Source organism: Podarcis erhardii (genome assembly GCF_964252035.2).
Source record: "Podarcis erhardii genome assembly, chromosome: 9".
In the NCBI taxonomy this organism is placed as follows: domain Eukaryota; kingdom Metazoa; phylum Chordata; class Lepidosauria; order Squamata; family Lacertidae; genus Podarcis; species Podarcis erhardii.
The window spans coordinates 59,689,568-59,831,782 of record NC_138512.1 but is presented as its reverse complement, the minus strand read 5'-3'; the positions used below and the strand labels follow the sequence as shown (position 1 = coordinate 59,831,782).

The 142,215-nt window shown below is 44.7% G+C and overlaps 5 protein-coding genes across 12 annotated transcripts; 2 read left to right on the top strand and 3 right to left on the bottom strand.

The window, feature by feature from the left end:
- The first annotated feature begins 34,354 nt into the window (after positions 1-34,354).
- DAPP1 (dual adaptor of phosphotyrosine and 3-phosphoinositides 1) lies at positions 34,355-69,882 on the top strand. 2 transcript variants are annotated; one of them, XM_081877283.1, is made up of 9 exons: positions 34,355-34,659; positions 51,887-52,009; positions 52,687-52,820; positions 57,775-57,905; positions 64,844-64,891; positions 65,297-65,359; positions 65,765-65,841; positions 67,226-67,313; positions 68,451-69,882. In XM_081877283.1, exons 1-9 carry the CDS (start codon positions 34,559-34,561, stop codon positions 68,502-68,504), a joined length of 819 nt encoding a protein of 272 aa, XP_081733409.1. In that variant the 5' UTR covers positions 34,355-34,558; the 3' UTR covers positions 68,505-69,882. The 2 variants fall into 2 exon arrangements, with proteins under 2 accessions (XP_081733409.1, XP_081733408.1); XM_081877282.1 differs by having other exon boundaries at positions 34,356-34,659; positions 65,756-65,841.
- A 606-nt stretch (positions 69,883-70,488) lies between these two features.
- Positions 70,489-82,882, bottom strand: LAMTOR3 (late endosomal/lysosomal adaptor, MAPK and MTOR activator 3). Of its 2 annotated transcripts, none has more exons than XM_081877434.1 (7): positions 82,743-82,882; positions 80,383-80,425; positions 80,094-80,128; positions 73,851-73,909; positions 72,590-72,723; positions 72,064-72,127; positions 70,489-71,313 (listed from the first exon to the last, which is right to left on the bottom strand). In XM_081877434.1, exons 2-7 carry the CDS (start codon positions 80,389-80,391, stop codon positions 71,240-71,242), a joined length of 375 nt encoding a protein of 124 aa, XP_081733560.1. In that variant the 5' UTR covers positions 80,392-80,425; positions 82,743-82,882; the 3' UTR covers positions 70,489-71,239. The 2 variants fall into 2 exon arrangements, with proteins under 2 accessions (XP_081733560.1, XP_081733561.1); XM_081877435.1 differs by lacking the exon at positions 82,743-82,882 and adding an exon at positions 82,618-82,708.
- Positions 82,883-92,005: 9,123 nt separating this feature from the next.
- On the bottom strand, positions 92,006-115,584 carry DNAJB14 (DnaJ heat shock protein family (Hsp40) member B14). Its single transcript, XM_081877509.1, has 8 exons — positions 115,356-115,584; positions 105,153-105,327; positions 101,465-101,610; positions 99,980-100,162; positions 99,239-99,333; positions 98,367-98,476; positions 95,087-95,259; positions 92,006-93,775 (listed from the first exon to the last, which is right to left on the bottom strand). Exons 1-8 carry the CDS (start codon positions 115,486-115,488, stop codon positions 93,651-93,653), a joined length of 1,140 nt encoding a protein of 379 aa, XP_081733635.1. The 5' UTR covers positions 115,489-115,584; the 3' UTR covers positions 92,006-93,650.
- Positions 115,585-117,226: 1,642 nt separating this feature from the next.
- H2AZ1 (H2A.Z variant histone 1) lies at positions 117,227-120,528 on the bottom strand. The gene is made up of 5 exons (XM_081877431.1): positions 120,363-120,528; positions 119,731-119,808; positions 119,105-119,218; positions 117,901-118,030; positions 117,227-117,772 (listed from the first exon to the last, which is right to left on the bottom strand). The coding sequence occupies exons 1-5, from the start codon at positions 120,363-120,365 to the stop codon at positions 117,711-117,713; spliced, it is 387 nt and encodes a 128-aa protein (XP_081733557.1). The 5' UTR covers positions 120,366-120,528; the 3' UTR covers positions 117,227-117,710.
- Positions 120,529-120,654: 126 nt separating this feature from the next.
- On the top strand, positions 120,655-137,776 carry LOC309350362 (uncharacterized protein). 6 transcript variants are annotated; one of them, XM_081877405.1, is made up of 6 exons: positions 120,655-120,815; positions 126,326-126,605; positions 130,178-130,319; positions 130,924-130,969; positions 132,925-133,011; positions 136,835-137,771. In XM_081877405.1, exons 2-6 carry the CDS (start codon positions 126,411-126,413, stop codon positions 136,926-136,928), a joined length of 564 nt encoding a protein of 187 aa, XP_081733531.1. In that variant the 5' UTR covers positions 120,655-120,815; positions 126,326-126,410; the 3' UTR covers positions 136,929-137,771. The 6 variants fall into 6 exon arrangements, with proteins under 6 accessions (XP_081733531.1, XP_081733530.1, XP_081733529.1 ...); XM_081877404.1 differs by having other exon boundaries at positions 120,655-120,903; XM_081877403.1 differs by having other exon boundaries at positions 126,119-126,605; positions 136,835-137,770.
- Positions 137,777-142,215: the final 4,439 nt, after the last annotated feature.

Here is a 142,215-nt window from a genome sequence, read left to right as displayed (position 1 = left end):
TAGCTGTCAACACTGAGTCCACCACCTTTTGAGACAATCTGTTCCACAGTTGAATAGCTTGTACTATCAGGATGTTATTCCTAAAGTTTTCTCTACATCCTTTTTCTTGTAATTTGGGTGCTGCAGTGGGGTTTCGTTGTTTATGATGATGGTGGCGCTCTGGCTTCCATCATGGTGTCCAGAAGTGGTTTAGTCATGTTGACCACATGACCCGGAAATCTGTCAGCAGACAAACACCGGCTCCCTCGGCCTGAAGGGAGATGAGCATTGTACCCCATAGTTGCCTTTGACTGGACTTAACCATCCAGGGGTCATTTATCTTTACCTTACCTATTGGTACAATAATGATGGATTAGTAGTGGGTTAGGACTGGACTGTCCACACATCATTATACTTTATTGGCTCTGTGATGCTTCCCCAATGCCACTACATTCCTGCAATCTGGAGGGGCACTCTTGCATTTCAAAATGAACCAGAGCATTTGTTGTATAAAAAGTTACAGGAGCATAGCAGCAGGATACAAGGCATCCACTGATTGGAAACAAGGCATTCTCAGGTCCAAAACATTTGCAGGTGCAAACAGTATTGAAAGCATATAACCATTCTGATGCCATCATGAGTACAAATGATCACGAATGACATTCCCATTCAACCTGGGGGAACTTGCTTCAGAATAAATATATTTTAGTTATTCTAGGTTTTCCCTCATATTTTTCTACTAAAAATATTTGGTACTTTAAAATGTTTGGGATTGGCTGTACATCTGATTCTTTGCCCTATCACAACCCTTTATGGATTAAGGAGGATTGAAATGTACATGCATTTTAGTAGTAGTAGTAGTAGCGGCAGCAGCAGTATCAGTATTAGTAATAGCAGCAACAATAGCAATAACACAGTGCCAAATATAACTGAGGACTTTAATAAAATGACAAAGCCATCAAGGTAAGTGTCCCAATCAATTTTCAAATATAATGTAACCAGCAGTTTCGGCTCAAGACTTCTGGGACCTCAGTAATGGAAGGAGAGTTCTGGTGCATGAGCTTCGGGTCAAGATGGCGGCAGGCCAGGCAGTCAGCTCCAGAGCTCCACAATTTTTAACTGAGTTTTACTTGATTTTATCTCGTTTTAACTCATTTTGGACCAAGTATTTTATTTTTCTTAATCACCAACCGTTTTCTTTTTAACCTGGAGCTCGAGAGCAGAAGAATGTTGAGCTGTGAGGTAAGCAGTAATTAACAAACCTGGAGCTGGAGCTTATCTGCACTGTCAGCACCCCACTTATTAAGTGAAAAGTGTGGAAGTCAGCTGAATTTGATACTCTTAACGACTGAGATTTTAACTCAGCCTGAATCTAAAATGCCACCCAGAGGCAAGAAAAGAATCTGGACCAGCCCCAGGAATGATACCAGGGCTCATAAATCCAGTAAAGCGGGGAAACAGATGAGGATGGACTCTCTGGTGCATGAATTCTCTTCGTTAACTTAGAAAAATAGTCATCCAAGGTTACAGTGAAGGGGGTAACTGAAGAAGAAGCAGACAAAAACTCATATGGAAGCTGCTTTTGTCTATTTGCCAGGTCTAAAATCCAGACCAGAGCAATTAGTCTGACATAAAAAAAAAAAAACAAGACAACCAGAAAAGGCATCCATTTATGGACAACTGTTCAGAGGCTGTTGCACTCAGGCCCTACCATGAGTATCTGGATGAATACTGAGAAAGGAAGCTGCAGTGCTAGATGGGCCTTTGGCCTGATCCTGCATTGTTATTCTTCTTTTCTGAAATGTTCTGTGCATTTTTAACACCAGAAACCATTAAAAAAAAAAAAAAGCTTGATCTATTCAGTGCATGAAGTGCAGCAGCGTTTGCTAAAAGCTGCCTCCACGTCTGTCACTATCCCTGTGAAAAGTGCTGATCTTTCAGATGAATCTTAAAAAGCAATTGATGTGTTATGCAGAGCCATTTCCTGGCTGGCTATGCTGACGCATCAGAACATGAGTTATAGAGACATTCTGTTAAGGAAGGAAGAATGTGATGGTTGTCCAGTTAATTTGTTAAATGACTGTAAGGACTGGAAAACAAAAATAATTGTCCTGGGTAATGGCAGATCTGTTGTAATTGTTGCAAGCGTTTGTAAAATGAAGAGTGGAGAGAGGAGCTGGAGTAGCCTGCTGGAATTGTGCAGCCCTGTGCATTTGCATCTGTGTACCTTGAGTTACGGGACGCGAGTGGCGCTGTGGGTTAAACCACATAGCCTAGGATCAGAAGGTCGATCAGAAGGTCGGTGGTTCGAATCCCCACGACGGGGTGAGCTCCCGTTGCTCAGTCCCTGCTCCTGCCAACCTAGCAGGGGAGTGGGCCCCAGCCCACAAAATGGCTGGGGCATGTTCCACAGGGGGGAATGCACTGGGACAACAGATCTCAGTGATCACGGGTAGGAGGAGGAGTTACGCTAAGACCAGACCATGTCATTACAGAGGAGGCAGGTTTAGTCGTTGTCTGAGGACTATTCCTGCCTCCGGGTCTGGTCCTGACCGGATGGATACTAGAATCAGCAAGGGATACCCACATGACCTGAAAGTGTTGCTGTGCAATGCCAGGTCAATGATTCATAAGACCACTGCCATCCATGACTTGATCATGGATGGAGGATTTGATCTGGCATGTGTAACAGAGACTTGGTTGGATGAAGCAGATGGGCCTGTCCTTGCCGCTGCTTGCCCACCAGGTTTCTCTTACACACAGCAACCCAGGTCATGTGGGCGGGGAGGGGGGGTTGCAGTGATTTTTAGGAAGTCATTAGTCTGCACCAGGCGTCCTATTGGGAAGACCCAGTTTTCTGAGTGCATGTTCTGGAAGTTGGGCAATAGGGGCAGTACAGGATTCCTATTGGTGTACCGACCTCCCCGCTGCACCAAGGATTCCCTGCCCGAGCTGCTTCAGGTCGTGGCGGATATGCTCCTGGAGACACCTAGCTTGGTTGTCCTGGGGGATTTTAACATCCATGCCGACACGACCTTACAAGGGGCCGCTCGGGACTTCGTGGAAAGCATGGCCTCCATGGGGCTGTCCCTGAATAAGTCTGGCCCAACTCATAGCCACGGACATGCCTTAGACTTGGTGTTTACCTCTACGGATGCTGGTGATCTGACATTAACTAAAAGCGAAACAAAAGAAGTGCCATGGTCAGATCACTTCCTGGTGCAACTGGACTTCTCCGCAACCCTTCCCCTCCGCAGGGAGGTGGGACCGATTCGGATGGTCCGCCCCCGCCACTTAATGGATCCAATTGGTTTCCAGAGAGTGGTAGGGGATGCTTTATCCCAAGTTGATGGCCTTTCAGCTGATTCCCTGGTGGCCCGCTGGAATGCGGAGTTAACCAGGGCTATTGACTGTCTGGCTCCGAAGCGCCCTCTCCGATTGCATGGAGCCCGGACAGCCCCGTGGTTTTCCCCGGAGCTGAGGGTGATGAAACAAACGTTGAGACGGCTAGAGCGCTGGTGGCGGAAAACTCATTCTGAATCAGACCGGACACGGGTTAGAGCTCAACGTCGAGCCTACCAAGTGGCAATGGCGACGGCGAAGAGGGCCTTCTTCACCGCCTCCATTGCATCTGCAGAAAACAGCAGCAGGAGACTTTTTCAGGTGGTTCGCAATCTATCAGAACCACCTGTACCACCGGGGCCTGGTAGGGACCCCAAGATCTCCTGCAATGCTTTTGCAAAGTTTTTTGCAGATAAAATCGCTCAGATTCAGAAGGAGGTAGACTCCACCGTGGGAGCAGGGCCAGGGCGGGAGAGTGCTAGAGTTCTGTCTGGTCCTGTTACATGGGATCAATTCCAATCTGTTACCTCCGAGGATGTGGACAGGCTGCTTGGACGAGTGAAACCGACCACCTGTCTCTTTGATCCTTGCCCATCCTGGCTGATAAAAGCGAGCCGGGAAGGGCTGGGCGATGGGATCTGCGGGGTGGTGAATGCTTCCCTCTGTGAGGGAGCCTTCCCAGACCCGCTGAAAGAGGCGGTCATTAAACCGCTTCTTAAAAAAACATCTTTAGACCCGGCCAATTTGGCCAACTATCGCCCAGTCTCAAATCTGCCATTCTTGGGCAAGGTGATTGAGCGGGTGGTTGCTGAACAACTCCAAGCACGCCTGGAGGAAACGGACCATTTGGATCCCTTCCAATCGGGATTCAGGCCTCACCATGGGACTGAAACTGCCTTGGTCGCGCTGGTTGATGATCTCCGGCGGGCTAGGGACAAAGGTGAGAGCTGTTTCCTAGTTCTGCTGGATCTCTCAGCGGCCTTTGACACCATCGACCATAACATCCTTCTGGACCGTCTAGAGGGGCTGGGAGCTGGGGGCACTGTTATACAGTGGTTCCGCTCCTTCCTCCTGGGCCGTGTCCAGAAGGTGGTGGTGGGGGGTGAGTGTTCAGACCCCTGGGCTCTCACTTGTGGGGTGCCTCAGGGTTCTGTCCTCTCCCCCATGCTTTTTAATATCTATATGAAGCCGCTGGGAGAGATCATCAGGGGGTTTGGACTGGGTGTTCATCAGTATGCAGATGACACCCAGCTCTACCTCTCCTTTAAATCAGAACCAGTGAAGGCGGTGAAGGTCCTGTGTGAGTGCCTGGAGGCGGTTGGAGGTTGGATGGCGGCTAACAGATTGAGGTTGAATCCTGACAAGACAGAAGTACTGTTTTGGGGGGACAGGAGGCGGGCAGGTGTGGAGGATTCCCTGGTCCTGAATGGGGTAACTGTGCCCCTGAAGGACCAGGTGCGCAGCCTGGGAGTCATTTTGGACTCACAGCTGTCCATGGAGGCGCAGATTAACTCTGTGTCCAGGGCAGCTGTCTACCAGCTCCACCTGGTACGCAGGCTAAGACCCTACCTCCCCGCGGACTGTCTCGCCAGAGTGGTGCATGCTCTAGTTATCTCACGCTTGGACTACTGCAATGCGCTCTACGTGGGGCTACTTTTGAAGGTGACCCGGAAACTGCAATTAATCCAGAATGCGGCAGCTAGACTGGTGACTGGGAGTGGCCGCCGGGACCACATAACACCGGTTCTGAGAGATCTGCATTGGCTCCCAGTACGTTTCCGAGCACGATTCAAAGTGTTGGTGCTGACCTTTAAAGCCCTAAACGGCCTCGGTCCTGTATACCTGAAGGAGCGTCTCCACCCCCATCGTTCAGCCCGGACACTGAGATCCAGCGCCGAGGGCCTTCTGGCGGTTCCCTCATTGCGAGAAGTGAGGCTACAGGGAACCAGACAGAGGGCCTTCTCGGTAGTGGCGCCCTCCCTGTGGAACGCCCTCCCATCAGATGTCAAAGAGATAAAGAATTACCTGACGTTCAGAAGACATCTTAAGGCAGCCCTGTTCAGGGATGTTTTTAATATGTAATGCTGTATTGTTTTTAATACTGATTGGGAGCCGCCCAGAGTGGCTGGGGAAACTCAGCCAGATGGGCGGGGTATAAATAATAAATTATTATTATTATTATTATTATAGCAGTTTGAAAGCACGTCAAAGTGCGGGTAGATAAATAGGTACCACTCCAGCGGGAAGGTAAACGGCATTTCCGGTTCGCCAGAAGCGGCTTAGTCATGCTGGCCACATGACCCGGAAGCTGTACGCCAGCTCCCTCGGCCAATAAAGTGAGATGAGCGTCCCAACCCCAGAGTTGGTCACGACTGGACCTAATGGTCAGGGGTCCCTTTACCTTTACCTTTTTTACCTTGAGCTACCAAGTGAAGGATGAACTTCCATTCTGGAGCAGGAGGTGCTTAGATGTCCAGGACTGGGAATCCCTGCTCTAGAATCTATTTATTTATTGCTCTGGAAAAACACTCATGATAGTTAGACAAATTCACGAAGGATGACCATGGTTATTAGCCTGTGTTCTGCCTCCACTGTTGGAATATATCACAAGCTTGGTTGCATTCAAGTCACAGGAAGAAAAGAGCCTGCTGGATTATGCCAGTGGTCCATTTGAGTCCAGCATCCTTTCTCACAGTGACCAATCAGATGCCTGGGGCAAACCTGTAAGCAGGACCGGGGCACAAGAGTCCTCTCACCTCCTGCATTTTCCAGCCACTGGTTTTCAGAAGCATGCTCCCTCCAACAGCAGAGGTGGAGGTTAGTAGTCATTTGCATCCATATCCTCCATGAATTTGCCTAGTCTTCTAAGGCCATGGCTACCACTGCCTCTCAGGGGAAAAATTCCATAGTTTAACTGTGTGAAATAGTACTTCCTTTCATCCTCCAACATTTAGATTCATTGGATGTTCCCAAGTTCTTGTGTAATGCAAGGGGGACAAAAACTTTTCTCTATCCACTCTAGCCATGTATAATTTTGCACACTTCTGTCACGTTGCCTCTTACTCACCTTTTCCTCTAAACTCAAAAGCCCCAAATGCTGTAACATTTCCTCATAGGGGAGTTTCTCAAGAATTCTGCTTGCTCTTTTCTTTTCAGGTTCGTAGCCACATGTTTCTGGTTGTGCACTGTGAGAGCAGACTGCTGGACTAGATGGTCCTTTGGTCTGATCCAGCAGGGCTCCTATGTTCTTATTTAGAGATTTGTGCCATCAGTGTAAAACTGGTCAGGGCTGAAGAACTGATGCTGAACCCTCTGAAGTGCCCCTTGGCTTTTCGCTGACGCTTCACGATAGATGTTGACTGAATTTCATGGGCTGTTGCAAATTCTCCACTTCTCATTAGCTTTATCTGAGATCCGGTTCACATAACCCTTTGCACTTCTTGGCATGGGAGCTGATCCGTGCTACTGCTGCATTGCAGTGGACACTCGTTGAAGCGGTTGACTAATTGCTTCACCACATGGCCAGGTGGCCCATCAGCTTCTGATGAGCTGAGGGTAAAAATACATACCTCATCACAAGCTGTCCACCCGCACCTTAGAACTAAGGGGGAGGGGATCATGGCCTTGGGTTACTTTGAAATGTTAAAGGGGAAGGGGGAGAACAAGGTAGAAAATGTCTGCTTTTAAAAGACCTGTTCACACATATACCCAAGCACACCCACACCAGCAAGTCCAGATCAACTGTATTAAGTGGGGGGGGGGAGCTTCATTCTAGTATAAAAAGGTAAAGGAACCCCTGACCATTAGGTCCAGTTGTGTCCGACTCTGGGGCTGCAGTGCTCATCTCGTTTTATTGGCCGAGGGAGCTGGCATACAGCTTCCAGATCATGTGGCCAGCATGACTAAGCCGCTTCTGGCAAACCAGAGCAGCGCACAGAAACGCCGTTTACCTTCCCACCAGAGCGATACCTATTTATCTACTTGCACTTTGACATGCTTTCGAACTGCTAGGTTGGCAGGAGCAGGGACTGAGCAACAGAAGCTCACCCCGTCGTGGGGATTCAAACTGCCGACCTTCTGATCAGCAAGTCCTAGGCTCTGTGGTTTAACCCACAGCACCACCCGCATCCCTTCATTCCAGCATACCATGATCCTAATGATAAATCCATTTGCCAGGTTTACGTTGAAATGTGTGTGCACACCCCATGCATTAAAATCACATTTAAAGCACCCCTCACGGAGCTAAGGTTCCCAGCAGCTTTAACTAACTGCAGTTCCCATGACACTTTAGGGGCTACTTTCAGTGTATGGTGTGTATGCAAGAAGCAGAAATCAGTAAGCAGAAATCAGAATTTTCTGTAAGAGAAACACTTATGAGTGTGAAATACCCGAAAGCCACAAAAGGGCTTAGAAAAGTCACAAGGCAGAGTTCTCTGGCACGGTGACTGAATCATATTGTACAACTCTCTGGGAGCACAGCGCCAGATGTTTAAGGTTCCACACGTACCCGCAGGTATTTCAAGTTTCTGTTTCAGGGATACCTACTTTTTGGAGGTATCACTCATCACACAGGTTACGTCTTTTTCGCAAACCAGCACACAGGATTGGCCACTAGCCATCACATCTTCAGAAGCCTCCGAGTGACAGTAGCAGCAGCAGCAGTAGCAGTCAGAACTGAAAGCTACTACAGGACCCATAGCTAAACGTGTTCCAGCCCTCCCAGTGCTGTAGCTTGCACTTGCTTACTGAATCATTTACTCTCTCTCACAGAAAGGAATAGTGCACTAGGCCTGCATTTCCTTGGCAGGAACTGTACCATTAATGCACTATTACTCTCGTATCTGTGCTAGAGAAAGGGATGGTTTAAAGCATTCGTTTCCAGTCTGCCCTGCATTCACCCCACACATCACTGCTTCCGTTATGCTGCAGTTTGTCTTCTGCCAAAAACTATGTTATTTGTCTCTCTGTCTGTTGTGGTGAAATTACGTAAGTTACCTAATTATCTACGTAAATTACATTGCCGTTAAGTTATTCCATCCTATGCATTTCTGTGCAAAAGAAACAATGCAAGGGGAAAGCGGAAACATAATCAGTTACATTATCATTTGTGAACTGAAAGCAACAACAGCCAATACCAATGTCAGGCATTAGTTGAACTGGTTTCTGTTTTGCACCTTAGATGAATTAGTGAACAATTTCCACTGCTTCTTTCTGTTTTCATCTGAATTCTCTAACTTCTCTAGCTAGAGAACAGTAAGGTGCCTTCTCTAGCTAACAGTGAAAGCATATTTACCTATGTGCTTGGCCTGCTCAGACAAAACAAGTGGGATTGCAGCACCAGCAAACAAATACTAAAGCTTTCTTTCCTCAGAGGGCTCTTGTGAGCCTCAGTTCAAGCTCCAGGCATGGGTCCGACAGATCTTTCACATGTAGTTTGTACCTGTCTGCCCTGATCATTCATGAGGTTGAAACTGGCTGCATGAATGGGTGATTCAGCTCTATGAACAACAACTGCTTGTGTACTAGGGAGCAGGGGACTGAGAAGCAGGTCTGAGATACAGAATTCACCATATTGGCCATGTTTTCATTCCTGGATTTGTACAGGATGCAGGTCCTTTACTGTCCAGCCTTGAGTGGCTGGCAGCTCTATCTTCTTCTAGTCTAGAAGATTCTTACTTTAATTCAGGGATGGGGAATCCCCTCCCCAATGTTGGACTCATCACTCACAGTCAGAGATGGTGGGAATTACATCTGGAGGCCCAAAGACTCCTTACACCTATTTTAATTATTTCTGTAGAAAGGAGGTGGGATAATAGAATAATGAAACCACAGCACCAAGGCTTCAGCTACTAATTATGAAAAGGGAATCCTTGGTTTTTCTTTGTTTTATTATTCTTTATAACTTGGACAATTTATATACCACTTTTATTTAAACCAATCTCTAAGTGGTTTATAGCACAGGTTAAGACATAGTAAATAAAATAAACAGATGCAAAAAAGCCCAGAAAACCTCCATATTCTGTATAGCACAATTAACCACTAAATAACTTATCTTCTTTAGCATCAAAATAAAAATGCACATAATGCTACAAAAATACATAGAAAACTTCACATTGAAAAATACAATAAGCAACTAGACATAATATTATCTAAACATTATTACAAGTGAAAATCTACAAATTCCACATTTTTAAATAACTGGATAAAATGAAATCCAAGCATCATATGCCCAATCATTCATAACAATTAGACAAGTGAATCCAATTAAATTCTCAATCCCCTTTACAGCAATAAAAGCAATTTGATCTAATTATGGTTAAAAATGCATTTCATACAGTTCTGCTCAAGTACACACTCACATCATGTAAACATGTAAACTCTCTAAACCATTATACTCAAACTTACTATTCTAACACACCATCAAACCACTCCCATACTTTAATCTTACATTCTCAATCAACAGCCCACTCACATAGCTACACCGTGAAACCTGGATAAATCTGGACAAATACTGACTCACATGCCAGCAGGGGTTTCTATCCCCAGTAGCCTGTTGGATTAAAAAACAAAAACCACTTTCTCCAACCTTCTAGATAGGCCAGGCAATAACACTTCACCTATCCTCACCTAAAAAAAAGCTACTATAAAAAAATAGTTCCTTGTACAAATGCCACTAATTTTGCCTCTCTCTTGCCCGAGGGGCCCAAACCTTTCCTGTGGGCATGTGTGCTTAGGACTGCTGAGAGTTGATGGGGCGGTGGGGGGGGGGGGGGTTGAGAGAGAAATATGCCAGCAATTCCAGGAGGTCTCAAGTGAAAGTTCAGTGACCTTAATTGGCTTGCTAATGGACTTTTGCTCTGCTGCTTCTAAATCAGTCTCCTGCATTCGGTTGCTTTCAAATTTTCTTCACAGTGTAAGAGATGAGCTGTTCTTTCGTGGAAGATTAATTCCCAAGGAAACAGGAGGCACAGTTACCTAACCAAAGACCAAACAGGGCTCTTGCAAAAAGAAAAGAAAAGAAAAAACAACTGGATAATTTAACAACACATTTAAAAAACAAAAAATGATACTGATGGATGGTGACCCAAACCATACCATAACTGCATCTTGTAATTTGTAATTAACCAAATGTGATCTGGCGGTTCATGGGGCTTGTAGTTCATGCAATAGATCTTGATCCTAGCCAGCATCTTGGGCTCGTCCACATGATGCTATATACTAGCTGGGCTGGCAGAACACTGCATGGAAGAACTAGGGAGTGTTTTGCTATGTTTGAATAGGTGACTCCTGAGAAGGTAAATGCAACCTGGTTTTTATAAGCCGCAAGAGACTAAGTTCTAAGACTTCCATGGCCTCAGGACAAAACAAGAATTTTCTGCTATGTATGGAGAAAGGGCTGTAGCTCAGTGGCAGAGCATTCGCCTTGCATGCCATCCCTGGGACCTCCAAGTAGCACTGGGAATGTCCCCTGCTTTAAAAGCCACGGAGAACTACTGCTGGCCAGTGTAGACAATACAGTGGTACCTCAGGTTACAGACGCTTCAGGTTACAGACTCTGCTAATACAGAAATAGTACCTTGGGTTAAGAACTTTGCTTCAGGATGAGAACAGAAATTGCGCGGCGGCAGCAGTGGGAGGCACCATTAGCTAAAGTGGTACCTCAGGTTAAGAACAGTTTCAGGTTAAGAACGGATCTCCAGAACGAATTAAGATCTTAACCCGAGGTACCACTGTACTGGGCTAGATGACCCATCTTATATTCTTATGCTCTTATCCTTCCTTTTGTGAGCTTATACTCAGTATAAGGCAGCTTCCTGTATTTTTATGTTCCTGTGAAAAGACCCAATTTCTTATACTCACCACTCTAACTGACCTTTGTGGTGTGCATGCAAACTGGGCCCAGCAGGTTCATACAAGAGCAAATGGTTATACAGATATCCTCATCCCAAACTATTTAGGGCAAAAGTGATTAAACACCCTGCCTGGGAGGCTAATCTGCCCCCCAGTCTTTTTAACCCCACCAATTTTGGCAATGGCTTTTCTGTATAATGTGCTCCACCCCCGTCATTTACGTCTTGTTTGGGGGGTTGCCTGCATGGGAGACAAGATTCACAACAATTTTCTAGAGAAAAACCACATGAAAGGCCCATGATTTGCATTTACTATAAATACAAACGTTTTGGGTAGGGGGGATCTCAACTGCTATACTGAAACTCCTGCTGCTGCTGTTCTCAGTGAAGGTGAGAACAGATGTGCCTCACACCAGAGATGGTGTTATCCTCTCCCTGGCATCGAGATGCAGACTTCCCCGTTCAAGAAATGCATGCGCAGAGTTGCGCACTCCCTCCACTAAAGCAAGTGATAGTAAAGATGGAAACAACAGCCAAGTGGGTGGTTAATTTTATTTACTCACTTATCTGAGTATTTACATATGGGTAACTCATTTTTAAAATGTCACGGTGGTGAACAAAAAATAATAATAATGAAAAAATCACAGCATCATACAGTTCAGAACAAATGGCCAATATGATGAACATATTCTATAGCAGGTCATAAACCTCAGCATATGAATCTGTGCTGTGTTTTAGGCTTAAAGCCACATTGGAAAGTCAATTGGCTATTAAGAATCCTCCCTTCTAAAAAGTCACATCTTTCAGAATATAGTCGTGGGATCACTACCATTCAGCTGAGTGATGTAATGGTGCCCTCACTTATTGATAGTGGCTAGTGCTGGGAAATGGGGACGCGGGTGGTGTTGTGGGTAAAAGCCTCAGCGCCTAGGACTTGCCGATCAAAAGGTCGGTGGTTGGAATCCCCGCGGCGGGGTGTGCTCCCGTCACTCGGTCCCAGCGCCTGCCAACCTAGCAGTTCGAAAGCACCCCCGGGTGCAAGTAGATAAATAGGAACCGCTTACCAGCGGGAGGGTAAACGGCGTTCCGTGTGCTGCGCTGGCTCGCCAGATGCAGTTTGTCACGCTGGCCACGTGACCCGGAAGTGTCTGAGGACAGCGCTGGCCTCTAGAGTGAGATGAGCGCACAACCCTAGAGCCTGGCAAGACTGGCCCGTACGGGCAGGGGTACCTTTACCTTTTAGTGCTGGGAATGGGTTACACTTTTCAAATGGTATGCATAACACTTTGATCCCATTCTTTCTCCCAAGGAGCTAAAGGTGCCTGTATTCCTCACTCACCTCCTCATTTATCCTCTGAAAGAACCTTAAGAGGTAGATTAGGCTGGGAGAAGATAGGTGGTACAAGTTCACCCAAGAAACTTTGTGGCTCAGCAGTGATTTGAAACTAGGCCTCATCATACAATACTCTGATCTAGCTGCACTGGCTCTCAACAGCCCTTGCATGCCTTTGAGCTCTTTCATAGTAATGTGGGATACCTTAACTACACCTTGAATAAAGGACTAAAGGTTAGCGTGGAGTTGTGTATCTGGTTTTAATCTGTTATCCTTGTCTTGGAAGTGTAGATTAGATTGGTCTGTGCAGGTGTCACTAAACAAGATTTTCAACAGCCCTTGTCAGTCATGGAAGGACCGGTCATACCATCAGGAAAAATGAGGCAACTGACCCAAGTAGCAGATATGGGGCAGGGAGTCGCAGCTCCCTCCTGAGCCCCTGACCATACCCCATCATTGGCTATCTGAGCTGTATGTGCCACACTGCCTGTCATATACCCCCTAAACCATGGGTAGGCAAACTAAGGCCCAGGGGCAAGATCTGGCCCAATCGCCATCTAAATCTGGCCCGTGGACGGTCCGGGAATCAGCACGTGTTTACATGAGTAGAATGTGTCCTTTTATTTAAAATGCATCTCTGGGTTATTTGTGGGGCCTGCCTGGTATTTTTACATGAGTAGAATGTGTGCTTTTATTTAAAATGCATCTCTGGGTTATTTGTGGGGCATAGGAATTTGTTCTTTTTTTCTCCCCCAAAATATAGTCCGGCCCCCCACAAGGCCTGAGGGACAGTGGACCGGCCCCCTGCTGAAAAAGTTTGCTGACCCCTGCCCCAAACTACTGGGCTGCTTCAGGTGCAGTGGAAGATGCTATCCCGTTGCCAGTGCTGTAATAAGATTCAACTGCCAATCCAGTCAATTCCCGGCAAGGAATTGAGTGGAGAGGAAACACTGCCATGTCCTTTGCTTCAGGCAGCAAAAATGTCTCATGCCAACCCTGGCCTAATCCAGCAGGCTCTTCTTATGTTATTATGTTCTCTCTTCTCTTGATTCGTATCCAAACCATTCCTGGGATTGCGTGGGGGAAAGGATGCTACATCAGCTTGCCCTCCACACAAAGTATGGCCATTCAGCAAGCAACACTTTTTCTACCTCTTTGGGGGAGTGTTTTTGTCTTAATTGATGAGGAATGCCAGGTTCAGATCTTCCTTCCTGCCCCTCTCACAAATAAGCTAAGTTTAGGCTGTTGTTTGGAACCATACACTTGTCTGCTAGACACGTACAAGTATAAAGAGATCTGTAACCTTTCCTTAGCATGGAGGACCCTGAAGTCTAAAGAGGGTTGTGTTTAATTTAGCATGGCACTGCGTCCTGTTCATATATATTGCTTAGTGACATTTGGAAAGATTTGGCAAGTCGTGATTTGGAACCACTTCTTGCTCATTCAGAATCAGTCTTGTGGTTTGTGAATGATCTGTGCAGAAGGGAAGACATTTGGGTGCCTTGAGTTTCATGAGAAGGAATCATGGGGTATTGAAACTTGGAGCTTGTTCATATTTGTTTTTGAGGGATCAGAGCCAAATTAAAGTTGATTTGATGTTTTATAAGACTAGCAACATCTGCACGGAAGCCATCTGGGAAACAGTTTAGGCAGAGAGATAACCTATATTGGTATGTTCTGAACTACACTGAGAGCCAGGGTAGGGTGGTCTTTTGAGTCTATTCCACAAAAAACTGGGTTAAAACCCGCACTTAACTTTGGAGATCACTGAGTTGCCATGGACCAATCCCATCTCTCAGCCTAAGCTGCCTCACAGGGTTGTTATGAGGGTAAAAATGAGTAGGTGAGAGAACTAACTGAAGGGAAGGTGGGATAAAGTTATTGTACAGTGGATGGGATCAACTTGCTCATTATTGTCAGTATTTTGAGAGAGATTCAAGCACGTACTGGAAATTTAGGTTTGTACAATTAAAGTGGATTAAAGTTCTCTGTCACACACACACACACACACACACACACACACACACACATCACTTTTTAAAATGACTTTTTGCAGGGAAATACATTAGAAAGTGTGGTATGATTAGCAGGAAGACATTTGAACACCCCACAAACCAATCAGGGAGAATTCTGGTTTCAGTACTCTTTGTACCTGCAGAAGTTTTGGGGCGAACATACTGTATTCTCCTGTAACTTCCTACTAAAATCATGTAACTTTTCATACCACAAATGTTCCATGTCGGGGTTGTTGTTTTTACTTGCTTTGGTTGCAGTATAGTGCAATAGCGTCCCCCCAGATACCAGCAATGCGGTAACACTGAGGATGCACTGCAGTACAACTAATAAAGCAGAATGATATTGTGGAGACCCAAGTCACAAATGCACTATTACTGTCTCACTGACATAACCATAAGTCTGGAGGCGCCCATAAGTTTAGTGCAAACAAATCAAGATAAATGCTCAATAAACAAGTTGTCTGGAGACGCTCCACAAGGAAGCCATTGCTTAGGTGAATGCAGGATTTATGAGTTGAATGATGAACTTAATAAACTTCCAAGAGAAAAGAAGCACTGGAAAGTCCAGATAAAGGAGTTGGGATGCCCTTTCCAACAACACGCAAGGAAATAATTGCAACAGTTGATCTATCAGTAATAATAATAATAATAATAATAATATTAATAATAATAATATTTTTTTATTTATACCCCGCCCTCTCTAGCCAAGACCGGGCTCAGGGCAGCTAACACCCGATACAAAAACAAATTTATTGAAATGCAACTTAAAAACAAGATTAAAATACAACATTTAAACATTAAAATACAGCCTCATTTCAATGGAAACTCCAATCAAAACTTTTTTGGGAATGAAAGCGTCAAGTCTTCACCAAAGCTAACTTTCCAGACTGGTCCTACATGGGCCAGAAAAAAGCCAGGGAAGTCCCCAAATGGGGTAAACACCTTCAAGAAGCTTAAATCAAAATACCAGATATCAAAATACCAGGTTCTCCAATATCCCCCTTTTAACCCCTGGAATCCTATAGATTTCAGCAACTGAAATTAAATTTGTTGACTTCAATACCAAGATCTGACGCTGGATCTCTTTTCCAGGAAGCTGAGCCAGTGCAACATTTTCATTCTTGACACCAAATAAAACCTGCATCCAAATTCACCCGCTAGGTTTTCTTCACACATTTGCTGTTGACTGCTATCTTTATTTTTGCACTTCTGAGCCATCATCTCCAGACTATTTTGGATTTGTAAGTTGCTCTGGACCAATGTGATGGGGTGGGGTGGGGAATATATTGACTAATAAAAACAAATTTTATCACCTGCAAAATATGAGATAGATTAAATGCTCACATGAAATCTTCTGAGGAGATCGTCCTCTCTCATACATCCAGATAGAGTTACTGTAAAGTCTTTAGGTGTAGGCTTGCCAGAAACTCTGCTACACCATTTGCAGTCGGTTCACAAAGTATCCTGTGCTTTCATCTCTGACCAAGAAAAGAAGCATTTCTTTTTTAACTCTTCTAATGGAGTGGGAACCATCCATATTTGGGATTGTGTCTGGAAATGTGAACCCTAAAGTTGCACCATTTTATTGTGTGAACCTCCGACTGTCACTATTTTGGACTACTGGTATATTGGTTGCCTCTTTGTTACTGGGCTCAACTGAAAGACCTGAATGCTCTGAGATGAGTGTTCCTTGAGGAATATCTCCTCCTGCCTGCACCTGCCCGACTCAATTAGATCTGCTTCAGAGCTCCTGCTTCATGTTTTCCTACAGCCTGAAGTTCAGCAGGTGGATATAAGAGGCAAGAGCCTTTTCCTTCAGCTATGGCAATGTGAGACATCGAATGCCATCCTTAGCGAGGCCTATCTGGCTTCTTCATTCTTCTGCTTTTGCCATATAGAGAACAGCTGGAATTTGGGGATCTGGCATATGGACTTGTGATCATGGTGGCCACTTACACATCTCCCCACCCCCAAAAAGGAAATGGATCATGCAGGGGAAAGGATTTTTCATCACCAAACATCTGTCCATGCTAAATTTATATCTATAGATACTTGCTACACTTTAAATGGAAATACAATACACCTCACCAGAGTGGGGAAGGCTGTGACCAGGTGACCTGGGAAGCAAGATTCTTGTATCTCTTGGTGTTCACTCTTGATGGGCAGCTTCAAGGCTTTTCCTGCTCTCCATTTTTATGATTCTTCATCTTTCAACTGGACTTGACAGCTATTCAAATAGAGGACCACTCTTTGTAAAGTAGGACACATGGCTGCCCTTATTGTCAGCCTTGTTGCCATTCTGTTCTTCTGGGTGCTCTTTTGTTTAATTGTTGGGTGATTAATTCATCTATTAAGCTATCATCCCTAACTGATCAATTAACACATTGGAGCAAATAAAAACCTAACTGACTGATTGTTCCTGACCCCATGTTTTAAAGCCTGCCTTTTGAAACTCTGGGCTGTCAGTTTGTTTTTGTACTTCCAAATAATTTCACTGTTCTTTGGGTTTTGTGAATTGCTGTGTGTGTGTGTGTGCTGCCTTCATTTTCTTTTGAAAGAAAGATGAGCTCTTCTCCCATCTTACTTAGGAGTATTTTATTTGTTTGTTACATTTATGCACCACCTTTTCCTCCATGCTCCACCTCTCCCCAATTTTATCTTCACAACAAACCTGTGAGGTAGGCTAGGCTGAGAGGTAGTCACTGACCCAGCATCACCCACTGAGACTCATGGCTTGGTGGGGATTAGTCCTATTCCAACACATTACCCGGGGGCGTCTTACCCATAGAGGCTAGTGGCACAAGGTGCCAGGGCGCCAAGTTCTGGAGGGTGCCAGGGAAGAGGCAGAGGCTGGACATGGCGCCTCCCGGCATCAGCTCGCCGCCCGGCATCAGCTCGCCGCCATGCTGCGCCGAAGCAGCGCCACACCCGGAGCCTCCACCTGCCGTGGCCACCACTGCACGAAGCAGCCAGCTGAGCTGGGAGCCACTGCATCCAGCCTCCACCTCTTCCCCACCGGAGGAGCTGCCCTCCAGCTGCTGTCCACCTCCTCCAGCCCCACAAAGCTGGGCATGTTGCTGGCAGTGCTGTCCTCCCTAAAAAAGTTTGGCAACTCTGGGAAACGGGGGGGGGGGGGGCGCTGTTAGAGGGATCTTTGCACCATGGCACCAGATATGCTTAAGACGGCCCTGACATTACCCCATACTAGTACCACCTAACCAAAGTTCTCGAGGTGCCTTACAATATGTTTAAACACAATAAACCACACAACGATACAAAAGTCATGGAAGCAGAGTAGAGGTGTATGTAAGGTCCCGTATGCCCACCCCAACCATTCTCTGATGTTTTGACAAGTGTTATTCTGCAGCTGAGTCTCCTGGCCTTTGGAAGACGCTAGAATGCTAGATGGTTTACCCACACAGGCCAGGAGAACTTCCTTGCTGGGTGGCTGCTGCCGCCGCCTCCACCTCTCTAAGCCCTTGTCATGGAGGCAGATGCAGGAGGTGCTGGGGGAACGAAGATGTTATTCACCTCCCAGTTCATCAGCAGCATCATTTCCTGCATTTCTTTTTAAAGAGCACCAAGGCAGGTAACAACAACAACAGCAATAATATTGTTATTAGCTCTCTGAGCCCTTAGGCGTGCACATGAATGACTGAGCAGCAGTGACCTGAACAAAAGACCCTACAGCAGTGACCACGAAGGGGCCAGGCAGGCTTTAAATAGTCCCTCCGACAAGGAACTGAAACCTGATCTGTTTAATGTTGCCATAGCCACTTGCCTCGCTGCAAATATAATGAAAACAAACACTTCCCTTCGATGAACAGACCAAATTGGGCTAAGCTGTACCTGGGAGGAGGAGGAGGAGGGTAGAGGTTTCAGTTTCCCTATATCAAACCAGGCAAGCTGGGCTTTGGACAGGAGCCTCTGCAGCCAAGCCACCCTGCCTTATTTGCCCATAAGAATGAGTCTCTGTGGCTCCCTTGCTTGTGTGCCATCTGTGTTTTGTTTATCTGAATGGGGTTTAATGCAGTCTAATTATAACTCTTCTGAAGTGGGTCGAGAGATCTGCTATGAATAGATGCCGTAAAAATAAAAAAAAGGAGGGTTGATGGACTGGCTGACCTGTTGGCAGAAAGCGAGCATGTCGGCCACGTGGGGCCCTTGAGCAGCTGTTATCACCTATGTGATAATAAATAACCAAAGGAAGAGGACTGGATCACACTGGATTGGGTGGGGGGGCAAGGACAAGGGCGAGAAAGTAAAGCATCACTTCATGCTCAGCTCACCTACACCAGTGATTAAACTAACAAAGCCCTTCATTCAGCAAGATGGTATTTCAATTACATTTTTACTGCAACTCTTCTTCCAAAGAGCTCAGGATGGCACCCATGGCTTAACCCCCATTTTATCCTCCCAGCCAGGCTATATCTACTTAGAAGTAAGTCCTATTGAATTTAGTGGGGCTTACTCCCAGGTACGACGCGGGTGGCGCTGTGGGTTAAACCACAGAGCCTAGGACTTGCCGATCAGAAGGTCAGCGGTTTGAATCCCTGCGACGGGGTGAGCTCCTGTTGATCGGTCCCTGCTCCTGCCAACCTAGCAGTTTGAAAGCATGTCAAAGTGCAAGTAGATAAATAGGTACCGCTCCAGTGGGAAGGTAAACGGTGTTTCCGTGCATTGCTCTGGTTCACCAGAAGCGGCTTAGTCATGCTTGCCACATGACCCGGAAGCTGTATGCCGGCTCCCTTGGCCAGTAAAGCGAGATGAGCGTCGCAACCCCAGAGTCGGTCACGACTGGACCTAATGATCAGGGGTCCCTTTACCTTTACCTTTTTACTCCCAGGTAAGTGGGGTTAGGATTGCAGCCTAACTCATTGGCCTGGTTTGCACATAATGCCAAACCGTGTTTTATTAAGTAGTTGTTTATTAAACTGTGGTTTAGCATAATGTGTAAGCCCTGCCCGGCAGCTTAACTACGGTTTGTTTATGGCCATCGAGGCGTAAAATAAAACCATGGTTGATTTATGAACCTTGGTTTGTTTTATGTGTTACGTGTGAACCTAGCACTCTTCCTTGACCATGGCTTCTTTGACCAGCCCACCCCAGACGTGTGAGGCAAGAGCAGCTGGAAATCAAGCCAAGTATTGGAGCAACAAGCCATGGTTGGTTTGTTCATCTGTGGGACAACCCACACTTGCTTTAGCATTGTGTGCAAACCAGGACAGTATCAAACCAATAAGCTGCAGGGTCCATTGGGAATTTTAAGCTTGGTTTCCCAGTTCCTTCCTCAGCAGTCTAGAGAAGGGATAGCCATTTAGTCCTTGCTGGACTACAATTTCCATCACCCCTGAACATTAAGAACATAAGAGCCTGCTGGATTAGACCAATGGCTTGCCTAGTCCAGCATTCTCTTCCCACTGTGTCCAACCAAATGCCCATGGTAAACCTGTAAGTGGGACCTGAGCACAATTGCACTCCTCTCTCCTGCGGTGACTGCCTCTGAACATGGAGGAAGAGCACAACCATTGTGGCTGTAGCCATTGATGGACTTATCTTTCATGAATTTGTCTAAGCCATGCTGGCTGGAGCTGATGGGAGTTGCTGGACGACATCATCCTGTACTTGGGAATACCTCTGGGATAGGACCTAAATCTTCTATTCATCACTGACAATTCAAGCCATCAAATTGCAGAGAGTGGGAATGGGCTTTTGACTGACATAAAGAATGTGACTGCTAGATTTGGCTCCAAAATGGGTGATCCAGTAACAAGTCACCATCTCCCGAGGGGGGGGGAGCATTAAAACACCTTTGTCAAGGACAGAGGTGGAGAACTTCAGTTCTGTGGGGTCTGGATGCATCCCTCCAAACATGATCTAGCCCTTGGGACCCTCTATAGACCACATTCCCTTTCCAACCACACCCCATACTGGCCTTCTTTACAGCTCATTGGGTGGTTTTTGTCTGGCTGCAGTGCATCCTTGAACTCTGACAATGTCTCCTGCTTGCCTAGATAGAGAAGGGTGCATGAATGTGAGTAGAAACTATCCTACTGTAAAAAAAATGTAACATTAACACTCATTGCTCCACTCACTTTGTCTCTATCCCCACCTACCACTGGCATATGGTCCTTCTAAGCTTGTTCAGAAGGTGATGTGGCTCTTGGGCTGGAAAAAGCTCTCCACTGCTGCTCAAGGACAAAGAGTAATTACAAGCAGGAGTGGGCTGGCAGTGGCAGTTTTAGGGTAGCACAACCCTGGGTGCCCTCTGCAGGGTGGTACAAAAACAATGTAGAACCAAGGGTGGGAGGCAGATTTTAGCATTGCATGGGGTGCTACTGAGATTTGAGCGCCCAAAGGGGCACTCAAATGGCCTTTTACATTAAATGGCCTTTTGTCCCTACTTTTGTCCTAAAGTAATTTTACTTCTAGACTATGTGGTCACAGACGATCATTTTAAAATAATGCCAAAGGAATACAGTGAGTGCTCACTGGAAGGATAGATCCTGAAACTGAGGCTCCAATATTTTGGCCACCTCATGAGAAGAGAAGACTCCCTGGAAAAGACCCTGATGTTGGGAAAGATTGAGGGCACAAGGAGAAGGGGACGACAGAGGACGAGATGGCTGGACAGTGTTCTTGAAGCTATGAACGTGAAGCTATGAATGTGAGTTTGACCAAACTGCGGGAGGCAGTGGAGGACAGGAGTGCCTGTTGTGCTCTGGTCTATGGGGTCATGAAGAGTTGGACACGACTAAACGACTAAACCAAAAAAAAAAAAAAACCAAAAGGAATCCAAACAATGAGAGAAGTAAATTTTCTGTGAACAAGAGATACTATGAGCACTGGTAAGGTGTGTCTATTGTTAGTAGTGGAACAGTTTTAATTGAAGAAATATATTTGCAGCCCAAATATGGTAATAATGCATGAATAACTTTCTAGATCAGAGTGATTTATTTTGAATGTATCAAGATTTTTCAGTCTCTGGGTGAAGACTTTTGATATTCCTTCAAGATTTTAAGGAATGTAGTAGTGATCATCAAGAGTGCCCCAGTTTTTTTTGAATCTAGGACATAACATTCATATATTAGCATATGAGAAGTGGGGTGTCCTAGTCCGATGCAAATTTTAGTGATCACAAGAAGAGCACCAGAAGATCATGTTTGTACTGAACAGATTCACCTGGATCCAAAGAGTGCATTATCTTATTAACGCTCCCTTAAACTTGCCTACAAAGCACATTATACAGTACTGAAAGAAATACTTCCTGCCTCCTTCTCCTCCTCCAGAGGGGAAAAGAAAATGGATAAGAAGTGCCAAGTAATAGACAAGCACGAATCATGGCTTTTAATACTCCCAAATGGCCGTTCCAGGTAAGACTATGCCTCTCGAGAGGATCTCTATTTATAACCGGCATGCTGATAGGCTGTTGGCACCAGGTGTTAATGTGACAAAGTATTGGTTTTTACCATGGCTCAGATGCCTCAACCCAAAATGGAAGACAGCAGAGCTGAGATTCGTCATTCATATCAAGCACTGGTGAGGGGGAGAACGGAGAAAGACGAGTGAGTCAGAATATACAGCATGCAGTGCACTGGACACAGCTCAACAGGACTTAAAAGCCTCTTAACTCTTTTGAATGCCTTTCTGGAATGAGAGCCCTTTTCTTCTTAGAAGTCTTTTGTGTAAGTGAGCAGTGGTGGCATTTGACGACTTTAAATAATCAGCCAAGCTGTCAATGGCTTGGAAATGCCACCGGCGTCTCAAATTCCCACTTGTTATCTTTGTGGTTTCTGGTTACACACATATTAATGGTGGCTAAGCCATGCCCATACAGAACTGAAGAGTAAGCTGGGCTGGTGAACCAACATCTATGTCACCAGAAAGCAAGCATGTGTAGCACGGAGATACCACTAGCATCTGGAAATATACACATCATACATTTAATGCACATTTAATGCTGTTGCTTACTGGGAAGTTTGTGTGTTGTGGGGACGTTGGCATGGTGCAAACACATTGGATTGGCTCCATAAGTGCACTCGCACCATGTCAACCTCCCCACTGCTTCACCCCTCTCCCTCCTAGTAAGCACAGCGATGCCGCTGAAAGGAGGCCAGGGGCATAGTGGTGCCCCTTCCTCCATGACAGCTGCCTCTGATTTTTCCCTTCTAGGGAGGTCTGGGGGGAGTAGTCAAAGAAGTTCTAAAGTAGTATGGTCTACGCTACCATCTCGTGATTGCACCATCTTATCCTGCTGCAGGTAAAGGATAGGTCACAGACATCTTCTGTCAGGAGTTGGAGTCAGGCAATAAAGCAATAAATCACCTGATGTCAGTGAAGTTAACTTTTTGTTGAAGGAAGCTAAAACAGCTCATGCCTAGTGGTCACAGCAACACTTCCTCACAGTTGCAAGGACTGAAGATCCCTGCCTTCCCACCGCTCACCAGTTCCTTCCCCAGCAGCCTAAGACTTTGTTGTCTTGCCTCTTGTTGCTCTGCTGTCTTCATTTCTCTGTATGTTCTGGGAGACCAGGAGGAAGGGGAGCTGGAGGGGGAAACTCCCTGGCTTATTCAGCCCCATGGCTCCCACTTCTCTCCAGCTTCCGCTTCTGTCTCTGATTCTGCACTGCTCTCTGGCCCAGCCTCTTCCTGCTCACTAAACCCTGTTGCCTCTTCAGCTTCCAACACTTCCTCCTCCCAGTTCCCAGATCCCTCTTCTCCCTCTGACCACTCATTATCATCCCACCACCAATCCCCTGGCACTGAGCCTTCTTCTGCTGGAGTTCCCCTGGGGGTTCCCCAGCTGATGCCTCCCACCACTCCTCGGCATCCAGCCAGTCCAGTACATCTTCTCTAAACTCTGAATGGTTGGTCCCTTGTGTCCTGGTATTTAAAAGGGACTATTGGGAGGGTTGCCTGGACTTTGCACTGGTGTGTAAGTGCCTAGGACAGGCAGTAGCAGCAACAACAGCAGCTACCCATGCAGCATACCATAAAGGTATTGCAGCAAGCAACACGTTATGTGTTATTATGCCACATGCCTTTAATGGCCCCTGATGTGTGCCAGCAGGGCTCTTCTTACACCCTTATGACTTGCCAGCCAGTGGGCCTGCTGACTGTGTGGCAGAAGCTACTATTTAAACAACCTGAGACAGAGATGGCCTGTTTCTCAACTCCTTCCCTCTTGACTCTGATCAGATGGAATCAACACACTATGTCCTCTTTACTCAACTACTCATGCAACTTCCATTTCCCCATTAGGGTGGAGCCATAACCACAGCCCTATGCAAGGGAGTTGATTTCTCTGCAGGCTGCCTCTGCTAGTCTGACAAGGTAGAACAGGAGAGCAGCAGACAAAAGAGGGATGTCAAAGGCTGGGCGGGAATTCCACTCTGCTAGGAATTCCACGAGTTGGTTCTCTAGCATTGCTTTAAGGGCCTGTACTTCACTGCTTTGTAAAAGATATATTCTACAACCTTCCTGTTCATTCATAACGACGACCTCAACTAAGTTTGAATTTTAGGAAAAATTTACTTATGCAGATACTAGACTAGGGAGCATTGGGTATGCAGAGTTCCTGCCATTATTCCATATCAGGCTGCTGGTGGGGTAATGCATACTTCAATTTTTGTCCTATGCAAAATTGCAACTGTGATGCTGGCCGCTGTGTAGCTTCTAAGGGCCAAACAGTGCTTTCCTAAATGCATCTTGAACCATTGGGTCAGTTTAAATTCCTTTTTTCTTTCTTTTTTTAAAAAAATTAATAGTAAGTGTGTGGTGCTTTTCATGGGGACTGTAGCAGGTGCAGAGGAACCATGCTTTCCTCTCTTGCTGTGGTTCTAATGAAAATCTCCCTTCCCACAGCTGCAATTAGCCCTGACTGCTGCTAGACATCCAAGGCTTTAATAAGAGCTTTCCTGTTCAAGGCTAACTGTGGCTGTGCTGGGGTGTGTGTGTTGGATTTTCATCAGGACCATGGCAGGGGAAGGGTGGGGGAAGGACCTACCCACCCACACTCTATGGTCTTCATAAAAAGACACACACACCCAGCCCCACACCTGTTTCTGTTATTTTTAAAAACCCAACTTGATTGCTAAAGATGTGTTTACTGCCACACCTTATTCGGCCTTAAGGGAGTTAGTGAGGGGGAGAATCAGGAATCAGGAGCCGCAAGTTCGCACTGGCAGGAGGCAGGCCTCTGTGAGAGCTAGGTCTGGCCAGCAATAACACCCAGTACCAAGGCTGACTGTTCCTCACTGGAAGCCTGCCCAGTTTATGCCCACTGTTGAAGATGGCATACATTTGAATGCCACTTGCTGAGAATCACAAGTGTGGAGGTCTGTGTTGTACTTACATCCTGCTTGTGGGCTTCCCATAGGCATCTGGTTGGCCGGACTGCATGGGCCTTTGGCCTTATAGGGCAGGGTTCTTCTCATGTTCCTAATGTTTAAACCCCAGAAACAATAATAACAGAACAAGTAGAGTCAATAGACCTTTGGGCTTGTCCAGCAGGGTTGTCCTTATATTCTCATAACTCTCCCAGAACAATGGGATACCTGGTTGTGAGGAGTCACTCTAGAGAACAGCTGGAAAAACTGTGGCCTTTCTGTTGTTGCTGGACTACAGTTCCCGCCATCATATTCTGCCTTGCTCAGACCACACCTGGAATACTGTGTCCAGGTCTGGGCACTACAATTTAAAAAGGATACCAACAGTGCTATTTTTCTAGAAAAAGGTGCCAGAACTCACCATGAATGCCTCCCTTTTTCTCTTACAATGGCAATGGTGCCCACATAAGAGGTACCAGAACTGATTTCCTGCGAGTTCCGGATGAAAAAATAGCCCTGGGTAATGACAACTGGAAAAGGGACGTGGGTGGCACTGTGATCTAAACCACAGAGCCTAGGACTTGCCGATCAGAAGGTCAGCGGTTCCAATCCCCGTGACGGGGTGAGCTCCCATTGCTCGGTCCCTGCTCCTGCCAACCTAGCAGTTTGAAAGCACGTCAAAGTGGAAGTAGATAAATAGGTACCACTCTGGCGGGAAGGTAAACGGTGTTTCCGTGCGCTGCTCTGGTTTGCCAGAAGCGGCTTAGTCATGCTGGCCACATGACCCGGAAGCTAAACGCCGGCTCCCTTGGCCAATAAAGCGAGAAGAGCGCTGCAACCCCAGAGTCGGTCACGACTGGACCTAATGGTCAGGGGTCCCTTTACCTTTACCTTTAATGACAACTGGAATGTGTGCAGAGGAGGTTTGAAAACCAAGCCTAATGAGGAATGGTTAAGGGATTTGGGGTATGTTTAGCTTCGAAGAGAGGAGGCTGAAAGAGATATGATAGCCATCTTTAAATATCTAAAGGGCTGCCACATGGAAGATGGAGCAAGCTTGTTTTCTCCTGCTCCAGAGCGTAGAAATCCAGTATCAGTGGATACAAGTTACCAGATATGAGATTCTGACTAAACACCAGGAAGAACTTTCTGACAGTAAGAGCTGTTAAACAGTGGAATGGACTTCCACAAAAGGTGGTGAACTCTCCTTCATTGGATGTTTTAAGCAGAGGTTGGATGGCCATCTGTAATGGATGCTTTAGTTGGATTCTTGCATTGCAGGTGGTTGGACTAGATGACCCTGAAGGTTCCTTCCATCTCTGGAATTCTATGATTTTATGGTTCCTGGCTGGGGCTGATGGGAATTGGAATCCAACAACATCTGGAGGGCTATGGGTTACCCATCCCTGTTCTAGACTCTGAGAGGATATCATGGACCAAGCAACTTTCTGAGGTAAGCCTGTTTCCTCACTCCACTGAACCTAAAGGTGGAGGTTTGGAGGAGCATCTCCTCCCCCATTGATCAGCCCGGACACTGAGGCCCACCTCCGAGGGCCTTCTGAGAGAATCCTGGGAGTTGTAGTTTACTTTCCATAGAACTCTTAGTTAGCATCCTTAGCAAACTACAGTGCTTGGGATTCTTTGGGAGAAAGCCATGTGCCTTAAATGTATGGTGTGATCTGGATGTGACCCAAGTCTCTTTACTGATCAACCTCTGCCAGTCATTATGGAGGGTCATCAATAGGAGATGCTTTAGTTGCACCCTCCATTGGTGAGCCTGCATTGAGCAGGAGGTTGGGCTAGGTAGAGACCTTCTAACTCCATGCTTGTGCCCTGTAAATATGTTTTGTTGCTTTCTAGTGGCACTGGTTGTTATGATGGATGCACCTGGCACCCTCACTTTTCTCTTTCCAAGGAATAACCTCTCAGATAAACTGTGCCTTTGGGATGGAGGCCAACAAATCTCCTGCTGCTAGAAAGCCGTGTGTCAGTACAGATTGAATTTTGGTTGGTATTTGAAGCACGATGTACTTAAATGATCAGGCCTCAAGCTAGCCCTGTGAAATTTCACCCTCGATCGGAAGTACTTAGCAAATGTACAGACGGGTACCTGTATTAGTCTGCTCCAGCAAAAAGAGTTTTCCAGGGCATTAACAACTAGCAAATTTGTTGTGGCATGAACTTTTTGTGGCTTATCAGAATGCTGTCAGTTCTGATTTCTCTGTCCATTTCAAATATTTCACCTCTGTAGTGGGAAATGCCTCCTAAACTGAGTTACTTCATATTATTACTTCATATTATTTGTTGCCATTTCTCTTAGAAATGAAAATTAAAAACTCACAAATTATATAGTTACAGAACTGGGAGAGGGTTAGTCTGGGTGTTGTTTTTGGGATACCCTCCAAGCCTGTAGTTTTATATATGCAAGGTGGGATTCTGTAGCGGAAAAAAGACTGCTGGAATGGTCAAATCAGTCTTTTTGTTAAGTAGGTCAAAGTCTGTTAAGTTTCTCTTTGTATGACTAAAGAGGACAGATGACTGGTTGCCACAGAAACTATGAGATGAAGAAGCCTCCAGAAGGTCGGCTAAGGGGCAAGGCAGGTTTCCCCCTTCTCTTCCAGCTGGGGATGATGTCAGGAGAACAATAGACCTGGGGCTGGCCTAGTCTTGGATTAGGCTGGGACAATGGCATAGGAAGGGGGGTGCGGTGGGTGCGGGCCGCCAGGGTGTGTGTGACAAACATGGCCATAGCTAGGGGGTGGTGAGGAAGGTCCCTGTCAGGGGCGCCCTCATGAGCGGCCCAAGTTTGCTCTCCTCTTTGTGGAGCGCTCTCGCTTCTTGCAGCGGTGGCAGGCTCCTCTATTTCCATCTCCCTCCATCTTTCTCTCCAACGGCGTCTGGATGCCTTGAGCTGATAAGGAAGCCAAGAAGCTGAGGCAGAAGCAGGAGCAGCGTGGCAACAGGAGAGCATGTGCCTGTACAACAGCCAGACACTAGTACGAAAAGAGTTTTAGAATTAATTCAAGCTTTTGGTCAGGTAACAGGATTTAAGTTGAATAAGCAAAAAACCAAAGTCTTGGAGAAAAACCTAACGAATGTTGAAAGAGAGAGGTTTCAAAGTGAAACTGGACTAATGGTGGCAAAGAAAGTAAAATATTTGGGGATTAATATGACATCTAAAAATGTGAACTTATTTAAAGATAACTATGACAAATGTTGGGCAGAGGTAAAGAAAGGTTTAGAAATATGGTCAAATTTGAGGCTCTCCTTGTTAGGCCGAATTGCTGTAATTAAGATGAATGTATTGCCTAGAATGTTATTCTTGTTTCAGACATTACAGATTGTGGACAGATTGGACTGTTTCAAGAAGTGGCAGAAAGATATATCTAAATTTGTCTGGCAGGGCAAAAAGCCCAGAATAAAATTTAAGATATTAACTGATGCAAAAGACAGAGGGGGGTTTGCCCTGCCGGACCTAAGGCTGTACTATGAATCGGCAGCTTTCTGCTGGTTGAAAGATTGGCTACTTCTTGAGAATACAGATATTTTGGATTTAGAAGGGTTTGATAATACATTTGGTTGGCATGCATATATATGGTATGACAAGGTAAAAGTTCATAAAGGATTCAAAAACCATATTGTTAGGAAAGCATTATATAATGTTTGGATTCGATATAAGGATTTGTTGGAAAATAAAACTCCTAGGTGGTTATCACCAATGGAGGCTAAGGAGGTGAAAAAGCTCAATATGGAATCTAAATGGCCAAAATATTGTGAAATTTTAGAGCAAGAGAGTGGAAAAATTAAATTACAGAGTTTTGAGAAAATAAAGACTAAGGTACGGGACTGGCTTCATTACTACCAAATAATGGAGGTGTTTAAACAAGACAGGAAAATTGGCTTCCAGGTGGAGAGATCAAAATTAGAAACAGAACTGTTAGAACCCAATACTAAGAATTTATCAAGAATGTATAACCTGCTGTTGAAGTGGAATACACTAGATGAGACAGTTAAACCAGCTATGATTAAGTGGGCACAAGACATTGGTCATGACATCATGTTTGCTGACTGGGAACAGTTATGGACCACCGGTATAAAATTTACGGCATGTAATGCCTTAAGAGAGAATATTATGAAAATGATTTATAGGTGGTACATGACCCCAGTCAAGCTTGCAAAAATCTATCACTTGCCTAATAATAAATGTTGGAAATGTAACGCGACTGAAGGTACCTTCTTTCACCTTTGGTGGACTTGCCCAAGGATTAAGGCCTTTTGGGAAATGATTTATAATGAAATTAAGAAGGTACTTAAATGTACTTTTCATAAGAAACCAGAGGCATTTCTCCTGGGCATGGTCGGCCAATTGGTGTCAAGGAAGGATAGGACATTCTTTATGTATGCCACTACAACAGCAAAGATTCTTTTAGCAAAGTATTGGAAGACACAAGAACTACCCACACTGGAAGAATGGCAGACGAAGGTGATCGACTTTATGGGATTGGCGGAGATGACTGGCAGAATCCGGGACCAAGAGAAAGAGACGGTGGAAGAAGACTGGAAGAAATTTAAAGTATATCTTAAGAACTGTTGCAAAATAGATGAGTGCTAAAATGGCAAGGGAAAGGAAAATCTAGAATTACAGCTGTACCTGATTGATTAATTATGAGAAGAAATTTAAAAGGAAAATAAGTAATTATCTAACTGGTGCGGAGGGTTGTTGAAAAAATTTAAAAATAGGGATGCAGAGACGGGGAGGTAAGGGGAAGTCCGAGAAATAATGTTCATGAAAAAAAGGATTTGAAACTATACATGTTTATATGTTTTTGTTTGTTTATGTGTGTATGTTGCTTTGTTTGTTTTTATTTTGTATTGGAAAATTAATAATTTTTTTTTTTTTTTTAAAGGAGAGCATGTGCCTGTGCCATTCGCCAGGTGCGCCGGCGCTGCTTCACTCTCCTAAGAATAAAAGTTTGCCTGGTCTCGCTTTGGGCATTGTTGGGTCTCCTGGCTTTGCCCAAGGAAAGGGGGGGGGGAGAAAAGTGTCCCGTTTCCTCTCCCCACCACCTCTCTGCCTTCCCCAGGACCAATAACAAGCTGCTCTGAGTCAAAACAAAACAAATTCCTTCCAGTAGCACCTTAAAGACCAACTAAGTCAGTTCTTGGTATGAGCTTTCGTGTGCATGCACACTTCTTCAGATACAGTATCTGAAGTATCTGAAGAAGTGTGCATGCACACGAAAGCTCATACCAAGAACTGACTTAGTTGGTCTTTAAGGTGCTACTGGAAGGAATTTGTTTTGTTTTGACTATGGCAGACCAACACGGCTACCTATCTGTAACTGGAACTATGGAAGGCACCACATTGAGCCGCATGAAATGGAAGTCCATCTGTATCTGAAGAAGTGTGCATGCACACGAAAGCTCATACCAAGAACTGACTTAGTTGGTCTTTAAGGTGCTACTGGAAGGAATTTGTTTTGTTTTGACTATGGCAGACCAACACGGCTACCTATCTGTAACTGGAACTATGGAAGGCACCACATTGAGCCGCATGAAATGGAAGTCCATCTGTATCTGAAGAAGTGTGCATGCACACGAAAGCTCATACCAAGAACTGACTTAGTTGGTCTTTAAGGTGCTACTAAGCTGCTCTGAGGTACAGTAGCGGCAGGAGGGGACAGCAAAGGAGGAGGAGGGAAGAGCCATTGTGTTCTCAGATGGGAGACAGCCTCCCCCATCCTTCTCCCCAACCAGTGGAAGAACCAGACTCAAATTCCTCACCTCTTGACCCGTCAGCAAACCTTTATTTCCCCCCTTTCTGTCTTCCCCCTCCCCCCTCCCCCTCCCCCTCCCCTCCCCTCCCCCTCCCCCTGACAAAGTTTTTTTGGGGTGAGAGACTTTTTCTCACACGCATATTTTTGTGTTGGTGTTGCTGAGAGAGGAAAGGGGGGTAGTTCTGTGAGGAAGGTGAGTGGGCGGGGAGAGAAGGAAGGAAGGAAGGAAGGAAGGAAGGAAGGAAGGAAGGAAGGAAGGAAGGAAGGAAGGAAGGAAGGGCCGGTGCCACCAGGAGGACATCCAGAGCAGGGGGTGGTGGCCTTGACTAGGGGGCGCAATCTGGACAGTTCTGCTAGGGACGCAAGATCACCTAGCTACGGCTCTGGTGACAAAATGGCAAAAACATGTGTTTTTACAACAATTTTTTTGGGGGGGAGGGGTTCACGACACTTTTTTTGGAAAAAAATAATATTATTTAAAACAAGTTTAATAACTTCATCAACAATTAATTAACCTCAACAAGTCAACGTAATACGTATTGAAACTTTTTAGTTCAGTCAACAAACGCAACAAAATGCGGCTGAACTCGACGCTGTGTAGTGGAGAGCGTATGGATAAGAAAAGGGAGGGGGTGTTTCTGTCCGCCAATTCGCTGAAGTCTGTCTCTGCAATTTATACTCGAGCCAGACGTAAACAACCAGTGATTCATCATCACTCAACCGGCAACCAATCCTATCCGCTGCCGTGCCTGTCAGTCACCCCATGTCATTCTGTTGAGTTAGTTGTGCATTATTACTGAAGCTTATAAGTGCCGTGTTGAGTTTATTTTTGTTACATTTTTTAGTTCGTTGATTCAATGTGATCATCCTCTTCTGTATGATATTGAGCTTGGTAAGTAATGTAAATGTTATAATATATGCTATTTGTTAAGCCAAAGCTGCAAAATAGCAAAATGAAGTAAAAAAATTCATTGATAAGGAATTCCCATCATGAAAAAAAGTGTTTAAGTGCTTATGCTCACAATGTTAAGTAAATAAACCAGAAAATAACACTTGCAACTGTATCTTATGTTCTCTTCTTTTAATAATTTCAATGTGGAGGGGGGTGACAAGAAATTTTCTGCACTGGGTACCACCTTACCTTGCTACACCACTGGGCTGGGAAAAGCTACTAATTTGGACTTGCTCTCTGTACTGAATCCAAAACTATGGCTTTGGAGATCCCCCTGGAAACCTAATGGGAGGCAAGCTCTGTCTGAATCAGACCTGCTTTACCATGCTGCCTAAAAGAGGATAAAGCTGGCAGACTTCAAAATACATCATCTTTTATGAGTTCACTTTGGTGCCCTCTGTTTGTTTGTCTATCACAGGACATTTGCAGACAGCAATCTGACATCACAAGCAGAATTAAATCACATAATATAAACAGAAACAAACAAACAAAACCTGTACAAACACCCCGAAAACTCTAGAAATGTGAGATGGAATTGGGTTGTTTTAAACTGCAGACTGCTTGTGACTTGGTGGTGGGTTATGTTTGACTCTGTTTAAGACAGGTGTTTGTGTGTGTCCACTCCAGACCATCAGTATTTTGCAGGTGAGATCCAAGCACATATTGGAAATTTTTATTCTGAAAGTGTGGCCCAGTTTGAGAACCTCTGCTGTAAGGAAATCAGGTCCAATGCCTAATTAGCAGCTCACCTGAGGGAGCACACTGTGTGTGTTGACTGTAACAAGAGTGGTGCCCACCAGAGCTACAGGTCACAAGGGGATAAAAACTGAGCTCAAAAGCAGAAGAGAAAGCCAAGATGAAGTGTGGGCAGCAGTCTAAGAGACTGTGCGTGCTTACCTAACATTGTGGCATCAACTGGTTTAAACAGCGCCAATCTAGGCCAGCCTCTTTAATAGGAGACTGTAAGCTAATGAGGCCTCATCTTGGCAGACAGAAACTTTATGGCTTGTTCCTCGTTCCTTTTAAGAAAGTTAAAGTGCTAAACTAGAAGTGAAAGATGAAGCTACCTCAGGGAACACAAATTCCAAGTTGGCAGGGAGGAATGTGCCACTTTCATTTACTAGAGTCATTCTTTCCTGCTGCGCCACTTTAGTTTGCTGTTTAAGCTGTTTGATCCTCATGTGGTGTGCCTGGTTGCTGAATCAGCATGCCTGGCACACCTCAAAATTTCTCAGTCTGGAAGCATCCATACTGGCTATTTTGGTCTTACACAAAAAAGTCCATTTCCTTGAATTAATGCATTTGCACCCCATTGTTCTTCCATGGTTTCATGCTGGCACTCTTAAGCTCGTCTCTTTTTATCCTCAAAACAACCCTGCAAGGTAGACTAGGTGGGAAGATTATGGCTTGTTTGGGGCTATCCACATGGTATTTAAGGCTGGGCATAGATTTAAATCTTGGTTTTCCCTGATCCAAGCCTAGTGCTCTAGGCCAGAGATAGCCAAAGTTGTGTCCTCCAGATGTTATTGGACTATAATTTCCATCAGCCCCAATGATCAGGGATGATGGAAGCTGGAGCTCAACATCCAGATGTCATGAATTGGCAGGGTGATGTGAAGGATGAAGAGAGATGACCCAGCAAGAGATGTCACCAAAATTAGGACACACTGGGACAAGCAGGGAATGGAGAAGGAAATACATGGTGACAGAGGATGGTGAGGGGATGGGGGTCAATGCACAGGAACCAGAGCAGCAGAAGAGCCCATCATTGGAGGGGCCCCTGTCTCCATGAACATGGTGGGCACTGAGGTGTAGGGAGCAGTAGGAGGGGCACTCTAGGAGGCTGAAGCAGGCAAGGACCCACAGCTCAGCTCCTTAGTTGGCCAGGTGGGACTCGCTAGCTCTGGGAGGAGGGGTTTGATACCTCAACTGGAGTGGGCTTGGAGCAGGTGAGGGCCACATGCCTCATCAAGCCCAGATGCTGCAATCAACATGCAAAGTTCAAAAGGGAAGCAGAGCTCAGGTGCTGGGTCTGCTCAACTGCTGATGTTGATGAACTTTGGCTTGGGTGCTCCTGGACCTCTATGGAACTGTGCTTTGGGTTTGACTCTGGACTGTATCCTGACTGCTAGACTTCAGATTTGGCTATTTGGACTACATTTCCTGACCTTTGGACCTGTGTGGATTGGCCCTCGGACTTTAAACTTTGGCATGGTGACTTGCTGCCAGGTAGGTCAGGGGTTCAGGGCACGGGAGGGCATCTCACTGGCCAACCTGGCTCCAGACAGTTCTCCACAATAGAGCAAAAGAAACCCTTAAGAAAGTTTCAAGCTGCTTTGCTCCCAGGGTGACATTCAAGTTGCAGAACCCTGGGAACATCAGAATATGGCCTGAGTAGAGCGCTGAGTAAGACAGGGTGTATGTTGACACCATCAGGCAATTGCTTCACTGTGTGCACATATTATGATGTCAAACAAACAAACAAAATCCAGGCTGACATTTTACCTTCCAGGACTCTTCAATAGCAAAATCATACATGCAGGGAGGCACATATGGTTATGCGAAGCGGCAAATGTTCTCTTTCACACATGCATGTGCACATGCACAGTCTTGGAGACAAATACTTGCTCAGGCAATGCTAGTTCCGTATATACACATTCCCAGCATTGTAGTGAGTGATGACAGCAGGAGAGGCGGAACAGCCCGGGCGGCATTCTCTGCCTGAACTGGAGAGGCAAGGGAGGGCACTTTGGTGTAAGCAGGGAGGGACTCATTTTTCACTTCCTCATTCACTCCAAGCAGCAGCAGAAGCAGCAGCAGAAACAGCTTGCTTGCATGCTTGCTTGCATTGTAGAGATTTCCTGTTGTCCACAGAAGGGAGGCAGAAGCCGAAGCAAAAGGATGCCCATTTGTTCCCTGCCTCCCACCTCTTTCTTCCTCTGGCCAGTGGTACCCTGAAGAGGAGCCGCAACAGGTGCTACGGATGGGCATAGCCGAGATGGAAGAGAGGAGGATGAGCTACCAGCAGGATCAGCGCCGTCACTTGGGGCACAGTGATGTAGAAGAGGAGCTTCAGAATCTAGGGTGAGAACAAGTAGCTGTGCGTAATTCCAGCAGACAGAGGAACCCTCCATTCCCAGGGAAGCTCTGAGAAGGCTGAGAAAGCCTGCTGACATTATCAAGCTGATGTTATGACACCAGAGGTACCTTTTCTGCTGACCCTTGTCTGTTTTATTTCTTTAGTGCTAGCTCACATGATATCGTCGTGCAATAGGCTAGGCAGACAGGAACAGTTGTATTGCAAGCTGACACTCCTGTTTGCTCCCTTCCCCGCTTTTGGAAGTAAACAGGGCAGGTGTGTTTCTGTGCTGGAAGTTGAAGCTCTGAGCCTTAAATTTTAAAATGCCTGAGTCTCTCGGCCTCACTCCCCTCACAGAGTGTTTGTTGTGGGGGAGGAAGGGAAAGGAGATTGTTAGCCACTTTGAGACTCCTTAAGGGGAGTGATAAAGCGGGATATCAAGTCCAAACTCCTCCTCCTCTTCCTCCTCCTCCTTAATTGCGGGGCGATGGGTTCAAGCCCCATGTTGGGCAAAAGATTCCTGCATTGCCAGGGGTTGGACTAGATGACCCCGAGGTCCCTTCCAACTCTACAGTTCTATGAAAGGGCAAGGGATGAGAGAAAGTGTTCAGTTAGGGATACTTATTTACTTGAAACTCCTTCAAGAACCATCTTTTGCAGTGCAGGTTACTGTGCATTCAGCCTCAACAGAAGTCTTTCAATTGTTCTTTAAATGAAATAATGCTGTGTCACTGGTTATCGGCAATATTGCAGCATTATCCAACAGGATAACACTCCTAGAATCCCATACTGCTTTCCCTCAGTGACAAAATATTCAGTCAGCTGGTTTAATTGTGTATTCAGCCTACAGACCAATTATTTAAAGTATTCAGAGCTAAGCACACATGCTTCAGATAACGTGACGAAACATTCTTGTTTGATGCTGCGAGAATGCAGTTTCTCTGCAAGAGATGTGCTACTTTGAGAAAACTTTTGGATCCCCTTCAACAGCTGAGTAACAACCACTGTTCCTATCTCCAGTCCATAGTTTGGGTTTCTGCTTTCAAGTCTCCCATGTGAATACTTATCTCCCATGAACAGAGAGAGCAACTTTGTGCCATTTCCGGCTATTGGTCCATTTTGAGAAATATTGTGTACTCTGTCAACAGGTCTCCAGGGTTTTTCATATTGCTGACTACCTGATTTATTTTAACGAGAAATGTTAAGGTCGAATCTAGAACCTTTTGTATACAAAGCATGTAGTCTACCATCAAGCTATAGTCTATCCTCATGGTTGGCCATAACTACTGTTAATGTTACATTTGCATCTAGGATAACTATAGTTTGAGCTAACCAGGACTGCCTACAGCAATAGTTATAGGTATAGTTAGGAGGCTATTGGTTTTAACCATGGTTTGCCTGATAGAGACAGAACACTAAACTATCGTTCTCGATAACTATGGAAGAGAAAGGGAAATTAGCACAAGAGCAGGGTAGGATGTGGTGTGAAGGTATGGGAGTTTGTGGCACACTCCTGATCTCCAAACCATGGTGGGGAGATGTGGGCTGTCATTTTGAATTAAGTCATTCCTGTGTGACTGTAAATCACTCCCCCCCCCAAAGTTCTGCAGCCTCTAAATGCCCTTAATACCAATTGCTGAGGGGCAACAGTGAGGGATAATAATTGTCCTGATTGTGGTCTTGTCATAGGACTAGCTCAGGGGTCGGCAAGGTTTCTCTTGCCTGGGCTGGATCGGTCCCACGGAGATACCTCCGTGCGCCGGACTGCGCGCCCGCGTTAGCATGCCCACCCATGATTTTGGGCATCAGTGCATGCACAGATGCGATTTCCAGCGCCGTGGAAGCGAGTCTCTGTGCCGCACCAGTTTAGCGCAGCACGCGAGCGGGTGGCTCAGTTTGGGGGTGGCTCATTGGCCAGTCAAACGACCTCCGCAGGCTGCTTCTGGCCCATGGGTCTTAGGTTGCTGACCCCTGGACTAGCTAGACCTTTGTTCCGATTTAGCAGCTGGGCTCTTCTTATGTTTGCCTGGATTAATAAACCCCTAATTAAGTGTAGCACTAACAGCTAAAGCCACACAAACAGTATCCCTAAAGGTGCAGTGTGTATGTGTGTTCTTCACCATCAGATCTACTTCCCTTGTGCTGATGTCCCAAGTCTTAAGTAAGTTACTTTGCCATGTAGCCAGCTGGAAAAATGTACAGGAGACACATTGTGCCTTGTAAAACTAAAATATAGTTCTCACTGAGATGCTGAACTGTCTCAGACATTAAGGTCTCTCTCTCTCTCTCTCTCTCTCTCTCTCTCTCTCTCTCTCTCTCTCTCTCTCTCTCTGCCATAAATGAGCATGTGATTATGTGATTTCTTGTGAAAAGAGAAAGGGAATAAAAGTCGGTGGGTCAGAAGTTCCTAAGATTCAGCAGTTATTCACGACACTTTTGGTTTTCTTTGAGCAACTGTGTGGGGGCAGGGGGCAGAGTCTGACGTTGGTTTTCCATGTTGAAAAACGCAAGGTGGTTTCTCACTGTACTGTATTTTCAGTTGTATACATAAAAGGACACAGAGGGAGCTTCCAGGAGACCTCATTCATCCTGATTTGTTTGCAAGGAGATTAGGCGACTTAATGAGATTAGGCTATTTAATAAGCATTCACCCTGATTTATTTGTGAGGTTTGATGTTGTGTCAAAACAAGTGTTATCTCCCACTTTCTAGTGCATTTCCCCATTCCTTCTTGCAAAAGGTCTGAGCTTTCGGGGAAGCAGATTTGTTGCACAAGATCTCTAGATCGTCTAAAACTGTGCAACCTGAACTAGTTGGTTTGTGATTGAATCCCACCTGTTAATACCAACAGCCCAGAATTTAGAAGCGACAGATTATGTTTTATCTGAATAGCTCAGCGTGGTGCTGATAATGCCAAGGTTGCAGGTTTATTCCCCATATGGGACAGCTGCATCTTCCTGCATTGTAGAGGGTTGGACTAGATGATCCTCAGGGTCCCTTCCAACTCTACAATTCTATGATCTCACTGCAACCCTGCTTCAACTAATGGCAGACTGGCTTTGTTACACAGGGGGCAGAAATTGCTCTCTATTTTTCTGGAGGAACAAAGCTAACCAGGAGATACTATGGGAATGTGGAGTTGTAAAAGCCAGAGCGAAATAAAGGCTGTATTTAAGTGATCTTAGGAATGAAGAGGGAGTTACTATATAATTAGGCATTTATGAGTCTGGGCACTTGTGTCTTCTGTATGAGTTGAGAGAGCATTTTATTAATGCTTTTATTTCTCATATATTTATTCCAGCCTTCAAAGAAGGATTGAACATGTTTGTGTGGGGAAAGCTTTTAAGGAGATGTCATGTACACAAGCAAATAATGGTAATGTAATTAAACATCACAGGTATTTGCTTGTGTAAAGCCACCGGTCATAGTTGTCTTGGTGCACTTGTAAGTAATTTGGAAAACAGAAATTTCCAACACCTTCTCATAAAAGGCAATAGAAACAGAAGTCTTAGGACACCTTAATGACTAAAAAGACTTGGGCTCTAATCCACAGACATTTACACAACAATAAATCCATAAGTCTTGAAGGTGTCAAACAGAATTCTTTGTGAGAGTGTTCACCTCCTGTGGTGTGCGTACCATCTTCAGAGGGTCAACTTAAATGGTTCATAGAAACAAATATCTTTAAACAGCTCACAAGCTGTTAAGAGGATTTCATGCATTCAATGTAAGGAATCTCAGGATAAAGATTAGGGCTCAATCAAGACCAGGGTTTTTTCCTAGGTGGATTACGTTATCATCAATTATTGCTGCTGTAAGCAGTTACTGTGCTTAGCTTTGCATAGAAATGTCCCAGGTTGTATTTTTTTGGACTTCTGGCCTCACTGTTTAGACTTCTTTTATATCCATGGGTGCATGGCACAATTGCTTTTGGACACAAATGTTCATTAGTTTGCTAAGCTGAATTGAAAGTGGCTATTCTGTTGTTTCTAAAATGAGGAAATCTTTAAAATCTTCTTAGAAACTGCAGTGACATCATATTGGCCTCAGTGACTTTTCTGTAGAATAGCAAATATCTCTTGATAATGCTTTAACTGAGGGTTGATCTCTACAGCTGCTTTTGGACTGAACTTCCCATCTATGCTGACTTCTGTTTCTTTTTGGTCAGTGGGTAGAAATGGCAGAACTGACCAAATGAGGAAACACTAAACATATTGAGCTCCAAGTTGGGTACAAGATTCCTGCATTGCAGGAGATTGAAGTAGATGGCCCTCGTGGTCCCTTCCAACTCTACAATTCTATGAAACCTTGCTGACAATCATCTTCCTGGCCTCAGCAATTTTCCTGTGAAGTAGCAGATAGCCATTTGGAGCTTAATTTTCCATCTATGGTTATATTTTGTTAATTTTGTCTGTTGAATTGACCATCCACCACAGATTAAGATTCTGGCTTTAAAAAATATTGTCCACTAAATCAACAACTAGAATCATACCAGACAAGCGCTCACATGCTAGCCTTGCCACCCCATCATTCAGTAACTGATGTATGTATAGAACACTTTTGACTGCAATTTACATCATAAAATATACAGTGGTACCTCGGGTTACATACGCTTCAGGTTATATACGCTTCAGGTTACAGACTCCGCTAACCCAGAAATAGTGCTTCAGGTTAAGAACTTTGGTTCAGGATGAGAACAGAAATCATGCTCCGGTGACGCGACAGCAGTGGGAGGCCCCATTAGCTAAAGTGGTGTTTCAGGTTAAGTACGGACTTCCGGAACGAATTAAGTACTTAACCTGAGGTACCACTGTACTTCAAGACCCCTGCTGCCGTTTCTTCTTAGGGTCTTATATCTTTAAACCACACGTTGATTAGGCAGCCCTTCAAAGAGAGGACACCTTCAAATGAGGGATTTTCCTCTGTAAAGTAGAATACATGGTTACCTTAACAGTCATGCACAATTACAGATAGGTAGCCGTGTTGGTCTGCCATAGTCAAAACAAAACAAATTCCTTCCAGTAGCACCTTAAAGACCAACTAAGTCAGTTCTTGGTATGAGCTTTCGTGTGCATGCACACTTCTTCAGATACACATGCACAATGTGAGAGTAGCATGCAGGGGTGAAAACAAGCACATTTTGACTGCTAATTTTGTGTGTGTGTGTGTGTGTGTGTGTGTGTGTGTGTGTGTGTGTGTTTATATACACATGCATACATTGCCAGGAAAGGTCATGAGTAAAATATATCTAAAAATACTCTGATTTTATGGTTATCAGAGTGGGATTTCTGAACCAGAAGAGGTACATAGCATTGCTAGAAAAGGAGATGAAACTGAATTGGCTTAAGGCACCGTCCTGTTTGATGAGACCTGAGAGGTATGTGTGAAGAGACGTTGGCCAGTATTCAGAGGCAGCTCATGCAACCCAGAGAAGTTCTAGGGAACAACCACAAACACGTTATTTCACAAGTCAGTTTCAACAGCACATGTAAACACTGAGAATGAGTCATAGATGGTCTTAGCAATATGTTCAGAGACGAGCAATAATTTTAAAAGTGTGCCATGTTACTTCCATGTAATTAGTGGCACTGCTGCTTTCTCTTTCCATTGTATCGTCTATAGTTATATGCCAAGTCTTGAACATGAGGCTTTGCTCTCTGACTGACTCTCAGATACTGTCAATGTGGAGGGTTCTCTAAGATCAGCATTCGTCTCTGGTATCATATGTAATGAAGATACTTTATCAGTATCAGTCTGGTGATATGCCTACCCTCAGTCAATTACTTCTCTTGTCATTGCAGCATCCAACTAGATCAGGGATCCCCAAACTGTGCTCCAAGGACCATCAGTGAACTTAATTCAGGTAGTCCGTGGCATGTCTGTGGATTTATGGTTGAAGATGGGAGATAGCACATCAATTGCATTGAATAGTCATGTTGATTTTTTAATTGCATTTTAATTGCTTCTCATTTTTATGTTGTATTGTGTTGCATTGCAATCTGAATCTCATGAAACTGCAATTGCTGCAACAAGCAGGGAAAAAGCACCAAGTTGTCCACCATTATTTTCCATTAGCCCATGGCAGGGGGAAGTTTGGGAACCACTGAACTGAACCATAAGAAATGGTTCAACTCAACACCATATATTTATCACCTAGGTAAAGGTAAAGGACCCGTGGACGATTGTTGTTGTTGTTGTTTAGTCGTTTAGTTGTGTCCGACTCTTCGTGACCCCATGGACCAGAGCACGCCAGGCACTTCTGTCTTCCACTGCCTCTCGCAGTTTGGTCAAACTCATGCTGGTAGCTTCGAGAACACTATCCAACCATCTCGTCCTCTGTCGTCCCCTTCTCCTTGTGCCCTCCATCTTTCCCAACATCAGGGTCTTTTCCAGGGAGTCTTCTCTTCTCATGAGGTGGCCAAAGTATTGGAGCCTCAGCTTCACGATCTGTCCTTCCAGTGAGCATTCAGGGCTGATTTCCTTAAGAATGGATAGGTTTGATCTTCTTGCAGTCCACGGGACTCTCAAGAGTCTCCTCCAGCACGATTAAGTCCAGTCAAAGGCGACTATAGGGTTGTGGGGCTCATCTCGCTTTCAGGCCGAGGGAGCTGGTGTTTATCCATAGACAGCTTTCTGGGTCATGTGGCCAGCATGATCAAACTGCTTCTGGCACAACGGAACACTGTGACTGAAACCAGAGCGCACAGAAACACTGTTTACCTTCCCGCCACAGCAGTACCTATTTCTCTGCTTATACTGGTATGCTTTCAAACTGCTAGGTTGGCAGGAGTTGGGACAGAGCAACAGGAGCTCACTCTGTTGTGGGGATTTGAACTGCCTACCTTCCAATCAGTAAGCCCAAGAGGCTCAGTGGTTTAGACCACAGCGCCACCTAAGCTAACTTTTTTTGAATGAACCACAGAAATCTGACTGCTCAAACTATGAAGGTTGCAAAATCTAACATGCACATGTCTCCTCTAAATACAATTAAATTCCACAGAATATCAGGGCTAGGCTATATCCAAATCTAGATCTGGAAGTGTGTTTTCCAGCTCAGGGTCCCTGATTTTGGGGGCTAAACTCTGGTATGCAGAAAGTACTCTTTGGTGAGGCCTTCTCCTCTTGCCTAGTCAACAATCTAGAAGCTTCACAATACCTGCCATTTGCAGGGAAGATGTTGAGTTGAGTGTCTTATTTCTGTCTACACTTCAGAAGGGATCTAAGGCTTGAACCCACACACCGTCAACTTAAAGCAATGACTCCCCCAAAGAATTCTAAGAACTGTAGTTCACCCCTTACACAGTTCCAGTTCCTAGCAACCTTAACAAACACTTCTCAATATTCTTTGGGAGAAGTCATGCGCTTTAAATTGATGCGACCACAGCCTCTGGTAGCTTATTAGGACCAGCCTCAAACTACAGATTTTCTGATTTAAGCCCTGGAGTCCCTGCCACAAGGTCCCCAATATTCTGCAGGATTGCCCCATCTATCCTGGTCAAAAATGATCACGCAATTTCAGTGATGTGGGTTTAGCCACTTCCTCCCCACAGAGGAGGTGGGTTGCAGGAGTCACGGCCCCAACACGCGCAATTGGGGGAATCCCTGGCCACTTCATCCCCTGGCCGGCCAATCGGCCGGCTCTGGAGGCGTGGTCTGCCTTATTTAATGCAGGCGCGGCTGGGGATCTCCCTCTTTTGCCACCTCCGCCTGTTCCTGTTTCCACCCTCCCACCCTTTAAGGTTTTTCGTTCCTTGACCTTGCTATGGACCTTGGTTGGTCACCGTTGAGGGGCCTGGTAGGAATTTTTCCACTTGGCAAATTGGCACCGGCCACATGGTTTTCGCCTACCTCGTAGCAAATGTCACAACTTTCTTGGTATTGGCGGTTAGGCATTGGTATTGGTATTGTTATGTAGATTGAAGAAGTGAGGAAGCACCATCACCTGCCCCACATATTGAAGGGTAGCCCGATAAAGGATTCCAGGGGGCGTGGCCCTGTCCAAAGCCTATGGAGGTGAGGGCCTAAGGCACGCCCCCGAGTGGTGACCCCGGGGAGTTCCTAGTTGATGTGCATCAGCAGGACTCCCCCTACTGGTGGTTAACCCTTCCTGGACTTCTAGCGGATGGGCTGAAGCCGGATATAGTCGGTTAGGACCATTGCCTAAGCCAATACTGCTCATGGCCTGTAACCAATAAAGTTGTGGCCTTATTTAGCCCATTAACCTTAATAATTGTGTCATGAGTCTTTATTTCCACTGGGGGGGGGGGAACTCACCACGCGACCTGGGAAACAGGCTAATTTGCATCAGAAAATGTTCTGTTTGCACTGGGAAAATTTTCTAATGCCTTAAAGGGTGACCTAGCTTGGCGTGCTTTTACTTGTATTCAGCAAACAAAGCAAAAACCTGGAAGCTGCCAAGCTTGCCTAATAGCGTATCTGCAGTTGGCATGGAAAATTTTCCATGGGGAACATAGAATGCTTGGGGGAGGGGGAATCCTTTAAGTTTTCCCCACACAGCATCACAACTTGTGCAGAGGGGTAGGGTACAAGCTTTACTTCCAGAATGTCCCTGGCATCTCCAGTTTAAAAGATCGGGTTTAGGAAATACCTGCCCAAAGATCTGGAGTCATCACTGACAGGCAATACTTGGCTAGGTGGAGTATAATTCTGACCTGGTATATATAGGCCTTGTCCATGACAGAATGGCCATAGAACACATGTGTTGCATGCAGAAGTTCTGTTTCAGTCTACAGTAGCTGATTGTGGATGTCCCCGGTTGGAAACTCGAGCTACTGCCACTCCGTATAGACCGTGCAGAGCTGCATGGACCAATGATCTGACTCTGTATGAGGCAGCTTTCTATGTTCCCATCTTCCATGTTCTATGCTGGTATTTTAGTACAGCTCTGTTGACACACAATTTCTATTTTGAACCTCTTCTTCCAGGCGTTTTCCTTCTAAAGGGGCAAAGTGGCTCACTTTCCTAGCAACCTCAATGCCACACTCACACTTACTGCATTCTCCAGTCAGATGCCTGATGTAACTTACTGGGATCAGTGTAAGTTGATGTGACCTCATCCCAATAAGTTGCATCAGACCCCTCATTGATCTTCCTTTTTAAGCTGCAAATAAGGCTTAGCGAAGTTGCCAAGTGCAATTAAACACTGTATTGTTGAACGCATTTTGTGGCTGATTTGTACTGGGAAGAAGGATTACCTTTGTTTTATCAGAATAGCTGTCCAGAGAGAACTGGCCAATTCTGCTCCTGTTTTCCCTTTGTTGAATTTTATTTTGAGTTATGTATACCTGTTTGTCTAATTTGTACATAGTTACTGTGTGAAAGCAGTTGATAATTTTGGCCTCGGCAGATCCCCAGTTGCTTGCCCTCTCCAAAGGAGCTGGATAGATTTAAATGCATGTGCCAAATTGTATAAGGTTGTGATCCAATGCACATACTCGGGTGTATGTCCCACATGTATAGCCTCAGGTGTTCACTGCCACCACTCTGCTGGCAATGTTCCTGACAATGCACGTTTATTCAGTGCAAAGCTCCACTGTGTTCACTGATGCTTAAAGGTAAAGGGACCCCTGAGCATTAGGTCCAATCGTGGCCGATTCTGGGGTTGCAGCACTCATCTCGCTTTATTGGCCAAGGGAGCCGGCGTACAGCTTCTGGGTCATGTGGCCAGCATGACTAAGCCCCTTCTGGCGAGCCAGAGCAGTGCACGGAAACGCCGTTTACCTTCCCGCCGGAGCGGTACCTATTTATTTTCTTGCACTTTGACATGCTTTCGAACTGCTAGGTTGGCAGGAGCAGGGACCAAGCAACGGGAGCTCACTCCGTCGCGGGGATTCAAACCACCGACCTTCTGATCGGCAAGTCCTAGGCTCTGCGGTTTAACCCACAGCACCACCCACGTCCCTCTCACTGATGCTTACTCCCACATAAATATGCTTATGACTGCAACATTATATGTTTTGGGCACTTGTTTTTGCCAGAATGTGTTGTCCCTTTGCATTTGCTACAGGGTGGATTTTGATTTGATTTCTCACTAGTCAGTAAGACTTGATTTTTTATTTTTTTTTTACAGACTGACTCATTCTTGCTGGTAAAATCTTAATATTTACAACCAGAGGAAGGTTTCATTTTTGGAATAAATATTCAGAGTAGTTTTTACAGTTATATCAAAAATTACTGATTTGGTTATACTATTAGAAATACATAGACAGATAATTATGAAATTACTGTGAGGTTTAATAAGTTAACTGTTTATATTTGGACAACTTTTCTGCTGTACTTTATTGGAAGGAGAAAACAATCATTTCCTTAGTAACAATTTAAGCAATTAATTTAACTAATGCAATAACATTATAGCATATGTTTCCATGTTTGTCAACTGATATGGTTAAACATTGTTGCTGTTGTTTTAAAAAACTTAGACTGAGTTTTAGCACACATGAAAAACTTAAAACAAATCCTTAGTTCCTGATGGATAGCCTTTGGACTATAATGTAACTTAAATAGAAAACTATCTTTAGAAATATTTTTCCTCTCAAAGCATTTTATTTTAAAAATCTGATTTAAATAAAAAAAATAGATTTAAATTTAAAAAACCCATTTTTTATTATTTTTTCTTACCCAAAAAAATCATTTATTTTTATCCACCTTGATTACCTACCTATATCTAATCTTCCTAATCCTGTTATCATATCATCTCAGAACTGCCCTTTGACTGCTTCTCATTCTGGAAATTCTGGAAATTTATTAACTAGCTCACAACATGTGTTAAGGATGGCCCTGTGATCTCCAAACCAAGGAGATAAGTAACTATAAGTAACTACACAACCTTTAGAATACATCTGAAGGCAGTCCTGTATCGGGAAGTTTTTTATGTTTAATGTTTCATTATGTTTTTGTATATGCTGGAAGCTGCCCAGAGTGGCTGGGGCAACCCAGTCAGATGGGCAGGGTACAAATAAAACAATTATTATTATTACAGTGGAACCTCGGTTTTCGAACGTCTCTGCAGTGGCGGAGAAACCCTCTCCAGCACTGGGGGCGGGGCGAACCGCCCGGTGGCACACGTGCGACGTCTGTACTGACTGCACACACGCAACATCCCGTATGGAGTGCGCATGCGCTGCAGCCGGCACACTCCGTATGGGATGCCACTCGTGCACTTTGTCCATACGAGCATCAGTACAGGCTACCGCTTGCATGGCAACTGTAAGGGATGCCGTATGGGCTTGTACATGTATGGCATCCTGTACGGAGTGCACATGTATGGCAGCCTGTATGAACAACGCACGAGCGGCACCCATACTGACTGCGCGCGCCCTTGGCCGCTCTACAGCTGGGGGGAGAGGCAGGGGCCATCTTGTCACCCCCTGAGTGGCACCTGGGGCAGCACACCCCCTCCGCCCCCCACTTTGTATGCCCCTGCACCTCCGTAGTCTAACATTTTGGCTTTTGAACACCGAAAACCTGGAAGTAACTGTTTCGGTTTTCGAACGATTTTCGGAAGCGAAATGTGCCACATGGCTTCCATTTTGTTTTCCTATTGTACTGAGGCTTCCGCTTTCAATTTTCGGTTTTCAAATGTTTCGGAAGTAGAATGGTCTTCAGGAACTGATTACGTTCGAAAACCGAGGTTCCACTGTATTTTCTTTCCAAGGGGTCTGTGTAGGTGATTGTCGGAGTAGCTTCTAATCTTAGCATTTGTTGCATGCCAAGATTTCATTTATTAGATTTATTAGTCACCCAAAGGTCTCCAGTTGACATAGAGAAAAAAATATATATACAGTACATATTACCATAGTGGGAAAAGTGTGGGTGGATGGGGCAGAATCATATAATACATTAAGATTTCATATAACATCCATTAAATAAAGCATACAGTGATACCTTGGTTTACAACCATAATCTGTTCCGAAGATCCATTTGTAAACCAAAACAGGTTATAACCCAAGGCATGCTTTTGCCAAAGGGGCTTCCAAAAATTTTTGGTTCGTAATAATAAAAAAAAGGTAGTAATCCAAAAAAAGGTTGAAAACCGGGACATGCACTTCTGGGTTTGCCGTGTTTGTAATCCAAAACGTATGCAAAACCAAGACGTATGCAAACCAAGGTACCACTGTACTCTAATAATAAACAAAGCAATACTCAGGCCCACTAATGAACAAATAAAAATAAACAAAACCTCCCCCTCCCGCTAATCCAACAATTGTTCACATCAAACCAATAACCACCATTCAGTTTCGTTCACATGTCTTATTTAGGTTTCTGTGTGTTGAGCTTAACCCAGTAGCCCAAATTCCAATTAAGATAGGGCAAATCTATATGCCTTTGCTTCTTTTACTTCCACAATCCACGATCCAGGAACCTGGAATCCTTTTTCTTTGGCAAGGCCAGCGGCTGCCACTATATGTTTTGGACAACTTCCATCAGCCCCAGTCTCCAACAACATCTGTGCTGGCTAGAACTGAATGGACTTGTAGTCCAAAACATCTGTTTGGTGAAGGCTGGTGTAGACTGACAGGCAGCGACTCCTCTGGGTTTCAGACATGCCTTCCCAGTCTTAGCTGAAGAGTCAGCCTAGACCCTTCCACATGCAGATTATGTCTCCTTACCATGACACCACAACCCTTGATGAGCACATTTCTTCAGACAACACAACATTAAATTGTGTTACCTTATTGATAACACAATAGCTTGGGATTTAATTTTTTTTAAAATGTTGTGAGCTGCCTCAGTCTTTGTGTTTATTACAGTGGTACCTCGGGTTACATACGCTTCAGGTTACATACTCTTCAGGTTACAGACTCCACTAACCCAGAAATATTACCTTGGGTTAAGAACTTTGCTTCAGGATGAGAACAGAAATCGTGCTCTGGCGGCGCAGCGGCAGCAGGAGGCCCCATTAGCTAAAGTGGTGCTTCAGGTTAAGAACAGTTTCAGGTTAAGAACAGACCTCCGGAACAAATTAAATACTTAACCCGAGGTACCACTGTATTACCTTTATATTCCAGCTTTCCTCCAAGGAGCTCAGGTTGGCATATATGGTTCCCCTGCCCCCCAGCCCACTCCATTTCATCCTCACAACAACCCTGTGAGGTCGTTTGAGCTGAGTGACTGGCCCAAGTCCACCCAGCAAGCTTCATGGCTGATTGGAAGACGAGGATTCAAATCCCAAGAGTCTTGAAGAAGCAGAGTACAAAAGTGACTAATAAAAATAACAGCATATTTTGCAAATGCATGTAGCCTCGTTTTGGCTTTTTTTTTAATGGCCAGGATTAATAGTTTGGAGGATTTTGCTCCCTAGTTCGTTACGTTAAGGGATATTGAAATGGGTTAATGAAGCAAAAATGGGAGCTGGGTGGGGCTGGTTTCAGGGGCACCAGGTTGAAAAAGCCCCCTATGGTGTGAATTGAAATAAAGTCATGGGCATTACCATATATAATGGTAAGGAACTCTGCTTGGCCCTCTTCGACTTCTGAGATTTCACAGGACAATGGCCACATATTATGTATCTATATAAAATACCAATATTTGTAAAGCTCTTCCTGCAATAACAACAATAATAGTAATAATAGAAGTGGTAATAACAACAATTAATAATAATATGTGACCCTCATATTGCTAATGCCCTCTGCAAAAGATTGATATTTATGAACACTACTGCATCTTTGGTTCTTCCTTCTGTTTCTACAGCTCAATTACAGTGGTTTTATATCTAAAACATCTTGCATTTAACTGCCTAGCTTTTGGTCACTAGATGTCTACTACATGTAATCTGTAGTAGATGATTGAGGTTGGCTGCATGCAGAGGGGTGTGTGAAGTATATATGTAGCTCAGCACAGCAGCATTTCTGGCATGCTTCATCTGTCCAAAAGGGGAAGTGTAACAATAAGATGGCTTCCTGGAAAAAAAGACTTCAGGAAATGCAGATTTAGAAACTCGCCAAGACGGTTCGAGAATGTCTTGTGCAGTCAAAACCACTGGTTTACACATGGATGCACAGAAGGCACTTTAACCTGACCTTCAACAGGTAAAGCATTTTTGTTTCATTCATCCCACCTCTTTTGCCAAGTGTATACTAGAGTGGTACCTCAGGTTAAGTACTTAATTCGTTCTGGAGGTCCGTTCTTAACCTGAAACGGTTCTTAACTTGAAGCACCACTTTAGCTAATGGGGCCTCCTGCCGCCGCCGCACAGTCAGAGCATGATTTCTGTTCTCATCTTGAAGCAAAGTTCTTAACACGAGGTACTATTTCTGGGTTAGTGGAGTCTGTAACCTGAAGCGTATGTAACCTGAAGCATATGTAACCTGAGGTTTGGAACAAATTTACTTATTACTAGTGCTATTTTTCTAGAAAAAGAGGTGCTGCAACTCACTATGAACGCCTCCCTTTTTCTCTTATAATGACAATGGCGCCCACCTGAGAGAGAGGTGCCAGAACTCACCTGAAGTCCAGTGAGTTCTGGCTGGAAAAAAGCCCTGCTATCTATCTCTATCTATCTATCTATTTATTATTGTAGTTGTATCCTACCATTCCTTCAAGGAGCTCAAGGTTGCATACGTGGTTCTGCTCCTCTCCATTTTATCTTCACAACAACTCTGGGAGGGAGGGTGGGAGGATGGGCTGAATGGCTGTCACTGACCCAAGGTGACCCAGCAAGCTTCATAGCCGAATGGGGAATTGGACTCTGACCTCCCCGGCCTTAGGCCAACACTCTAATCACCACACAATACTGGTTTTATCATTATAACAGTTTTATCTCTTTTTATAACTGTATCTTCCATTGCTGTAACCTGCCTTGGAGTTACTGGGTAGATAAGAAAACATATGAATAAGTAAAATCAGGAGCGGCCCAAATGTTGCAGAGAGAAAGGTGGCTGCACCAGGCAGCTGATTTACGGTGTTTTGAAAAGGTAGCAGGTTGTTAGGTATTTGTTGTCATTTTACAGCCAGGAAGAGATGTGGGGTGGAGAGTTGCTTGTAGGGTTTTCTGTCTCGGGTGCCAAAATTACTTGGCCAGTCTTGGGTATCACACAGCTTGCCTTGGGGTGGGGGTGGGGAGGTGAGTAGCAGGATGTGCTTCAGGCAGCAAAATGCCTTAAACAAATTCTTAACACTATCCTTGGCAGATTCCTTTCTTTCAGCCTAACTCGCCTGTTAAAATAAACGACATAAGAATGACAGTGAATTTTGCACATGGAAAAGCATACCGATGGGGTGGTGGTGGGGCGAACAGAACAATATTGGATAGGGATATCATAAAGTCTCTGTGTGTATCTATATATTGAATTGCTTACTCCTCCACTGCCTGCAAAAAAGGGGATTCAGACATTCAAAATTCTGTGTCAGGAAAAGCATATTATTTTGTATAAATTTTCTTGGGGCTCATGGGGAGGATGAATAATGAATACAAAAATAAAATTATTAGTATCAGTATTCCTGGGTACCAGTCTGGGTTTGTTGATCCAGTGGCGTAGCGTGGGGGGTGCAGGGGGGGCCGGCCGCACCGGGCGCAACATCTGGGGGTTAGGGTTAGGGGGCGCAAATCCACGGGTTAGGGGGCGCAAATTACTTGCCTTGCCCCGGGTGCTGACAACCCACACTACGCCACTGTGTTGATCAGCTTCTCCACTTCACTGGGGCAGGTTTTGTAGTTTAAGAAATCCCTGGTATAAGTCATGAAGTTGGAAGTCTCTGTTGGATGGGTCAGGCACACAGATAATAATAATAATAATAATAATAATAATAATAATAATAATAATAATAATAAATTTTATTTATATCCTGCCCTCCCCAGCCGAAACCGGGCTCAGGGCGGCTAACAACACTAAAGTAGTACAACATTATAAAAACATTATAAAAATTAATTAAAATCAAAATTGATGGCAACCATAAACTAAAGTTTTGTAAAGATTGCCAAAGGAGGGAGTCAGGCTGTGCCCTGACCAAAGGCCTGGCAGAACAGCTCTGTCTTGCAGGCCCTGCGGAAAGATGTCAAGTCCTGCAGGGCCCTTGTCTCTTGTGACAGAGCGTTCCACCAGGTTGGAGCCGCAGTCGAAAAAGCCCTGGCTCTAGTTGAGGCCAGCCTAACCTCTCTGTGGCCTGGGACCTTCAAGATGTTTTTATTTGAAGACCATAAGTTCCTTTGTGGGGCATACCAGGAGAGGCGGTCCCGTAGGTACGAGGGTCCTAGGCCGTATAGGGCTTTGAAGGTTAAAACCAGCACCTTAAACCTGATCCTGTACTCCACCAGGAGCCAGTGCAGCTGGTTTAGCACTGGATGAATGTGATCTCGCAGCGAAGACCCCGTAAGGAGTCTCGTCGTAAGATGTCGTCGTACTGTAGGGCTTGTTGGCTGTAGATGATAGATTTTATGGTGAGTGGGTGGAAGATGCACCCAGGTAGATATGTGGAGTGGTTGGCAGGTTTCTCTTTTAAAGTGATCCTTAGATGTCCTTTGTGTAGTTGCTCAGTAGAGTCTATATGGTAGACGTATCTACACAACAGCCCACTATCCAAGCGGAGAGAGATTCCAAGTGTTCCAATGCTTGCCTATAATTTTTTTTTTTGGAGGGGGGAGGGTTGGAATGAAGGGCAGCAGAGACCACAAAGGGGGCTGAATCTTTCACTGCAGACACAGCTCACAAGCTGTCCATACAAAGGAAAGGAAAGAGCAATTAGGAGTGCTCTTTGAATGTGCTCCCAATGCTTTCTTTTTAAGTTCTTTGATGTTATGGTGCTGCCAAGTCACCATGGTGTGTGTGTGTGTGTGTGTGTGTGTGTGTGTGTTGGTGAAGTTCAGGATTCAGCCCAGTCAGATCCTGTTCTCCTCCCCTTATCTATCTATCTATCTATCTATCTATCTATCTATCTATCTATCTATCTATCATCTATCTATCTACAGTATCTATCTATCTATCTATCTATCTATCTATCTATCTATCTATCTATCTATCATCTATCTATTTATCTGTCTATTTCAGATCACATTCCATGCCTGATGATGTGGGCACTGGCTCATGAAAACCTATGGCATAATAAATAATAATAATCTTCCTCAAGTCTCTGTTGCTTTTGCTGTAACAGAGTAACACAGCTACCCCCCTGAAAATATGATCTTATGAGATTTTCATAACAGAAAAGTCTCTCCCGCCACCACCACTATAGCTAACAATACAGTAGCTAATGGATGCTGAACTTTGATTTTTGTTAGGTGGTACCATGACAGTCTTACTCGTCATGCAGCAGAGGCACTTCTTCTTTCCAATGGCAGTGATGGAAGCTACCTCCTAAGGAAGAGTGATGGCAAGGCTAATCTTTACTCTCTCTCAGTAAGGTACAGTATGTTCACTATCCCTTACGTCATCCCATACTGTTGAGATCAACAGTTGTGACCTTCCTTTCCACCACCACACCACCTCCTCCTGTTTTTCCTGTATTTTTGTTGGAAGCTGCCAAGAGTGGCTGGGGCAACCCAGTCAGATGGGAAGGGTATAAGAAATTTATTTGTTGTTGTTGTTGTTGTTAATATGATGATGATGTCCCATCTCTATCGTATATTTGGTGTCTGGGTTACGACAGACAGGGCCTTTACTGTAATGGCATGTGACTATTCAATATACTCCCAAATGAGATCTGCCTGACACCATCATTGAATGCTCACTGTTGAGTTGCCTAGCTTTAAGAGCCTGGTGTGATATTGATACCATCCATCTACCTACCTACCTACCTGCCAGCCCACATACCTATCACTTCTATCTACCCCCATCTATCCCCCATCTACTTTTCACTGTGGTTGCTCTGTATGCCATGGGAACAACAATAATGGGACAACAGAAAATGAAACTGGAGGGAGGCTGTAAAGGCAGACTAGGAACAAGCCACTCATGCATACAAAGGGTTGTCTTCTCTGATGGCTCACCTAGTGTCTTGATATCTCCATAAAATTTACTATCCTTCCTGAGCTAAGAAGAATGCATATTTCATGTTTCAACAGCCTTATTTTTGTTTCAGAGCAAGGGATTCTGTGAAACATTTTCACGTGGAGTACACTGGGTCTTCATACAAGTTTGGTTTTAACGAGTTTCTAAGCTTGAGAGACCTGATCATGCACTTTGCAAATCAGCCTTTAATTGGCAGCGAGACAGGTAACTTACATTTGCTTATCTATCCATCCAGCTGTTTAAAATATTTTAGATTATATTTGTTAACCTGGGTTGTGTGTGACCTAAGTTAAGAGTAGATCTATGGAAATGAATGGACTTCTGTTAGTCATGTCCATTAATTTCAAGAGTTCAATTCTGAGTAGGAGCTGAGTATCTCTTTATACACTTGGATAGTCCTTTGTTTTAATAGTTCTGTTCTTCTTCCCTCTTTTAGGATATGACAGAATCCACCTATTGTGCGGAAGCACAATATGTTGTATATCAGGGTATAGCCAACAGGTATTTTGGACTGCAATGCCCACCATCCCTTTCCATCTCTGCTCTAGCTGAGGCTGATGGGAATTGCAGTCCAAGCAAGTCAAGCATTCATTTTTTTCTGGCACCCCCAAGATCCTACTGATTCGGTGGTGGCATCAAAAATGAAATGAAATGAGATGAAAAAATAAAATAGACACAGCACTGAAGTGGGTGGGGAAGTTAAACCCTCTCAGCCTAGTCCACAAGAGGGACTTTAAAATTGCTGGCTGTGGAAAAATACATGCCCTATAGGGCATTCAGCAGATGAAGACACTCCCTCATGGCAGCATGCATGTGCTTTGTTAAGGCCGCCCCCCAGGCCCTGGCACCTCTTGGCTTCTATGGGTTGGACCCAAAGGTTCCTCTGAGGGAAGGACTCCTTCAGCCAGAGGGCAGCTCTTCCCATTGAACCCAGCTCTGTGTTATCCGAAAACTTCTGTTTTCTGAAGGCTGTAACCCTATGCACATTTGCCTGGGAACAAATCTCATTGACATCAATAGGGTTTATTTCCCTTCCTATCAATGGGGTTTTCTTATGGGGTTCACTTCACAATGTATAGGATTGTGCTGCCAGTAGATTCCCGATGCAACAGTTAGTCTGATATTATATATATATATATATTTTTACAAGCATTGTTGTATGTATTGCATTTTGGACCAAGAATTTATCCTCCTTACTTAATATTTACATTTCAATAGATCTTATCAGATTAGTGATGAAAGGGGTAATAGAGAACCAAGAGTAGCCCCTGGGTCTGGTGTTGGTGCAATTTTAAAGAGCCACTGCTTTCTGAGCCAGAAAGGGTTTAATCTCTTTGAAGTGTCATATCTATTTCCTGACATGAGTGTTAAACCCCCATTGACTTGGCCCCGACTGACTCAGTGCCCTGAAACTTGAGCTCTGTTGTTAAACAGCTCCTAAATAGGTTTGTTATTTAACACAAGAGGTGACCGAGGTCCTCTCCCCCCTGCAATGCTTGGTATTGGTCCAGATGGAAAATAACGGCTCCAATTATCAACTGATTAGCTGGAAAATAAGATTTATGGGGACTGAAATTCAAGAGCACTAAAATACCTGGCTAACCTGAAAGAAGCAGAGCTGGTCAAGGACTATGAGCACTCCTGGGCTCTAATTCATACTTTGACAGAATCCTGCCCCTGTGGCCTTTGTGAAGGGGGATATCCTTTTCTGAATCAGCTCCCTACATTCCCACATTAGTTTTGTTCAGATTTGGGGGTTTAAAGAAAGATCCACCTGAGGATTCCTTTGCTTGGTGAGAGGTTGGTGGATGTGGGACATATACAAACCAATGGCCTGATTTAGCATGCCCTAACTCTACTCCAGGGACATGGGTGGCGCTGTGGGTTAAACCACAGAGCCTAGGACTTGCTGATCAGAAGGTCGGCGGTTCGAATCCCCGTGACGGGGTGAGCTCCCGTTGCTCAGTCCCTGCTCCTGCCAACCTAGCAGTTCGAAAGCACGTCAAAGTGCAAGTAGATAAATAGGTACCGCTCTGGCGGGAAGGTAAACGATGTTCCGTGCACTGCTCTGGTTCTCCGGAAGCGGCTTAGTCATGCTGGCCACATGACCCGGAAGCTTTACGCCGGCTCCCTTGGCCAATAAAGTGAGATGAGCGCCGCAACCCCAGAGTCAGCCACAATTGGACCTAATGGTCAGGGGTCCCTTTACCTTCAACTCTACTCCAGTCCTCTACTCAGCCCTGTCTCTTCCTGTTTTTGCATGGTCTGGACCACCATAAGTCCTATGTGTCAGGAGTGATTTCACCTTCCTGTCATTTATCCTTTTCTTCACTGGAGAGGAAGAACAATCAACAGTACAAATACAAGTCCCTTTCTCAAAGCTTCCCAAGTTTATTGCTTCCAGAAATAAAATCAGGACATGGCCAGAAGTTGGTGCAGAAATTATCTTTGCTGTTTGTAGGTGTGTGTCTGGGCTGTATCTGGGTGAGATACCAGCTGGGAATCTTGTAGATACTGCCTTGAGCTCCATGGATGGGATATCAGTGGTCAAATAAAAGACTTGCATAGTATCCATCAAAGTCATTCTATTGACAGAAGGAGTTCTGCTTGCCCCACCCAACCCCAAATCTGTTCTGAGATTTTCCCCAAATCTCAAGCAGATTTGGGGGTTATGCAGGGAAAGGAGAAGGAGGGTAAATTCAATTGCACAAGTGGAAGTCTTTGTGCAGTTGGGACTATTTCGGATACAATCCGTTGTGGGTGGGTGAGAGATCACCAGCCCCTATTATACTTGCCTGGACATTTAAGTTCTTCCTAGAAGGCCCTTCTCCAGTTTTCCCTACCTAAAGGGGTGAAGTGGATGACAATTAAGCAGAGGGCCTTTTTGCTGATTGTGCCCAGATTATAGAATGCCCTCCCCAATGAAACTTGTCTTGTGCTTGCATTAAGATGCTTTTAGCATCAGGTGAAAATGCATTTAATCTCCCAGACCTTTTGGAACTATGTTATTTTATCTTGGAGCCGTTTATTTCAGCTTGATTTTAAAAGCTAGATTATAAAGTAATTGGTTTATTTTTGAATGACTGAATAAAGCTTTATTGCTGAAAGCCATGTTGTTGTTGTTGTTGTTTAGTCGTTTAGTCGTGTCCGACTCTTTGTGACCCCATGGACCAGAGCACGCCAGGCACTTCTGTCCTCCACTGCCTCCCGCAGTTTGGTCAAACTCATGCTGGTAGCTTCGAGAACACCATCCAACCATCTTGTCCTCTGTCGTCCCCTTCTCCTTGTGCCCTCCATCTTTCCCAACATCAGGGTCTTTTCCAGGGAGCCTTCTCTTCTCATGAGGTGGCCAAAGTACTGGATCCTCAGCTTCACGAACTGTCTTTCCAGTGAGCACTCAGGGCTGATTTCCTTAAGAATGGATACATTTGATCTTCTTGCAGCTGAAAGCCATAGGTCACCACAATATAAATAGAACGAACAATCATTTCAGTATATTCAGCAAACAAATATATATAGAAAAAGAAACAGAAAAATGATACTTCCCTGCCGAATGTAAATCCTTCATCCCTCCCCTCCATTGTAAGCTGTTAAAAATACAACAGAATAAATGCCTATCCCACTTATACACCCTAATTCTTTTTTGATTAACCTTGCACACAATTGTTTCATCCTTGCCCCACCACCAACTCCCCGGCCATCTGCTAGATCCATTAACAGTTAAGGAGTTAATGCCACCTGAGATCAGTGAATCTGATCTCCAGTGTTGAATGATAGACTTGCCCAGTGGCTTACCAGCTCCCTAATCAGACTCTGCGAGCTCTGTGAAGCTCCTTTCATGTGCCTAAAATGGACAGTGCCACCAGCTGGAAAACAGGCGCTGAACTTCACAGTACCACTTCCACTTTGCTTGCCTCTGTGAAACAATACTCAGGAACAGAAGGTTGACACTTGAGCTAAATAATTCCCAAGATCATAACACAAGCGATCCAAATTCCACGAAGCCTGGGAGATTTAAAAAACGGCTCAATAGATTAAAAATCTCAAACCTTCCTTTGCCCAATTAAAATTCTGCGAAGCTCTTGTGTTGCCTCAGGGAAGGTGAAGCAGGTCACACTCAGGGTAATGTGGCTGCTGCCTATCATTATAACAGCGACTAAGAGGAGAAACTGCCTCAGGGGCGTAGGAAGGCGGGGTGTGGTCTGTTTCGGGTGTCACCCTGAGGGGGTGTGTGACAAAATGGCAGGCGGCACTCACTGTGAGGCCTGCAGTGCACCCGAGCCATGTGTCTCGGGTGCCTGCAGGCTCCGCACTTTCCGCCCGCTTCCATTCCCCCAGCTGTAGGGTGGCTGAGGCCTGGCGGCACTGTCTGTGCGTCCATATTGTGCGCCATGCGTGCCGTCTGTGCATCCATTTTGGGTGTTGCGCGCACTGCCGGGCAGTTCGCCCTGCCCCTCAGCACGCCGCACCAGGTGCCTGAGAGACTTCCTCCACCACTGAACTGCCTGACAGAAGATTGCACCACATTGGCAGGTCAGTGGCTGGTCCAGCCGAAGGTCTGCTTGAGGGGGACAATGTTTTAAGAGGTACCAAAGAAGTGACACGTAATCTCAGGGTGTGGCACTCCAAGATGTGCTGGGACACATAGACCTCACCTGCCCATGAACTAAGGTCTTTGGTTGTGCCACAGCTTGCTGAGGCCCATCTTGCGACAACCTGGAGGCAGTCCTTTTCCATTGTGATACCCAGCTTATGAAACCACCTCTTTCTGAGGTTCACATCAAGGTTTCTGGAAGGCTTTGCAGAGGCCTCGCACTCCCTTCCCAGAGCCCAATGAGGTAGGGTTAGTCACACAGGGCTGGTTCTGTGGGTCTTCCTGACTTTGCTCAATTTTGCCTTTGCACACAAACCCCCTGATCCCCATGTAAGTTGTGTGCCTACTGTACTCTAATAAATATCCTGTGTCAAGGGTAAGGCACTAAACTATATGATTCATTTAGGTCTTGATTCTCAATTGGCTTGATCATGTGGCTTTTTTGAACTATTGCTTGATCTGCTGCCAGCTCATCTGCCATTTTGTTTTTTTGAGTGCTTCCTGCAGGGTAGTGGCTGCATTTTCCTTTTCTGTACAGGTCACTTAGCTTTCACTTTCTTTTAGGTACCCTGATTATATTGAAGAACCCGTATCCGAAGATGGTGGAAGAGCCCTCCATTTACGAATCTGTGCGGGTTCACACGGCAATGCAGACCGGAAAGACGGAAACTGACCTTGTCCCCAATGCGCCGTCAGTGAGTCACTGCTTTTAAGTGTTACTCACTGTTCAGCAGCAGCTTGGGGGAGATTTATAGTTTTCCTCCAGGTCTGCAATCTGGGTCCTGATTGTATCTAGTCACCTCTCCTGCCTTTCCTCTGACAGCAATTTGCAAAAGCCTCTTTGTCATTGCATTTAGATTGGCCCTTAGGGTGTGTGAACTGAGTCAGGGGTTCCTGGTTTGAATCTTATCTCAGTCATTCGTGCAATAAGTGATCCCAGTCTCAGGCTGCTGATAATTTCATTCTAGGATCCTTGAGGTATTATAAATAATGCATAGTAGGGTTGCCATATGACCTCTTTTTCCAGGACACATCCTCCTTTTCATGGGTAGAGTTGTCAAAGTGATCCAAAGTTAAAAGTAGAAGTTGGCAAATGTGTCCTCTTTTTTTGCTCTTCAAAATATAGCAACCCTACTAAAAGCACAGTATTCTTTATTTATTTGAGCTTGGCTATGTGTGGTGTAGTTGTTAGAGTGTCAGACTAGGACTCGTGGGACCAGTGTTCACATTCCCACTTAGCCATGAAGCTCATGGGGTGACCTTGGTTCAGTCAGAGTCTATCATTGTAACCTACCTCACAGGGTTGTTGTGAGGAAAAAAATGGAGAAGGACTATGTATGCTGCCTTAAGCTTCATAGAGGAAACAATTGAAAGTGAAATAATAATAATAATAATAATAATAATAATAATAATAATAATGATGATGTCAGGGGTTCAGAAGGAGAGACACAGGAGGGGGAGCAAATGGAGAGTGAGGAGGAGGAGTCCGAGGGGGGCGTAGGCAGTGACAGTGGAAAGAGTTATTCCACAAGCCTCTCCAGCGAATCGGAGGACTCACAGAAGGGAGCGCCGATGGCCAGAGCGAGGGGGGTTCCAGGGGGGAAGCCCCAGGAGGAAGGGGCCAGCGGGGAGTCCCTGAGCAGCAGTTGGAAATCAGGACCAGCTTCCCCACCAGAGCGCAGTGGGAGGGGGAGTCCCAGGAATCGGGACCAGTGCTCTCACCACCAGCGGGAGGAGAGGAGTCAGGTTTGGTCATGCCCACATCAGGAAGCGGGGAAACGGTCAGGAGGAAGGTTACCGGCTGGGCGCGCGCGCCAAGTTCAAATGTACAGGCGAGCGGCACAGTAGGGAGCCCGGGTAGGGAGCCAGGTCCTAAAGCCCGCCGGAAGGAAGGGGAAGACCAAGGGGGGTCAGCGTCAGAGGAGTCCAGGAAGGAGGAAACCCCAGAGGGCAGAAGGACCCAGCGAAGGAAAGAACAGCGTAGGAGGTGGAGCCGGGCTAGGATCTTAAACTGGTGTGGGAGGAGCAGTGAGTCAGAGGGGACTTAGCCGGTCTAGCGTCGAGACGTGGGTCTGCGCGCCCAGAGCTTTGAAATGGAAACTAAACTTCAATAAAGACTTTTGTATATTATATCCACCGGGCGTTGGTCCTCTGTGAGCTGGGATCTAGAGGCAGACCTGACAGTAAGTCCCCTCTCCCCTTTCACCAAGAACCTCGCAACGTGAGTAGACGCAGCGAGGGGCGAAGATTGGTGCTTAACGAGCTCACAAAAGCAAGGCAAGATGACTACTGAACAGCAAATGGTAGCCCTGCAAAATGCAGTGACGCGACTCAACGAGGAGATACTCGCATCTAGGAGGAGGGAAGACGAAGCAGCTGCTGCCTGCAAGGATCTACAAGCCAGGTTGGAAGCGCTTACAAAGCAGGGGCACCCCCCCCAAAGCCAGAGGGGATTGGGCTGGGGAAGAGAGGGGGCAGCCTTGTGTCTCATTTCGATGGGAATTTGCAGCAGTATCCTAACTTCCGAGCAGACGTGCTGTTTGCGCTGCAATTGCTGGATAAAGACTTTAGAGATGAGCAGGAGAGGGTGGGATTTATATTATCTCATTTGCATGGAGAAGCTAAAGCGTGGCTGCGCAATCTGTGGAGAGATAAGGATCCGGCGCTCCGAAGTGCGGATGCCTTCATTAAAGCGATGGATTCGTGTTTTTTATCAACAATAGACATTGATATCGCCAGAAAAGAGATACATGGGCTGAAACAAGGGAGAGCTACTGTGAGGCAGTATCATTCCCGCTTTTTTGCATTGGTGAATGCGCTGGGATGGGAAAAAGATTCAGCTGCAGTCAGAGACCTTTTCTGGGAAGGGCTGAATGGAGCTGTAAAAGACGAAATTGCAAGGGGAGAGAGACCCCATACCACCAAAGACGTTGTGGAGAGGGCACTCACGATTGGGGTTAGGCTAGAAGGACGCCCTTGGGACAAGGAGGAAGGGCATTGGGGACGCACGCCAGCGAGAGGACCGCACCCCTTTCCCAAGGAAGCGGCGCGCGCTCGATCCATGCCTCCGCTGGGAGAGGGAGAGGAGCTGATGGAGATAGGTGGTGCTAAGGCTCAGTCCGCAGCCGGAGCCCTAACGCCGGGAGCAGTCAAAATGAAGCCTCCTAGAGGGACCAGGAAGTGCTACATCTGCGGCAGTGCTCATCACATGGCGAAAGAGTGTCCCCAGCGGTTTCACAAGCACACTGCAGCCGCAGCGACAGTAACAGAAGCAGTTCAGCAGAGTGAATCACAGCAGGAAAACTCCACTGTCTGGCTGGAAATGGAGTCACTGGGGGCCAGCCAGACAAGTCAGTGAAGCAATCCCCAGTAATGTTACAGCCCACAGACCCCCTCCCACCCAAACCAGTGGTGCAACTCACCGCATCCCTCCAGCTTCCCAATGGGCTCACTGTGGAAATTCCCATTACCATTGACTCTGGGAGCAATGCAGATTTTATAGGCATGGAGTTCATCCAGCAACATGGCATAGCCCTTCTGCCAGCGACGGTACCTCTGAACGTCGTCACGGTGGACGGCAGGGAGCTACTGGGAGGGCAAGTGCTACAGCAGACGCCGCCAATGGTGATGCGCATTGGTAATCACCGCGAAGTCATCAGCTTCAACGTCACCCGCCTGTCAGACACGCCCATAGTGTTGGGCATGAGTTGGCTGGATAGGCACAGCCCGGCATTAGCTTGGTACCAGCGTCAACTAACCTTCGGCTCCTCCTACTGCGCAGAACACTGCATCCTGGCTGACTTGGAAGATGAGGGGCATGAGGACGGACCACAGCTGAACTTGGGCATCCTGCAAGCAGTACCTAACAAGTACAAAGAGTTTTTGGAGGTCTTCTGCGAGAAAGAAGCGGACAAGCTGCCTCCCCACAGACCCTACGACTGCAAGATTGACCTCCTGCCGGGGGCGACGCTCCCGACGGGGAAACTGTATTCCATGTCGGAGGATGAATTGCAGGAGCTCAGGGAGTTCATAGATCACAACTTGAAGCGGGGATTCATCCGAGAGTCCAAGGCGGTGGGGGGCAGTCCTGTATTTTTTGTAAAGAAACGGGACACGCCCCAGAAGAGGCTGGTCGTCGACTTTCACGTCTTAAACTCGAAGACCAAGCCCTCAGCCTTCCCTATGCCCAAGATCGATGACCTGCTGGCGACGGTGAGGAAGGGTCGCATCTTTACCAAGTTGGATCTGCGGGGAGCGTACAATCTCATTCGCGTGCGCGAAGGTGACGAGTGGAAAACGGCCATGTTTACGCCGCTGGGCACCTATGAGTATAGAGTTATGCCTTTTGGATTACAAAATGGCTGCCACTGTTTTCAAGCATTCATGCATCATGTCTTGGCGGGTCTTCTCTACAAGAAGTGCGTCTGCTTCCTGGACAACATCCTCATCTTCTCGGAGTCGCCGGAGGCTCACGAGAGAGATGTCAGGGAGGTCCTGCAACGGCTGCGGGAGCACAGGCTTTACGCCAAGCTGGAGAAGTGCCAGTTCGACAAGACGGAGGTGGACTTCCTGGGCTACAAACTGTCCGACAAGGGACTCGCCATGGACAGTACCAAGGTACGTGCAGTGCTGGACTGGAAGAGCCCACGCAATCGGAAGGAAGTCCAGAGGTTTGTCGGCTTTGCCAACTTTTATCGCAAGTTCATCAAAGGTTTCGCCATGCAGACAGCGGCCATCACTGACACCCTCAGTTCCAAGAAGAAGAAATTCATCTGGACGGAGCAGGCAGAGCAGTCCTTTCAAAAGCTCAAGAATCTCTTCGCGTCCGAGGAACACCTGCTACACGTGAACCCCAGCAGGCCCATGAGAGTGGAGACGGACGCCTCAGACAGGGCCGTGGGGGCCGTCCTGTTGCAGCAAGACCACCAGGGGGACTGGAGGCCGTGCGCTTTCTACTCCAGAAAACTCAGCAAGTCGGAGCAGAACTACACCATCTGGGACAGGGAGTTACTGGCCATACATGCAGCCTTCAAGGCGTGGCGGCACTTCCTCGTCGGAGCCAAACACACGGTGCAGGTCCGTACAGACCATAAAAACTTGGAGTACTGGCGCACGGCGAGGTTCCTGAACCAGAGACACATCCGCTGGGCGGAGTTCTTTGCAGATTTCGACTTCAGAATAGAATACATCCCTGGAAACAACAACATCATGGCGGACGCGCTGTCCAGGAAACCGCAGTATCTCGAGGAAGAGGCACCGGCGGCGGCCAAGCACATTTTTGCACCGAAGGCGTGGGCATGCGCGTCAGCCACGGTGGACCTGGACGCAGTGCGGCGCGCGCTGCAGACGGACTCCTTCGCGCGAGCCAAGATGGAGGAGGTCCATAGCGGCACGGCGAGGGACAACGACTTCCAAATACGTGACGGCCTGCTCATCCGCAAAGGAGCCCTCTACGTACCGGGAGACAACCTCCGAGCGAAAGTCCTACAACAGATGCACGACGCGCCCAGCGCGGGACACTTCGGCAAGGAGAAGACGGTGGACTTAGTAGCCAGAGACTTTTGGTGGCCCAAGATGAGAGGGGATGTCGCGGAATACGTCAATAGGTGCGACACCTGCCAAAGCCAGTACGCCAGCCGCCGGCAGGCCTGTTGGAACCGCTACAGACACCGTTCGAACCGTGGGAGAGGGTGGCCCTGGACTTTGTCACAGATCTGCCCAGCTCGAGGGGCAAGACGGCAGTACTCGTGGTAGTAGACTTGTTCACCAAGATGGCCCACTTCATTCCTTGCGCGAAGGTGGCTACAGCTGAGCAGACCGCCAAGCTGTTTATAGACCACGTGTTCAAGGTGCACGGCCTGCCACGGTCCATCCTGTCCGACAGGGGGTGCCAGTTCATATCCAACTTCTGGCAAAAGCTGATGGGTTTCCTGAACGTCAAGGTCAGCCTGGCGTCGGCGCGACACCCGCAGACCAACGGGCAGGCGGAGAGAGTCAACGCCATTATGCAGCAGTACCTGAGATGCTACGCGAACCAGCAGCCCTCGACCTGGGTGGACTATCTACCGTTGGCCGAGTTTGCCTACAACAACACGAAGCACGCGTCCACGGGGGTGACGCCGTTTTTCGCCAACAATGGGCGGCATCCCAGAACCTTCCCGGGTTTGGAGAAAGTGAAGGCAGGGGAGCCGCAGGGAGCAGAGGCCGTGGCAGCGGAGTTGCAGGAGATCCACGAGCAGCTCAGGAGGCAGTTAGAGGTGGCGAAACAGGCTTACAAAGTGCAGGCAGACCGACACAGGAGAGTGGGGGAAGACATCCGGGTAGGCAACTGGGTGTGGTTAGCAGCCCAGGCAGTTCCAGCCAGATCGCTGGCCAAGAAGAAGCTAGGGCACAAGCAGCTAGGGCCGTACCAAGTAGAGGCGCAGATCAACCCAGTGGCCTTCCGGTTGACACTCCCGGAGGGGTCCAGAATGCACCCGGTCTTTCATAGATCAGTGCTCACACCCTACAGAGAGCCCCACAGGTTTCAGGCACCAGGGACGGCGCCAGACCCGCTCAGGGAAGCGCCCAAAAAGGGGGGGTCGCCGAGAGGGGAGCCACTCAATGAAGCCACAGAGATTTTAGACTCAAGGTGGGGGGAGGACGGGATCGAATATCTTCTCGCCACAGAGGACACCCCGGCCAGCGCCAACAGGTGGGTGCAGGATTACGCATTGGAGGAGCAGTGGCTCAAGGAAGAATTCCATACACTTTTCCCGCACAAGCCCATGCCGGCGGGCTTTTTTGACGACTGGGTGTGAACAGACCCCAGAGGGCAGAAGGACCCAGCGAAGGAAAGAACAGCGTAGGAGGTGGAGCCGGGCTAGGATCTTAAACTGGTGTGGGAGGAGCAGTGAGTCAGAGGGGACTTAGCCGGTCTAGCGTCGAGACGTGGGTCTGCGCGCCCAGAGCTTTGAAATGGAAACTAAACTTCAATAAAGACTTTTGTATATTATATCCACCGGGCGTTGGTCCTCTGTGAGCTGGGATCTAGAGGCAGACCTGACAAATAATAATAATAATAAACAATAATAGTCTTTGTAGAGAACAAGGGCTGTCATTGCCTGGAAGGGTTTTTTGGGGTTTTTTTTTAACCACTTCTGCTTTCTTGCCTGTGTCATTAATGGTCTTTGACCATCTGAGACACATCATGCTGTTAGCCATCGAGGCCTAGTTCAGCATTTAGTGCCACGTTACTGCACATATACAATGAACACATTGTTGGAAGTCAAACAATGCTGAATTGCCCTAGGATTTATTTAAAATTTGACCCTCTGTGCCCTTTGACAGCATATACCTCAGAGAATATGACAAGTGCCTGGTTTAATCTGTGATACAAGAAGGTGTCATTTCATCAGAACCAATATGATTATTTTGTGTTTTTACCTCAGGTGTAGACAGGGGCCCATACTTTTGGCAGAGAACACAGTGACCCAGTATTAAGGATAAAATGAACAGACAGTTATGAGGTCATAAAAGCTACTGCTGTGTTTTGCTTCGCCAGCTTGTGTAATGACCATGCTCAAGGCTAATGTGTACTTGTTCCTGCCTTCACCCCCATCCTTTTGGTTAACCTTTACCTCTTTCCTTGCAGTTAGGCACAAAAGAAGGATATTTGACGAAACAAGGCAGAATAGTTAAGGTAAGAAATGTCAGTGACTTGTGTGCCTCTCCTTTCCTTCTGTGTAGAAAGCCAATGCAAAGTTAATAATAGTTTATTAATTAAAAAATAGTTATTTTCTAGAAAAAGAGGTGCTGGAATTCACTAGGAACATCTCTTGTTCTCTTAAAATGGCAATGGAGCCTACCTCGGAGGTGCCGGAACTGAGTTCCAGTGAGTTCTGGCTGGAAAGAAGCCCTGGTAATAATCATAAAATAATACATATGATCTGCACAGCAAGAAGTATATGGTTGTTAGTACTATATACGTGTTCTGAAGCAGAAGAGAAGAAAGGGAGCTCATTTTCAATGCCTGTGTTGCCATTTTCATTCTTGTATTTTTTCAAATGTCTAAGTTCCTCTAATATCACCCTCTTTATTCTTTCAGAATTGGAAAACCAGGTGGTTTACATTGCACAGGAATGAGCTGAAATATTACAAAGACCAGACGGTGAGTTGGCAAGTTGCACTTGGGCACCCATGTTTTGATCCCTTGAGTTTGTTGCATATGGACATGAGTGTTGAGATCCTTCCAAATCATGTGGGCCAAAGGAAATTTTGCCAAGCAAACGCCCTCCCACTAATGGTTCCCAGTGGTCCCCACGCGCTTCACATTACTTCGTGGAAGTCTTAGTCATTTCTGGCTTGTCAGTTCAGTCAAAATGGGGAGTGGGTGGATGACGCAAGCATTGCTTCTTTATTATATAGGTGGGTGCCAGTACATATGTGGGTAACAGTGCTTGTGCAGACAGGGCCTCACTTATTCCTCGGCATCTTTATTTGGGGGTTCTGCTCATTACAGGGGGAGGGGGAAGAATGATTGTTTCAAAGATAACTTACTTTTAAGTCCACAGAGCCAATCAGAGCGCTCGACCTAACAGAATGCTCAGCTGTGCAGTTCGACTATTCCCAGGACAAAGTCAATTGTTTTTGGTAAGTTGAGACCTAGATGAAAATTACTGTGTTTGTAAAATTACTTCAATACTCGTGAACTATCACAAATGAAGACAAAAAATTTATTAGTCTGTCTTCTCAGTGAATGCCCACTCTTCCAATTTACCAGCCCCATCAACAAGCCCTTTCTCTGAACTCCACAGAGTGATTTTCCTGCTTTCCTTGGTGTCTCAACAGCTTTACACGACAGCTGCCCCTTCCTTGACTTTATTCTTTCCTTCTTGCTTTCTGTCTTACTATGGCTTAGCATGGGGGAATGGGCATCCCTCAATGGCAGAATATCTGTTTTGCTAGCAGAGGGCATCTCCAGGTAGGGATGGAAAAGACTCTTGCTTGAAGCCCTGGAGAGCTGCCACTGTCAGTCAGTGCAGATAATGCTGAGCAAGATGGACCAGTGATCTGGTCAACTTCCTTTGTGTCTATGAATGAGCTTATTCTTAACCAAGGCAGCCTTTGAGTTCCACATTTGTTGTGTTTTCTGCATGCAAAACCTTGGCTATTCAATAATGCCCTGAAGCACGTACCCTTACAAAATTCTGTTGATAAATATGCTAATAATATATATGCTTTAAAATGTTCTATTTTTTAAAAAAAACCAATCATACCCTCCTCCAGCATTAACACATGAGAAAGGGACATATTTCTAAATCTCCAGTTCTCCCTCAAGTCTGTGTGTACACCAGGCATGGCCAGACTTGGCCCTCCAGCTGTTTGGGGATTACAACTCCCATCATCCCTAGCTAACAGGACCAGTGGTCAGGGATGATGGGAACTGTAGTCCCAAAACAGCTTGAAGGCCAAGTTTGGCCATGCCTGGTGTACACCCTCTGTTTACTCTGCATCCAGTGTGTTCCCGTTGTGGGTCTGGGAAGCAGTATACTGAATCTACATTATCCAGAATCTGTATCTATCCTGTAGTTTCTTAGGAATTATACTGCATATTTACATGTTTTCCCGCAATCCCACTTTGATCCAAATTGAGAAGAGAAACATTTTAAGCTGATTGTGTCTATGTAGCCAAAGCCAGCAGTGCTGCTGAAGACCCTAAGTTAATTCTGTATGCTGATGAAGTGACAGAGGGAAAATGTCTTTTTCAGCTGGTTTTATTTATTTTGCCATTGGCTCTGTGTTTTACTTTGGTGGTTTGACCCTTCTGTTCAGTTTTTTAATGTTCACTGCTTTGAATTCTTACTTGGAATAAAAATGGGATCATTTTTGGTTTTTTAAAAAATAAAACAAACCAAAACTAAAACCAAACTTTAGCTTCAGTTCTTCTTTGGTAAAATGGAGTATGGGTGTTGGCTGCAGCTAGTATTGCTTATGCGTGTGATACCAAGTCTTTTTACAATTTTTCTTTTTACAGTTTAGTATTCCCACTGAGAACCTATTACCTGTACGCAAAGACTGGAGTAGAAGCAGACGAATGGATTAAAATACTGCAATGGAAACTGGTAAGGAAGTGCCTATCCCTCAAGATCAGATGAGCTTTTGGTTGGTGCATTTAAGATAAAAGGAAGCATTTCATGTTCTAAATGTGTAACGCCGAACCCTTTATTTCCTCACTGGCCTTACTATGCATGTAAAAAGAGAAAGCAATATCCCTAGCCTTTAAACAAGTATATAAACTAAGGAAGTCAGAGATATAGAGCACATGCTTTTACCTAAACAGTATCATTTAATACCTAGCCTCTCCACACAGAGGAGTGAGTCTGTGACCCTGGAGAGATACTGTCAGGAGTATAAAGTTTAGACAATGCTGAGTTAGCTAGATGGGCCAACGTTCTGATTCAGGGTAAGGCAACTTCCTATTTTCCTATCCAAAAGCCCGTGCAGCAGTCATGGTGCTTCTGTGCAGCACAGACCCAGTTTTCCATTCCATTTGCTGTTCTTTTGCACTGCATCTGAGACGACTTTGCTAGCCTCCACCCTCGAGCTTCATTGGTGGAGGGGGACAAAACCCTAAGGGAGGAAATAGCTCTGAATCCCTGCTCCACAGGCTGAATTGTAGCCACGGTTTGTTTATAAGTGTGCACTAGGGTGTGGGCATCTAGCCCCGCTCACTGAGGTGACCGGGCATAACTATATTGAGGAAGGAGGGCAACAGAAGTGAGGGGGCTACCTTGGACATGGAGGGCATAGCTGTTCAGCCCTGGAGGCGATGGGTGACGGCAGCAGAGGACTCAGGAGGAAAGGACTACAAGCCTAGCAGTTGCACATGTTTAGGCTCAGTTATTACTTGTGCAGCACATAGCGGAAACAGTAGCCTGGTTTGCATGTCACTCTAAGCCAAAACTTGACAGCTCAGCCCAGAAGCAGAATGTCCAGAGAGGCCATGGACCTTCCTTCCACGAACCCACATGCTTGCACTAAGCTATGGTTTGGTTTAGCGTGATAAACAAACCAGGCCAACTGTCTGCACCGCTGCCACCAGTTAACTTCTGCCAGTGCAGGCTTACCAAGTTGGATGATTAGGGAACAATCAAAAAGAGCAGCATCTTAATGAAGATTATAAAGAAAAGAAAAAATCCTGCTTGATAAACTCATGTCTCTGTTATATTAATACCAGGTTTTTCTTTTTCTTTTTGTAGTCACAGATAAGGAGACAAGCACGCCAGCGTGACTCAGGCACATTTAGGCCATAGCTATTTCTTCAGCAAGATTTGCCACAAAGGCCCAGGTTGGTTCAAATTAATGCTCCATCAAACCTGTCATTGTGACAGCAAGAACTTCTGTACTGGTTAAAAGCAAAAACCCATCAAGTCCATCCAGATGCCCCAAGAAAACCTACAAAGGTGGCATGTTGGAGATGCCAGTCTTTGTTCCCAGCATCTGATAACTAGAAGAATGCGACCTTTAAAGATGGATATCCTGCTTTTAGCTATTGTGGCTAATGGCTACTGAAGGCCTATGCTTCATGAATTTGTCTAACCCTCTTTAAAAGCCATCATACATATTCACGAACAGCTGATCCTCATACGCTGATGTCTAAGGTTCCACTTCCATGGTGTGATTTCCACACACACCTGCTGCACCAAATGAATGAACTTTCAGCTTAAATGTCTTGGATCTTCTCATAGCATGGGTCATTGTGTTACCTCTGAAGATGTTCATCCTTACACATCTGGCATGGACTGTTTTCTCAGCCATTTACACCATGTACTCTAGCATAAGTGGACTTCTGGTCCCACACGGACTTCTGTGATTTGTTAGTGACCCATGACCGTGTTTGAGAATGTTTGTTCCCATGTGCACTACAGCACAGATGGAAAGATTCATCTCCATCGACATTGGCTAATTCAAAGGGAACTTGTGTGTCGGAATGTGCACCCAGCAATGAAATCTGCATGCATTCAACATGTATGCAGTCTTTGGTCTAGCAGGGAAAACCACATTAGCAAGTTATTTCTCTCACTTGCTGGATCATGAAAAATGCATCAGACAAAACTGCCATCTAGTCCAGCTTTTTGTCTTCCATGGTGACCAGCCAAATCTTATGGAAGCACACCAGCAGCAGCACATGGGAGGGCATGTGTTTAGTATACAGTGCCAATAATTCCAAGCCTGTCCCACATGCTCTTTAGAAACCAAGCTCAAGACATGAAGTCACAGCACTTGGAGAAAATTACCATGGAGGCATGCAAAAGCAGATGCAACTGCCAATATATTTTAGTGAAATGTCCTTTTTATATGTGCGTGTTAATGAGCATAAGTGCCAACAGCATTCAAAGTGCTCTTCTGATTACTGTAAGGTAAGATAACTGGGGACCAGCCTATTGTACTAGTTTGTTTTTTTTAACCCTGTAAAGCAACCATTTTTATTCTCTCTCTGTGTGTTCTATTATTTAATATTCTTCTGTGTTAGCAGCAGGAACATTTCAAAATATACTGTGAGTGTTGGGAATCAGGGTAGGTGTAGAGAACAGGGCAATACGAAGGAAGGCTTTTCAAAGCTGTATCTGGAACAATTTAATGCATTTTGTATCTCTTGTAAAATTTCTAATAAACAGAAAAGAGAACATCCTGTCTGTATGCTAGAGTAACAGGGTCCAGCTTCGCAAGTAAGGACCTGTTGTTGTTTTTCTAAGCATCTTTTAGCGAGAAATGTCAGATGTCTCAAATGTTTGTGCAATGCTCAGATACTTGCAGCATTTCCTTCCTTTTCTGGAATTTGACACATGCTTCTCTCCCTGGGACATAGGTAGTACAGTGCAAAGAGATAATAGCAGTGCAGTCCTACCCTTGCCTACTCAGAAGCCCGATTGAATTCAACAGGACTTACTCACAGCTAAGTGGGGTTACAACTGCATACTTGGGCTAAGAATAAGCACCACTGAATTAAACAGGGATTGTGCTGTTCTTCTCTCTGCACAGTGTTCAACTAAGTTCACCCTTGCCTGGGTTTTCATTTTACCTCATCAAAGCAGGAGTAGGTTCTCCAGATGCTGTTGAACAATAAGTCCCATCAGCCGCAGCAAGCATGGACAGTGGCGAGTTGTAATTCTACATCATATAGAGGGCCAAAGTTCTCTCCACATCTGCACCACAGAAACACTATCCAAATCTAAGCAAGTTAGTCAGAATGCTGTTTTGCAAGATTCTTCTCTCTGGTAATAATCAGGCTACACATCTTATTCACACTTTTATTTCAATCTGTTTAGGGACATGCAAAAAGGTAAGATGAAGCAGCAAAGCAACATAATTACATGAACTTAAATAGAAATGGGATAAAACAAGAAATTTCATCCTTCTGTTTTACATATACGTATGCAAAAAGAACACTGATTGATGCGATCTCTGTAAGAGCTCAGCTGTAGCAGTATTGAAGAGAACTAGCATGTACCTGTTTTTTTAAAAAAAGCTTCCAGGCTATTAGTATTTCTCTATCCAAACAAACCATGAGTCACTGATTGTGAGGGGAAGCTTTTCTTGCATTGATGCACAATGTGAGCAAATATTAGGAAGTTCTTCATTGCAAGAATGGGAAAGGAAAACGTATTTTTGCACTGTTCATATAGTGGTAGTTCAAAGACAGGCACACCCGTTACTCGTACAGCAAGTGAGCTGGGGGTAGCCAATTCTGAACAGTATTTTTTTCCTATGAAATATATTATGCATGCCTGAAGTTAACTCCATGGGAGTCATCAGCTGGTCTCCACAATGCCCTGTGGTTTTAACAAATGCACCTGCAGCCCGAACCCCCTTCTCCCCATTGTATTCTACATTTTGCTCTATATGCAACTTGTTTAAATTATTTAAAACAAGACAAAGTAGCATTTGCTCCAAGACATTTGTTACACGGCAGTGAGTTGGAAAAAAGAAATCAATCTTTCCTGTCCAGCATTCAAGAGATGCTTCACTCTGGAGATAAAGTGCCAGGTTAAGAGACTTCCACTACTTGCCATAGCTCTTCAAATAAGGGAGCAAGCTCTTTTTCCAAGCTCACGATCAGCCCTACACAAACATATATATAAAGTAGGAAGGGAAGAGAGAGAAAAACAAAGTTTATATATCATACTAGAGGGATCCATTTGTAAACGTGAACTGATAACCTGTCTATACATTATTTGGGGAAACTGAACTTCATGCCAGCATTTTGGCACAGGAGCAAGACATTCTCACTGCCACTGACTATAAACTAGATACTTGCAGAGGCAACACAGGATCTGGCCCATAAGAGCTTTCATTCCCTTTGCTCATGTGCTGAAACCACACTCTGCTCCTTGCGCCAAAGCAGCAGTATACACAATCACCTCTGCTGAGCCATCCCTTAACAGGAGTGGAGAACCTGTGTTCCTGCATAATTTTATGCAGGTGGGGGAAACCTAGACCTCTGGCATGGGCAAACAGTCCCTCCCCACTCCCACACAGTCCACAGGGCAAGGAGGAAGAGAGAAAGAGGGATGCCTTGCTCCCAGTTGGCCCATCCCCTGCCCTAGGAAAATCTCACGTGGCTTTTTCAAGGTGAGGGGACTAGTGGAGCTGAGCTGTCCTGTCACTGTGACTTTTGTTGTACGGCTCTGCTTCTATCATATTATCCACAACTTGGGAGTTGGAGAGGAACTGCCTGCCAATTTCATGCAACTGGCCTTTTTCTTTTAAGTACTTAGCATTTTGAAAAACCACGTGTACCCACATATTACAACTTAAATCTAGCAGTATGGTTGCTGAAGGCAGCAAAGCCTCTCAGTCCTGAAGACGTACCTGTGTTGGCATTGCTGCTAGCGATGAAACTCACAACCAAAGGCAACCTGTTGAACTGAACCACCTACAAGAAGAAGGACATTTCATTTCAAAATCCAGCACACAGTAAATGTTTTCTGGCAGGCAGTTCACTAGCCTCTTATGGTTCTAACCAGGTTCCATTTGTTGCTGAACTCCTATCAGCACTGACCATTGGCCATGTTGCCTGGGGCTGATGGCAGTTGGAGCCCAACTTTACACAACATTACTGGCACCCATTGGTAGGGTAAGGATGAGAATAGATTTTTACAAGACACTGGCACACAATGCATCAGCAATGTAGTGCTGTTAACAATAATTTTCTAGACTAATTAAAAAGGTGAAGGAAACATCCTGCCAGATTATGATATTGGCCAAAACAGCTAGGCACAAGCAGATTGCTTGCTGACACAGAACACCACTCCTCCCATTCCAATACAATGCTTCATTACATTACTTGCAAAATCCATTCATCCGCCAATTCTGGAAGGAAGACAATACATCTTACCTGATATGTGTTGTAGTAACAAATGATGCTTTTGTTTTTTGAAAGCCCAAGCTTGCTGCCCTGGTCTGTTGCGAGTGCAAAAGTTGACAAGAAACCCGGTCGAAGAGCATGCTCTGGAGCATTATCGTTGGCAACTAGAACAAGAGGACACTCTATAGCCAGTCTCCAAATATTGTAACAGACACATTTTGCACAGATAACAGGCATTTTGTTAGTTGAACCAGAAGCACAAACTCAAGGGACTAATCCTCGCAAGTGTAGTGAGATTGAAGCACAGTGCAATTCCAAAAGATCTTGCAATACTATGGCACAGTTAACATTTTTTAAAGAAAAATAGTCAATAGTCATGACTGTGAAAGAACTTGTTGACAAAGCCAAGGTGTGTTCAAGTGGGTTCCTAATGCTCAGCAAGTGGAGTTAAAGTGCCCTCCAAGGTCAACTATCCATCATCTGCTTCAGGCAGAATTTCCTGAACTCCATCTCTTCTAACTACCCAAGAACAAATCCGATATCCATCCTTTCCTTGCCTAAACCGTACCTCCCCTACTCCCTACCCCATAATGGAATTGAAGGCAGTATACAAATTAAATCATCAAGCAATATACCAGCCTTTTTGAAGCTTGGGGCCCAATAAGATGTTGGACTACAACTCCCATTATCCCACACCACTGGCTAATGGTCAGGGATGATGGAAGTTATAGTCCAACTATATTTGTAAAGGCACAAATATACAAAGCATGTAAACATCAAGCAACTATTTGCCATTTTACACTGTTTAATGCAGTACAGTATAGCAATGAAGACTGCAGTTTTGAGGACTGAGTGCACACAGCCCTGAATGCAGCTTTTTCTTCTAATGTAACTCGGAAGGAAACCAGCTCACACCGTTACCAAAGCACCAAGAAAGTGGTTTACACATACAGCTTCCTCAAACAGTATTCTTTTCTTCCACTTATTCTATCCAGGAAAGTGCATCACAGCTGACGAATAGGCACTGCGATCTCTGCTGACTCATGTCTACACTGGAAGCCAACAGAAGACTAGGTGACAGGGAGTGGATATGTGTGCCTAGTTATATTTAAAATTTCTCCTTACGAATCAGGATGCACAAGGGAAAAGTTTAAAAGGTGAAAATGATTTCATGTTTTTGTCTATTTCAAAGTAGGAGGAAACGTCTTGCTTTTGAGCAAACAAGGATTTTATATTTCCATTAAATTGATGCAAATATCCTATCCAGATAAATACACAGGTTATCTCTTACCTTTGATAACAGGTACACCATCTCTGTCTGACACTACAATAGCATGGAGTCCCTCAACACTGGAAAAGTAAAAGAGGTAGAATTTTTAGCAACCTAACCAGAAATACTGTCAACTATTTCACATTGATGGTGCCACCTGCATCTTTTTTTAGCCTTACTCAGCTAATCAATTAATCATTTTAACAATTACAACCTGCAATTTAACAATTACAGCACTGTATTAATGCCTCAATCAAAACCCACAACATTCTCAAACCCCTTTGAAGAATTTAAAGGTTCAGAAAATTATTCCCATTCTTGGTCCAAAAAAAAATTTGATGGGAAATACAGACCAAACTTTGAAGCTAAGCAGATGCATATATTCTACTTGGAGAAAGGATGATAAAAGTCTAATGAAGTATTATGTCTCGGCTTGTAGTGTCAAAACTTTGGAACCATTTAATATTAATATTAGGTTACCTAATTATTAGGTTACTAAATCAAGGCTGGGAGCCACAGACACGTGTGTGTGAGAGAGTCGGGGCGGGGGAGAGAACAGAAGTCTCTTGCTAACATAGTTGGTATGTGTCAGGGGTTCAGGGAGAGAGGCGCAGAGGAGGGAGGAGACCGAGAGTGAGGGAGAAGGATTCCAGGCTGACGAGGAAGAGGACGACAATGACCCGAGATGGTCCATGAGTCCGTCCAGTGAATCGGAGGATTCCCAAAAGGGAGCCCCCCTGGTCAAGCCAAGTTGGTACAGAAGCCCGACGGAGCCAGAAACTTCCAGCTGTGAGGGATTTGTTCTGGGAGGGGCTCAGCGGTCCCATTAAGGATGAACTTGCCAGGGGAGACAGACCCCAGACCCTGGAGGAGCTTGTGCAGAGGGCTTTGGCGATTGGGATACGGCACGAGGGACGTCCTTGGCACACTGAGGAAGAACGTCAGGTGCGTCCACCAGCGAGGACGTCTTCTTTCATCCCCAGGGAGTTCAGTCAGTCACATCCTTCGCCACTGGGAAGGCAGGGGGAGGAGCCCATGGAACTTGGTGGTGCTAAGGCTCAAGCAACAGCCAGAGCCCCAGCTTCCGGTGCAGTAAAGGCAAAGCCTCCTAGAGGGACCAGGAAGTGTTACATTTGCGACAGTGCACAGCACATGGCGAAAGAGTGTCCCCAGAGGCTGCAGAAACACACTGCAGCTTTAGCAACTGTTGCAGCAGAAATGATGCAAGCAGAGCAACCTCAGGGAAACGACAGTGCCTGGCTGGAAGCAGAGCTGCTGGGGCTCAGCCAGGCGAATCTGTAGAGCAGTCCCCAGCGCTTTTGCAACGCACAGACCCTTTACCACCCAAGCCAGCGGTGCAGCTCACTGCAACACTTCAGTTGCCGAATGGAACCACCCTGGAAGTCCCCATCACGATTGATTCTGGGAGCAACGCAGATTTTGTGGGGACGCACTTTGTCAAGCAGCATCGCATAGCGCTTCTGCCAGCGACAACACCTCTGAACGTAGTCACGGTGGATGGCAGGAAATTGCTAGGAGGACAAGTTGTGCAACAGACGCCTCCCATGGTGATGAGGATTGGAAATCATCGAGAAGTCATCAGCTTCAATGTCACCCGCCTTTCAGACACGCCTATAGTATTAGGCATGAGTTGGCTGGAGAGACACAGTCCTGCTGTAGCGTGGTACCAACGGCAGATCACCTTTTGCTCATCGTACTGTGCTCAACATTGCATCCAGTCCAGCCAGGAGGAGGGAGCTGAGCAGCAGTTGCAACTTGGCATGGTGCAGGCAGTACCCCGCAAGTACGAGGGGTTCCTGGAGGTTTTCTGCGAGAAGGAAGCTGACCAGTTGCCGCCCCACAGGCCTTATGATTGTGCCATCGACCTGGTGCCAGGGGCGCAGTTGCCGACTGCAAAGCTGTATTCCATGTCTGAGGACGAGATGCAAGAACTCAGGGAGTTCATAGAGCACAATTTGAAGCGCGGATTCATCCGAGAATCGAAAGCGGTGGGGGGCAGTCCTGTTTTCTTTGTAAAGAAAAAGGACACGCCCCAAAAAAGACTCATTGTGGACTATCGATTCATAAACAGTAAGACCAAACCCAAGGCCTTCCCCATGCCCAAGATAGATGATCTCCTGGCAACCGTAAGGAAGGGGAAGATCTTCACCAAATTGGATCTGCGTGGAGCGTATAACCTCATACGCATCCGGGAGGGCGATGAGTGGAAGACGGCCATGTTCACGCCTCTGGGCACGTACGAATACAGAGTTATGCCATTTGGTCTCCAAAATGGATCTCACGTCTTCCAAGCATTTATGCATCACGTGCTAGCGGGACTTCTCTACAAGAAATGCGTGTGTTTCCTCGACGACATCCTGATCTTTTCGGAAACGGAGGAGGCCCATGAGAAGGACGTAAAGGAAGTCCTGCAGAGACTACGGGAGAACAAGCTCTACGCCAAGTTAGAGAAGTGCCAGTTTGATGTGACGGACGTGGATTTCCTAGGCTACAAGCTGTCCGACAAGGGGCTGGCCATGGACAGCGCCAAGGTCCGCGCGGTGTTGGACTGGAAGAGCCCTCGCAATCGGAAGGAAGTCCAAAGATTCATCGGCTTCGCCAACTTCTACCGCAAATTCATCAGAGGTTTTGCAAAGGAGACGGCAGCGATCACGGACACTCTCAGTTCCAAGAAAAAGAGGTTCGTGTGGACGGAACAGGCGGAGCGCTCTTTTCAGAAGCTTAAAAGCCTTTTCGCCTCCGAGGAGCAGCTGCTGCACGTGAATCCAGGCAAGCCCATACGACTAGAGACCGACGCGTCAGACAGAGCGGTTGGAGCCGTACTCCTGCAAGAAGATCCACATGGAAACTGGAGACCCGGTGCCTTTTACTCCAGAAAGCTCAGCAAAGCGGAGCAAAACTACACCATATGGGACAGGGAGCTGTTAGCCATTCACGCAGCGTTCAAAGCGTGGCGACATTTCCTCATTGGAGCCAAGCACACAGTGCAGGTCCGCACGGATCACAAGAACTTAGAGTATTGGCGCACGGCGAAACTCCAGAGCCAAAGACACATGCGCTGGGCAGAGTTCTTCGCGGATTTCGACTTCAGGATAGAGTACGTCCCAGGGGACTCCAACGTTATAGCCGATGCGCTCTCCAGGAAACCGCAATATCTTGAGGAAGCGGCGCCAATAGCAGCCAGGCACATTTTTGCACCGCAGGCGTGGGCGTGCGCTGCCATCGCTGTCGACCTGGACGCGGTACGACGCGCGTTGCAGGTAGATCAGTTTGCACAATCCAAAATAGAGGAGCTGCGTAGGGGTTCGCTGAGAGACGATGAGTTCCAGTTATGCGACGGACTGTTAACTCACAAGGGTGCCCTCTACGTGCCGAGCGACGAGCTCCGAGCAAAGGTTCTGCAGCAGTTGCACGACGCTCCCAGTGCGGGCCATTTCGGCAGGGAGAAGACAATGGAGCTGGTGGCCAGGGACTTTTGGTGGCCCCAGATGCGAGGAGAAGTAGCGGAGTACGTCGCCAGATGTGACACTTGTCAGAGGTCCAAGCCAGTACACCAGAAGCCGGCGGGCTTACTGGAACCACTGGAAACACCACAGCAACCGTGGGAGAGGGTGGCGCTGGACTTCGTCACTGACCTGCCCAGTTCCAGAGGCAAGACGGCGGTACTGGTGGTGGTGGACTTGTTCACCAAGATGGCGCACTTCATTCCCTGCGCGAAGGTGGCGACGGCGGAACAGACCGCCAAGCTCTTCATCGACCACGTGTTCCGGGCGCATGGGCTGCCGCGGGCCATCCTGTCCGACAGGGGGCGCCAGTTTATTTCCAATTTTTGGCAGAAGCTCCTAGGTATCCTGCACGTCAAGATCAACCTAGCGTCGGCAAGACATCCACAAACCAACGGCCAAGCCGAGAGGGTCAACGCGATCATGCAGCAGTACCTGAGATGTTACGCAAATCAGCGACCCGCAGCTTGGGTGGACTACCTACCGATGGCGGAGTTTGCCTACAACAACACGAAGCATGCGTCGACGGGGGTGACGCCGTTCTTCGCGAACAATGGACGTCATCCCAGGACCTTCCCGGGGTTCGTAGCACCAAGAGAGGGGGAGCCGCAAGAGGCCGACCAGTTCGCTGCAGAACTACAAGAGGTGCACGAGGAGCTGCGGAGACATTTGGAGCTAGCCAAACAAGCATATAAGGTGCAGGCAGACAAAGGCAGAAGAGTGGGAGAGGACATCCAGGTGGGGGACTGGGTGTGGTTAGCGGCCCAGGCGATGCCAGCCAAGTCGTTGGCCAAGAAGAAGCTAGGGCACAGGCAGCTAGGACCATACCAGGTGGAGGCTAAGATCAACCCCGTGGCTTTTCGACTGGCCCTCCCCGAAGGTTCCAGAGTCCACCCGGTTTTTCATAGGTCGGTGCTCACTCCCTACAAGGCCCCGCACAGGTTTCAGGAGTCTGAAACAGTACCGCAGCCACGCACAGAGTCACCTAGGAGGGAGGGATCGCCTAGGGTCGAACCACTCAACGAGGTCACAGAGATCCTGGACTCGAGATGGGGGGAAGAGGGAATAGAATACTTTCTAGTCAGAGAGGGTGCACCAGTCAGTGCCAGTGGGTGGGTGCCGGACTACGCTTTAGACGAACCTCTTTTAAAGGACGAGTTCCATGCCCTTTTCCCACATAGACCCATGCCAGCCGAGTACTTCGATGACTGGCTCTTTACCCCCACATGTTCAGGCAGCACTTTCCACGGCTTTTCTTCAGCCGAGGAAAGAACGCCGGACTCAAACTCGCCCAGGGGATCGTGTTCGGGGGTGGACACAGAGCCCTCTTATTGGTGGGATGAGCAACCAGAGGAAGCCTGGCGCAAGAAATGGCTGAAGGGGCCTTGGCCGGCAGCACCAGACGAAGTAGCAATGGAAGAGGGAACTGCGAACATTTTGGGTGAAGAACCCGAATTCGAACACACGTACACCGAGCTGCCAGCAGAGGACATGGACGTAGCCGAACTGTATCCTGCATCTACCTCCGAGGAGCTGCAGTTCCCACAACCCGCACCCGATGGGGGGGAGGGGGGAAGGGGGGGCTTCGAGGGGGGGATGGATGTCAGGGGTTCAGGGAGAGAGGCGCAGAGGAGGGAGGAGACCGAGAGTGAGGGAGAAGGATTCCAGGCTGACGAGGAAGAGGACGACAATGACCCGAGATGGTCCATGAGTCCGTCCAGTGAATCGGAGGATTCCCAAAAGGGAGCCCCCCTGGTCAAGCCAAGGGGAGCCCAAGGGGGAAACAGTCAGGAGCAGGGGAACGTAGGGGGAACCGCCAGTGGGAGTTGGAGATCGGGACCGGCTTCTCCACCGGAACGGAGTGAAGAGGGTGGAGTTACCAGTGTGTCGGGAGGAACAGAACAAGGAGCAGAGGGGGGAAGGAGATCGGGGCAAGACGTCCTGCCGGAAGGGGCGGAAAGCAGTACCGGGAGCAGTGTGGCTGTTGAAAGGAAGGTCAGGAGCAACGTACGCGCGCCAAGTTCAAATGTGGAGGCGCGCGGAAATGGGGAGAGCTCTGGGGAGGAGCCTGGTGCCAAAGCACGAAGGAGGGGGGAGCAGGCAGGAGAAGACTCAGCCTCTGGGGAGTCCCGGAAGGAGGGAACACAGGGGGGCAGGAAGACCCTGCGGAAAAGGAAAGAGAGGAAAAGGTGGAGCAGCACAAGCCTCTTAAATTGGTGCAGGGGAGGGACGGACTCAGAGGGGACTTCTATCATCTAAGGGTAACAGATGCGGAGCCACGGAGTTTGGATGTAATGACGACAATGATCTTCAATAAAACCTTTTGTATATAGCTTGGACTGGACTTTGGTCTCTTGTGAGCTGGGACCCAGGGTGGCTCTGACAGTATGTGTTGCAAGTTTCCCTGACTTAAGCTGTGTACCTCCATGGAATATCCTACAGCCCCCAGTATGAAGTTCCTCAATAAGTGGAGGGACACAGCTCCCACCCCCCAACACTTTCCAATTAGGTACCTGAAAGCAACAATTTTTCAAGGTACAGTATTCATAGAACACATTAAATCCTACTAAGGCTGACTCCATAAGCATTACTGACTCAGGACATTGCTCTGAGATAAATGAGAATTATTCCCAACTCCCACTTAGAGAACAGGTTTAGCACTGGGTTTGAAATTTCAACACAGGTTTCCTGATATGTGAAATTCAAAAGTTCAGAATGTAAATATACATAGGTACCTTACCTTGGGAGCTTTTTGTACAGGAACCTTTTCAATTCCTAGAAGAGGAAAGAAAAGGAAACTGTTTACCTTAGTCACTTACAGCACACGTTAAGAGGTCATGTACTGGAGAATTAACTACGTCTTCCATTCACACTCATAATCACTCACTGGAAACCTCCATTACACCATAAGCTGTCCCTGAAAGCAGGGGAAATGGCCACTCTTTTAAGCATAATACTTTGGTACACAGCTCTCTGTCATATTCAACAAGCCACTTCAAAATGTGCATTATAGTGCTAATTATACTTACATCTGCCATGTTGTCAGAAGTGTTCAAATGAACAGTCCAAACCCTGTGGGGGAAAAAAGTTGCATGTTTTGTGACAAAACAATTTGCCCTTCTATGTGAATATAGCAGAGAACAAGTTTCTACTACACCACCCCTGCTACACTTAGCACTCACAGCTTGTTCTCAAAGTCACTCAATGCAGAGTTGCTATTGGGAAATGTCAACCCATAGCAATTCCAACCCGTGACAAGCCAAATCGGTGAAGCCCGACACCCAGGCATGGGACCATGGTTTTTTAGACAACAGAACAACTCTCCCAAAAAGAGTAACGAGGTATACCCACTTATTTGTCTGGAGTGCAAATGTACTATACCACAGGGATCCTATAGACACAGGAGGAGGAAAAATCTATATTGTAATTGGAACCCCTTCTGAATGATAAACAAAAGCCAGACAAGAATACAAAACGTACAGAGTTACAGGACTGCAATGGCCCCCTCCCACACAAAAAGAAAAACCCAGGCTTACCTCCCACACAAAAAGAAAAGAAAAACCCAGGCTTTCCACTAGGGGAACCAATTCAAATACCAAGAGTATGTGTGGCACAAAGTTTTACTCAGACCCACTGCAAGTAATTTACATTATTAAGTCCACTGATTTCAATGGGCCTATTCTAAGTAAAACTTAGTTGACTATTACCCAAAGCCTTTATTTGGAACAACTTAAAAGTGAATAACTAAAAAATGAACCCTTCTTCAGGCAAATGCTAAACCCCACCCCAAAGGGGTTGGTGGGAGATAATGTTGGGCTGGATGAAAAGTCCAGTGGTGTGGAAGAGTTTATATATGGGCTTAACTGGATTGACACCATCTGGTGGTGGTGGTGGGGGGGGGGGAAGGCTATCAGGTTGCAGCAATATCTGGGCTAAAGGAGCAATAGCTACTCTTCCTTTGAAACGACTCAGTGCTTTACATTACATTGCAGAATACATATACTATATTTCCTAATTTTTCAACCTTAAGATAGATCCGCCCTTCAGTTGCTGGAGATAAGCTCAGTCATTTCCTTTAGACCTCCTCTGCTTCGCCACGTACCCTTTGACCTACCCCATTCTTGTGATTGTAATCTGCTTTAGCTGTTTTTAATTCTAAATTGTCATAACCTGCCCTGGAACCTGCAGGTGAAAGGATAATAATCATAATCATGAATGTGTGCTCCTGTGGCTTATGTGGGAGTCATGTGCACCACCAGCAATAAGAAAGCTCTCTATCTCTCTTTCAAGTGTAAATGGTGATACAGTGGTACCTCGGGTTACATACGCTTCAGGTTACATACGCCGCTAACCTAGAAATAGTGCTTCAGGTTAAGAACTTTGCTTCAGGATAAGAACAGAAATCGTGCTTCGTCGGCGCAGCGGCAGCAGGAGGCCCCATTAGCTAAAGTGTTGCTTCAGGTTAAGAACAGTTTCAGGTTAAGAACGGACCTCCGGAACGAATTAAGTACTTAAACCGAGGTACCACTGTACAACACCAGCAGTATCTTATCGCGGTCTATCTACCAAGGTAGGGCTGTGACTCTCCATCTTTCCTGGACGCCCACATGAAGAGATAAAGGCGAAAGCAAAAATGTACCAAATACATACCATTTGGCACTTATATACTTTGGGGGGGGGGGGGGAGAGAGAGAGAGAGAGAGAGAGAGAAGCAGAGGATGTCATCAGCAGCTCTAACGATGACCAAATCACCGCGCCATCATTACCTCCCTGCACAGGAGCCGACTCTTCTAGGGCAGAGGTCCCTTCAGCCCCCTTAGTCAATACTGTATGTGAAGGGGTCGGCCCCCCTCGACAGGCATTGCCATTCAAATGGTGTGATCGATAACGCGGGGGGCGGGGGCTTACCTGCCCAGCCCCCTCCCAGTATTGTATTCAAGTTGGTACAGAAGCCCGACGGAGCCAGAAACTTCCAGCCGTCGCCGCCCAAACCCAGTTGAGGAAACAAGGGCCGATGGCTTTCGGCTTCAGCTCCGAAATTATCAGGAAAGGGAGAGGACAGGGAAGTTTTTAATGTGTGACATTTTAATGTATTTTTAATCTTTGTTGGAAGCCGCCCAGAGTGGCTGGGGTACAAATAAATTATTATTATTATTATTATTATTATTATTATTATTATTAATCGCCACTCCTTCTTTTGCGTACGGAATGAACTAAGCGTGTCCTAATAACTAATAATAATAACAACAACAACAGTAACCCACTTGTTGGTCCCGCAGCGACAAGCGAGGGTCAACACCCGGCGCCTTCCTGCCTTCCCTCCCTCCCTCCCCCTTGCCGGTCTCCTGAAGGCCTCTTAACTGTCGGGTCCCCCTTTCCCCATACGCACCTCCGCTTTCTTCCGGGTTCAACGCCTTTAACAGCCGCCCTCCCTTTAAGCGAGCTCCTTCCCCCTCCCGTCTACCAGGTCGCGTGACTGCTAAGCGTGAGGCAGAGCAACTTCTCCGGGTCGCTTCCGCTTCCGCTCCGGGAAGGCAGACGCACGCGCTACTTCCGGTCTGGAGAGGGGACGGGGGTTGAGCGGGAGAGTGTCTGATTCCAAGCCGGAGAGGCGTCCGCCCCTGCGCACGCGTGGTTGCTGCTGCGACAGGGGCGTGGGTGCGCGCGCAAAGCGTCAAAGGCTCCAGCTGCGTGTGGTCTAGGCTCACACTCTGAAGTGCATTTCAATCAGGCTGCTGAGGAGTGTCTCCGGCATTTGCCTTTTTTTTTTTTTTGCTGCTGCTGCTGCTGCCAGCCTCCTCTAGAGTAAGAAGATGGGAGCCAGCGATATGTCGCCCTGAACTGTGTTTTATTCCAGGCTCCTTAGGGTGCAGGAAGACTGGTACCAGACAACTGCAATGTCGGCTAACAATGTCGTTTTTGCTTTGGTCTTTATGTACTTAAACCTAGATTACTATTATTTTGGTAATAATTGAATTTATTGTTAAATTGCTTGAGTTTTGTCATTTTTGAATTTACTTTTTTTAACTTTTTATTTTTTTATTTTCAATTTTATATATTTCAATAATGTTACAATCATTTTGACATTAAACTCGATTTCCTTCCAACTCTTTCTGAGGTTCCTTAAATTTATTTATTGTTTTTTCTGCATATTCAAAATTAATTAATTTATTCATCTACTTTAATAATAATAATATTTTTTTATTTATACCCCGCAAGTGTATACTCTTAAAAAACTGCAGTTATTATAATAATCCTGCCAGTGTTCTTATCTGTTTAGAGTTTATTTGTAAATATTCAATAAACTATTTCCATTCTTTTCTAAAAAGTTTATATTGATTTGTTATTTTTTTGGTAAGTTTCGCCATTTCTGCTTAAGTTTTAGTATCCATTCTTCTTTCGTCGTGACTTATTAACATTTTTGGGCGTCATTTTTTAATTTATTGGCATATTTTGTATATTTGTATTTTGATGTTTTGAACATTCCCTGTAAGCCATTTTGGGCACAGCTATTTGTGGGAAAGTGGCATATAAATCAACTCAAATCATTCAGAAGATGCACTGACACAAAGTGACCAGCTCTAGAAATAACTTCCACTGCAGTGCTTTAAGGAGCTGCTTAGGTTGCAGTCCTGCAAACACTTACCTGGAAGTCAGTCCCATTGAACTCAAGGGAGATTACGCACTTCCTAATAGATACAAATTAACTTACTTTGATTCTTGTGCAAAAAGATGGTGCCTAAGGTGCACTTGATTTTCATTATGTGGGAAGCTGAACCTTGATCCTTCAACATGCACAGACTTCACCACTATGCCTTTTATGAAGCAAAAAGTATTTCATGAAAAAACAAAACAAATTCCTTCCAGTAGCACCTTAAAGACCAACTAAGTCAGTTCTTGGTATGAGCTTTCGTGTGCATGCACACTTCTTCAGATACCTGAAAAAGTGTGCATGCACACGAAAGCTCATACCAAGAACTGACTTAGTTGGTCTTTAAGGTGCTACTGGAAGGAATTTGTTTTGTTTTGACTATGGCAGACCAACACGGCTACCTATCTGTAACTGGAACTATTTCATGAAAGTGCAGGAAATCATACTTCAAGTACTTGGACAGAAGTGCTCAAGTGCATTCAACTAATTTGTTGGCCATCGGAAGCAAACCTGAATAACCATGTGTGTCAAACTGACAAGTGCTGTGAAGCATGTAGTAGAGGAAAATGAACACTAAAGGATTATGTTCTACTGAATTTCTTCTGCATATTTGTAATTGTTGCCTGGTGTCTGTTGATGCAGCTGGTACCGAAAATATCATGTGGGAAGAATTCATTAGCTTTGGAATACTAAATGAGTTTGATGCTATACAATTATCGGTGGGTATACTATTATTGGCTTAAGAATAGGAAAACCACATGGCCAAGGATACGATGGCTGCTGTTACAATGGCAGGAAGGTAAGATGGCGTGAAAGTTAAAATAAAGATTAGATATTGCAAAGCTGACTTTGTCTCTTGTGCGGTACTCAATCTGTTTGTGAAGAACTTGAATGTACCCAAATATATTACATTGGTACTGTCAAACCTGTAAGCTTTTTCCTATGAGAGAGGAATGAAAATATGTCTTATTCCAACTGTGACATTTGGAAGGTTGCCGGGATAACTGGGTATGAGATGATAGGAAGAGAGTCCTGAGCAAGGGTTGCTGGGATCTGTTTGATCCTTGAAACTCTCCCCTGTCGTACTCTGCACCCTTTGAGTGTCTTTGGGGTCCCTTTACCTTTATCTAATGTGTCCTAAAACTCTTGCTTGCCTGGATGGAGAATAGAGAGGGATGTATGTAGAAACTAATCTGTAGTACAATGGGAAAAGCTATGTTTGTTCTGCTCACTTTTGCCTCTAGGCCTGCCCACTGCTCGTATGTGGCCCCCAGAAGTTTGCTTGGACAGGAATGTGGCCCTCTGGTTAAAAAAGATTTCCCATGCCTGCTGTAGATGCTTTCTTTTAACATGCCAGTTCCTGAATGCAATAGGGCTATATAATCAGGTAAAAAGTCTTTTATTCACATTGAAAATATTTTTATTTTGATATAAGTTTGATATTACATTAGGTACATTACAAATCCGATCTTTTTTAAAACCTAACCATTAAATCTACAGTTAAATAAAATAGGATCTTCTTTAAGATGCCACCGTAAATTTAGTTGAATTTTCTTTGCATTCATTTTTTTAAAAAGCATGATTCACAAACATCAAAGCTCTCATCTTAGCCCTTCAAGAGCCAACACTGAAGTTCCTTCAGATTTTTAAAGCTAGCAAAATACATGTCTGGCAGTTCTGCCCTAAGCACATTTATTTAAAAATAACTTATTGATGCCAATAGAGCTTACTTCCAAGTTAAGCTTGTAGGCTTTTGACATCAACTTATGAAACGTCAGGGGGGGAAAAGAGTGGTTACTATCAGAAGAACATCCAAGGTCAGAAACTGGTTTGGAAACATTGTTTGGTCCTTAGGACATTTCCAATGTTATTTCACAGTTTAGTGGAGGAATGCTTCTGTTTATCTTCGCACTCCAGGGAAAAACAATACATGAGATTTCCCTTGAAATGTTGACCCTGTGAAAACTTGATTGTCCTCTCACACAGGCCCCGTGCAGACATAGTATTTAAACAAAGTTGCATCTGGAATACCTAAACCATTATTTGAAAATCCCTGGTGTTAATCTCTATACATGATTAAGGCTGTTTCTCCCTTCTCCAAGCTCTTATCAGGCGGCTTGCTTGTCTTTTCTTGTATACATTCTTTAGTAGCAGAGCTTACTTTGGCAAGCTGAAACCAGGGTTTCACTTTATGTGGGATTGTAACTAAAGTTCAGGCAACAAACAAAGGCTGCTGCTAATCACAATTAATTGTTATGACTGCACTGGGCCGTAATGGGAGGTGGGGGGGGGGATGGAAGGGAAAGAGAGAAATGCAGGCAAAAATGCTTTTTGTCATTATGACACCAAAATCCCAACTGCCTGTGGTACTCTGTGCAAACATACAATGGTAAAATATTACACCCAAGTTTGAGTTATGAAGCTAGACAATACACACATCTACGCACACAAATGGTCCCACACAGTAATTTGCAAACACAGTAATCGCCAAACCAATAGACTTTAGTGCAGAGTGAAAATAAAGTGAGGGACAAAATACACATTCCAAGATGCTTTCCCAAATTATTTTTCAAGACCACCTGAAACTTTGAAATAATCCTTAACATAAGGTATACATTTTTCCTAGATTTTTTTAAATAAAAAACCTAAACTGGCAATTGACAGTTGAACATACTGCTGCCTTTCATTTTTTAAAAAAGTTTGTTTTTATTTATTAAATTTGTAGTTGCAATATAACTAGATGATTCATATACTCTTTAAATCTATGGGGCCCAATATGCTAGGCACTTCAATAGGACAACTTTCATTTGTTCAATAGTGCTTGCTTAAAAACCCTCACAAGCCTTACTGAGGTGAATGAGGTTGACCTGTCAATGGATTGCATCAGCGCTAACTGAACTTGCACAAAAGATTGCTGTTAATGAAACACTATTGCCCCACCTCACATATGCCACCTCTGCAAAACCTCCCTCAAATATGGTTGAGACATAGTTTTGTATGAATAATCAGCTGCACCTCAACTACATTGTTCCCCCCAGTCTCTTTCCAAATTAGAAGAAATATTCTAATCTGCTCTAAATGAATCTTATTCCAAGAAGAGGCAGCTTGCTTTTGCTTATGAACTCAACCTGTGGATTGTGGCTCAGTCAGTCTTAACTACCTGTTAAAACCATGCAACATTTGCTGCTGTTGCCATCCCATAATTTTTTGCAGCAGAGAAGCGGGAAAGGCAGCATTTTTTTTGAAGTAGAGGAAGAAGCATCAAGGGCACAGAAAGCTTAGGAGAGATCCTCAAGGTCCGTCTTATAATGTCTGCTTTATAAAGTGGGTTGTCTTTGCAAAACTGACATAGATTGGGATCTACAGTGCTAGCATTATAAAAGTTAGAAAGACAACAACTGTTTCACCTATGTTAAGATGGCTGTGATTGAACAGAGTGCAAACATGCATTCCTGACTTGCTTGTTTTGTCCCGCTCTGCCTGGAGGTAGCAGCAACAAAACATGAGCCTTGGCTTAGTGGCATGCAAACCAGCAATCAAGGCTTCTTTTTCCCCAAGAACAAGCAGTGGTTCACACATTGTTAAGCCAAGGCTACTGGTTTATTACTGAGAGCAGGGCAGAATGAAATAGGAGCAAGCACTAGCCTGCTTCTCTTTCACAATTACCTTGATATGCCAGCCAGTCCACTGACTCAATAAGAGGAGTGTACTTTTTCTTTCCCTCTAGCCATGTCATAATAGCTGCCTCCAAGTCCCTCAAAATAACTTGCTTTAAATAATAGGGGAGCTAAAGGACAGGCAGGTACAAAGCTGTACAGAGAAATGCAGTGGTGCCCCGCAAGACGAATGCCTCGCAATACGAAAAACCCGCTAGACGAAAGGGTTTTCCGTTTTGGAGGCGCTTCGCAAAACGAATTTCCCTATGAGCTTGCTTCGCAAGACGAAATGTCTTGCGAGTTTTTCCGACTTTTTTCCCTTTCCCCCCCTTTTTCTAAGCCGCTTATCTGCTTATCCACTAAGATGATAAGCCGCTAAAAGCCGCTAATAGCGCTAATCCGCTAAGCCGTCAATGGGCTTGCTTCGCAAGACGAAAAAAACACTAGACGAAGAGAATCGCGGAACAGAATCTTTTCGTCTTGCGAGGCACCACTGTGGTCTGAATCGGAGTTCTGCTGTATCTTGTAAATGCGTTCACTGGCCAACTACACAGTTTAAAAAATGAAATGTCTATGCAGAGCACAAAAAGGATTTTTGAACAGAGCAGAAGCAAAGCACCCATGTTAGGCTTCCAGCTCAGGGACAAGATTTATTCTTTACAGCTACAGTACTGACATTTAGTCTCCTGCTCAAAACTCAGCTGCTCACTCAGGCTTTGAGGAGGGTTTCAGATATGTTGGTGTATGAGCCTGATCTACTGATTTTTGATATATTTTTTATTTGTTTTATGGACGCAATTTTATTGTCGATTTTATGCTGTTCACTGCCATGTTTTTATTTAATGTTGGTGGTATAGAAACTTTTGCAAATAATAAATAAATATATACCTGGTTTACTTACAGAAAAAACACAGAACCTACAATGTATATAATATGAAGGAGCTGTACACCATTCATAAAAATGAAACATCTTGCATGGGAGTCCTCTTATACTTCAAGGCAGCCTATAAGGAGAATTGTGATGGCTCAGAAATAAGTAAATGACAGTTCAATCCATGAACTACTTACGGTAAATCAAAGCAATTACAGTACTCTTAACTCTGTGCAGCTTCACTTAGCATTAAAGGATCAAATCTGGCATCTTCAAGGGCTTCAGACGTAACTAATTTATAGATTAGGTAGTGGGTACCAAAGGCTAAATTATACAAGAGATTAGTAATGATTCCTCTGCTGTTTCCAGTATAAATAACTCCTAATACCAAAATCTAAAGCGGAATTTGCTAATAGATTCAGGGTAAGAAATTGGCATTATTTTCAGCTCTCCTACCCCCCTTTCCAAAATACCAATGTATTTCATATCTGGCAACAAATGTGCCCCTTTGATTTCAGATAAAAAGCCTGGGACACAAATCTTTAGGCGGCTCGTTTGCCAGAAGAAATGTATTTAGCATTAACTCTGAAAGTGTTTGGACCAAACTAAGCATCCTAGAGCACGATATAGATCAGGAGGCTTAGTTTGGTCAGAATAGAGTACAGTATACACTTCTAGAGTTAACGCTAAATAAACTGCCATAGCTGCTAGAGGGCCATGAAAGTTTTGTGTCCCGGGCTTTTTAGACTCGTCTACCCAAATTGATGCTTTTGAATTATGGTGCTGGAGGAGACACTTGAGAGTCCCTTGGATTACAAGAAGATCAAACCTATCCATTCTTAAGGAAATCAGCCCTGAGTGCTCACTGGAAGGACAGATCCTGAAGCTGAGGCTCCAATACTTTGGTCACCTCATGGGAAGAGAAGACATGAAAGGCATGACAGTTACAGAGTTAAACTATTCTAATTGCAAACAGACTATTTCCCATGCCATCACAAACCTATAATTATGGGAAATGAATATGTTAAGAAGAAAAGACTGCTTGTGTTTTCAATTAAACATATTGCTTGACAATGTATTTTTCAATTACAGTCCATAGAGCACCCCCCCAAAAAAGTTTCCTGAAAGTCTAAGGAGAACAACAATGTACAACAACAACAACAACAAAATCAAAGAATGACATCCTAACACTAAAAGCAGATCTCTCAGGCCACTTTTAAAAATGGAGGACTTTATGCTGTGAGTAACACACACTCGTTTGCATTGCAAGAATAAAGTATCTAGTATACCAGGTCTTAGTTGTTATAGGTTGACCCAGTTCAGCAAATATTGCAGATTTAGAAGTTTTAATCAGTATGAGCATTCTCCAAGTACATTTCAGTACTTTTTCAATATTACCACTTGGATTGAAAGATGCACAAGTGGAAGTCAGTTTACACACAAGAGGACTTTCCCACCAATCCTATTCTCTGCAACCTCCCTCCTCCCCTCCCACGCTGCTCCCGAGGGTTTGGAGAGACTTGGATGGCATGGGATGTGACAAAAAGGAGACTAAAATCAATGGCAAAAAGGATGCGCCTCATGTATGAGCAGATGAACTTTCTGCAAGGACAAGAGAAGCTTTGTATCCAATCCCCACGGGTTTACAATGGCAGTATTAACTGCTTGAGATTAGCCTTTATCATGGGAAGTAGGTCCAATTATTGCTGGGGTGAGTACTAGTGTGGCCTTCCATTTACTCGAATGAAAGCTGTTGTATCTGGTTGTAGCCTGTCACAAATACTGTGTGTGCCTATAGCATTCCCTACCTCAGGCATAGGGCAAACTCGGCCCCCCAGATGTTTTGGGACTACAACTCCCATCATCCCTAGCTCACAGGACCAGAGGTCAGGGATGATGGGAATTGTAGTCTCAAAACATCCGGAGCGCCGAGTTTGCCTATGCCTGCCCTACATTCTTGCTGCACCTGCAGTATGGCAGGGGAAGAAGTGTGTCAATGGAAAGCTTTTCTTCTTTCACCAATATTCTCATGGCAGAATCCTGGGTAAGCTTCTACAAAACCAAACCGAAGACCATTAATGTATTTTAACCTTTGGTTACCAGTAATTTTTTTTTAAAAGCTTAATAACTGCTTAATAATTCTTGCAACATTTAGTTTTGCTAATTCAGGAAAAGTGATCTGGGGAACCTCAACACTCAGAAAATAATGGGCAGCATACTGTGCAGCGCCACTAAAAAAACAAGGAAGTTGTCAAAAATTCAAAAAAACATCAGGTCCAATCAAGAAACCCTGGTCAAGAACCCCAGCCCTGCGAGACAAACCAACCATGCACAGATGTGACTTATGTATCTAAGAACGTAATCCTAATTAAATTACAAGGAAGAATGGAGAACTCAGTTCCAAGTAAAAGAGGTTTGCAGAATCATCTAATACATTAAACCAAATTAGGCATATTTTAGTTCCAGGCATGTCCCAAGATTTTGAAAAAAAAAAATATGGAACCTACAATATCTACTTCGCTAGAAATCCAAAAGGCACCTTGGCTCCACCCATACTGAAAATGCCTGTCTCTACCGTTTTGTTCATGCAAGGAAGACTGGCAAATTAAAGTGGGTGGGGCAGAGGGGGCGTTATTCAAGTTATGATACTGCATGTACATTCTAAGTATCAGAAAGTACTGTATACAACATTAGTTTTGCAATTCAATACAAATTGTGTGATCTTCAAAACAAAATAATCTCACAGGGTTCACATATATTGATCAGATAATGCAGGCATCGGGAACCTCTACTGATTATCACTTATGGAACCTTGCATATAAAGATGCTTAGGTACTGCTGCATGGCTTCTTTTTGTTTACCCCATAGCTTAACCAGGAGAATAATGAGGGGAAACTGATTAAAGTGCTCAACTGCCACATATTCTTTGAATCTCACTTTGGAAACACTCTCCCTGTGCCTAATACTACTTGTCCTACTCAAGTCAGTCTGTTCCAAACAACATTCTTTCTCCACCTGCAACAGTTATAATTATCTAGGAAAGGTTACGCAAAGCAGTTATAATCCAGAAAAACATCTTTGAAATAATGGTGTAGTTTTGCTCTGTATTCAGCCATCAAACTCTGTGTTCATGTGGTCTCCTAAATCAAGGCCAGGCATAGGCAAACTCGGCCCTCCAGATGTTTTGGGACTACAACTCCCATCATCCCTAGCTAACAGGACCAGTGGTCTGGGATGATGGGAATAGTCTGATGAAGGCTAATGGATTTCAGATCCACTCAGGTAACATTTAATCTATTTTAAAAATTGAATTCTGTATACATCAGACTACAATGACTAGTTTCACGGGGGGGGGGGGATCAGCTGAGGTACTATATTTCCATTAACACAGAGAAATTTTGTTTTCTCTTGCAGATTCATTTTGAAGTAAATATTTGCTAAGATAAACCACACTGCCCTTAGAACAAAACAAATGGAACATAAATATTTTTATATGCAGTATTAGACCCAAAATAGCTTACAAAGGTTTGCTAAAGTCGGAACTCAGGCACCAAGACTCCTGTTTAAAGTTTCTCCAAAACCGCATATTAAATTTACACCAGCAAAAGTGACTATATCCTTTTTAAAGCATGTGATCACTGAGAACTATAGGACTTATCTTTCATCAGTGATCTCAATGCTCCTTTGTACAAAAATCTACCCTGTACACATCTGGACAGAAACTGTTGCACTGTGGCTTCTTAGCTCTTGTCAACAAGCAAAACCACAACTTAAAGCAGCAATTCAAAGACAAAATAATTGTAAAAGAATCAGCAAAGGGTTCAAAGGCACAAGGCTGAACTTTAGAGGTGACATACAACAGTGTTATCCTTGCACAGTGGACTTCTGCTTGTGCAAGGGGACTTATTCCTTTTCTCTCCCCTGCACATCCTCAAAATCTGCTCCAGAGGTGGGAATATTCTGAGTCAATTATGGGGTCACCTCGGGGAGGAGAAGAAAGGAAAATCCCATTATATCCACTGGTGCGACATTGGATAATGCCCTAGAAGTGACTTGATCAACTGTTGATACCTACACAGAAAACAGAGTTGTAAATTAACACAACTGCCAAATTCCCCAACTTTTAAAAAAAATTGCTACTCCATTATTTTCTCTGCTTTTTAGTGAAAGAGAAGCAGCCTATGAATGTATATTTAGCATGCTTGTGTATTTAGCAAGTGGATTTAACACCTTCCATTTCTAAAGGATTTGCACGTGACCCTAAGTCATGATAAACTAAAAAATATGGAGAGGCGGGTTGTACAGCAGCACTTGCTTAAATACACCTTGTTCTTTTCTGGAACACCAAAACAGAATGTGATTAAGTACTAAAAGCAGTATCTGTTCACTTCTCTTTTTTTGTGCCAGTGTGCCATTTGGCAAGAAACAGTCTGGTACAGATGTCTGGTTTGTCACTGCTTAGATATACAGCATTAAAACTACAGCATGAATGCTGAAACTCTGGTATCAGCCAGTCTTATCCAATCATCTCATAAGAAACCCACATGGCCAATTACTTTTTAAAAAATACTCCTTCAACCTAGTAGATTTTATGCAGAGAGAAAATTGTTCCTGTTTTCTTTCAATTCCACACACTTGACATCTGAATAATGAATGATGTAGTCATACTATTTGTTCCATCCATGAGATTAAAGGGTTTAATGCATCTAAATGCCTTTGAGATTTCTTTAAACATTTTTATATACACAAGTATTCTTTTTCCACACATATTTACATGGCAAGTATTTCAGAAGAAGAACCACTATGTCTACATCTCCACAAGTGTAGCAGCACATTGGAGCTGCTTCTTGTAGAAAAAGAAATCACAGAAGCTCTGGGAGTAAAACTTAAATGACAATTCAATGATGTAAATATATGATCTTGTCATATATTTCAGACTAAGATGCTATTAAATTATATTGGTACATCAGGGTAAGGTTTTTGGAAACAGCTAGACAGCAGTTTTACATCCCTCTTCCTTTTCATGACGGAATAGTATTTTCTCAGTTTACAGATTTTTCTTTTTATACATAGAGAGAGAGCGAGAGCATGTACAGGGAGTACATTTCAGGATCTAGCTCATTCTCCCCGATAGATACTGGTCAACCGTTCTAACTCTCTGCAGTTGTCCATGGAGATGGCTTCTGCTTTCCTTCGAAGACGTTCGTCTCTGTACACTTTTGCTGCATACAGTAAATCTGTTTCTTTAAAAACAAAAACAAAAAGTAAATAAAACATTTTGGCAATAGCTGACAAATGTCATTTATTTCATAAAATGTATACACCACTTGATTGTAAAAAACCTCAAAGTGGTTTACAAAAAGAAAAAACAATAAAATGTCATCTACTTCTTTCATATGATGCCAATACTAAAATGATTCAGATCCACAAATTTTCAACCTGCCAGAGAGTACCCTCTTCTCTTGGATGCCATGTGGCTTTCCATTTTCTCTCTCCCCTTTTTTATTTAATATATAAACCGCCCTATAACAATGGATCATAGAAGCCGTGTACCAATCCAAGCTGGAAGGTGCTCCAAGCCACTCATGCAACTTACAAACCCAGTCCTTTAGGGGGAATACCTCTCTATAGTTTGCACTGAACCTAAGCTTATTGGCCCTCATCTTCCTCATTACCACAGCCCAGCATTGAATAAGATAGACACCCTCATCTGGATTCAATATAAAGGAAGGGGGGAACCCCTAGATGTTAACTGACAAACTGCTAACACAACATTCCAAATCCCCAGATGACCTCACCAAGCCATTTCATGTAGATGTTAAAAAGCATGGATAAGGCAGAACCCTTCAGAACCCCAAAGCCAGTGATGGAGTTGAACACCCGCTTCTGTCCAAGTACAAGAGGAACTACTGAACAGCAATGCTGTCCACACCCAATCAAGCAACATCTTTAGGAGGTTACTATAACAGATACTATTAAGAACAGTGTCCAAAAAAACCCCCACAAGGCTACACTGTGTCTCCCTACTAGCAAACATAATTCCACAAGGCAACCAAGACAGTTTTGGTGCCAAAACCAAGGCTAAACCGTGAATGAAATGGATCTATAAAGAGTTTAATTCAAGAGTGTCTGGAATTGGTCAGCAACCTGCTTGAACATCTTCTCCAGGAAGAGGATGCTAGCCACCAGAATATAATTGCTGAAGTATTCGGAGTCCAAATAAAGTGTCGTCCCCCCCCCCCCAATTTTATGACTGCTTCTGAGGAGGTTGGGATCATTCCCCCTCTTGCTGACAACAGATATAGCACTTCCACTGCAACTGTTCGAAGCACTCTACAAAGATAACCTTAATAATTCTTATACAAGAAGAGCCTTATAAGTCAAACCAGGTGGGCAGGTGGGTGTGGTTTAGGGAAAATGAAACTGGATCTTACAAACCTCTGAAAAGGGGGGAAACTCCCTTAGGATCCATGCCAGTAACTCATTCTATTCAGAGCAACATGTTATTTTGATATAATGCCTTTATTTTTTAAAAAATCATAAGGTCTACTTACTTTGTTGCCTCTCTTTCCAACAGTTATTTCGAATGTTGGACACATAGTCCTCTTCCACGCTCTTTTCCACCTTCTGCAAATTTGCACCTTTATATTCATTTTTAAAGTCCTTGTTGACATAATAAGCAACACCCAAGTTTTGTGTCTGCATCTGAATGGTCTGTCCTGAACCCCTGTAAAGAGATCCCATACTAATTGTCAGCCTGTGTCACTGTCCCCAGTGTTGTCAGCAAAGAAAAATCAAAGAGGGTTTCAGATTCATTGCAACATAAATAAGAGTTTTCACAAAAGTCTTTACGTATATACAACACCTATTTGCCATGTCTGTAAAGCAAAAAACAGCAATGTTGTAAATGATGTCTTGTATCTGGTGTCTGATTTTCTGTAAACTCTATACCTTCCATGTCGCTGGTTTGCTAAAACATGTCTAGAGCTTATCACAATGAAGTGGGCATTCTATTGAGTTAGATTGCTCCTAATTAGAAGGCTCCACATTAAATATCCTAGCATGCAATTTGCCTTTTTCACAGCTACTGCACACTGGATCAACATCTCCATCAAGCTATCCACAACTGCAAAGTCTCACTCCTGAGTCAGTCACTGCCAGTTCAGACCCCATGAGCTTATGTGTGAAAGTAAGATCCCCCCCCCTCACATGTAACACTTTACACTGAACTGAATTTTACAGTTCATTTTGGAGAGGTGCTCTATATTTACCTTTGCTTCATTTTTAAAAATTAATAGACAAGAAAAAATATCTTCATACTAAAGGGTTAAATTAAGAAGTTCCCTCTGTTCTTAATTGCCTATATTTACAGAGTCAGCCAGGTTAAGATAGTGGCTTCCATTGCCATAGGAAACTGGAAGCTAGTAATGCTGTGGACTTCTCACCTTCTAGGGAGAGGCTATCACTCAGGTAGGAGGTCCTGGCCTCTGACACATGCAACTGCAGTCTAGATACTAACAACAAATCTACTATTAGCATGAAAACATAATGTACCTTGCATTAGTACATGGGTAGGCAAACTAAGGCCTGGGGGGCCAGGGAATCAGCTTGATTTTATATGAGTAGAATGTGCCCTTTTATTTAAAATGCATCTCTGGGTTATTTGTGGGGCATATGAATTCGTTCATTCCCCCACCCCCCAAAAAAATAATAGTCCGCCCCCCCCAAGGTCTGAGGGACAGTGGACCAGCCCCCTGCTGAAAAAGTGTGCTAACCCCTGCGTTAGTAGATAAACTACCAACAGAAGTAAGTACCAGAAGGAAAGACATTTGTTTTAAGCAATCCAAATAAGCACTAGGATTCCACTCACAAAAAGCCTGAAAATAGCTGTGGTCACCATCTCCAGATCTCTAATTCTAAAAATCAAAACTCAGAACCACTTGTAAATACTTCTATAGCATCATGCTGCTAGTTTAAAGTGCAACCAAATGGGTAAATTTCACTGTAAGCTCTACTTTAACCCCTGTTAAATCTACTTTCCTAAAGATATTCTAAGTCAAACTGTCCAAACCTTGTCAAGGACAACCACGTGAGAAAGCTTTAAGGCCTCTTTTCCCAGTGAATAATAATAATAATAATAATAAATTTTATTTATATCCCGCCCTCCCCAGCCGAAGCCGGGCTCAGGGCGGCTAACAATAATCAAATAATCAAATAATCACACATTCAAAATATTCATTATAAAAATTAAAATCAAATTAGTGGCAACCGATTAAGCAATATTCTGTGCAGGTTGCCAGAGGAGGGAGTCAGGCTGCGCCCTGACCAAAGGCCTGGTGGAACAACTCTGTCTTGCAGGCCCTGCGGAAAGATGTCAGGTCCCGCAGGGCCCTAGTCTCTTGTGACAGAGCGTTCCACCAGATTGGGGCCGCAGCCGAGAAGGCCCTGGCTCTAGTTGAGGCCAGCCTAACCTCTCTGAGGCCTGGGACCTTGAGGATGTTATTATTTGCAGACCGTAGGTTTCTCTGTGGGGCATACCAGGAGAGGCGGTCCCGTAGGTACGAGGGTCCTAGGCCGTATAGGGCTTTAAAGGTTAAAACCAGCACCTTAAACCTGATCCTGTACTCCACCGGGAGCCAGTGCAGCTGGTATAGTACTGGGTGAATGTGATCTCGCAGCGAAGACCCCATAAGGAGTCTCGCCGCGGCATTCTGCACCCGCTGGAGTTTCTGGGTCAGTCTCAAGGGCAGCCCCACGTAGAGCGAGTTACAATAATCCAGTCTGGAGGTGACCGTCGCATGGATCACGGTGGCTAGGTCAGGGCGAGAGAGATAAGGGGCCAACTGCTTAGCTTGGCAGAGATGAAAAAATGCCGCCTTTGTTATAGCTGTAATCTGCGCCTCCATAGAGAGGGAGGTATCGAAGATTACACCCAAACTCTTAACGGACGGTGCTGGCACTAATTGCACCCCCGCAAGAGATGGGAGTTGCCCCCTCAATCCCATATCGTCCCGGCCCAGCCAGAGGACCTCTGTCTTCGAAGGATTTAACTTCAACCGGCTCCCACGTAACCATCCAGCCACAGCTTCCAGGCATCTCGCCAGTGTGTCCGGGGCCGAGTCAGGATGGCCATCCATCAACAGATAGAGTTGGGTGTTATCAGCATACTGATGGCAGCCCAGCCCAAAACTCCGGACAAGCTGGGCGAGGGGGCGCATAAAGATGTTAAAAAGCATCGGGGAGAGAATCGCACCCTGAGGTACTCCACACACCAAGGAGTGGCGCGATGACAATTCCCCCCCAAGCGCCACCCTCTGTCCCCGACCAGAGAGAAACGAGCGCAGCCATTGAAGGACTGTGCCCTGGATCCCCATGTCGGCAAGGCGGTGGTCCAGGAGTTCGTGATCGACCATGTCGAAGGCTGCTGACAGATCTAGAAGAATCAGCAGCCCCGACCCGCCTCGATACAGCTGCCTGCGGAGATCATCTGTTAGGGCGACCAGAGCCGTCTCGGTCCCATGGCCAGTGCGGAAGCCGGACTGGAAGGTCAAAAATAAGTCGCAGAAACCCTTAGCAACACTGACCTAAGTGATGTAAACATAGCACAGACCCACAATAAGCCATTGTTCAGCAGAACTGAGCTTCTATATTGAGCTAGTTTTTCAAGGGGGTAATAGGAGCATTTCTTGCTTTTGGATTTTCCTGATCATTTCTGTATTGGTGCACACAAGGGAGAAAAGCTCTGCAATACATAAAGCTTGAAAAAATACAGGAACAGCAGAGGTATTTTAAAATATCCATGTAAATCATACAAATATTAATAGTACTACTTACGATCTTGGATATAAGGAGTATGGAGGATTAGACACCATCAACTGGCTCAGCAAAGAGACAAGGATCAGCACAATAATTGGCATCAGCTGGATGAACATAGAGAAGCCACCCTGGAGAAGGAAACAGCAACCAGGTAGACAAATCACAGGGTGTTTTGTTTTTGTTGGAAGGAATCTAGTCCACCATCACCACCGCTTTCATAGACAGCAAAGATGTGTACACCCCAAAAGACCTATAGTGGATTCCTCTCCAGTCTTTTCTTGAAAGCTTTGGAAGGAGATAGGTTATACTAATGAATAGTTGCCTTATGTGTAGTCTTTCTTTAACTTCATATTGTTAAAACCTATCACATCATGTCCTATCCTCATGTGAAGCCATGTCTTAGAGTAGCAGTTCTCAAACTTTTTCCTCTCCGCCACACTTACCATCCTTTCCTGCCACACTAGTGTGACTCACTACACCCTTTGAGAACCACTGGCTTAGAGGAATTGCAGGAATTCCCTTAGAGGAGCAAAAGCAAGCCGCTGCTAGCTCCTCTTTATAAACTTTATGCCGCCTATATAATTAAGTGCAAGGTGCACTACTGTAGCCCAAAATCTAATGCAGGCTACAATATTATGAAGAAGTACCTGGGGATGAGCCACAATGGGTCTTACTTCTGAGTAAACATCATGCATAGGATTCCTCCATTAAAATTAGATATGCTAGTTCAGAAAATCGGAATTAGGTTTTTAACTGTTACTGTTTCCTTGTATCTGTTTACTAAACAGGCACTCATTTAGACAACAGATCTGCAAGGCATGCTGCTCATTAATATTACTTCTAGGGATGATATTTCAAAAAAGATAAGTTCATGCCAAAGACAAACATACATCACCCCTCTCCTCTTCTCTTTCATGCCCACTATGACGATGTTGATTATGGTGACTGTAGCCAGACCTTCCATTAGAAAATGAATGCACACTGCCTACAGGGGAGAAAACATTTAAAAGATCGTATTGGGAGCAGAAAAAACACGACAAGGTGAAAAAGTAAATACTCAGCGGTACTCGTTTTGAGGCAACACTATAGGCAATGCAGAATGCCATACTAATTAGTTCAAATAATATGTTGAACCTTCACGAAAAAGGTATAACAGTTTATTGGACCACTGGCTGCTAGTGGGCAAGGCAAGCATTTAAGTTTAACAAACTTGTTCTTCAGGTTTGGGAAAAGCAAATTTGGTTTTAAGCAAAGAACTAGGAAGCATTAAATAGTTCATGGGAGCTCTGAAATCATTGTTTGAGAACCTTGCTGGTACCAAAATAAAAAAATTCCTTCCAGTAGCACCTTAAAGACCAACTAAGTTAGTTCTTGGTATGAGCTTTCGTGTGCATGCACACTTCTTCAGATACCATCCTACATAAGGCAATGGTTGCTGAGCATGCTAGAACAGATTTAATCAGTTACAAAAGCACTTAAACCCCATTCATTTAATATATATGTACAACTCAAGGTGGCTGATCTACCTTAGGAAAGGGGAGATATTTGGGACTGATAAGTGAATGGGAAGGATGATACAGAGGGAGTGAGATGGAAGTGGTGAGCTAAGGCGAGGTGATCAGTGAATATACCTGTTGGAAATGCCCCGCCGAAGAACATGTTAAAAAGGTCCTCTGGAGTAATATCTGCTTCACATCCCCTGTGGAAGTTAAATCTACCGTTGCCAGGATGGCTGCATGGCTCTTCACTGCCTGTGAGGTCATATTGCTTTCGTTTTTCTGGATTGCTTAACACAGCATATGCATTTCCGATCTCTGAAATGCAGAGTGCAGGGGAAAGAAGGATGGGAGAAAAGAAACAGTTTAGATACACAGAGAAGGGAGTGATACATTGTACTTGTATTAGTTCACAGGCCAGATGGGGACCCAGACTGCCTGACTTGCAGTGAAGCCACTTTTCCACACTGCACATAGACAACATTGGACATGGTCTCAAACACATCTGGGGGTTGATGCATAGCACACAGTCTACAAGGATTAAGGAGTAAGTTGTTGTTGTCCATTCCCCCTCCCCTTTGAAACATGGAAACAAATGTATAGTACAGATACCAGTGTGACTATAGTACTGGGATGCCTCATAGGAAGCAATTTATAAATAAAATAAATAACAATGCAAGTAGGTATCACAACAGAAAGTGTGTTCGGTAACATATAAACTCGTGTTCTTTTGGTGCAAGCAGTGCTTGGCCATAGCTGTGCCCAACCAATTTTTTTATTTAAATACAGTGGAACCTCGGTTTTTGAATGCTTTGGAAGTCGAACGTTTTGGCTTTCAAACGCCAGCAACCCAGAAGTGAATGCTTCCATTTTCGAATGCACCTCAGAAGTCAAACATTTTCCGAGGTACATTTCTTTCTCCATTTTTCCAAAGGATTTTGCTGACCAGCAATTGCACCTCGGTTGTTGAGCGTTTTGGAAATCGAACAGTCTTCCAGAACGGATTACGTTTGACAACCAAGGTTCCACTGTAGTAAGTGTTCATCTCGTATCACAAACTGTTTAAACATGGTTTTGAAACAACCTACAGGGACCCTGCTCAAGACTGAGAAACCCAGCACCCCCTGGGCACATGAAACAAGGTTCCCAGTAGTCTGGATTCCAGCCCATGTTTCCAACAAGTTACTGGTAAGGTTTGTTTCATACCTATATTGAGGTTAGTACATAGATGATGGTTTGCTTTTACAACTCAATGTCTCCCACCTTTTGTATGAGGATCTGAATATACTGAGCTACAACCAAAGGACCATAAATGGGAGGAAAATAACAACCAGTGCTATTTTTGAAAGGTTTGCAATAAGTTACTTCTACAGCACTTTTTATCCTTCCACTTGCAGAAGTAGAAGATCACAGATTTAGTTTCATTGTCACATAAAACGCTCTGGCCACAAGGTTAGCTTAGTGCAAGGTGTGAAAAGCCATCCTTTAGCAGCTACAAAAGAGCACCTTTGGATCCAACCCATTGTTAAAAGGATGTGCATTAACACAACCAGTTGGGCAGAAGAGATACACCTGCCCCTGAAATGTTTTCTTTTCTACAAGTGAATTAGAAAATATTACTTTTAAAAGCTTCTGTTGCTCCTGGTGCATGATTTTTGTCCGGATGAAACTTCAGAGCAAGCTTTCGATAAGCTTTCTTCAAGTCTTCGTCACCTGCATCTTTGGACACTCCAAGGACTTCATAGTAATTTTTACATTTTTTTATACTGCAAGAGGTCATTAAACAAAATAACTTCAATTTTAAAACACAACTATTAACTCTTAAAGCACAATTTGAAAAGTTCATTTTCAAACAGCTTCATCTTATGTACAGAAACCACAGTACCAGTATTTTGATTATTATTATTTTTTGCTTTTTTTAGCAGTAATATTACACATACATTGGAAAATCCATACGTAGAACTATGCCTAATGTTGGTAATGTATTTTATTGTAAAGCAACGTTAACAAAGGAATCCCAGATATAATACACACACATCCAATATTACAGTTACCTGAAACCCATTTAAGTGGGCAGCAGTATTTATTCTTTGCCCAGTTATATCTTTCCAGTTCATGATGGCAAAAGCATTATGAGGTCAATGATGTAACCATCAAGAAAGAGGTGGCTTCAAACACCAGAGACTATAAAAGATAAACTCCAGGGACAAACAGCACAACTATTCTTACGGGGATGGATTAGAAAAAATGATGGCAGTTTGCAAGCAAAGCTCTTGTGTCTTCTCCTCAAACCAAAGGACACTTTTATCCTATTGCCATAGAATCCAGCAGCTGACTTGTGAAATTATTACTATTATCGAGGTACAATTATTAAATGTGGGTCAAACTATACCCACAATATTTGAATTGCATGTACATTTTTAACTGAAAGTTTGGACAAAAGTGTTAAGAGGCATAGGAGGGAATATTATGGAAACACCTAAGAGTAGATAGGTTAGTGATTTCTAAAGAAATTAAATGACAAAATTCTTCTGTTAAAACAGATGAGTTCTTTGATACATCTATGTATTAAGAAGAGGCAAATCATTCTCATGAACTCTTGCTTGTATCAATGAATATCAATCATGCATGACAGATATAGTTCATTGTACTGAAGAAAGAATTGGTAAACTTCCATTAGGTAAAAAAAATTGTAACATCTCAAAGCAGATCTGAATATTTCTTTAACAAAAAAAGCAAGAAATCTGCATGGAACCTGAAAGTGTAATAGATTTATAGTGGCTTCAACAAGGAAAGTGCACTCCTTGGAGTCTCATCTTGGTTCCAGCTCCTCTTTGAAGAGGAATTAAAAGTGCACCAAGGACAACTGGTAAATATTTTGGAGGAACACTGATATTTCGGCTAAATGGTTTTTAAAATCCCACTTTGATTCAGAGCAACACTAATCCAATAAGATAACGTAGTAGTTCCTACTAATAATAGTTACGAAAATGATCAACCCATCAGGTTTCCCCCCCAACTTAATGAGATTAAATGCTGTGATAGATATTCCAGAGACACCAGCATTACAATAAGAAAGATCTTCATTTCATTTTTATGCTGCCATTGGTAGCTGTGCAGGTTTTGAAGATGATAGCTCTTTACTAGAAAGCTAAGCCCATATTTTTTTGTTTCAGAAACTTGGAAATGAAATTTTGCCCACATGAGAAGACATTATCACCAGACCTCTTTGGTGCAATAAAGTGAGCAGCCTTCTGCTCAGCTTGCTTAACCCTTATGCAATCAGTAAAGAGTTATTGCATCTTGCACTGCTCCCAGTTGAACCATACTGTCACCGAGCAACACTCTATTGAAGAACTACAAGCACTCTCTCTTGTGTATAGGATGGGGAAGAAACTAAAATGCTTGTTTATATTTCTGCCTATCAACACACATTATTAGATTCTAACCTGGCAAAAATATGCTTTAACTAATCACTTGGAGATTGTTCTGCTCTATAAATGGTGCTCCTGTGCTTCTTAACACTGTTGTCAAAACATTCAGGTGATGTACATGCAATCCAAATGTTGGTATAGCTTCTGTCATATTCAGTGAGGTGCAGAGGTTAAGTAACATGTTGGAAAAGTAGCAGGAAAAGCTATGTCAGCCATGAAGCTCACTGGCTATGTGCCAGTCACTATCTCTTAGCTGAACCTACTCCGAGGAGTTAAGTTAGATGGGGGTTGGGGATAAGAAAAATCTTGTCCATCTCTGTCAGCTTCTTGGAGGAAGGGCAGAATAGAAATTTAATAAATAAAAATAAGAATAAAAACCTCAGGATGCAGCAAATGCATGACTAGACCATGTGCATCATATTTTAGAACGTGGATGGAGAATCTCTGGCCTGCCAGCTATATCTGGCTCCCAGAAAATTCCCATCAGCCACTAGGAAATCTTCAGTTTTGCCCCTCCTCCTTGACATTCATGCCGATAGCATATGGGACCCCAGCTAGTCCAGAAGTACAACAGATTGCAAGCACGTGGCCCAATCCAGATCAGGACCCTGGCATGGGCTAAGGAGCCTTTTACCCTTTCCTCCTGCACTAGAAAAGTTATCTCACTTACTTTAATGAGAGATTCAATCAGGAGTTGGGAACCTTTTCTTTTTTTTCTGTTGAGGGCCACATCCCCTTGGGGCAATCTATTAGGTGTGCATGTTAAAGTGAATAGGGCTGAAGCTTGTGGTGGGGGAGCCAAAGTCCAAAGTGGGTGGCACACCCTCTTGCTTTTGGGCTTGCTCTCCATGCCCCTGCATTTCTTTCTCCTTATCACTTGCAAATTGGGTCAAAGACCACGTGTTCCTCATAATCTAATTGTTGTTTGGATTCAGGTTAGAGGTGAAAGAGTCACTAATACATGCACTAAAGGAAAAGAAGTAGGAAAGGACCTATTCACCTACCATGTTAATAGTAGAATTAAATTAAAACACTTCAGTATATGGAACAATTCAACATATTGACACAGCTGCTGTTTATACAGGCAAAACTTTCTTAGCCATCTCATTTACTGTTTGAAATGATAACAAGCTACATCAGGCTCCAGCTGATATTGACAAAGCATTCAGTCAATATAGCGGCCGTGCGCTCAAACTATGAGACCTTTCAATAATGGAATCCATGAGTTTAGCTCTTGGATCAGAACACTTAAGTGACAGCTGTACGGCTCTAAAAGGTTGACTTAAAACCTTTGTAAAGAGCAGTGTGATGTTCTCAGCTAAGTTAATATTCTTAAACTGAAATCACACTGGCAACATCTGAAGAGTACTTTTTTTACCTAGACCAGCCTTCCACAACATGGTGCCATCCAGGTCCTTTGGACTACAACTTTGATCAGTTCCAGTCAGCATAGCAAATGTTATTGTTGTTGTTGGTATCCATCTGGAGTGTGCCTCTGGGAGTGAAGTCAAATGACTGTGTTAGCCTGGGCAGTGTGTATGAGTCCTGGGCTGCCCAGATGACAAGACTCCCCTTTTGGCCTCGCTGATGTGATCCAAAGGAAAGCACAGCAATATGTTTTGCACCAGCTTGGCACCAGGAGTTACGAGGCTTACAAGATACTTAGAGACCGGAATTTTATAGGGTTTACTCTTCAGCCTTTTCTTCTCCTGAATATATCCCGCAAGGCAGCATTGGCAATTGGTCAGGTATTATTAGAACTGCTGTCCAACAACAGATGGAGGGCACCAGGTTGGGGAACGCTATGCTGTCAGTACTGATAATAAATTACAAGTGTATCTATCAACAGGCAATCTGTTTATTTAGAAAAATACCTTTGCACTCCTTCCACTTGATCTTTGGTGTAGGTCTTCCCACTTTCACCTGCAGCAGATGCACTGCTGTCCTTCATGCTATTGGGTTTGTTCTTATCACTTCCACTTGCTGGTTTTCGACAGTAAGCACCACTCCCGGCAGCACTCCCATTCTTTGAAATTGCTTCCAGTAACACTACAGAAGAAAAGGAGTGTAAGCTACATAAGCATAGAAGATACTGCCGATAGGCTTACATTTTGAGGACAAAAGGGGGAAAGAATCAGATAAATTAATTATGTTCCTAGGCTAATATTTGCAATGCATTCCTGTGGAGCAGGTCTACTCAGAATAAGCACCACTGAGTTCAGTAGAACTTACTTTCAAGTAAGCGTGTATAGGATAGCATTTTAGAGCACAATTTGAACCATCCCACCAACGTCCCAAGGAGTTAAGACAGTGCACATGTGCCTTTCTGCCACCAGAGATGAGTGCTAATGGAAAGCTATTGTCAGACGTTCTCCTGCCAGTGGTAGCAACTGCTCCCAAACAAGGCATTGAAGGGCTGTGGCACCAGCAATCCCCGAGCTTCCTTTATGTCAATCTGGAGGTTGCACAATGAAAAGGAAGGAAGAACCGTCTTCCCAAAGTTAGGGAAGCAGTGCTGGATCCACTGCTTCATACACACACAGGCCCTACCTCAGATCCCACAGCAAGAAATATCCTTGTCCCCCATATAACAGAAAGAGATTATGCCAAACTAGCTGTTGAATTGTACAGAAGATTGATCAGTTAATTGGTTTATTACTGTGGTTTATTATTCATTTATTATCTTTGTGCTGACACACTGCTATAGACATCCTCAGAATATATATATTTTTTTTAGCACATAAAATGGATAGTTAAAAGTGACACAAGACATCTGGACTGATGTCATGAGTGCCATACAAAAGGTGCCTATGCGTTACTATAAGTACCTACACAATCATTCCTGCATTTCAGGGGTTGGACTAGATGACCCCCCGCGGATCCCTTCTAACTCTATGATTCTATGCTGCTACTATTATCACAAAAAGTACGGTAAGTTCAGTAGTTCCTTTTGCTAGGAAAAGAATTGTTTTCCTGCATCTCCATACACAGCTTTTAAGGCAAAGAGAACAAGCAATCATTTCACAGTAATTGCTGAGGCAGCACTGTCTGGTTGATTCAGTCCTGCCTGCAAAGTCTTCTATGGAGAATCACAAAGCAAAATGTAGCACCCAAAAAGGTTGATTCTTGCCCATTTCAGACTATGTTCTGACATCTAAATTATTAAATCCACAGAAAGGGGCTAAACTTGAGTTATTTCTTCCTGAAAACTGAAACCTATAGTTTCAGTTTAATCAAGATCTTTTTGCTGTAAGAAGCAAAATAGAATAGGTTAGATGATACCATCAGGTGATATACTATGATGCAACTAAATTACTAAAATAAGAAATATAAGCTGCCACCTTCACAAGGGCCTCCATTCTGGCTTGATGAAATCTTTGACAGTAGTATATTTGAGCAATCAACTGACTCACGTCCTAAACTTCCCAAGTAATGTAATTTTAAACGTATATGATATTAATATTAGATTAAAAAGACTTTCTTAAATTAGTAAAAATAAGTTTTAAGATTGGAAAATCCTGAGCACACTTATCAGGGAGCATTTTCCACTGAACTCTGTGCAGGTCACTTCTGAGCAAATATGCCTGGGATCTGTAAGATACAGCCAGTGTCTTGAAATGGGTTAAATCAGAACTGCAAGGAAAAAATATGCCTTCAACAGCCTTAGAAGAAAACTATTTTCTACCATGTTGTTGTTGATCATTACTATTACAGCATTGTAAAAATGCAGAAGGGAAACTTCTAATTAATCAAAGTTGTTAAGAAAATTCACATTTTTGAAACTAACAGGACTTCAAACAGAATGAAAAGTCTGTTAGTGTGAAGCATGTGAAGACAAATATTGTAGGTAGGAAATGGGATTACCAACTTGTATCTTTTCTAGTCCATTCACATTTCTATTAAAATGTCTAAGAACATTATAATCCTTCTCACTAAGATATGAAGAACTGCATCTGCCAATTTCTACAAATAAAGCTGCTGTTAAAAGCACAAAAGCAGCCCAGGTTGCTGGTGTTTTCCCCAGTCAGTTTGCAATCCCAACAGGAAGACTGTCCCTCAAGTACCAGGAATGAAATGCTAATATGGCAACTCTTATTATTGCACTCAGAAATAAGGATACAAATTCACTAGAAGATTAAAATAATAATTTTTAAATAAGACAAAATATATCCAATTGATTTTTTTAATAATCCACATTAGTATACATACTATTTACATGCAAATAAAGCATATAAATTAGTTACTTCAATATGCCTCAGTGATGTGGACATATGCAGTGCTCTAAGGAAGAATTGAAATGGCCAGTAAAGTACAATGCTATTTATATTGTAAATTCAAATCCAGACTTCACTCTTGTAAAGCCCTTGAAATACTTCCACAATTATAAGCTTCTTTCAATGCCCTTTGCTGTGTCTGCTGTTGATTATGAAAGGTACAATCTATTCTCCTGCTTGTGTATGGTTGCTATCATGTTATATAGAACCATGTCAAATGGCGTGTCTATACAGTCCCATATTCCTGGCTTGATGCTTTCATTTGTAAATAGATTGAATTTATTCCTCAGAACTCTCTGCTTCCAAAAACTTTTCAGTACATATGGACATATCATGCCTAAAGGAAACACAAAAAGTCAGCCTGGGCTTCTCAAAGCACAAAACAAAAATACCAGCTGTTTAGATGGAAGAACAGATCCTTCTGCTCCCAAAGAAGGCACAAATAAATCAGGAACAAATAGGCCTACAGGTGCTATACAGTCCCTTAACAGGTCCCTCCAGGGAATCAAAGATTGCAAGCAAAATATTTGCTGAAGTCCCATCAGTCTTAAGCGTGCAAACTACCTCTATAGGAAAGTAGTCAAACTAACTGCAACATCACTGGCTTAAAGTTACATTGAAAGTCATTCTTCCTTCCGAGAACAGACTTAAATGAATTAAAATAAATATAAATAAAGTGATACAAGTTTACCTGACATTTTGAGGGCCAACGTCCTGTAAAAAGAGGGTGGCTAACATTTTGCAGCCCAAAAACCACATCGAAGGTTGGTTAGAACTATTTTTAATATTGTGTTTTAATTGCAGTAACCTGCTCTGGGAACTTCCAGTGAAGGGTGTGTGATAAATTTTTATACTGTAGTATCATCACCGTCCCCCTCAAGGACTGCATGCCATTGTACACTCACATGCACACACTCACCACACACATAGGTACACTCAGAGAGGCAGGCAGAAACATTCAAGCAGCACACCCCTCCTTTCTGCTGATCAGCCTAGCACTCCAACAGGGAATAAAAGCACTGTCTCTGTTCTTCAGAGATATCAGTCTCTGAAGAGCATCATAGTGCTGGGCTACAAGAGGAACCTCTCCTCCACAGGCTAGTGTTGTGATTGCAAGGAAGCCCTGACTTACTTACAATGATGCCTCTTCTCCCTCTGGCATGGAGCCACTCCTAGAAGGTCTACTCTAAGCACTCCCCTGTTTCCCAAACACTAAGGCCTACTAAAAACTGCATTACGCCAGAGGCAGAAAAGATACCTCCATCTGAAAGAGAGCTGGTGGGTTGCTGCAAGTGCCTTTGCGACACTGGCTCACCATCTCTGCCACATGACATCCCTCATCCAGATATTCAAGCAGATTTCCTTAATTAAGACAAATTCCTTAATTAAAGTGAATTCCTGTGAAACTTACTTAGGAGTAATTCTTTAGTACTTACTTTAAACTGAATTTGCAAAAACTAGGTGTGCCTAGGCTTGATTTGATTATTTGCCAAGGTTGCAGCTCTTATGGCTGGTGAAGACTACAAATTTGGATTTGAAGCAGGGCTATGATAATGTTACATGTGCTGCAAAGATCCAGTTCCACTGCTTACTGCAATTTGCACTACTGCTTTTATATCTACTGAAGTAAACAGCAGTATAAACAAGAGCAACTCCCATGGACTAGCATCAGGCCTTTGGGTTGGCCTAGAACAGGGGATTCAAGTTTACCCCAAAGTTGTTGAGCTTTTTTTTACAAATTTACCCCAGTTGTTGAGCTTTTACCCCAGGACATATAGTGCCACATATACAGTGATGCCTTGGGTTACGAGCTTCATTCGGTCCGTTCTTAACCCGAAACCATTCTTAACCTGAAGCGTGCTTTCGCTAGTGGGGTCTCCCGATGCCTCCATCGTGAAATTTTCATCCTGAGGCAAAGTTCTCAACCCAAGGTACTACTTCTGGGTTAGCAGAGTTTGTAACCCAAAGCGTTTGTAACCCGCGGTACCACTGTACGTGCCTGGCCTAGAATACTGTAGATGTTTTCAGAAGGGAACGTAAACGCACACCATTCACTTAAATTATTCAGGTAAATCTGCTCTTTTGAGAAATTTAAACTGAACTGCCCACTCCTAAGGTTTTTAATTATAGGGTTCAATTTAAACATGACACTAAGAGTGCAAGAACTTAGACACACAACATTTCACAACCCTGCAGACCTCTGCTGCTAGGTATGTGACATGCTAACACTGCACACCCAGGTGAGCTGATCTGGCTTATCTGAGATACTGGAGACACAGAATGCTGCAAGGGTTTTACAAAATGTCTGGCAATATGTTTCAGCTGGATCATAGTTGTTGGAGAATCTCTAACTAAAACAGAGCTCAGCTAGGTGTACATTCTATGATGGCGTTTACTGAAGAAATTATCTGCTAAGTCTTATTTGTGCTTTTAAAATATACAGTTCATTACCTTCATCTTTAATATTAGGTCCATGCCAGTTACAAACTTGGATATACTGCTATTCAAAACATGACATCCACAGGAAGTATCGTTTGGAAAGCCTTAAGGACAACATTTGATCTATAAAACCCTATGCAGCTCAGGACCACCTCTCCCTGTATGCAATAGCGCAGACCCTGTGGTCTCCATCAGAGCTCCTTCTCCATGCACCTTACTTGAGTGAGATACAGAGGGAGCCACGTGAAAACAAGAGGTTTTCAGAAGTGGTCCCCCATACGTGTAATGCTCTCCCCAGTGAAAAGTGCCTGGCACCATCATTGTCAGTTTTTAAGTGCCAGCCCAAGATATTTTTATTCACTCAGGCTTTTGGCAACAAAGCCGGTTGCTACAGTGGTGCTTATCTTTTAATGGGGTGTGTAGGATTTGCCATTACTCTAGTGTGTTATTGGATGAGCACTCTAGGTACTTAGTATTATATACTGCTTTAAATTTTCTAGGTTAAATTGTTTTTAACTGTTATATTTCATCTTGTTAAGTTGTTTTGAAACTTTTTTTCTTTTCTTTTTTTGCAAAATATAACTAACAAATGTAAATAATAATAATAATGTTACTTTTCTTATTTGCAGAAGAATCTTCAAGTAATATATGTACTGGTCCAGGGCAATGATGATACAGACTGCTCTGAAAGCCACATATATTTTTGAACATGTTACCTTCACACCAGATTACCAGGGTACACGTAGTGTGACCTGAAATATAACCAGGTATTTGAAATGAGGTTTATCAGAGCCAACATATATTAGCAAAGCTGTTTGTACTTTCATATACTGGGTTTTGTCACAGATCAGCCCAGATTAGGCTAAGTGAGTAATGTGTAGCAGGTATCTCAGGAACAACATATATTTGTATGATCCCAAAAAAGCTTTAAACTGTGGAGGGAATGATAATTTCAAAACATTACCGTCTCTTCACTTTTGTATTTCAAATATCCAGCCTTGATTCCACAGTTTCACCAGATTTCAGGTCCTCCTATGCTTTTAGCAGTTGGAAACTGGCTTGAATAAAAGGGAACTTGGGACAATTGTGCAGTCTACAGCGTACAGGAAATAATTTGGGCATGGGGAATAGCTAAGTAGTGAAACAAGGAAATGGAAAATTGGAGGCAGGCTTAGCATAAAAGATTAAGGGCTGAGAACATTTCCACAATCATATGTAGGAATCTGACATTCAATAAATTCAGCTTCCTGAGAATCTACGGTTTTACTTTAAAAGAAGCAAGCCAGTGATGTTCACGTGGGAAATCTTCCATAAGAAAAAAATCCAGCACTTCAGTTTTCTATGGAAAAAATGGAGCATGAGTTTGGCTCTCCACTTTCCACCTCACCCAGTGGTTGGCAGTTGCCACCAGTGTCCCCATATCCTGAAACCAATCCTGATGATGATATTATGTAGTATTTGTAAATAAGTTTCAACATGTTTCATGCCCATTATTTCATTGATGGATTACAACAGCAACTCTGTAAGGTAGCTCAGAGACTCAGTTGCCTAGTTACCTAGTGAGTTCACCTAAAGTTACCTAGTGAGGCAACCTTTGAACTGGGTACTCCCTTGCTATAGAAATCCCGTTGTCATGTTTTGTAACTTCTATAGGATAATTAGCAGAGATGATTCTAGCCACAATTAGTAGGGAGTAGCTGTAATTAAATTTCACAGGTCTTACTTCAGTATCGACTTAGTTAGCGCTGCACTGTATTAAAAGTGCCTCAGTATATTTGCAACTCCCTCCCCCTTTCTTGTTATACATATGGTCTAAGCTAACTGGAGCCAGCACCATTGTCTCAGTTCGTTCTTTCTTTTTGCTATTGTAAAAAGCAAAAAAGTATGTAGTCTTGTTGGAAAAACACTTGGTAATACGTGAGTTGTACCTGTTGAAATTTTAGAAACTTGATCTTTGGGGTATATCTACACAACAAACAAACCAGTTGTGTAGTGCAATCCTATGCAGGATTATTCAAGTGCCACCGAGTTCATTGGCATTTAGCCTTAGGTAAGTGTGCATAGCATTGTAGCTGGGTGGTCTGGTTTAGCTGGTTTTGACTTCTGTAAGGGGATCCCAGGGAATCTGTTTCCATGAGGGCACTGAGAAATGTTAATAAATTTCTAGTTTCTTAACTCTAGCTTGCTGGCAGGGGATCAGTTTTAAGTGTGGCAGTAAGCAAGTTCAGGTTTCCATGAACTTACATGTATATTCTGGGCTTTTGTAGAAACTTTAAAAAGGGTGACCTAGATTTTCCCCAAGATATATTTGCTTATTTATAACATGATTTTAGTTTCATCAACCATGCATATCACTGAAACCCAGGTCACTCGAAATTCTACCCAGCCTCCATCTTTCTTGCCCACATGCTTTAAGCATATCTTTGCAGGTTTAGAAGCAGTGGTGTGAGTTTTTTAGATATTTTTTTCTAGGCAAGGGTAACTTGTAATGGAAAAAGTTTCTGATACCCTAGAGAGTGATCAAATTTAGCATGTTTATTGTACTTTTATTTAGTGAATACAGCAAAAGTGTGAAGCTTCCAGACTTGCCTAATACTGTATTTGCAATTGGTATCCATTCATTGTTACTAATAAATGTATAAAATGACATGAGAAAACTGAGTGTAGTTGGACACGTACTCTGGACTTTAAGAAGGCCAATTTCAAAAAGCTGAAGCAGCTACTGGGTGTGATCCCATGGTCAGAAATACTCAATGAGAAGGGAGTCCAAGAAGGATGGAAGTTTCTAAAAGGAGAAATATTGAAGGCCCAAATGCAGACAATATCAACAAGAAAGAAAAGTGGGAGGCATCTAAGGAAACTGGTGTGGCTGCATAAGGAGCTTACAGATGAGAGGAGAGTTAAGAAGGGCATGTATAAGAAATGGAAGAAAGGGGAAATCACAAAGAGGAGTATACATGAGTAGCCAACAGTTGCAGGGGGAAAGTCAGGCTGGCTGAAGCTCAGAATGAGCTCAAGCTTACAAGAGAGGTTAAAAATAATAATAAAGGTTTCTTTGGCTATGTCTGAAGTAAGAGGAAGAACAAGCAAATGGAAGGTCCTCTGCATGGGGAATACAGAGAAATGCAATTGGGTGACCGAGAAAAGGCGGAACTACTCAACACCTACTTTGCCTGTTTTCACCCAAAAGGAAAGTGATGCCCAACCTGGTGATAACATAATAAATGATGTAAGGAGGGAGCTGCAGCCCAAGATAGGAAAAGAGGTAGTAAGGGAACACCTAGCTACTTCAAACGAATTCAAATCTCCAGGGCCTGATGAGCTGCATCCAAGGCTACTAAAGGATGTAATTTCAAAGCCTTTGTCTATTATCTTTGAGAATTCTTGGAGAACAGGTGAGGTCCCTACAGATTGGAGGCAGGCAAATGTTGTCCCCATCTTCAAAAATGGGGGAAAGGAAGACCCAGGTTGACCAACCGGTGAGCTTGACATTGATACCAGGAAAGGTCCTAGAACAGATAATTCAACAGTTGGTCTGTGAGCATTTAGAAAAGGATGCTGTGATTACTAAGACCCAGCATGGGTTTCTCAAAAATAAGTCATGCCAGATCAAACTGATTTCTTTCTTTTTTTATGGAACTACAATCTTGGTGGTTCAGGGAAATGCTGTGGACATACTGTATCTTATTTCAGTAAGGCTTTTGACAAAGTCCCCCATGATATTCTCATGAGGAAGCTGATAAAATGTGAGTTGAATGAGGTAACTGTTAGGTGGATTTGTAGCTGATTAACTGAACAAACCCAAAGAGTACTCATCAATGGTTCCTTGTCATCCTAGAAAAAAGTGACAAGTGGGGTGCTGCAGGGTTTTGTTCTGGGTCAGTTCTTGTTCAATGTCTTTATAAATGAATTGGATGAAGGAATTGAGGGGATGCTCATCAAATCTGCAGATGGCACCAAACTGGGAGAGGTAGCTAATGCCACAGGAGACAGAATCAGAATTCAAAATGACTGATTGAAGAACTGGGCACAAGCTAACAAAATGAATTTCAATAGGGACAAATGTAAGGTTCTGCACTTAGGCAGGAAGAACCAGAGGCACAAATATAGGATGGGGGACACCTGGCTTACTAGCAGTCTATGTGAAAAGGATCTAGGGGTCTTGGTGGACCACAAGCTTAACATGAGTCAACAGTGTGATGCAGCAGCAAAAAAATCTAATGCTATTCTAGGCTGCATCAACAGAGATATAGTGTCCAGATCAAAGGAAGTAATAGTACCACTCTATTCTGCCATAGGCAGACCACACTTCGAATACTGTGTCCAATTCTGGGGACCACTAAACATCCGACTAAACATTCAAAAAAACTTCCTGACACTAAGAGCTGTTCAGCAGTGGAACACACTCCCACAAGATGTGGTGAACTCTCCTCCCTTGGAAGTTTTTAAACAGAGGTTGGATGGTAATCTGTCATGGATGCTTTAGCTAAGGTTTCTGCATTACAGGAGATTGGACTCGATGACCCTTGGGGTCTCTTCCAACTCTTAAGATTCTATGATCCTATTATCTCTGGTTAGCAGGATCAGTGGAACAGGGTGATGGGCACGAGACTCTTAATCTCAGGTTCATGAGTTTCAGCCTGACATTGGGCAAAAGATTCCTGCATGGCTGGGGGCTGGACTAGATGACCCCTGTAGTCTGTCCCAACTCTACAATTCTATGATTCTATAATACTGATACTGATACAGGTACTTCGTATCTGAAGAAGTGTGCATGCACACGAAAGCTCATACCAAGAACTGACTTAGTTGGTCTTTAAGGTGCTACTGGAAGGAATTTGTTTTGTTTTGACTGATACTTCAATCCACCATGGAACTCTCAGGAGGTCTCCCCCCCACAAAAAGTTAACCAATAAACCTCAAAATTACCAAGTTGACTTCAAATCTAACCAAAGAGCTTCACCCATCACTGATGTTTCCCAAAAATGTTTATATATTCTAAATGGAAAGTGCAAAAAAAAAGAAAAGGGCTGTTGGCATGCCCTAATAGTGTCCAAGCATCTTTCATTACGATCCGTTGTGTTTTCAGCAGCAGCTTCAGGAACAGGATCATTAATGGTCTGGGGGCCCAAAGCTGAGAAAGGCCAGACCCCCGAGATGAGGCGACGGAGTTTGCACGACACTTCCTTATAGCCCCCCCCCCCATTTTTTCTCCTTCTAGACTCCCGACACCTGCCCGTGAAGGGAGGCCATGCTAGGATCCCAAGGGCGCCCTCGAGCTTTCCGAGGGAGGCGCGCAGCGTCGGCCAAGAGCCCCGCCGGGCGGGGGGGGGGGGTCCTCTCGGTCGGGCGCCCCGCGCTCACCTTTGGCGGTCTCGGTCGGGTAGAGCTTCTGGGCCTTGTTGAGGAAGCGCAGCGCCCGCTCCCGGTTGCCGGCCTCCAGGGCCTCGCGGGCGATCTCGATGCATTTCTCCGCCTCGTCGCGATTCCCTTCCATGGGCCTGTCCTTCCTCCGCCTCCGCCCGCCGCAGCGCAGGGAAAAGGCGCCTGACGGGGCCAGCCGGGCGGGCGGGCGAGCGCCGCCGGGGCGCTGAGGAGGCCGGGGGTGGCGGGGTTGGCGAGAGCGGGGCTCGCCGGGGCCTTCTCACTCCGCGCCTCGGGGGCCGCTGCCGGCGGCGGCGGGCGCCCTCCGCTGCATCGCCTTCCGCTTCTCCAGTCAGCGACGTCGGCTTAAGGCCGCTTGCTCGACGCACCGGAGCCGGCCGGGCCCAGCACCGCCGCCGCTGCCGCCGCTCTCGCTTCCGGGGACAGGCTCCGTGACCGGCCGCGAGGATCGCTTTGCGCAGGCGCGGCCGAAAGGAGCTCTCGCCTCCCAAATGCCACGACGCGAGCGCGGCTTCCCCGAGCGGCCAGTAGGGGACGCAGCCCAACCCCGGCGGGCTCCGGGGGCAATTTTCCCGCCTGCCCCTCACCTCTCAGTACACTTCAGGTTGCTTTTTCTGGGTGTACCGGCTTACAGTACTGTATTATACTTGTGGTGTATTAGACCCAAGCTGTGGTTTTAGGACAAGCTGAATTAGATCTCTCCTTCCTCAAAATGTGAGGTGTTAAGAGGACCACATCTAGGTTTTTTTAGGATGTGCAACAGGGATTGGGAAATCGTGGCCCTCCAGATGTTGGACTCCCAACTCACACCTTTATCTACAAGGATTTATTGCTGTTTTTAAATTGCTGTAACCCACCCTGGTGCCTCATGGTGGAGTGTAAGAAATCACTAATATTCATCATCCTGCACCTGCTTTTTAGCTGCATACAGGCTCCTTAAGCCAAATGTCACTCAAGTGCACTCTTAAATGTTTTATTTTCTGTGCTTTAGTAGGCCCCAAAACTCACATGTAGCTAAACTTGCACAATCCACTCCAGGAGGCAAAGCTTCCCAGAAATACAAATCTCTTAGAAAGACCCTAAGAAATCCAAGGAGTCCAAAACGGACCAGTGGGGGTGTTGGAGGACAGAATGCAATGGTGATGCTGGGACAGGAATCTCCCCTTCCAACATTTACTGTGTTTAGGGTTTCCCAAAGTTGTGTCTCTAGCTGTTTTTGGACAACTTCCATAATCCATAGCTAGCAGGACCAGTGGTCAGGGATGATGGGAACTGTAGTCCAAAAACTACTGGAGACCCAACTTTGGGAAACCCAGAAGAGTAAGGAGGAAGCACTGCACGGAAACTGCTGGTTTCTAATTAGGCGTGTAATTAGAAAAGGTCAGTTTTTTCACTTTAAAGAGCCCCATCTCTGGAATAAAAAAATGTAAACGTAAATGTAAAATACTTCTAGTACAATAGTTGGTTCTCTGGAGATAGTATATGGAAACAATCTGCTTGAAATGTGGCAGGCTGTTCTGCCTACATCATCACCCCTTTTAGAGGCCAATTATTCATTCCTACTTTATGAGACAAAATAGAATCGCCCATTATTTCCCCCTTACAGCATATGCTGTACATGAACACTTCCCTGTGTTAATTGGCCAACTGCCAATAAATACAAATCACCAAATACCTACCAGTACATGATTAGCAATTACTATTGCTGAACCAATGCTGTCCGATTTTTGCACCTACATTTACCTTAGGTTTCCTTTGGTTACACGTAGACATTGGTCTGTGTTAGGAACTAGTCAGTTCAAATTAATTGCAATTCCACTTCTTAAAGACACGAGTAAAATGATAAAAAATGTAATAATGTAACATTTATTGAACTCATTGACCAGAATGGAATAAGGTCTGTTGTTTCTGCTTGTCAGAATGGTTATTCTTATTTAACTACAAGAGATTGACAGCCACAACAGCGTTTTAATACCTCTAGTTGTTTTTAATTATTTCATAAAATGCTTGTCAATCCTTTGTAGTTAAATTTTAACTGAGTAAAGCAACTTCAAGCATAAAAAATGAGCAACAATGTCAAGAATTTCATTAAAATCGAACATATCTAAAACAGTCAAGAACCACGACAACAGCTTCTCTGAAGCCATGTAACACTTAAATAAGGTTAAGACTTCAAATATAGAATTTTGGTTTGTTAGAAAGCTTGATGGGCTCCAGCTTCAAGGTTACAGAAAGGCAAAAAGTGTTTCACAGATGCAGTCCACTGGAAATCCACCAACACTGGACAACTGAGCATTTGAGTCCCAAGTTAATAAGGAATCCCATGTTCCTTCTTTACACTGTTTTCTGCTGTCCTTTCTTTCCAATCAGAGATTTATGGATATGTGGAATTACACCTGTGGGAAGGAAATAAAAAGATGGATTCAAATGATGAAATCACCAACACAATTTGATTAAGTACTAAAACAAAGCCACATTACTAACCGTGGTGATTGCAGACTAAGTTACTTAAGTTGTCACTTACCTCCACCAGCAATTGTTGCTTTGATTAGGGAATCCAGTTCTTCATCACCTCTTATTGCAAGCTGCAAGTGACGGGGAGTGATTCGTTTCACCTTCAAGTCTTTGGATGCATTTCCTGCCAATTCAAGAACCTGAAACAGATGTTACTGTTAAGTACACCTTAAAAGTGGGACCTGAGAAAATAGTTTATTATATTCTCAGTCTAACAGCAGTTCTGGGTGCAGGTCAGCCACAGCTTCCTCCAGTTTAGCCCATCTCTTTACAAACACCCCTCCCACTTTCCAAATAACATTTAACATTTCATGGCTCCTAGAGAACAAGCCTCTTGTTTCAAACATAGTACTAATCACACAGGGTTAAGAGTATTGGGGAGTGTTAAAGTGCCCTCATGGTAACTGTTGGGCTTCAGTTACCTAATTCAGTAACTGTTGGGCTTCATCTGAAGGCAGCCCTGTTTAGGGAAGCTTTTAATGTTTGATGTATTACAGTATTTTAATTTTTTTTGGAAGCCGCCCAGAGTGGCTGGGTTAGCCTGGCCAGATGGACGGGGTATAAATAGTAATTTATTATTATTCAGTTACCTATGTTCCTTAAGAGAGGAAATTATAAAGAAAAACAGGAAGCTTCCTTATACAAAGGAAACTACTTGTCTACCTAGCTTAGTGTTGCCTACACCACTCTTTGCCAACCTGGTGTACTCCAGATGTTTTGGAGTGCAACTCCCATCAGTCACCTGTGCTGGATGGGGTTGATATTTGTAATCCAAAGTATCTGGATACACTCGGTTGGTGTAGACTCAACACCAATGGGTCTGTGTTTAAGAAGCCTTCCTAATCCTGGCTGGCGACTGAACCCTTCTACATGCAATGCATGGGCTAGTACACAACAATCCCTGGTGAGCAAATTTCAGACAAACAAATCATGTTTCCTTGAACTTAATAGTTTGGGATTTTTCATACATTGTGGACTGCCCCAATCTTTGTTGAAAAAGCAGATTTAAAATGCATTAAATAATAGCAGCATGTTTTCCAAAAGCATACAGCCTCAGTGGGCTCTTAGTGGTCAGGATTAGTAACTTACAGGATTTTACTACTTTGCACTTTTCAATATGGGGCATTTTATTGGGATAACAAGACAAAAAGTCAAGCTATATTCTATTGTGCATGTGCAATGCAGAGTGGTTTCTCTCCTTTCCAGATTCTTACCTCAGCTGTGAGGTACTCCAAGATAGCAGCACTATAAACAGCAGCTGTAGCTCCCACACGTCCATGACTGGTAGTCCTTGATTTTAGATGCCGATGAATACGACCCACCGGAAACTGCACACACAGAAAAGTAGTCAAGGCCCAAATACATACCAGTAGTTTCATACCCAATCTTAAAAAGGTAAAGGGGCCCCTGACCATTAGGTCCAGTCGTGGCCGACTTTGGGGTTGTGGCACTCATCTCGCTTTACTGGCTGAGGGAGCCGCTGTACAGCTTCCGGGTCATGTGGCCAGCATGACTAAGCCGCTTCTGGCGAACCAGAGCAGCGCATGGAAACGCTGCTTATCTTCCCGCCGGAGCGGTACCTATTTATCTACTTGCACTTTGACGTACTTTTGAACTGCTAGGTTGGCAGGAGACCCAATCTTAAAAGCCTCAAAATTAGTCTAACAGATGACGCTAACACACAGATCTCCATATGTTCATGGGAATATCTAGAAGCCAGCCTATCCATTAAGTGTGCAGTAGGGAAGTGAAGCACGGACGCTCCCTCCATTGCCGAATGTGTCAAAACATAACCCCCACACAGGAGATCATCCACTTTAAACCTCCTACACATACATACCTGTAAGCCAGCCCTTTGCGAACGGGACACTGTTTTGGTCTTAGTCTTGCCAGAGTCTTTCCCAGCTTTGCCGCCAGCCTAGTGCACAAAATTAAGTGTAGAATAATCAATACTGGTGGCATCTACCACCCCTAGAACCACGTGCTTTACTTTCCCGGCTGTTGAAAGAGAAATGGGGAGGCGGGGAAATCTCACAGGCAACTAGTAGCAGCCCGCGCATGCGCACATATGGTCGCGTTTCACTCGCAGCCCGTCCCGTCCCCCACAGTCGCGCCTACTTCAGCCTCCGATTCGACGCGCATGCGCCAGTCGCCGCCACGAGCCGGCTGCGCGGCGCATGCGCCTCAGTAGGGACCTCATACCCGTCCGCTATGTCTGTGACCGCGCCCCTTTTCCTCCTTATCTATTTTCCCCTCACAGCTCTCCCTCAACAGGCGGGTATGCTAAAGAGAACCGTTGGTAGCGCGAGAGACGTACGTTTGCCTAAGCGGCTCTCGAGTCCCCAACGTTCGCCTCGCGGCGGCAACAACTCCCCCCCCCCAAGGCTCAGGCGCGCGCTCGTGCCTGCTGCGAACAAGCCCGCCTCCCTCTCTTCAGCCACCCTTTTTTATTTCGTCCGCGGTTCTACTCACCATCTCGAACGGGTACTGCTTCTCCTCGTGGAAAGCGCTTCACAGACGTTGAAGGGAGCTCAATGGACGCCTTTCCCCTCCCAATTCTTCGGCGGCGGCTTCCGATTCAAAACTGCGTCCACTCCCGCCTTCCACGATCCCTTTATACCCGACTCCAACGTCCTCGCATCCGGGAACCCGGATCCCGACGCCGGCCAATCGCGGCGAAGGGGCGGGCGCCTCTGCGCTCCGGGAGGGCCAATGGGAAAGCGGGGCGGGAACCAGGCCGCTTGTTCGGAGCACCTCGTGTCGAGCCGCCCATTCGAACTCCGCCCGCATTGAGAGGGGCTCGTCTGTTGAGACGCTGTTAGTCGTCTGAGGCGGGAGGAGGTGGCCGAGGCCCCGCGGAGCGAGTGGTCTCGCCTTTGCCCAGGGCTTGGGTTCTTTCCTTTAGCTCCACCACCCAGGAACAGGGTGGGAACCAGTCGAAGGAGGTTTCCTTTCAGCCTAACGACGCCCTTTGTATTTTTAAAAGCGCCCAGGGATCCTCAGCCGAAGGGCGGTATAGAAATTTAATAAATGGGGAAAATGCAATTTGAGCTTTTCAGGAAAGTGGCACGAAAGCTGGATTTCATGGACAGATTGGTTAGAAACCATAATTAGCATTTTTTTAAAAAAGTTAGAGCTTTTAATGAAGGTTGGTACATACTTTTTAAATAATAATATCAACAATAACAACAAAGTAGGCCCAACAGAACCCCCAACAGCAGCAGCAAAGTATGTCCCGCAGAAACGCACGCACACACTGAGATTCTCTTTCCCTGGAAATTTTCTGTGCAATGCCACAGTTTTTAGATGGAGAAAATTAAGGGAGTAGGTGTTCCATAGTGGGATCAGCCCCTTTTGCAACTTGTATGCTCAAACAGTTTGTTGAAATCTTCATTTTAGGTTGCCACCAGAACTGCAAACCTGACCTCTCTTTTCTTTATAGGATCATGATGAAACGTTGGAAGCTTCCTTATACTGAGTCTGCTCATTGCTTCCCTCTTCCTCAGTGCTGTCCACACCTAAGATAACCATGCTGGAGCCTTCCAGATGATGCTGGATTGCAGCTCCCATCAGCTCCAGCCAGCATGGCTAATGGTCAAGAATGATGATCCACAATATCTGGAGGATACTGTGTTAGCTATCCCCAGTAGGCATTGGCTAGCGGTGGTATTCCTGGCCCATCTGTGGATGCCAGAAATTGAATATGGGGTCTTCATGCAAATCAGATGCTCTATCACTGAGCCATGGACACTCAGCCAGGAAGACATGGAGGGCCTTGAGTTCCTCACCTGCGTACACCATCGTGTGGGTTCTCCAGTAAAGGCTGAACTGAATTTTTCCCCAGTGCACTAAAATGAATTTGCATCTAATTTGTCATGACGTTTAGGTCAAATCAGGTGGGATTTCTTTTCATACTGCATCATGGTGTGGTATGCTGGTTTGACAACAACTGATAGGAAGTGCCTACAGAGGGTAGTGAATGCAGCACAAGATATTATGAGCTGTCCTGTGAATCCACTGGATGAAATAGCAGAAGAATGTTGTCTCAGGAGAGAAGAAAATTCTCAGGGATGAGTCACACCCTGGCCAGCACTTTCTTGATCTCCTGCCCTCAGGCAGAAGATACAGAAGCATGATTAGTCGCACCAACAGGGTAAAGAACAACTTCTACCAGTGGGCTGTTAGGCTGCTGAATGAAAAGATAACAACGGGGCAACTGACTTTCGGGTTTGGTGGGTGTGCGTCAGTAAACGAGGGGAATTAAGACTAAGAGAGCTCAGTGGGAGGTGCTCGTGTAAAGTATTTCAATTTATAAAATTATGAATTGCATGGATGAAGGGGATAGAAAAACTTGAGTGCATTTGTGAAGTGAGCACAGTAATCAGTGAGCCATTCATGGTTTTCTTCCAGTGTCTTTCCAATACTGTGGGTCAAACCTGCAGCACTTAAGACAAGGAGTCACAAAATGGGGGTGGTGGCCTTTGTGCAATCCAATTGTGTGACACAGTCCAGTAATTAGAAACTGTTGGCATATTTCTGTTGGCATCGGCATGAACAGCCCATGCCAAATATCCACCCCAAGAGTACTTACTTAGAGCAACTTTCAGTTTATACGGAAAAGGAGAGCTTCTCATGAATCTGCCTTGTATTCTCTCCCTCCTACAAAGGTGTTAGCTCAGAGCTATAAGCTTTCTTAATACCCAACTTTCAAGGTCACAATTACAAATGAAGATTGTGACATGCTTCCAGCTCTGATGGTTTCCTATGTTCATTTATGTGCAAGCCCCTTGAATACAGTGGCACCTACTTTTGAGTAAAAGCAGAGTTGGACAACAAACATATTTTCTATACCCTTTGTGAATCACACACCAGTTTCTCTGGAGAAGGAGGAAAAATGAGTGGATGCTAGCCATATATATATTACCTTCAGTGTTGGTGGCAGTATGTCTCTAAATACCTATTGCTGAGAAACACAAGTAGGGAGAGAGGACTGTAATGCTCAGCTCTGCTTGTGGGCTTTTATTTATTTATTTAGAGCATTTGTACCCTGCTCTTCAACCAAAACAGTTCCCAGAGTGGCTTACGTATAATCAAAACAGTCACATAATGTTTGGTTCACTACTGTGTGAACAGGATGCCAGACTTAGATGTTTTGTCTAGTCTAGCTTTGCTTTTCCTAGCTTCTTAAGTAGGACACTGCACATGGGTAGCTTTCTATATCTTGAGTTTACACATTTCACTTAATCCAAGGCCATTCACTTACTCCAAAGCCAAATTCTACCATACTGAATGGGACTTAGTATTGCAGCTTTCTAGTAACTGCACACTAGCCCTACAATTTTTTCACGTAGTCCACTTTAACACACACAACCTTCATCTTGTCTCAGCTACTGTATGTACTTTTTTTTACTAGAACACAAAGGAAATTTATAAACACTGAGTTTAGAATGAATTCCAGCAATGTCCTGCCTTTTCCTGAACAAGCTTTGGGACCCCTGTCTTCCTTTACATCTAGTTACCTTACAGTGCCAAACTGCATATTTCTGAAAGGAGAGCCAAGTTGTTTAGAGAAAGCTGGAGTCAAAAGAGGGTGACCAAATTAATCTCAAATCTAGATAAATTAAATTGGCTTTTCTTATATCCAGCCAGAAACAGCTGGGTCTGCACTCTAGACCCAACCTAATTAGCTGCTCATAGTCACCCACTATTTTCCTCTACTAGGCATGTGATTTTCCCCAAGGAAAATAACTTGATGAACACGAAATTTTATCAATTAATGTGAGAACAATGGAAGTAGTTGGTATAAGGTGTGGGCCCACCCTACTGGTAACAGCAGTTAAGAGACAAAGGAGGTTGGTTTCAGATTTCTGTTTGAGGCATGGTGGGCATATGGAAAGTCACAGAGAGGCATTTGGAATAAAATAGAAGTCTGCACAGAAATCCTATTTTTTTCCAGGCTTGCAGCACACCAAGCTTTCCGTTCAACTGGAATTGTGAACATAACAGTTAAATAATGCTGGCAATCCATATAGAGTCATATAACAGCACAAGGAACATTTACAGCCTAGCAGGCTAGCTCCTCAACCACCACGCCCACCCGTGGACCACTTTGACTGATGGGCAGGGTTGCCTGATCTCATTACTGTTGGTTCAAGGAAAAATAAATTCCTGGACACCAAGATCAAAGTTTGAGGCAAGTACTCTTTAGTGAAAGAATCTCAGCAGAGGCTTAAAATGACAAAATATGCAGCAATGTGAAGTGTGGAAATATAGGCTGTTAGACCTTTAAAATGTGCCCTTTAAAGTTCCTTCCAGAATCCTCCTCTTCCCCTAGCATAGAAAAAGACTACACATTTGGTAAGTTAAAAATGGTTTCCTTACAAACTATCCAAAGATCAGGTTCATGTGTTTACCCATTTAGCATTTAGAACAAGTTGCACAGACAGTAAAATTTGACTTGCTTACAGCAGTGAAAGTTCCTGAGTTGTTGGTCTAGGAACTCAACAGTGGCTTGTAAGAGCCATACAGCCTGAGCTGCAGCAACCAACAGATTTGGTGGCTTTACCAAAAGAATAGTATACACCAATAACTACATTTAGAAAGGGCAAGATTTGATGCAGATGCACAAAGCAATTTTTAAAAAATCAAGACACATTGCACTCTGTTGTGCTCCGCTCCTCTTTTCTTTCTGCCCAGGGTGGCCCTGCCCTCTGCCTGCACCTCGGAGCTGGTGTGTCACACAGGGCTGGGCCACACCAGTGGCAGTCTTTCCTCCTTACCTGCTCTCCAGCCGTTGCTATGAGTTGCCCAAGGGAGGAGATCAGCAGCAGTAGCCATGGAGAAGCAACAAGATGTTCTCTTGCATTTGCCACTCACCACCATAGTTACTGAGGACAAGTGCCGGTGGCGGCACCGGTGACATTCCAGGATCAAATCTGAAACCGGGGTGGCTTTTGTAATTCTGGGACTGTCCCTGGAAAAAAGGGACACTTGGAGGTTATATGATGGGCAATTGAAAAGCCTCTGTTCTTATTTCTTATGGCTCTTTATCTTTGGACCAGGCAGGATGCCTTGAAATAGAGAACTGTCCTCTGACAGCCCTTCAAAACAGAAAACTGCCCTTTAGGACGTGAGGTGCATGTCCACTCTGCCACACATGGAGCTCCTTATCTGGAGCAGGGTGTAGAATTTCCCAAGTGTGCTGTTATAGTTAGCTGATTGTCTCTGGAAAGGCTAGCTAAAATGGATTCCATTTTCTTTAAAAACCCTCTGGAAATTGTAGCATTAAAAAGCTAATATGACCACACGATGGCAGCATGGTATAAGGATGGCTCTTTATCACTGCTTCTAACATGGCCACTCAATCAGCAGAGGACAAAATATAGGCTACAACCCACCCATCAATTTCCAGTGGGCCAGCCCAGTGCAGAGTGATGCGTTAGAGTGGGTGTAATTTGCTGACTGGTATTACTTCTGTCAGCAATTGAGCTGCAGCATATTGAATGATGATGATGATAAACAGAATGAGTGCACAAATTGGTAGATAAGAACTGCAAACAAGTACATTTGTATATTATTACTATTATTAATTAAATTTGTATACCACCCTTCATCCGTAGATCTCAGGGAGGTTCACAACATAAAAACACAAGATTAAAAAAGACACCGGAGCTGATGGCAGATGGAGCCAACTGATTCTGTTTGGTTTATTGACATTCGATGGGCAATTGGTCCGACTCTACTTAAAGCAGCTTTCTATGTTCCTCTCTTTTCCTCTGAAGGATCATAGGACCATAGAATTGTAGATTTGGAAGGGACCACGAGGGACATCTAGTCCAACCCCCTGCAATGCAGGGATCTTTTGCCCAATGTGGAGCTCAAGCCCACAACCCTAACATTAAGAGTCTCATGCTCTACCGACTGAGCTATCCCAGCAAAAACAGTTTCTTTTTACATGTAATAAAATTATTAGGAACATAGTTCTTTGCTCCAGTTTTCTTAGCAGCAAGATCTCCATTGCTAACAAGAAACTCAGAATTATATATGAAACTTATATGTTGAGAAATGAGCTGAAAACATAGGGGTCAAAAATGCTTTTTAAAAAATGCTCATAGCTGATGGGGTCGCATAATGGCCGAGAAGCTTAACATGAACTTTTTTGTTTTTAAAATATGAGCTGTTGAGAACCTCCCTAAAGGAAAAGTCACCATTCCCCTCTTTCTGTTCAGGTGGGATTGCTGGCTTATCCCCCACATCACTATATGTTGCTGAAAGCTGCATCTGTTGAATTTCTGTCTACCATGCAGCCAAAGCACAGAAGCCTTGCTGGGGAAGAAAAAGCAATGAACCCATACAAAAGGAAAACTGTCCCCCCCCTTTTTTTTTTCTTCCACGAGCAGTGCATATTTTTCTTTTTCTTGCTGCCCATAAATCAGAGGTAGAAGCCATACTGAGCACCTGCCCGCTGACGGGAAGATCTGGGCTTGAGCGCAAACTGTGAATGGGATCTGGAGGAGGGGAATGAAGCAGGCTGTTCTTCGCTGGAGTAAAAAACTGGCTAGCAAGAAGCATGCGAGAGGAAGCAGGGGCATGAAAGCGGCTACAATGCAGAGGAAAGCGACAAGAAGGAGCCAGGCAGGTCCTGAGGAGATCTGGGAGGCTCCTCTTCATCAGAGGATTAAGAAAACCTCTCTTTCCGAGTGGAGCAGATGGGAGGTGAGTGACCAGGGATGGGGACTTGGGGCTGTGGTTCACTGTCCGGGTCATCTCTGCTCAAAGGCAGAAAGGATAGCCATGATTATTATTTGTCGCAGGTGGCAGGGGCAGTATCAAAGGATGCAGAAGTGGGAGCTGCAACAAATTGTTGCAGCATGGACTGCTCCTGTTCAAGATTCTCCCCCCCCATGCCAGCCAGCTATGCCCTGTTCCAGGACACTCCATTCCATTCCATTCCACCTCCCCCAACCCCGTTTTCTCTCCCCTGTCCACCCCAGCAGTCAATATTCCATGCCAAATGGGTACACTCAGTCTTCACTGGACTGCTTTTGGTTTTTCTTCCCTCTCCCTTTAAAGGGTTTATATTTGTGAATATTTTTTTGAACTTCTGCAAATCTCTGGGTTCCCCCAATCCTGCTTCCTCCTTTCCCTAATGTAGGAATGTTGCCATTTTGGCTGCATAAGGATTCACACAGTGAATGAATTTAGCGTTAGTACATTGGATGAGAGCAACAGACACGCTGTATCCCTGCCGGTACGCTGCTATTACACTATGAATTTTAGACAGTAAAGCAACACGAGGCAGGGATCTGTCTTCTTATTGTTCCGCTGTAAGTGCCCAGCACAATGAACGTATCAGTAGTAATAATGCAACCAAAAACAGCAGTAAAGGTGGTGGTGATGACGCCAGCCACTGTGCAGCTGAGAAACTCCAGAGTCCAACCCTTCTTGTTCATAGAAATACAGTGGTACCTCGGGTTACATACGCTTCAGGTTACAGACGCTTCAGGTTGAGAACAGAAATCGTGCTCCTGCGGCGCGGCGGCAGCAGGAGGCCCCATTAGCTAAAGTGGTGCTTCAGGTTAAGAACAGTATCAGGTTAAGAACGGATCTCCAGAACGAATTAAGTACTTAACCTGAGGTACCACTGTACTGCCTGTCCATCTAAACTGCCTAGACAATTTGATGTCACCCAGATGTTTTGGTCTACAACTGCTGTCAACCCCACCCAGTATGGCCAATGGTCAGGGATGATGGGAGTTGTAGTCCATATTTGGAGGGGCACCATGTTGGCTACACTAAATGGCAGAGGCTTTCCAGAATCTCAGACAGGAGGTTTTCCCAGCCCTTACCTGCACATGCCGGGAATTGAACCTTGCAAAGCCTATGCTCTGCAACTGAGCTTCTTCAACGGAATGGTTTTCTGCCATCTTGCTCCAGGCTTCAGGAAATGCTACGCCCATGAGACCAGTGCAAGGCTAATTCCACAGAATATTTCACCACTAACCCATAACAGTAGACAAATGCTGGATTAAATGGGCCAATAGTCTGAGTTGGTTTAAGGCAGATTCCCATGTCCCCCCTCCAACTTTCTCATTGCTGATACATATCTCTGTTTTCCTGTTTCCTGCTTCTTATTTATTTTTCAAATGCTGCAAATAGAACCTGCCTCCTGACAACAAAGATAACAAAAAGAAAAATAGCTCTCATTAAGCTACATCCAGAATGAACACATTTAAAGGCATCAAGCACTTTTAGGCAGGAAATCAACAGGTAGAGGAGAAACAATCATTGCATATCAAGGCTGCAAGGGTCCTATTTTCTAAAGCCTCATTCAAAGTGGTGCCCACCTTTTGCTTCGGACAGGGTGATCCATTACCCTTTGTAACAGCTTGTCATTGAAAACATCTGTGTGCCCTATGATAAAAGCACATTTGTCATGCTTAAAGGACTTAGATGGGCTTTATCTAAGAAGGAGCTGTCTAACAGCAATTTGAGTCCATTGTGAAAGGCAGAGATTTCTTAGGTTTGATACTGTTTGCTTTGCATAAATTGTCAGCCACGGCCTGCAAATATGCTGATAAGCTGGCCAATCAGTGACCTAGACAAAAGAAGTCTGTGCTCCTCATTCATCACATAGAAGTGGGGAATTGCAATAACCCAACTAAAGAGACGTCCATCCATCCAGGCATATTAGAAAACCATTTATTAAGAACTAAAACCATTTATTAAGAACTAAAAAGTCCACAATAACTAGTGTTCTAGCCGTGGCAGTATCTCCTAAATTGCTTTCTTAAAATGAATTCCATTGTCCTAAATGATCTCTTATTGGATGCAACAAGCAGCGGCTCTGGATGAAGATCACAATCCCATTGGCATCCAAAGAAGCAGCCAGCCATTGCAGAATCATAGAATTGTATGGTTGGAAGGGACCATTAAGGGTCATCTAGTCCAACCCACTGCAATACAAGAATCGTTTTGCACAACCCTGAGATTAAGAGTCTCATGCTCTCCCGATTGAGCTCTCCTGCAGAAGGTCTTTAGAATGCCATGGAGATCCAAATTCATATACAGTACAGTGAATCATACTATTTTGTTTCCAGGCCCAAATCAAAATGCTGGTCTTAACCTTCAAAGCCCTAAATGGCTGGGGACTAAGGGAGTTATTAAAGGACTACCTTCTCCTGCATGGAGCTGTCCAAAATTTAACCATCTGTTTCAAAGGCCCTTTTCTGAGTGCCCTTCCAGATGGAATTAGGTGGGTAATAACTGCTCATTGAGAGTGCCTGTTATTCCGTTTGTGGACTGTTTTGTTTGTAGTTTCGGGTGTCAGAGTTTGTGAGTGTCAGGCACTCATAATTTCTAGATTTAGTAAGTGTTAGAATGTAATCAATGCCTGGAGAGTTAAACTGGAAAGCACACTCTTAATAGCCACACTTAGCTTCCCATGTCCAGCCTGATAATGGCCAAGTCATTAAGCAAACAAAGACAGGGTGATGACCCATCAGGAAAGCCATCAAGAAGGGAAACACTCTCTGCTGGATGTGGAGGGATAGGGGTTGAGCTCAGGGTTAGCTAGAAAAACAAAGGCCAGCAGTGGAGCTTCAGGTTAGCAGCTTTTGCTTGATGTGAACTGGAGGAAAATCATTTCAGTTTGTTAAAGTTGGAAAGCTGGTGAGAAGGCTACAGCCACATTTTGGAGCATGTTTGATTTCTGTTTGTTTCTGAGGCTGCAGCAACAGAAGAGGTAGAACCCTCTTAGAGGGTAAGGCTGGGAGCCTGTCCATCATAGGCTCAGGTTGTATATAAGTGTAAATAAACCATATATCATAAAGACATCACCATCTCCGCTGTGCCTCATTCCCAAAGGAAACATAAACCCTGGACCCCTGGAATCTCGCAACACTCAGAGATTGGGGTGGCATGTAATAGAATGCTTTTAAAAAAGAAATGAAGAGGGGAGGAAACAGGCTCCACCCCCCCATACATTTAAAGCACGTTGCTTCCTCCAAGGAATGCTGGGAACTGTAGCTTGCACCTCACAAACCTATAATTTTTAGCACCTATTGCAAGCTACAGTTTCCAGGATTTTTTTTTGGGGGGGGGGAGTTGGGGGGTTAAAATATATGGTGTGTGTACACACCCAGGAGAGAAGAAAGAGTGAAAGGAGAATGACTGTGAGACAAGGGGAGGAGAAGAAACATTTCTACAGTAACAAGCCTGGGGATTAGTGGTCTTTGGTCTAAAAAGACTGCTAGCAAACCTCTCAGTCCTTTCTTCTTTCTTTACAGCTGGTGGCTATCATTGGTTCCATCTTCCTTCTGCTTTACATCATGCTGTGTTACGAGAACTTCCATTTTCATGTAGCTCACATGTACGCTCATCTAGGGTACCCCAGTGCCCAGCACATTGTGGGACAGAGATACCTAAAAGGTAATATTTAACTTTGGTCGCCATCAGATGACTTCTGTGCCCAATTAGCAACCTTTGAATTTGTGAAAAGGACATTAGTGCAGGATCCTGCCCTGTTCACACAGATCTAGGCTACCCATGATTGAACTTGAGCTTCTTTTTTTTGCACCAAATAGAGAGCAAGAACGTTGGAAAACATTAGATAAAATAATCTGGGCTTCTTGATTAGATGGATTGATTAGATGTGTGTACATGGACCCTTTCATGTATTAGGCTGAATGTGTGGGCTTGTGGCAGCTGTTGCACAGCTGGATCACAAGTGCATCCTGGTTCCCCCTCTGTATTTTCAGCTGCTGTGATAGCTGCCCTCAATATTTTGGATAATAGGGGTAGGCTTTTCACCTAACAGGCCTGTATTGTGAGGTTGTCAACTGATGGTCTGGCTTGTTGCTTTAACGGCAACTTGCGGAAATGAGCCAAGCCAAGTTTTTCAAAGCATGGAGATGTTCAGTATCACCACCGTCTGCTAAGGTCTGTAAACCAAGCTGCCCTTAACAATGCAGGAGCAAGGACCAGTAAAGAACAGTTAGCAACCATATTGATTGTGACTTTGCCTCATTGCTAGGAGCTGGTGTGGAAAAGAATGAAGAGAAAGCCATGCAGTGGTTCAGGTGAGAAGCGGGTAATGATTCGTTCTATTGTTGTTGTTGGCATCTGTCTGTCTGAGGAGACAATGGAGGAGTGAACCTTTTGGGGATGAAGTCAAACTTCCAACAAAGTTCACAGTGCCTGCTATGGCTATTTATTAAAAATAAATAAATCCATAGCTGTTCAGAGCTCCAGGGCCAATGGGAGGAACGGCAAAGTAACCATTTCTTGGTATTCTGATTTCTAAAACTCCCCTGTTTATGAAAAGGCATAGTGAGGGATCTGAGGGCTCAATTCCAACAATAAACAGCCATCTCCATTGGGATGGCCAAAGGCAAAGGGCTCCTGAGCATTTAACAGTTCTTTGTAGGTACTGTAACGTGGGCAAGTGCGTCTCGTGAAGAAGAAGTAAGAATTAAATGGCTGCACCTGCCAATATTGCAATTAGGTAATTTTAGCCTCTGGGTCTGGGATTGCCATCCATGGGATAGCTCAGTTGGTAGAGCATGAGATCCTTAACCTCAGGGTCATGGGTTCAAGCCCCACCTTGAACAAAGGATTCCTGCATTGCAATGGGTTGAACTAGATGGCCCTTGCGGTCCCTTCCAACTCTACAATCCTATGATTCTATGGAATAGTCTTAAGAGGGTTTCCCTCACATACATTTTGATGTGTCAAGCCATTCCTGCATTTGGAGGTCCTCCAGATCAATCCTGGACATCTGCCCCAAAGCCCTGCCTTGATGGTACCACTAACACCTGCTGAATTTAAAAACATAAGAAGAGCTCAGCTGGATCAGACCAAAGGCCCATTTTGCCTCACACTCTGTTCTAACAGTGGATAACCAGATGGCCTTGGAAAGCCTGCAAGCTGAACCTGAGTGCAACAGCACTTTTCTCACCTGCGGCTCCCAGAATCTGGGATTCAAAGGCATATGGGAGGTAGAACATAGCCAACGTGTCTAGTAGCCATGGATAGTAGCTAAATCCCTTTGTCCTTGATCGCCCTTCCTCTGCTAAATCCCGCAGCTGGGCATGCTCAACCTATCTCTTCAACATGCTTCCTAAATGTTTCTCCATTAAGCACCTTGATATGAAGAAGTAATCGATGAGAATAATTTATTCTAGCTGTAGTAATTGAGCTTATAGCCATCTGGAGAGCGGTTTGAAGGTCCCACGCCAGCAGGAAGTCCAGATGGGACAGGGTTTTTTTTAGGGTGGCCAGTTATGCATTGCCAAAATAGATTTGTATAGCCAAAAAGAAGAGGACAAAGGAGGATGTTAGTTTGCACATGGTAATTTATAAGTATAGACGCAAATTTAGAAATAATTGCCATGATTTAAATAAAAATACAATACATTTCCTTACAGTACAGAAGACACTAGGTGACCTGTGTGCCTGCTCAGTCTGTTGACTAGGCAATTCTGACTATGGATGGGCAACTTCAAGGGTTTTACTGTCCTCTTTTATGGTTCCTTAACTGTAAACCAGACTTGGACTGGACAGTCCTCAAATTGAGGATGATGTTAAATAAAGGGCTGTTCTCTATCAGGCCTTCAAAATGGAGGTCTAGTCTCTGTAAAATAGGACACATGGTCACCGTAAGGTTTCTTTGGACTTATACTGCCTGCACTTAATTCACCTCATATTCTGGGGTGGGATCTTTGGGCCTAGCTAGGTATGGATGTGTAACACACATATGTTTAAAGCCCCCACTCTACCCCCAAGAATTCGAGGACCTATAGTTGGTTAAGGGTGTGGGGATTGTAGTTCTGAGAGGGGTAAACTACAGTTCCCAGAATTCTCCCCCAATCTCCCTCACATGTTGGTGTCTCTGTTGTGGCAGTAAAAGTGTTTCAAGCATGCCCCCATTTCATCAGCGAAATGTTGGAAGGTGCCACATTCTGCAAGTCTGTCTGACCTGGTCGCCATGTTGACCCCAATTTGGAGCCTCTTTTCTTCGTCTTCTCTCTTTCAGACAAGCAGCAGAGCAAGGCCACCCACACTCCTCTTTCAACCTGGCCGTGGGGAAACTGAAGAACATGACAACTATCCTTGAAGAAGGGTATGTTTCATTTCTTTCTGCTCCTAGGGCAATAGTCAATCAAAGTTCTCCCTTCTCCATGAGCATGTTCTTGACCAACCCTCCTTGTCTTTCCCTGACTAGAAAGTTTCCTTGAATTCTGATTGCGCTTCTTCTCTGTCTGGATACAGGACAGAATGGGGGCGTGAGTATGCATAGCCTATAGCACAAAGATTACAATTCATCCACTTTTGCCTCAGGCCCGGTCCACTGTCAGCATATGTCCCGCAGAAAACTAGCCAGATGGGAATGCAGCCCTTGAGCTGAACAAGGTTTCTTGTCTCTCTTTGAAGTGCTGTTCAGTCCAAGTGTGACTTAAAGAAAAAGAAACCCAAGAAGGGGGAGCAGGGCTGGATCTAGACACATCAAAGAAATGTTTCAGTTAAACACTTTGTAAATTTAAGGTGAGGGACGCGGGTGGCGCTGTGGGTAAAACCTCAGCGCCTAGGACTTGCCGATCGCATGGTCGGCAGTTCGAATCCCCGTGGCGGGGTGCGCTCCCGTCATTCGGTCCCAGCCCCTGCCAACCTAGCAGTTCGAAAGCACCCCCGGGTGCAAGTAGATAAATAGGGACCGCTTACCAGTGGGAAGGTAAACGGCGTTCCATGTGCTGCGCTGGCTCGCCAGATGCAGCTTGTCACCCTGGCCATGTGACCCGGAAGTGTCTGCGGACAGCGCTGGCTCCCGGCCTATAGAGTGAGATGAGCGCACAACCCTAGAGTCTGGCAAGACTGGCCCGCATGGGCAGGGGTATCTTTACCTTTTTTAAATTTAAGGTAGGGTTGCCCTATGTCCTCTTTTTCCAGGACACATCCTCTTTTTATGGATCACAGAGATCCATAATTAAAAGCAGAAGTCAGCAAAGGTGTTCTCTTTTTTGCTCTTCAAAATATGGCAACCCTAACAGGGAAACCCAGTAGGGAAAGACAGGACTCCACAGTGCCATCTGGTGTCTCAGTGTTATATTGCATATGCAATGCTTTTTCTTTACCAGTCAAGCTGAGTCCCAGGAGGGGGCTTCAAATTGCCCATCAACAAGTAGCTCCCCACAGCAGACTAAGCAGGCATACACCTGCTGTTACTTGGTCACAGTCTTGCTCCTCACTCTGGTGAGGTGTATTATTATTTTTGCTTATATTCTGTTAGTTATTTCTTACCGTATTTTTTGCCCTATAGGACACACTTTTCCCCCTCCAAAAATGAAGGGGAAATCTGTGTGCGTCCTATGGGGCGAATGCAGGCTTTCGCTGAAGCGTGGAGAGTGAGAGGGGTCGGTTCGAACCGGCCCCTCTCGCTCTCCAGGCTTCAGGAAGCTATCAGCAAGCGGGCTCCCTAGGCTGCGGATAGCAGCCTGCTTGCCTGGAGCGCGGGGCGCGCCGAAGCAGAGCACCCTGCGCTTCAGACAGACATCCGCAGCCTAGGGAGCCCTGTGGGAGTTCCCACAGGGCTCCTTAGGCTGCGGATAGCAGCCTGCGGCACGGAGCGCGGGGTGTGCCGAAGTAGAGCGCCCTGCGCTTCGGACAGACACCCTCAGTCTAGGGAGCCCTGCGGGTGATCCTCAGTCTAGGGAGCCCTAGGCTGTGGATAGCAGCCTGCTGCACAGAGCGCGGGGCACGCTGAAGCAGAGCGCCCCGTGCTTCGGGCAGATATTCGCAGCTGGGGGGGGGGGGAAATAATTCCCCCCCCTTTATTTCCCCCCCAAAAAACTAGGTGCGTCCTATGAGCCGGTGCTTCCTATAGGGCGAAAAATACGGTAATTTGCATTGTATGCAATAGCATGTGCAGATGTTATGCAAATCTGCACCAGTCTTTATTTTTTTGGCAATGCATTGGACATACCAGTGGGCATCACTGCAAACGTACAGATAATGAAGAAGCGACGCAAGCACAAAACTGCCCATTCCCACACTGTTCTCATTTCTCCTCTCTGTCTGCTTGTTTATCTGATAATGATTGCATATCTTCCAGATATCTTCCAGATATTTTTTGCAGATAAAATCGCTCAGATTCGGGAAGAAGTAGACTCCACCGTGGGAGCAGGGCCGGGGCGGGAGAGTGCTAGAGTCCTGTCTGGTCAAGTTGTGTGGGATCAATTCCAATCTGTTACCTCCGAGGATGTGGACAGGCTGCTTGGACGAGTGAAGCCAACCACCTGCCTCCTGGATCCTTGCCCATCCTGGCTTATAAAAGCTAGCCAGGAAGGACTGGGCGATGGGCTTCATGGGGTGGTGAATGCTTCCCTCCGTGAGGGAGCCTTCCCAGACCCACTGAAAGAGGCGGTTATTAAACCGCTTCTTAAAAAACCATCTTTAGATGCGGCCACGATGGCCAATTATCGCCCAGTCTCAAACCTTCCATTCTTGGGCAAGGTGATTGAGCGAGTGGTTGCTGAACAACTCCAGGCACGCCTGGAAGAAGCGGACCATTTGGATCCCTTCCAGTCGGGATTCAGGCCTCATCATGGGACTGAAACTGCCTTGGTCGCACTGGTTGATGATCTCCGGCGGGCTAGGGACAAAGGTGAGAGCTGTTTCCTAGTTCTGCTGGATCTCTCAGCGGCCTTTGATACAATCGACCATAACATCCTTCTGGACCGTCTAGAGGGGCTGGGAGCTGGGGGCACTGTTATACAGTGGTTCCGCTCCTTCCTCCTGGGCCGTGTTCAGAAAGTGGTGGTGGGGGATGAGTGTTCAGACCCCTGGGCCCTCACTTGTGGGGTGCCTCAGGGTTCCATCCTCTCCCCCATGCTTTTTAACATCTATATGAAGCCGCTGGGAGAGATCATCAGGGGGTTTGGACTGGGTGTCCATCAATATGCAGATGATACCCAGCTCTACCTCTCTTTCAAATCAGAACCAGTGAAGGCGGTGAAGGTCCTGTGTGAGTGCCTGGAAGCGGTTGGAGGATGGATGGCGGCTAACAGATTGAGGTTGAATCCTGACAAGACAGAAGTACTGTTTTTGGGGGACAGGAGGCGGGCAGGTGTGGAGGATTCCCTGGTCCTGAATGGGGTAACTGTGCCCCTGAAGGACCAGGTGCGCAGCCTGGGAGTCATTTTGGACTCACAGCTGTCCATGGAGGCACAGGTCAAATCTGTATCCAGGGCAGCTGTTTACCAGCTCCATCTGGTACGTAGGCTGAGACCCTATCTGCCTGCAGACTGTCTCGCCAGAGTGGTACATGCTCTGGTTATCTCCCGCTTGGACTACTGCAATGCGCTCTACGTGGGGCTACCTTTGAAGGTGACCCGGAAACTACAACTAATCCAGAATGCGGCAGCTAGACTGGTGACTGGGAGCGGCCGCCGAGACCATATAACACCGGTCTTGAAAGACCTACATTGGCTCCCAGTACGTTTCCGAGCACAATTCAAAGTGTTGGTGCTGACCTTTAAAGCCCTAAATGGCCTCGGTCCAGTATATCTGAAGGAGCGTCTCCTCCCCCATCGTTCTGCCCGGACACTGAGGTCCAGCTCCGAGGGCCTTCTGGCGGTTCCCTCACTGCGAGAGGCCAAGTTACAGGGAACCAGGCAGAGGGCCTTCCCGGTAGTGGCGCCCGCCCTGTGGAATGCCCTCCCATCAGATGTCAAAGCGATAAACAACTACCTGACATTCAGAAGACATCTGAAGGCAGCCCTGTTCAGGGAAGTTTTTAATTTGTGACATCTTAGTGTATTTTTCATCTTTGTTGGAAGCCGCCCAGAGTGGCTGGGGAAACCCAGCCAGATGGGCGGGGTACAAATAATAAATTATTATTATTATTATTATTATTATTATTATTATTATTATTATTATTATTATTCCAGGGATGTAGAAAAGCTTCTGAATGTAGCTGCTGGTCATGGACTCGAAGAGGCCCAAAATCTCCTGGATAACATCCGAAACAGGCATCTACCCTGAGAGACCAGGGCTATTGAACAACATGGTTTCCGAGTATATTTTGTGTGTTTTGGTTCTGCTTGTATTTCTGATGCTTGGTTTTGGAAACACTGCTGCTTCCTTATATGTGGAGTTAATTGGCATGATTTACCGTATGATGCAGGAAGAAATACCCCATTCATGACAACATGGTGTACCAGACAGCGTGGTTTAGGATTTAAGGCCATCACTGGAGCAGTAGAATTTATTTATGCATTGTAATAGTCGGCTGTGACAGAAGCGAACATGGCGCATCTTTACCATGCAATATATAATGGAAATTACCTTCATTTAGCATTCACTATGGCTTAACAGCTGCACATTTCACAATGCAAGTAGCTGGGGGAACTAATTACATTGAACAGAAGCTGCCTCCACATTCATGATACCCTCATTTTCAAGCTACCAGGGGAATAATTATATTGAGCAGAAGGCACAGTTCCTAGGCCTAGATATATATGATATTTGTGGGTAATAAAGTCTTGTTTCATGAGAAATTTCAGTCTGTGCTCTCTCATATATTTGTCACGACTGCTCGGTAAAAAATATTTATGACGCAACATGGGGCATTTTACAAGCATGATCTGGAAGGTTGTTGCTACAGTCAAATTTGGGGTTTACAAGAGCACCTGGGAATAGGAACAAGATCACAAGGCACATGACAAGAGTCCAGTTTTGAAGAGTTGCCATTTTACAGTGGTTTTTAATCAAAACTATAAGAGTGATGAAAGTCTGGCTCTTGGAGCTTTTTGTTGTTTCCTTTCTCTTGTCATATCCTTTCATGTCCTTTCTTGTGTTCTTCTAGAACAGTGGCTCCCTATTAGCTAAGTACTGTGCACCCCATGTTTTTTCAAAAGCCAAGCCATGGACCCCCTACTTTTGAAAATGTTGATATCTTGGTGGTAGTTTTTGTTATGTGAATGGTACCACCATACTCTCCGACATGTCCCAGAGCAAAACCAGCTGTGCGTCTTCCAGGCTGCGCTCCTGTGCATTTTTGGGCACTGTGCTCTCATGTGAGATGTGTGTCTGTCCGTCATATCACACATTTTGGGGAGCTGCGGTCTTGTGCAACAGCATGGACCCTCAAAAGAGGATGTCTTGGACAGCTGATGGATATGTGCCATGGACATCCTGTTTGGGGCTGCGAGGTATTGGAAGATATGATAAAGAGATACTTGGAAAAATAGACACTCTGCTACTGAACTGTGGCCCTTCCCCTTAGGGTTTATAGAGCTGTTTTTGTTGATCTTATCATCATCCATTGAATTTGTATACCGCCCTATACCCACAGGTCTCAGGGTGGTTCACAACAAAAAACCACAATATAGAAACATCCAGCCATGTTAGTCCATTCAGGGGGGAACTCCCCTCCCCAAGCAGCAGTGAGCTTACTCAAAAGTTTGACCACTATTTGTCAGCCCTTTCCTTCGTCCTCCTAATAAAATGATTCCTCTTTTGCTGCTTTTGATTTTAAGGTGGTGAGTTTTGGTTTAAGGATGCGACCTTCCATGTAGTGAACACTAGGAGTCCCCAAAGCACTGTCTGAACTTTTCACAGGAACACAGTTCTTCGTGTAGGTCACAGCAGTATAGACAGTATATAACACAGTGCTTCTCGAATAGTGGGCCTTGGGCCCTGTTTTAGGTGGTCGCTTGCGCCCCAACCTGCCCACTGCCTCCTCACTTGCCTGCCCCACCCTTATTTTGATTTAATATTTGATATGACATTTTTATTCTGCTTTTCCAATAACCAGCATTGAGCTCAAATCGGCTCACAATAATCATAAAAGCACCAAAACATTACAACAAACATTACAACCACTATACTATCAAACACAAGAACATGCAAATAAAGCAAACAACAATGAATTCATCAGTTTAATAAGATCATAGTCATTCAAAATATCAAAAATTGTTCATCAAAATGATCAGTACAATTCAAGATGCTTAATACCCTGGAATCAAGGGACTCCTTGCTGAGTAAAGGTGGTTGGGAGACACAGAAATACAGCATGGGTTGGGTTGAGGAGAGGAAGAACTCCCTCCTCTGAGCAGAAGGGCTGGAGGAGGTGGTGAAGGAAATCAGAAAGTGAGATAAAAGCTAATAGGTATTGGGCAATGATGTTTTTTTTACAACAAACAAGCAAACTGGGAATAGAAAGGAAGGGCATAAGAGCAGAAAAGCGTTGCAGGAGGAAGAAGTGAATGTAAAAGGACCAAAGAGGAGGTGTGAAAGAAACTGGAGTGCTGGAGGGATAAGGGCTGAGTGTGAAGGGAGACGGGAGGAAGAAATTATAGGAGATGGGATAAAGAAAACTTTGAGAGGCAAGTAGGAATGGGAAGGGAAAAATATCAGAGAGTTCTAGAGGCTCTGGGTCAACTCATTCTGCCTAAAATGAGGGCGCTGAGTCACTATAATTCCAGAGCCTTTGCCTGCACTTAGCTGACGGAAAGGGAGAACTATGAAACTCCTTGCTACAGGGAAAATGTTGTGGGAAAGAATTTAGTCATTTCCTTAGATGGTTTAGATACCAGTAGAAAATGTTGCTAGTGATTGCCATCTTACTATGCCACACTCTGCCTCCATCTGCCACCATTTTGGGACTAGCTCTGTCCCTGCACAACCATGTTGTGACTGATGGACCTCAAAACTTTTCCATTGTCTCAAGTGGGCCCTGCAGGTATAAGTAAGTCTGAGAACCCCTGCACTAGTCTGAACTAAAGCTGGACAGAAAATTACCCCTCTTTCTACCCGTGTCATTTGTTTCCTGTGAAAGCGAGGGGTGGTTTTGGAGACCCGGTCTTCCAGCTAACGGTAGTAGTTCTTAACTTAATAGTTTATGTGAAAGAAAAGAAGTTCAAGCATTGTATGTGAGCCCTTTGGGGAGATCAAAGTGGCACCATCTCCACTTACAGCCAACTCAGAAGCAATTCCCATTGAGTTCAATGGGGCTTACTCTGAGGTACGTGTAGGATTGTGGCCCCATGTCTCCTTATCATGACAGTATCTTGGCTTGGAAAAATACAACTATATCAAGTCCAAGGTTGGAGAAATCCTGCTTTAATGAGATTAGTCTCCTGGGTATTTTCTGCCTAGGGCAGATAAAATGAGCTCGATAACTCTGGAAGGAGCAGACTGTTGACTCTTCCAGCCCTCTGTGATTGCTTTTCCTGTCCTCTCAGGGTTACTCAGTGGAACAATTAAAAGTGTATTGTACTGGATTGGCCCGGGAGAATGAAGCAGTACAGAGGCCAATTCTTTGGCTGAATTCCTAATACCAATCAGCAACCGATGCCATTAATTTAAGTGAAAACCACGGCCAAATGTGAATATCAAATAGGCTTGAGGTTGGTAGACGAGGTTAGAATGTGAAGATTTGAAGTTAACCACCACCACCCCAACCCATTGCCTTCCTGCACATCTTGCAACTCACGAATTTTCTCTAACCTCCAAATCCCTCCCCACTGTCCCTCCAGAAATAAGAGATGTCCCCCAATAAGGACCTTTCCTCATCATGGCTCCCACCCCACCCTCTTTCCACCCTCTTCTTTATGGCATTCCAGAGGGTCCAGAAGCCTTAGAATCATAGATTCATATGGCAGATGAATGGCAGATGAAGGTGATGGATTTTTTGGAGCTTGTCAACCTAACCGGAAGAGTCTGTGACCAGAAGGAGTTGGAGTATCAGGAAGAGTGGAATAAATTTAATGATTATCTAGTTAAATTTGTTAAGTTAAATTAATTGAAAATAGCTTGCAGATACTTAATTGGCTTAGGATTTTATTTATGTTAAGTGATGAATTAATATGTTTAATTCCATAAGGTGAAGATTTAAGGATGTTAATGTTTCAGTTAAATTTCATAAGAATTGGGATTTGGAAAACCGTTAAAAGGACATGCAATGAAATTCAACCAAGGGGAAGCGAGGAAGTCACTTAACAAAGTCAATAAGTGTAATTTTCAATAAGGCTATGATTTATGTTTGTCTTGTGTGTTTGTTTGTCTGTTTATAATATTGTGAAAACCAATAATTTTTTTGAAAAAAAGAAAAATAGATTCATAGAATTGTAAGTTGGAAGGAGCCCTCGGGTCATCCAGTTCAACCCCTTGCAATGCAGGAATCCAAGTAGTCTTTCTACTGTAGTTATAACATTTCCTCCGTACTCAAAGGACAATAACTTGTGCCTGGTGAAATACAGTAAGCCTCCCAGATAGCACAATACTCTTTATTTATTGCCATTTACCGTATTTTTCGCTCTATAACACGCACCCGACCATAACACGCACGTAGTTTTTAGAGGAGGAAAATCCGTAGGCATGCCACCCATAGGCATTCCCTCCATAACACGCACAGACATTTCCCCTTACTTTCTAGGAGGAAAAAAGTGAGTGTTATGGTGCAAAAAATACGGTATATATTACATTTATATCCCACCCCTTTCCTTCAAAGTGGTGTGCAGATACACACACACACACAATTTTTTTTCCACAGGAGTAGCAAAGTTATAATTGCTACTCACCTGCTGATGGCAAAGAGGACTTCTGCAGAGCGGTGCCCCAAAGCTTGGTTAGGCTAAGGGAGTAATTTTCCTGAGGAAAGCAGGTAATATATTTTAATTAGCTTCTATTTCGTTTTTGCAAAATAGCTTTCAGGCTGGAGGTGCTGCAATTAAGTGAACATGATCATGGGAATGAAATTCATTAAGGGATGTACCCTATAACTGCCTTTTCCATTTGTCACCATGTGCAGCCCAGAGAGGTGTTTCAGCCCCTTGGTACAGTGGTACCTCGGGTTAAGAACTTAATTGTATTTGCTGCAGGCAAGCTCCTGTAGCCTCAAAACATATGCGACATACAGTTTATGCAACAGGTGAAGATGGAGCCAGTGCCACAAGAGACATGGCACCTGCGGCTATCCTACTGCATGTGTCAAGTCACTGGCTGGTGCTCGGGTGAGTAGTTGGAACCACAATATGGTTTTCCCTTTCGGGACCTCCTCCAGCCCAGATGCTGTTCTGCGAAGACTTTGGCATTGTCCCATGTGTTGCTTCTTGGTCGCAGATCCATTTCCAACCCCCTAATACTAGCTCAGGATGACATTCAGAAGGTGGCAGGCAGTGTGATGGGCTCAGGGCCAGTAGGCTCCTTAACCCGCTCACTCAGGTTTCCTGGACTGTGGGAAGACCGACTTCCCAGGACGCACTAGTGGGGTGGTAAATCGGCAGAAGTGGAAGGAGAGTGAGGGATAAATGTTGGACGATGGTGA

Excerpts from the sequence above, each read along its gene's own strand:
- H2AZ1 (XM_081877431.1), bottom strand. Across the intron at positions 119,219-119,730 it reads CGCAAAGGGCTGGCTTACAG|TTTCCGGTGGGTCGTATTCA; the intron begins GTATGTATGTGT and ends CTGTGTGTGCAG. Across the intron at positions 118,031-119,104 it reads TGGAGTACCTCACAGCTGAG|GTTCTTGAATTGGCAGGAAA; the intron begins GTAAGAATCTGG and ends CATCTGTTTCAG.
- LOC309350362 (XM_081877405.1), top strand. The coding sequence starts at position 126,411 with ATGAAGCAGGCTGTTCTTCGCTGGAGTAAAAAACTGGCTAGCAAGAAG. Across the intron at positions 126,606-130,177 it reads CCGAGTGGAGCAGATGGGAG|CTGGTGGCTATCATTGGTTC; the intron begins GTGAGTGACCAG and ends CTTTCTTTACAG. Across the intron at positions 133,012-136,834 it reads ACAACTATCCTTGAAGAAGG|GGATGTAGAAAAGCTTCTGA; the intron begins GTATGTTTCATT and ends TTATTATTCCAG.
- DAPP1 (XM_081877282.1), top strand. The coding sequence starts at position 34,559 with ATGGGCATAGCCGAGATGGAAGAGAGGAGGATGAGCTACCAGCAGGAT. Across the intron at positions 34,660-51,886 it reads GAGGAGCTTCAGAATCTAGG|GTGGTACCATGACAGTCTTA; the intron begins GTGAGAACAAGT and ends GATTTTTGTTAG. Across the intron at positions 65,360-65,755 it reads AATATTACAAAGACCAGACG|TCCACAGAGCCAATCAGAGC; the intron begins GTGAGTTGGCAA and ends CTTACTTTTAAG.
- LAMTOR3 (XM_081877434.1), bottom strand. Across the intron at positions 72,724-73,850 it reads TGGTGTACCTGTTATCAAAG|TTGCCAACGATAATGCTCCA; the intron begins GTAAGAGATAAC and ends CTCTTGTTCTAG. Across the intron at positions 71,314-72,063 it reads TAGCAGCAATGCCAACACAG|GGCTGATCGTGAGCTTGGAA; the intron begins GTACGTCTTCAG and ends ATGTTTGTGTAG.
- DNAJB14 (XM_081877509.1), bottom strand. The coding sequence starts at position 115,488 with ATGGAAGGGAATCGCGACGAGGCGGAGAAATGCATCGAGATCGCCCGC. Across the intron at positions 99,334-99,979 it reads CGGCGGGGCATTTCCAACAG|GCAGTGTGCATTCATTTTCT; the intron begins GTATATTCACTG and ends TCTCCCCTGTAG. Across the intron at positions 93,776-95,086 it reads TTGGAAAGAGAGGCAACAAA|AAACAGATTTACTGTATGCA; the intron begins GTAAGTAGACCT and ends TTGTTTTTAAAG.